The sequence below is a fragment of the Alligator mississippiensis genome, chromosome 1 (genome assembly GCF_030867095.1).
Source record: "Alligator mississippiensis isolate rAllMis1 chromosome 1, rAllMis1, whole genome shotgun sequence".
NCBI classification, from domain to species: domain Eukaryota; kingdom Metazoa; phylum Chordata; order Crocodylia; family Alligatoridae; genus Alligator; species Alligator mississippiensis.
This window is the reverse complement of record NC_081824.1, coordinates 101806830-101951008: the sequence shown is the minus strand read 5'-3', so window position 1 is coordinate 101951008 and position 144179 is coordinate 101806830. Positions and strand designations below refer to the sequence as shown.

The 144179-nt window shown below is 43.6% G+C and overlaps 1 protein-coding gene across 3 annotated transcripts; it reads right to left on the bottom strand.

Annotated features, from left to right (window-relative positions):
• Nucleotides 1-70066: 70066 nt before the first annotated feature.
• On the bottom strand, nt 70067-130412 carry RFX6 (regulatory factor X6). 3 transcript variants are annotated; one of them, XM_019479671.2, is made up of 19 exons: nt 130214-130412; nt 128977-129133; nt 126758-126881; nt 125110-125171; nt 112014-112091; nt 108734-108761; nt 102861-102968; nt 98414-98491; nt 98203-98316; nt 92936-92985; nt 91230-91389; nt 89567-89711; nt 87906-88015; nt 82651-82768; nt 81431-81553; nt 78530-78739; nt 77084-77596; nt 74003-74221; nt 70067-71668 (listed from the first exon to the last, which is right to left on the bottom strand). In XM_019479671.2, exons 1-19 carry the CDS (start codon nt 130323-130325, stop codon nt 71502-71504), a joined length of 2676 nt encoding a protein of 891 aa, XP_019335216.1. In that variant the 5' UTR covers nt 130326-130412; the 3' UTR covers nt 70067-71501. The 3 variants fall into 3 exon arrangements, with proteins under 3 accessions (XP_019335216.1, XP_014452870.1, XP_019335217.1); XM_014597384.3 differs by having other exon boundaries at nt 74003-74224; nt 130214-130411; XM_019479672.2 differs by having other exon boundaries at nt 74003-74224; nt 87906-88000; nt 130214-130411.
• Nucleotides 130413-144179: the final 13767 nt, after the last annotated feature.

The window sequence follows — 144179 nt, the reverse complement described above, 5'->3', positions numbered from 1 at the left end:
CACTGTGGGGGCCTCGATCTGCCCTGCCCCAGCCCCTGCCTCTTTCCCTTTACAGAATCAACTGGTACTTGCATATCATGCTGCTACTGATCCACATGTCAGGTTGTGATCCTGGCTGCATGTGCACCCTTCCCCACCCCTGCTGCAGCTGCCTTGAGCCTGCGGCCGGGCTGCCTTGTGGCTCTAGATGCTGACTACGTTAGGGGGAGGCTGAGCCCCATTAGCCCTGGCTTTCTGCCACCTATGTTGCCTAAGCGCTGTCTTAAGCACCTGCTTTAAGTATCTGCTTAACTACATCAAGGCCTAGGAAAGAGAGAAGCAAAGGGGAAAGACTGTCTGTTAGAGGAAAATTGGTAAGTCTTTTTTTGCTGAAGCGACCTGCTCAATCTGTGGATTACAGTGATTCCAGTGGAATGTAATTTACAGGACTGACATTCCAGATCTTTCAGAGTAAACAGTGTGCAACAACTGATACAATTTAAAACAATATTAGAGGCTCAGGGGCTTGCACAAAAGTCATAGCTCACATTCTAAAGAAAGTCAAGTGTTGAGCTGATGTATACTGGAGGTGTTGATCTCTCTCAGTCTCACTCTCTCCTTTCTTGTCCTCTCCACTCCTGTCTGTTTCTGTGATTTAAGAACTTGAAATAATGACATTTTTAATGCTGCGGTTTAGTCAGTAGTGCGGGGGTTTTCTATTGGGGTCTTTCCTGTCTTATTAACATTGGTCTCTAATCTTTCTGCCCTTTACTGAGCATTGCAAACCCTGCCGCAGCTGTTATGCATAACTTTAATCTATCTAGCTAAATATATGTGTGGATGAGAATCCCCAAATACTTGTGTTCCACTCAGATGTTATCAGAAAGGCATAGCAGCCCTGACCTTTCACATAACTTGGTTGGACATGAATGGTGGCAATCCCCAGTCCCTTCACATAAATTTTATGCCTGTTACATCAGCTGGTCTAGTGTAAAGGAGTATCTTATCTCTTCTGCTTTTGACATCTCCATCTGGTTATAGGGTTTTCATTTTCAGCACTTGACTACTTGCAAATATTAGAGAGCAGAGCGGCGTCTGGATACTTTCACCTGTAGAATATGACCTAATTGTAACTTTTTGTTTCACATATTTAATGAATTGCACCACCAGCATGTAGATTCAGTGTTCTTTATGTTTCTCAATATCATCATTACTGGTGGCAGTCTCTCTATATATCAGTCTTTCAGTAAATAGGGAAGTCATCACAGATGACTGAGGAGGCTGATCCAAGATCCACATGTTCGAATGCAGACATGGCAAATAGTTCTGGGAAGGAGAAATAGTGGGAAGGATCATAGTGATTTCAGGTCACTGCTTTCCCCCTTTGTCTCACTCTATCCACAGTGTGGTGAGTTTGCTCGAAATGATCAGTACTTTGTCATACATTATAGCACCATTGGGGATGATTCAGTGCTTGAATCTCCCACGTATTGATGTTAATATTGCATTTCTTCAGATTGGCCTTCAAAGTGTCCTTGAATCTCCAGTTTGCCCACCTCCAAACCAGTGACCATCAGTTTGATGGGAATGTAGGCCTTTTTTTGGGAGCCTGTTATCAGGCATCCTAAAGATATGTCCTGTCCAAAGGAGCTGGTGCTATATTAACATGACTTTAATGCTGGTGTTGCTTGCTTGAACCAGAACACTGGAATTCATTCTTCTGTTTTTCCAATTGATATGGTGGGTGTACTGAAGACATCACTTATGGTAACCTTTCAAAGCTTTCAGGTAATTCTGGATATGTTGTCCATGTTTGTCCCAATTCTGTCCCAATCAGGATACCCTACTTGTAGTCCAGTATTATCCCCAGCAAGGGAATGTAAGATTCAAAAATAATTTTCAAAGTCCAGGAAAATTCCAGCCCAAGGATTGGCTGGGAGGCTCCCTTAAAGCAAGTGATGAGAGGAGTGAGGTACTGCGCTTCTCTCCATCCATTGGGCATAAGTCAGGGTGACTGGCTATTAGTTGTAAATAATTAGTTAGGGGATTAAAACAATGAGTATTTAATACATACATTAAACTTTGTATTTGTTAATTTGATCATCCCTTAAGTGTAAATAATTATCAACTGTTATCTTTGTATAAACTCATCCTTGTATATCGGAAATAGAGTATTTCCAACTTTTGAATATTATTTAATATTCGTTTGCATATAGCAATTATTTCCTGTATATAATTAAATTCTGTAAATAGTTATTTCTGAGTCTGCAAGGTCTTTCCACTGTAAAAGGGAGCCTTTCCTCTCAGGGAGCCTTTGGACACTCCTAGGTGAGCTGAATAGGGGTAAAGCTACCTGGAACCCCAGCTCCTGAACATCTGGACACGGCTGCAGGTAGCACCACACGCCAAGGGTTACATAATTATTTAAGACACAAATTTGGAGATGTCTATAGGCAGTTTCTCAATGACTGGGAATATGAATGAGTACTTTCCCATGTTTACTTGTAATTGCATTGGATCAGCCAGCCTGTGAGTTTGAGCAATGCCTTTATGCATACATTTCTGAAAGCTGTTTATGCCTTATTTCTTACATTATCCCATTTATTAAAATGAGATGATTATAGCTCATGAGAGAAGTCTTAGTATTTTACTCATCTTTTTCTTGCCTGGAGACCTGGTTTCATTCTGGTCCTATAAAGTGTTGGGTATAAAATCCTAAGGGATGACACAGTTTTGATGAAGGTGTTACCTTCTACTTCTTAATTCCTTGCAATGCAGTGTTATATGTATTAAATGGTTTACATATTAGATGTTAAATAAAGCGGAGGAGGCAGACAGAATCTGTCAGTATCAGAAAGGCTTTGTATTAAAGTTTCTGAACCGGGACAGGTCCATTAGCTTATAGAAAGAAATCATGCAAAATAAAGCTGTGTTATATTAGCAGGCAGTTGGAACGGTAGTTTATTTGCATCTTAGCAAGATGAGTGGTTGCCCGACAATGTGAAAAATAACATGTGAAATTTGAAAAATAACAGCAATTACAATGTGAAAACTAACATGATTTGTCAAGGTGCTTATTTATTAAATTTATTAAAGAATTTATTAAATGCTTTTCATACTAGACATTAAAGATACTATTTGAAAACCAAACTTAAAATTTGGTTTGATTTATTGTTAAATATTTATAATTAAAGAGCTAGCATCGCCCTCAAAATGCATTAAGATTATTATGTAGCAATCAGATAAATATTTCTATATTTATCTATATCTATTTCTATAAGTTTGTGTGTTCATTGCATAAGCAAATGAAACAAATTGGGATGTAGAAAAGGCTATCAAGGCTTATTAAAGATGCATCCTTTGTTAATGTGGAGGGACCAGGAGACGTAAGTCCTGTGTCTATAAAAACAACTTGCACTTGTGCTTAATATTCTTCATATTGCTTAATTTTATCTCTATTCATAAAAGTGTTTAACCACATGCTAAGGTACCATTTAAATCACTGGGCGAGCACACATATATACCAACAGAGAATCTGGTCCGTATTTTGTGGTAAATATGTCATTGACTTCCCTAGTATGGTGAGCTGAAGTGTTTTTTGTTGTTTTGTTTTTTTGCTTTTTCTTTGTTAACACATGTATAGCAAATCTAGTGTTTGATGAAAGCTTTTATCTTGACAGCCTGTAAACTTGAATCTCTTTATCTGAGGAACAGGTGCAGAATGGGCATTAACAATGCAGGCTTTTCCCCTAGGCTGTGCCTGAATTGAACACTGACTAAGGGAATATTTTGGTGGGAGGTAAGAGATAGTCCAATTTTTTAAGAACCGTTCAGCCTTTGGTGCACATGCTGATGTGGTGAACAAAGTTGTTGCTTACTGCCAGTTGCAAGGATACATTCATGTCACAACATATTTGCCCAATAAACATTAGAGTATAAATCAGAAAAGCCACCAAGCAGCCTGCTAAGAAGCCAGTTTGGAAATGGGCTGAGAAAATGTCATTACAATTTCATGAAACATAATTTAATGATAAAGACTAGGAAGAAAACACAGGAAAAGGATAGAAATAATTCACTGAATGACTGTAAATATCATGCTCCTGATTTTTGACTCTTCGATCTTTGTTAATACTCTCCTAGCTGTAGTCCAACTCTCCCATGAGACAAGCTGGAGACTCATTGTCTTTATAGCTTCTCCCTACTCAAAAAAGCTCTGCTGTTATAGAAAGATGAAGTGAATCCATCTGTTGATTTAGAGAATGAAAGGAAAGACTCAGACCAGTCTGTCAAACAGGGGACGTGGCATGTTTGTTTCTTTAGCATTTAAATTGCTGGCTTCCAGCTTTCTTCAGCTTTTCACATTCTTGCAGAACAGCCATTTTCTGAAACTGAAACACCATTATTCAACGGCTCCATGTGAAACGGCGTGTTTGGTAAACAAATGGAAAGAATGGGACAAGCTCTCAGCTTCCTGGGCTCTCTTGAATGCATGACTGGACATCACCTGTCCAAAATAAAAACAGAAGTTAGAAACAACGGCATAGCATCTCACAGCAACTTGGGAACTGACAGATATGTCCTAGTGAATGTGTTTATACTGGGTGAGATAATATCTGGAAAGTAATAGTCTTGTGCCAAGTGGAGATAATTAACTATGAAAACAAAACAAGAAATGATCTTTTACATTTGTATCCTGTCTCATTCTCATACCATTCTGGACTCTTCTCTTAAGTCTTCTCAGCTATTTGAGATGTGTTTGTTATGCTAAATCAAATGGTGAGGTCTTATTCTGCTTCTTTTGGAAACAATTGGGAAACAGGCCTTTTTTTTTTAGTATCTTGCCCATGTTGTCTTTATGTTATTTTCAAGGTCACCTGCTGTTACTGTATTTGATATTGCAGCAGTAAACAGGGGCTCCAACCCACTGTACTGGTTACTCTACAGCCACAGAGGGTAGAGCTGCAGGGACCTACAACCTGTATGTTATGTAGATATAGTTTAGTTACCTTTAAGCTAGCTAGCTCAGGTGCTGCTAAAAGCAGGGGCCTAGGGACCTCACTGAGTGCCCAGAGGGAGAGAACCATTCTGTTTACTCTGCTGACCCCCTGCCTCCCCAAATACACTGTTTAATGTGGCACTGCACTGCCCAGCTCCTGTGGCTGGGCTGAGGCAGTGCAGGACCCCCTGCCCCACCACTGCAAAGGCTCCTGGGGGGGGAGTAGAAAGCGGAACACCATTCCACATACTCTACTCGCCCCCACCTTCTGTACCAGGAAGGGGCAGTGCAGGGCTTCTCCTGCCCTTGCAAAGATTCCCTGCAGGAGGGATCCTGGCACCTCCTCAGAGTAAGCACCCAGGGTGGGTACCCTCCTCACCCCACCCCAGTTACAGGTGGGGTAATGGCAAGGGAAGTGATGGGTCATGTCCATTCTGCTAACTTGCTGCTCTGAAACATGCTACATAGTTCCTTTTTTGCTACCTTCTGAACTGGAAGTAATGCATCTGTGTGGGAGTGGCCCTGTTCCTGGGCTAATTTTTGCTGCCGCTCCATCGCGTTGATTAACCTACCTAGAGCACCATCTGAATGTGCCTAGATTATTTCCAGTTCAGGAAGTTACACAAGTGGTGCAGCTCAGTGTGTTTGTGCATGGCATTACGTGGCACAGTATGTTAGCAGAATAGATATACCAAGAACAGGGAGGGAATGCCCGGGTCATTCAGTCTAACCTTTTGTGTATGGAGGATATAGAAGTCTCACCAGAAACTGGATGGGAAAAAAAAAGTCTAATTTAGTTTAAACACTCAGAGCAATGAGGGGCAACAAGATATGCTGTGTCCAGTTCCCAGTGCTGTTTATTCATTCTGTATTTAAATCACCATTGGATAAAATGGATAATTAGTGTAGGAAATGGGGGTTAAAACCTAGGACTTCTCTCTCCCTTCACCTGGGCTGCAGAGTTACTTGTCCTCTACTTGTTCTCTTTCTAGCCCAAGCAAGGTTTCCTTTCTGGTGCTCCACTGGGCCAACTTCAACAGAAGGAGTAGCAGGTGCCCTTCACTCTGCCTGTTCCATAGCTGGTGGTTAGGGAATTTTCATTGGAAACAAAGTGCATTCAGGGGGATGTGGTCCCATTTCCTAGGCATGTGCTCTAACATCTAGGGTACAGAGCAAAGATGCGTGGGTCCTCTTCCCTATGATGTGACTTCTCTCACTAAGCCTCCAGGGACTTCCAAGGTATTTATGAGCTTTTCCAAATAGAGTTGGGTCACAACTGCAGTGCTGTGGAGCTAGGGGCCTATATGGCGCTTCTCAGTTGTTTCTTAGCATGCCCAAATGTATTTACTTGCCAGCTTTCCAAGGCAAGAGCAGATCCATGAGCAATTTACATGCCTTCATGGAATTATGACAGTTGTAAAAGATGGGATAGGATTGCATTTAGTGAGTTAAACATGTAAAAGCTGCCTAAGTGCCACTTGGATGCTTTAGAGGTGGGATAGGTTCTGGGTCTATGGTTTTAGATCTGTCAATAAACCAGTGTTTAATCCATTTAATATGTGCCGTGTTAATTCCTGGTAATGAAAGCTTTTGAATCAAGGTGTCAGGTGGCAATCCTTAATGTTGTAGAAAAGAAGAAAATGATTGTTTGACAAGGCCTGACTTCATTAAAATGTAGTGACTGGCACTATATTTTAGGTTTTAATTCTTTACAGATAATTGTGAATTAATTTCTTTATTTTGCCTGAATTGATATTGATCTTATTTGTCTGTTGTACTAACTTATCTCATTTACCTTGTTAAATTACACAGATTGTATGAGCAGTCTTTAAGCTGTTTGTAGCTTCCCATGCTTTCAAAGGATTGCCAAAAATTAACATCAGTGGCTCAGAGAGCTCCTCAGAAAGTTCCTTTAAGACTGCTGCATCTAAGTTATCCATGCCTGCTATTCTGAAAGTATTTTAATGTTGCCAGATGCTGCCTCATAGACTGCTTTGCTGCAGATAGTAAATTTGTATCCCATCCACAACAGTATATGGAATAAGCAGTGTGTGCATGTGCGTGTGCGTGTGTGTGTGTGTGCGTGTGTGTATTCTTTACTCTGTCCTTTTCTTCTGCTTTTTCTTACAAGGGCTAGGGACAGAAATTACTGATTACTTAAACCAGCTAAGGGAACAGGAGTGGGTCCTGGACTGCTGGGGCTGGTGTGACCAAAGAAAGCAGAAAATTACATTTACATTATAAAGCAGAATCTGTAAAAGGCATGAGACTGGAATACCTATGCAGAGACAAAGGACACTGAATGCATGAGAGTCCTGCCAAAGTGGGTTTGTACACAACACGGGAGTTTAATTCTCCCTAAATTGAACCGATGGTTTTTTTAAAACAGTGCTTTAATTTAGGGCAAGGTAACTCCCTATGTCATGTATACCTCAGAGCCTGAACCTTACTTGCCTCTCCAGTGGTGGGGAGAGGAATGAGAGATGCTGGTGGGAAGAGCAGTCCCTGAGCTGTGCGGGGGCTGGTGCTTCCTGCTGTGGCAGCAGCAGCACCCCCCAGATGGGACCCACCTGCAGGCACTTGTCTCAGGCAGTCCCGGGGGGGGGCACTGCAGCCATGGAGGGAAGCACCAGGATCCTGTGCAGCTCAGGCAGGCAGAAAGGATCCAGGGGGGAAAAAAAAATCAGGCCCGCTGGGTTTTTTTCCTCTCCCTTCTGTGGAGCCTGCCTTCCCAGGCTGCTGCCAGGCTGTCTGCACAGCCCCTGAGCTGCACGGGGCCTGGTGCTTGCCTCTGCAGCTGTAGGGTTTAGAAACTAAAACTTCTTGGATGTGCTTTACTTTGCAGTGCCCCAAAGTCATTTGCTGTGTCCCAAAGTCATTTTAGACGCATTACGCTGCTGAAAGTGCTACAGCGGCTGGAATTAATGTGCAATATGCTGCCGAATGTGCAAACAGCAATGCCATTAAAGCAGTGCAAAAGGCATTTAACCCACTTTAAACCTTCTTTAAAGTGCTGTCTACAAACAGATGCTAGTGGTGATAAGTGTACTAATGTCAAGGTGCTCAAGTGGGAGGAGAGGGTATAAGTGGTCCTGTAAAAGCCCAAGTAGAGTTGAAGCCTCCACTCCACTCCAACACCTAAGACCACCTGCTGATTCCCCAAGAAGGACTTTCTGAATACCTGGCTGTAAGGAGACACCCTGCCCTCAGTATTACATAAACTTATGCAAGGCTTTTTTTTATCTTCCTGGTTTATTGCATTCCATTTTAAGTTAGACTACGCTGTGTGTGTTCTTACTGTGTTTTACTGGGTTGTATCTTAGCTTAGGAAAAGAGTTTTGCTTGTTCTTTCTTGTGTGCTTGAGGTTGCAAATCATTGTGTTCAATACATGCTCACTTCAGAGAAAGGACTGTTCTTGTTCAAGCTTTTATGAATTCAGTGCCACTAGCTTTTTCCCCACCCACCTCCTCCTTAGCCTGGCAGGGGCTGCCCTCCCCCAGGAGGGAAGAGGAGCAAAAGCCTGACAGACACTGCCCCCCTGCCCAGGCAGACAGGCTGGGGTCCTGTGTAGGCCAGGAAGGGGATTTAAACACCCACCCTCCAGCATGTTAGGTGCTAGCCCCAGCTGTGGCCTCACCATGCCCCCTCTGCTCAAGCAGGGCAGGGTGAAAAGCCTTGAAGCTTCAGTTCCTTCCATTTGGGAGTGGCTGGCAGGCTGGGAGGCATGTTCTAGCGCCCTGGCTTTTGATCTTAGCCACTGAAGGTATGTGGCTGCTTTTCCTGAATCAAAAGCGAACGTCTGTTCACTTGCTACTCAATTTAATCTCTGCAGTTTAGACTAATCTGCAACGACTGAATTGATTCAGCCTCGGGCTTTTTGACTGTCTCTACTTAGCCATGCTATTCTCTTCAGATGTTTTACATGGGGTCTGATAGATTTTTGATACTTTCAGTTGTTCAGATATCCTTTTCCTTCTCTTTGTTTTCATTGTAATAAATTTGCAGTTGCCTTTGCTTCCTTATTTCCTCTTGGCCCTTGGCCCTTTTGCCTCACTCTGTAAGACTCAAAGTGGTACTAACTGGATGCGGATATTGAATGAATTCATAAGGTGACAACTCTTTCAAAGAACCTAAAGCTTCCCTTCCATCAGAAGGTACAAACTTGTGCTTCATATGGACAGTCTTTCCAGGATATAGTATGTCTGATACAGTTCACAATAGCAGATGGTATGTGCTGCTGAAGCAAGACTGCACTTGTAAATTGAAACCTGCCAACTCCCATAGAGACTCCACTGCTGGCCAGACACTGACCAGTAATGTTCTAGTGTATTGTGCCTCTGAAATGGGGTGATAGAAGATCAAAGGGAAAACCATTACTTAGTGAATTAATTGATGTATAAGTTAAATAGTTGGGTAAACAAGGACCTGGGACTCTTTCACTGATTCAGGGGCTTTGGATCTATCCATAAGACTGGTGCCCGATTTGTTACTGAAGATGTTACAGCAGCTAGACAGTTCCCATCATTTGAAATATGTTGTCTTAATTTCTTAACAAGAGTTTCACATCAATTTTCATTTGCTGCACCAACAGCAGATTAGGAAAAAAATGATATTTTAAAATAGATTAGTACATAATGACACATCTTTCTGAGGAATGCTTAAGTATTCACACTTCAAAGAAACTGACCTTTAAGCCACACTTAGTGAAAGTAAGCTAAAATCAGTGCTGCATTCTGGTTACCAAGGACACTTATAATCATCTTTTTAATTGTCCTTGACAATCTTATCATTAAAGATCATGGCATTAATTAACAATGTAATACCCCTTCCTTGATAAAATAAGCCTTGGCTACACAATAGACATTGTATTCTCCAAACATTCTTTAGAGGCACTGTATCTATAGCAAGGGTCATTCATGTTACAAATGTTGCCTGGCTAACACACAAACATTTGGAGCACTCAATTGTCTGAGAATTGAGCTGAATGAAGTCAGTGTTGATGATGTTGTAAAATATGTTCCGAATCAGTGTTTCTTAAGGGAGCTTTTATGCCTAGATTAGTATCAGTGTTTAATTGACAGCCTCTTCACTTAGTTAATTACTTGAGCTATTGTGGCAGAGAGAGATAGAAATGGACAAAGGCATTTGTGGTATGAATCACTACCAATACAGAAACAAATATGTGAGCGATGTCAAGACCAACAGAAAACACTGAGTCTTATTTTAAATCTTTCCTCTGCTGTAGTATGATTTTCTTTTATCGTTCTCTAAGGGAGCCATGAATCACCACAATAACATTGGTAGTTCAAAGGTGGACTAGTTCAATGCTTTTATATTTTTCAGACCACTATTGAAAAAAATTGCAAGTTGAAGGCTGAAAGTTCAATCTACATATATAAAAAATACAAGCCAAGAGAAATTTTGTATAATTGCTTTTGTGTACACGTGTGTGTGCATGTACATCATTTTATATCTAGCTTTTAAAATATAGTCTATACATTTAATCTTATAGCATAAATACAGAACTCTTTGATATTAGAAGGGCATTTCAGAATATATGGTGACAGAACAGTCATGTCAGAGGTTTTAAACATTTTCTGTAAATATTAGTCCACAACCTGATGCAGAACCAAAACTGGATGGATGCTTGAGTTCCTGTGGGAGAGATCTACATTTTCAAATCTGAGTATACATTAAGGTTGAGGCTGCTTTTAAAAATAAAGCCAATAAAGTACCTGGACAAACAAAGCCACTTGGGCTTACCAGCACTCCCCATGCTAATTGAACAGGGTTAATGTCAGGTTCAAAGCAACCTCTTACTTCTTGTATGGCCCTAGCACCGACCAGAAAGTGGCACCGCAAATCTGGTAGGGCTTTGCAGGTTGGAGGCTGGCGAAGTCATTACACAAGGAACTGTGATTCTCTAAGCCACGGAAGAAGCAAACTAGTTTTCTTGTCCTTTTTATCTGCTGGTCTTCATAATCAGTCACCTTGGCAATGTGTCCTGAGAAAGTAGGTAGATGTCAGAGGTTGAAGGGATTGGCAGCAGTTAATCTGAGGACCACATCCTACCCTCGTGGGGGCAGGAATGAAGAACTAGCTAGTTCCCGGGGGGGGTGGGGGCACGAGCTCCCCCTGAGATTGGCCCTTGCTGGCCGGGGAGTGGGGGGGCGATGGCTAGTGCCCACCCTGAGAATGTGGGGGCACCCAGAGAAGCGCCAGTGGCACTTCTGGGTTTGCCACCAGCACTTCTGCCAGTGGCAGTGATCAGCTGCTGCCCACCCCCCCACCCCGGTCGGCGATTGGCCACTGGTGCCCCGCCCCGCCAGGATCAGGAGGCACCAGTCACCATGTCTACATGTATGCTTTACTGTGCAATTGACTAATAAGCTCAGCAGTAAAATATCACAGTCTACACATGCACCAGTATTTGGGCGCAGTAAATTAATTTACTCCACTGTAGGATAGTATAGCCTAGGACAGTACTATCCTACAGCAGAGTAGTTACATGCTCTGTAACGTATGTATAGACTGTGACTGGGGTTGGCTGAGGCATGTGGGTGCTACAGTGTGAGAGCTGCCTGCTGCCTAGCCCTGCACTGTAGCACCTCATACCCCAGCCAGTCCTTCCACCACCCGGCACTGCCACCCAACTGACCCCCTGCCAGCCTGGGGCTGCTCCATCCTGGCCCAAACTGCTGCAATACTGGGCGCATGAGTAAATGCTGTGCCCTGGAAAAGTTTTGTATGGTGCAAACTGCACTCGAGTTTATCACTCCACCTTAATTGCACATGTAGATTTATCTAGTTTCTCTAATTAATCTGTAAAAAAGGATAGTAGAAGTTTGGAATCCAAAGCATCCCTTACCAGCCCTTAGGAGATGGAGTGTGCAACAAGTGCCTGTTTTTTCTGCCAGTAATTCATTTCTCATTTTTACAATTGAATTAATGCTTATGCAATGTTAATTTACCCAATAAGGTAAGCAGATGAAGAGAAATCTTGTAGGAAATCATCTGTTACTTCATAGAATCAGTAAAATTGTTTTGAAAACATACTGCTATGTACATTAAAGACATGTTAAGCATTAGAAAGAAAATGAAAGACATAAAGGGAAGTATAGTAAAAATGAAAGCAGCAGAGAAACTGCATTCATGTTGCCCTCATCATAGATTTCCTCCTGATAACCCACTTTCCCATGGCTGTAGTCTACTGCTTTTCCTTTCTTCCTCTTCTGAAAGCTGCTAGTCCCATCTTGCAATGGTTCTTACTGTGGTGGGCTCGCCACTTTTGCCTGGCACGCCAGGCTGGGAAGAGGGCACTCGTAATTGGTGGAACATTTCCACCAATCAGGCAATGGCTGGGAGGGGTTTGCCCTGCCCCTGCTTAGCGGTGGGGCAGCCAGGAGCCTCGGACCTGATTGAAGACTGCACTTTGGAGGTCCAACAGACTCCAGGGGCAGGGTCTCTGGAGAGAATACAAGGACAGTGTGCTCAGCATGCTGGGCAGACATGTTGAGGGACTCAAGAAGAGCGGGATCCAGAAGAGCTGGGGAGAGCTGCCCAGGGGGGCGATCACCCAGAAGAACCCCTGAAAATGCTGCTCAGGGATTCAAGTGGTGGCAGGCTCCTGTGGTGCACAACCCAGTGCACGGAGCCTTGGCCCTGGGAGTGGTTCGAGACCACTTAGGCCCCACCTTGTGATGCACAGACCAGTACATGGAGCCTTGGCCCTGGGAGTGGTTTGGGATAACTCAGACCACCCTGCAGTGTGCAGACTGGTACATGGAGTCTCAGCCCTGGGAGAGGTTTGAGACTGTTTGGGCCATCTTTTGGTGCATGATCTGGTGCATGGAGCCTCATCCCTGGGGAGACACTTAAGGGGGTTCAGGCCTGTGGAGCTGGCAGTATGGCTCGGCATATCTAAAAGAGCCGTTGGTGCCCAGAGCAGGGCACAGGGCTGCAGGCAGAGGAAAACCCCTGGCATGAGGCTGGATAGCCACTCATATCCAGCTCTCCATTGTGCCTTTGAAAATACCCTTCTAAATAAATATTGGTTTCTGCTACCCATTCTGAGGAGGAAAGTATGTGCCATTAAGTTGGCATTAGTGTTTCTTCTCTCTAGAGCCATAACTGGCATGGCTTTTGCAGAGCTGATTTAAGGAAAAATCCCAGTGGGTGCTGTACACATGCACTTTACTGTGGAGTTGACTAATTAACTTTGCAGTAAAGCATGACAGTCTACATGTGCACCCATATTAGGAACCACATACATCCACATACATCCAAAAAGAATGGAAGTCAAGCACAAACCTTACAGTACAAGACCAAATATTTGTGCATTGTGAAATGCACTGCTTTTCAATTCATTAAAGAATCTAAGACTTCAGCGGCTACCATGTAAAATCTCCTACAAGGACACAAAAACATTTGTTTCAAATCTTATAGCATAGATTGAGGTTGATAGCTAGTATCAACCAGGAGAAAGGTCTCCTCAGAGTCTCTCAAAAGCCAGGCATTTGTGAAAGATAGATATAAGTGGATGTCATCTATATCAAGGCAAGCCAGAAAGTTTGAAAGTGAGCCAAGGAAGAACTAAGCCAAGAGACATGACTTGGCTCTCCCATCCAAAATCTTGAGCTGGGCCAATGGAGCGCAGCCTACACATATGGCAAAGGTTATAAATTAAAAGAGTTTTAATTGCGGCCACTAGGAAGTAATGTCAGCATATTGTCACTTGATTCTGTATTGGCTCTTCTACATGCACAATCTCCAGCAAATGGCAGTCAGCTAGGGTCATATAACTGCTTTGCTCACATCTAATTCTATCCCAATGTACTACAGATCATGATTCAACTACAGCAGGGAGATGGATAGGAGCTGACATTATCAGAAATGCACATTTTTTATTAAAACTCCATTCATTTTGTAAATGAATGAACAGGTTCTGGCAACTGAAAACACATAATTGGTTCCGTCCTGTTTTTCCTTTTTTTTTTAAAAGACCATTTTCCAATGCAGTTCAGTGTACGTGAAGACAGGAAAGGTTAGGTATCAATATTTGCCCTTTGTGAATATCGAGTCATCAACAGCACAGTTTAACAATTCACACTACAAATCTGTTTTAATCACAGAGACAAGCCTAAAGCCCATGGACGATGAGGCATGATCTGTCCTGGATTAGTGAGTGAACTCTGTTAATATATGGACTAGCCCTTGGAATTCAGGGCTTTGGTAATATTTATTTTTAAAAAATCAAAATGGCACAGCTAATTGGAAACTAATAGCAGGGAATGTGCCATGATTTATCTCTAAGTTAGAACTGAACATAATATTTACTGTGCCAAAAATGTAGTGAGATTTCCCAGATATTTACCACCAATGAGAGAAATGCCTGCAATGTCTGTTCCAGTACTCCACACACAGAATTACAGTGACCTGATGCTCATTTCAGGTTAAGAGGCATGCACTTGTAGAATTCTATGCCTCAGTGACAGGCAGTGCCCATAAACTGATGGATGTGCCCCTTCTTCCTGCCAATAAAGTTTAATTGTAGGGCTGATCCCAAACATTTTCCACGTGTGCAATATTTAGGAAGGAAAGAGAAGAGCAATGAGACCAGTGTAACAGTAGGGTCTAGGTACTGGCCTGAAGCACTGGTAATGGTCTCAACAAAATCACCAACCCCTACACCCTCGCCCGTTCCACCAGGTGGTAATTCAGTTGTCTCCACAATCTGCCTTTGAGCAGTAAAAAAAAATGCTCCTTGGGTCTCTAGGTCTGGCCACTCAGTATCCCCGATGGGCCTGGTTGTACCTTGCCTGGCTGTCACCTGGCACAGACCTGCCAGTAATCCTAGACAGTCTTTTTCCTGGCTTATTGTCCTGATAGTTTTAAATGCACTATCCAGGGTGACTTTCCTCTCACCCTAATGAAAAGGAGAACAAAAAACACACTGGCACTTCTTCTGCCCTTATAGTCCCAACTTCGCAGTACCCTTTTTCTTCAGCCCTGCTATTAGGGTCTTTATGGTACCTACTAACTGCCTCAGGCTGGGCATTTCCCTCAGGGTTCTCTCCCCTGGCAGCTCCCTCCACAGAGTTGCTTCCCTTAAGCCGGGTCTCCCTTGCTTCCTCAGCGCCTCTGGCTCTCCCTGCATCTTGCTGCCTGAGTCAGTCTCTTCCGGTTTCCTGTGTCCCTCTTTTGCCTGCCCCATGTCTCCTTTTATCCAGGAGTTCTGGCTGACTCCCCCTCTCCTCCTGAAACACCGGGTGAGGAAGGAGCCCTGCGGAGTTCTTTGCAATACAGGTGGGGCCATTTTACTTCTCTGGGGCTCTTCTCTCTCCTCACAGTGAATAGGGAAGTATTCGATTTGGATTTGGATTTAGCCAATTCGGAGGACAGTGATTTGATTCAGAGATTTGGATCACTGTCCCGAATCAATTCGGCTGAATCAGCTTTGGAAGATTCGGTGCTGATTTAGAGAGATTCAGCGATTCGGATCGGCCGAGGAGAAGCAGGTACGGCCAGCTGGCTGCAGGTCCTCTTGCAGCTCCTCCGGCTGTACCTGCCTCTCCCTGGGTGGGGGGAGCTGCGGGAAAAGCCCCCATGGCTGCCCTGCCCATCCCCCGCCCAGCCCCAGCCTAGTCTCAGCACTGTAAAAAAAAAAAAGGCTCCACCTTCACTGAGTCTGGCAGTGGCGACTGGGGCCTGTGAGGGCTCATGGCAGAGCCCCTGCCCTGCACAGTGCGGGGCAGTGAAGGGCAGTGGGGAATGGCCCCCCCACCCGGCACACACGTGGTAGCTGCCCCATGGCGCAGGTGCAGCGCAGCTTGGCAAGGTGCCACATGCTGCCTGGGAGCTGGGGCAGCTGGGGCTGAGCAGTGCTGGCCTCTGGCTGACACGTGGAGCCACCCCAGCTCCCAGACAGCACACAGCACCCTGCCAAGCCATGCTGCACTTGTGTGAAGGGACATGGTGGGGTTCTGCCACGAGCACCCAGAGGCCCCAATTGCCACTGTTGCAGCCAGTGAGTAGGGCGGGGTGTGTTTTTTTTAAACCCCGTGCTCACTGGCTGCAGCAGCAGCAACTGGGACCTCTGAGTGTTCATGGTAGAGCCCCCTCCATGCAGTGAAGGGCAGTGGCGGGCAGCAGGGAACACTCCCCCCACCACTTGGCACCTGTGCAGCAGCTGTTACATTGTGTGGGTGCTCAGCAGGGCTGCCTGGGAGCTGGGGCTGCCTGGGAGCTGGGGCTGCTGGGACTGAGTGGTGACAGGCTCCAGCTGACAGGTGGAGCCACCTCAGCTCCCAGACAATGTGCAGCACCCTCCAAGGCCTACTGCACCTGCATGGGGCAGCTGTTGTGCAGGTGCCAGGCGGGGTGGGGGCATCCCCACTTCCCCCCACTGCCCTGCACTGTGTGGGGAGCTCTGCCATGAGCCCTCAGATTCCCTGATCACTGCTGCCAGAGCCTGTGAGTGTGGGGCTTTTTTTTTTTTAAAGTGCTGGGAGGCTGGGCCGGGCCAGGGATGGGGCCGGGCAGGGCAGCCATGGGGGCTTCTTCCACTGCTCCTCCAGCTATACCTCCCTCTGCCCCAGCACGGGGGGGGGCACAGGGGCTCTGATGCTTGCCCAGCTGGTGGGGGGGGGCACAATGGAGGCGTGGCTTGCTCCTGGCAGCAGCTGGGCGTAGCCCCTCCTCCCAGAGCTGCTGCACCTGCATCAGCACTGGGAGCAGGGGCTCTGCCCTGCCCCTGCTTGCCAGCCAGCATGGGAGAGGGGGGCCGTGCAGGATGCAGGCACAGCAGCGCTGGGAGCTCGCCCCCTTCTGCCTGGAGCAAACCGTGCTCACATCCCCACACCCCGCTCTGGCTGGGCAAGCAGTAGCAGGACAGAGTCCCCGCTTCCAGCGCTGCCACACCTGCATCCCACACTCCCCTGCCTCCCTCCCTGAGTAACACGTCCTTGCGCCCTGGCTGGGCAGCTTGTCCCAGCCCCAATTCCTCCCTCCTCCATGCCCCCTTCCCTCCCTCCTCCTCCAACCCCAACAGATTTACCAGCTCCAGGCAGCTGTCTGCTGCCTGTTTTAGACTGTGGCCGAATCTCCGAAGTAGCCGAATCTTTTCTGAATCGATTCAGATTCTTTAAATCAATTTGGATCTTTTAATTGGTCTCCTGATTCAATTTGGATTCAGAGATTCAGTCCCTGAATTGGGCTGAATATCCTCTGAATCAAATTGGCTAGTGAAGCTTCATGCATCCCTAATCATTAATAATGATTTATATTACAGAATTTCCTTGAGGGCACAACCATAATTACAGTTTCATTGTGAGAGCACTGTATAGACACCTAATGAAACAGCCTTGTTGCTAAAGCATGGGTAGGCAACCTTTTCTGGCTCTGAACTGGAATAATCTACCTGGGTCAGAGGCAGGTAGGGGGCAAATGCTAGGAGCCATCCATCACTGCCATTTGTCTCCACAGCAGCATGGGAAGAGCATCCATATCTGGCACTTGTCCCCGCAGTGGTAAGGGGGAGTGCCCACAACTGAAGCCACCCTCTGTTGAATGCCACCAAAGTCCCATGTCCACCAGTCATAGGTTGCTGACCTCTGCCTTAAAGCACTAGCAGACTAAAGACACAAGATGGACTAGGAGAAAGGAAGAATTTTTATTTTCTTTCCAAAGTTGGAAAGCTGAGGCACAGAGAGATTAAGCTGCCTTCCCAAATCTCCATAAATAGGGTCAAATTTGAGTTTGGGTTTCAAACCAACCCCTGAATTATTTGGAGATGTTTTGATTCTGGGGCTAAATACTATTTCACCTTTAAGTGCCCAAGTTCCCTGACAATATACAGTGGATACAAAGAGACTACGAAAAACTTTCTACAGCATTCATCCTACATAAAAAGAAGAAATGGAACAAATTACTCCAAGAACAAGCTCCCCAGCCACAAAACAACCATCAGAGGAACAACACCAACACCTTACAACATTCCAACCTCAGACTTGATGAAACTGCAAGCAGCAACCAACCCACAAATATTATCAATCTCTCCACACACGCTTACCAAAACTGAAAAATCTGTCCTTCCTAAAGGCCTAAATTTCTGTCCAGAAAAATACCCTAATAAAATACTTCAATGTGGAGAACTAGAAGAATTCTTCTGATGCCTGCTCCTCAAAGAATATTTCCACGACCAAACTGAACCCACTCCCAACAACAACTCATCCTCTGACAACATTCAGGAAAGGATCAATGCCAAAAAGCCCCAAAAAACATCAGATTGGACACCTCACAGTGGATGAAACTCTAACCTTGACCGCTACATTGACTGCTTCAGGGAAAGAATGAACAATGAAATAATCAGCAACACACGCCACCACAACAACCTCTCTCTACCAGAGAAAAAGGCCATAGAATCTCTAAGATCTAACCACCAAATAGTAATAAAACCAGCAGATAAAGGAGAAGCCATAGTCATCCTAAACCGTGAGGATTACATAAAGGAAGCCAACAGACAGCTCTCTGACACCACCTACTACAAAGAACTACAAGAAGATCCTACTCCCCTTTTCACCAAAAAACTCAACAATACCATCAAATCATTTCCATCAAGACTACAAGAAAAACTACAGACCTTGATCCCCCTGCTACCTAACCCGGGGACTTTTTACATGCTCCCTAAAATCCACAAACAAGGGAACCCTGGCAGACCTATCATATCCAACCATGGGACCCTAACTGAGGAAATATCAGGTTTTGTTGAATCAATCCTAAAACCGCTTGTCACCCACAGAGCAAGTTTTGTACAAGACACTACAGACTTTCTACGGAAACTTAAAAACATAGACCACCTTTCCAGCAACACACTCCTAGCCACCATGGATGTTACCAGCCTATATACCAACATCCCACACCAGGATGGCATCCAAGCCTGCCTTACATATCTACAGGAACAAGATTACAACTCAGAATACAGACCCAAAGATATTACTGACCTTATACACTTCATCCTCACACACAACAATTTCACTTTTAATAATCAACACTTCATCCAGATGATGGGAACAGCTATGGGCACTAAAATGGCCCCACAGTATGCCAACCTTTTTATAAGCCACCTGGAAGAAGACTTCCTCAAGAACTGCACCATCAAACCCTTGCTATACTTAAGATACATCGATGACATCTTCATCATTTGGACTGAGAACCTGCAATCTCTGATTGAGTTCCACCAGAAATTCAACAGTCACCATCCCTCCATCCGACTTTCTTTAGAATACTCCTTTTTAGACACAATGATCAGTATCCAGAAGGGTAAAATACAGACCACAGTATACAAGAAACCCACAGACCAACATACATATCTGCACAGAACCAGCAATCACCCTAAACACACAAAAAAGCTGTGATATACAGCCAAACCCTCAGACACCACCGCATGTGTACTGAAGAGAACACCTGGGATTGCCACCTCACCAATCTTAAAAAGGCTTTCACCCATCAAGGACACTTGTCCAGAGAGGTAGATCGCACGTTTGAAAGAGCCACCTGGATACCACGTGAAGAACTGCTGCAGTACAGAAGAAAGCCCCCACAAATCGCACACCGCTGGTTATGACGTATCACCCATCCCTTGAACCTGTACGGAAAATCCTCAAAAAATTGCAACCCATATTAGAAAGAGACCCTATTCTTAAAAAGATCTTCCCAGAGCCACCCATCCTAGCCTTTAAACAAGCACCGAACCTCGCCAACCTCATCACCAGAAGCAAACTTCCTCAAGCCCAGAACACACCAAAAGGATCCAGACCGTGCCAGGACTAGAAATGCAAAACCTGCCCACACATCTCCACCACTCACACTATTACTACACGCTACAACAGAGCCATCAGCATCCCAGGATCTTACAGCTGCACCTCTAGAAATGTAATATACCTCATCAAATGCCTTGATGGAAAATATGTAGGAGAGACCAAACAACAACTGCGCACCAGAATGAACGCACACCGGAAATCTATCAAAGACAGAAACACTCAATTACTGGTGGGGGCACATTTCTCACAGGAGGGCCACTCTCTCTCCAATCTCTCAGTCCTGATCCTCAAGGGAAACTTACTTCCCAGAGACAAGCCTATGAGCTCCATTTCATCAACCTCCTGGATACTAGAGATCATGGACTAAACATAGACATTGGATTTTTGATACATTATAATCTGCCTGGCAACTGACTCCCCAGCCCAGCCCCTGGCTTCTTTACTTTTCATTCTATCCAGGAAGAGCGCACACCAACTGCTGAAACTTCCTTAGCCTGACAAAGGGTTTTTGAACCCGAAAGCTTGCTTAATAACTATTCTCCAGCTATTTGGGTTAGTCTAATAAAAGATATCAAATTCACCCAAGGAACCTTGTCTGCCAAGTGGTCTTTATGTAGCCATGTTCCTGCAATTCTTGGCACTTACACAGAGACTGGATACTACTTGCACTAATCTAACTACCCTTACTCTGTACTTTCCTTCTGAACATGCTCAGAAGGCTTACTGATACTGTATGGGCCCTAGAGTGGAATAAAATCACCTGGTCATGTATACAATGCTAAGTAAATCCTGAAATGTTGGTTGCAGACAAATCAAAACTAATGTGTAATTGGCATCAGAGGAGGGTGCCACAGTTATCCTCACACCTTTTTTACCCAATTCTCCTAAAGGATACATACCCAGAAAATGGGAGAACCATGGTCACGTAGTACAAAAGCCTTCCTTCTAGGGCAGTGTCTCCCAAACTGAGCCACTCTCCCTCTAGATTAACTATTTCCTCCTGGCCCCATACATCTTCCTCTTCTAGCTGCCTAGGTGACGAGCTTCAGCAAAAGGATTGGAGAGAGCTCTGGGCAACATATCTTGCGGGTCAGAGCACTTTGCTGAAAAATAAGAAATTGAGTCAACTCCCCCACCCCCGAACATGTATAACCTGTTCCCTAGGCAAGTCTCCTAACTACTAAGCAAATAGCTATCTTCTCCCACCTTCTCCTTTTATCAGGTACACGTGTATCTGGGTGATCCTATTCTGCTGGAAGTAAAATACAAAATGCATGTAAGAAGCAAAAATTGCAGTTACGAGGTTACATATGTGCTACTTAAGCATGTGACAGTAAAATAGAATTTAGCCCACAGTGTTTAAGGTCAGGGGACATCATTAGATCAGTTCACTTGACCTCTTTTTCTCTCAGGCTATTACATTTTACACAGTTGCTCCTGAACTGAGATCAATAACAAGCTAGATGGCCCCCAGATCTCTCTCACAGTTTGCAAACCATGTCCCAGAATGGTTAAGGTCTTAGAAGAAAACTTAACCCTTCTTTGTTTTCTACCATTTTGGATATGGAAGCCAGGCTTCCTGCCACTCCTCAGAATTCACAGCACAGTATACAAGGGGTCAAACATTAAGTAATTTAAATGCTAAGGCAAAACATTCTTATGTTTAATTTTCAACTAGGACTAGTTGAAGTGAAGTAGATGTCTTAAAGAGAAAAATAATATATGAGCATGTAATTAAAAGTTGTATCATAAGACAAAGACACAGGGAGTCAGATGGTTTAGGCAATCTTATGGCATAGGCAAAGAGTATGTTTATACTCATGCACTTTGCATTATTTTGGTGTAAAAAAAACCAAAAGCAAAAAAAACAGTGGGCAGACAGTACAAAGCCCTAAACAAGAGTAACTTTACCCAAGCCATTTTAGAATTGTCCCTAAGAATCCAAGGTAAAGCTCTACCAGTGTACGTTACAGTGATTTAGGTGTTATTTGTCTGATCTGTGCTACAGCAGATGCTTTGCACAAAGTCAAGAAGCTGTTTACTGCTCCCACCACCACTGAGTGACAAGTCACAGTAATAGCTACCTACTGCATGCAGCTGTGCCAGGATAGTTGCACACCTGTCTTTTTCTGACTGTGGGGTGACTTAAAAAGGTGTAAAAGAGGGAAATTAAATCAGGTTATTTAAACATCTGTCCATGCCCTTAATTGTTAGTGTTTTACTTTGTAATTATAACATGGGTCCATTGAACTATTTCAAATTTATAATAGAAAAGCCAATGTCATACTTCTGCTAAGTCTTATACTAAATCTTATACTAGAAACTCAAAGCAGATCTGGATCAAAAGTTACATTTTTATAATAATATTGCATATATTATATATTCATAATATATACCATTCATATTTGTGTGTGTATGTGTGCAATTTAATTAACTTAATCTGCTTCTGTGAACCCTCAAATAGCTTGACAAATGTGAAAACACTTAAACTCCAGGGATCGCTCTAGGAGATCAATTCAAAAGTATTGTTTCTTTTCCTTTGAGAACTACTCCACTTACTACTATAATGACTGAATGCTGCTGAGATGTTGAGTTTTTGCTTTCGGTTCCTATAGTCTTCAGCTTTCTGGAACAACTGGAGAACTGGAATCCACCTGTATAAATTCTCACTATAGTGACTCTCCTGGAAGGAAGGCCTGGGTCTTTTAGGTTGAATCACAGTTTTATTTTAGTCTGTCTAATGGATTTATATTGCAATTCACTTTTCAGTAGATATGCTACAAAGCTGAAAGCATTATGTACAGTGTACAGTGTATTTTGTGAAAAGGATTCATGGATAGTAGAGGTTTTTTCTCCTTATGTTGTCATTGCTTTCCTGATAATGAGTTTGTGTGTGTAGTGCAGGGGTTGGGGGGAGGTATGATAAAAGAAACCAAGGGAGGGATTTATTTCAGTTTGGATTCCAAGCTGAGTTAAATTTAGCTGCATTGTTAATTAGAGATATTACTATGCAAAAAAATGTATTGAATTTATTGCCAGAGGCACTAAAAATGTTTCATGCCCTCATGGAACATACATAAGCTATAACCTCAATGTAGAAGGTCTGAAAACTGGTATCTGAATCACTTTAAATTTCTAGCATTATGTGCTATCTCATGTTTCAGGGTGTTTTCTGGAACATCCAGGTTTTTTTTTCTTCTCTGCACATTACCTTCTATAAGGAAACTAGCATTATTACATTAATATATGATTTTTCCTTATCCTTTCATTTGTGAATTTTACTCAATCTATTTTCTTCAAGTCAGAATCAAGAACTATCAAGGTACCATCTATTAGAGATCCTGTTTTAATTGAAATTCTGACCCTTCCTTCCCCTGCCAATAGAGATTTCAGTGAAAATGAATGAGTAATAAAATGTTGTGAAAATGTTCATGAAAGTGTGCCACATATCTTGACCTGTTATTTATTTATTGCCTCCAACTGTACAGTATAGGCACTTCAACCTGCAGCAAGGAGAGAAAAACAAGCATAGATAATGGCTGAGTAAAAAAACTCAGCTTATTGCAGCTGACAATAGGGGTGGCAGTATAGGGGTGGCACTGGGCAATTTTATGGAGCTCTGAATTGAGAGACAAGAGCTACATGAGTTATACAATTTGTAACAATAAGACATACAGTCAGAATACAATTAGAAAGTCTTTCTTAAAGACTTTTCAGGGGCTTCACAAGGAAAAGCATTAGTATGACCTATAGACATATAAAAAGAAAATAAAAATAAAACCCTAATTGCTATTAGGATAAATGGGCATGTTGTCTGCACTTTAGAATAAATGAAAGAGGCATCAAGGTAAGCTTTAGAAATATATTTCTGTATTACATTTAGCCTTGATGTGTTACCAGTCATCATGACCTACAAATGAAAAGGACTGGAAAACTCATTCAAAGGTTTTCAGGTTTGCTTTTTTATTTTTTATTTTTATTTTTACCTCTTTGGTGCATCCCACAATAGTAAATAATGTGTTTCTTCAATTATATCTTTGCCATCAAACAGCTCCTGTGAGATAAAAATATGTCAGTCATTCTGTTAACCCTTGGCCACTACTTTTGTGGTAATTATACCTCAGCAAAAAGAAAAAAAACAACTCAAGGCTGAAATGTCATAAAGAGTGCAGTTATAAAGACCTGCGTTCTCAGAATATAGCAGGCATTCAAACATCTTGTTGGATGCACCTGTGCAAGTGGCTTGGCATTTTGTTCAAGTAATAGTTATCCTTGGTACACTGGTTAATCCCTAATGGTATATGATACACGCAAACAAGTTTCTCCTTGCCCTGTGGAGATGATCTGACCAGTATTATGGAAGGATTATAGCAGAAAGGATGCAGGCCAGATGCAGATGCAGGCATTTTGAGTCCAAATGAGTCCTGATACCCTCCCTGCCTTCCCAGAACCTCAACTCAAAATAGTACTATTGCACTGAGATGGCTCATCCTGCTCTTTGGACTAGGAGCCAATCCTCCAGGAGGAAGCCAGGAGTGGCTTAGAGTATGCATTCAGAGGACTTCTGGAGAAAGCTGGCATGAATCTAGACCAAACCTCAGTGGAGTGGTAGAAGGACAGTGGTGGGGAGGCAGCTTGGAGGTAATCAGTAGAGGTAGGGTTGGGTTATATGATGTTCTGCAGTAGTTGAGCAAGTAATACAAAGTGAAAAATGAGTGGCTTTCTGCTGAGAGAGCTGGAAACAGAAGAGTGACTGAGAGGGTGGTAGGACTTTGAGCAAGGGAAGATAAAAGGAGGAGAAACTGAAAACAAGTATTTACGCCTCCAGATCTCTAAAGGCTAAAGCTGTTAAACTTGGGATCCATGCTACATGCAGGAAATAGCTGAAGCTCCCATTCCATTTTGCAGCCCATATTTAGCTGCACGTTTACCCATATGTTTATTTTTAATTTTACTGTTCATACATGCACCTTCTATCATGGACTAGTCAGGACTTTTTGCTCTGTTGTATTTATGGATTCAAGTTATCATCACTGTTGGTTGTAAAATATAATAATAATAATAAAATCTCTACCTGTTACTGAGGTTTAAAACTGGTTACATGCCTTTTTTCTGTTGCTCACTTTGGTAATGCGAAGGAGAGATGGGGAGAGATGCATCACATTCCTGCTTGATGCAACATTTTATTAATCTGACTAATGCCAAATTTAACCCTGTTTTTCATAAAAACAGCTTTTCACTTTAAACATGATGGAGTTTCACTAAAGACAAAAAAAGTATTTTGTTCTAAGAAGAAAATTTTCAGAGATGACATATACCAGTCCATGTAAAATACCAGTCGTAGCAACAAGGAAAAGCTTTCCCCAATGGTACTGTTTACAAGTCTTTTTTATTCTACAGTATGTGTCTATTGCAAATTCTGAGTTTTATATTACTCTGTTAAAAAACATTGATTTTCTTAAATCTTTATGAAATGCTCTGTGGCAAGGCAAAAATAAAAAGCTGCAACATATTAAGGTTGAGATTTTAAATTTGGAAAAGACAGGACTTTCAGATGTAAGGTTTCTACAGCAGCCTTCTTTTTGCCATTTGCAGATTCCTAAAAACAAATAAAAAGGATGTTTAAAAAACTTACTTTCCTAAGTGCAGTTACCCATTGCAGTTACCCATTGCACCATTCTCAAAACCAAGCACTTACAAGCATTTTAAACCCAGGAATTACATAATTAATAGGTTAGTTCATTTTATGTTGCCAGTACTAAATACCCCAGGACCAACCCTGGTTCTATTAAAATCAAAGCAAAATGCCAATTGACTTCAACAGGGTAAAGATTTAACTTACTCTTATCATTTTTATCATAATACAGCTATTCTAATTCTGATCTATGGTGTATTCATGTCTTTTATGTTTGGCATCCTGATTTTGCTTTATCCAGACAGTGGATTTTTAATAATGTATTTCAAGAGCAGTTTCTTGAGGATAATGATATATATGGCATTTAGTATAAAAAGTTTCTACAATTTTACTGTAATGTCACACCAATATAAGCACATATACCTGCATTTGAAGCTGATCAATATGTGCCATTAATGTACAAACATTATTTTTTGCAAATACATGATTTTTATGGCATTATATAATAAAAATGTATGTATGCCAAGGATTTGGGTCAAATAGTAGGTTATATTATTTACATAAACCTACATGAGTTAACAAACATTTACATAAACCACTGTCTGGTGATACAGGGGCTCCCAGCACCTCTGAAAAATAGAAACATCAATTAATTAATTCTGTATACTCACCCTGTGCTACATCTTCCAAGAGGCACATAATTTTATTCTGTGTTCTTCTCACATCTTCTCATTCTAGATCCATGACAGTTCTACACTGCCACTTCCCATACCCAGCATAACCACCTACCCCTGCAGCTTTGGAAGCGTTTTTATTTTGGTTTCCCTACCTGCAGGCAGAGTGGAGAGCAGGGCACAACTCCAGGAGTTCTTCACATGATCCAGGAAACAAAGACCAGAGAGGTCTGGGATCTGCCAAGCTCTCCAGAACAGCAGGTCCTCATCTGACCTTGCAAACACAGGACTCAGTGCTGCAGTTGCACTCCTATCCCAGGCCAACACGTAAGGGAGGGTGAAGCCTAGTCTAGACATCGAGGGAGTCAGTTGCTTCTCAACAGACACACTGAACAGCCTTTTCTAGGAGATGGATTATTGGGAAGGATAGCCAATCCATAAGAAATTTCCTTTTAGAAGAAAGGGTCTTCAGGGAAAGAATTACCAGTCTACATGGAATTCCTTATGATGGATTTCTTCACAGAACCAAAACCTACCTGCAAACCCACAGTCCAAGGGTGGAAATCCTTTATGCTGCTCTGTCTGACAGTAATATTTATTCCGGTTGAGAGCAAGACCAGCAATATAGACTAGGTCTGTGCGAATAGGAAACAGTTTGATTTGGATTTGGATTTGGCTGATTCAGATGCCAGAGATTTGATTTGGAGATCTGAGTCATTTTTCCGGTTCGATTCGGCTGAATTACTTTACATTTATTTTACGTTCGATTCGGAACTGATTAGGAGCTGATTCAGAGATTCGGCCATGAAGTATAATGGAGGATCAATGAAATATCTATAACTTTGTTATTTTTTGGCTGATTCAGATAAAATTTCCAGGGTGGTAGCCTCTGCTGAGAGCATGAAGCCTGCCAAGGTTCAGGGTGATAGGTGCAGGGGTTTCTGGGAAAATGTACCTCAAGCTACTGACAAGCAAAACTCGTATCATGTGTGTGTGTTAAGCCACAGCAGGGTCAAAACTGCAGGCATGCTAGCCCCTGCTGAAGCCACAAAGCCTGCCAGGTTTCAAGGAGATAGGTGCAGGGGTTTCTGCGAAATTGCACCTTAAACATCTGACAAGCAAAACTCATGACATTGGTGACACTGTGTGTATTAAGATGCAGTGGGGTGAAAACTGCAGGGATGGTAGCCCCTGCTGAAGCCATGAAGCCTGGAAGCTTTCAGGGAGAGAGGTGCCGGGGTTTCTGGGAAACTGCACCTCTGTACTTTTACCTGTGCTGCTACATCCCTCTGTCCCCACCCTACCACCCCACCAACCCCAGGCTGTCCCTCCCCCCGTGACGCCTCCATTTCCATTTTCACTGACTGGTTTTCTTGCCTGCATTGCATGCCAGGCCAGCCTCTGTTTTCTTTACTATTCCTTCCATCCAGGACCAGGAGACACAGCAACTGCATGTACTTCCTCAGCCTGACAAAGGATTTTTCAATCTGAAAGCTTCCTAAGATATATTTTCCTATTTTGTTTAATTTCATAATGAACATATAAACATAAAACACAAGATAAGCCACCACACATCATGAGTAACATGTATCCAACGCAACATCTTTACTTCTTGCTGTCAATTCCTTTACAAAAAGAAAGGCTCTGTGACAGTTCTGTCTGGCTACCTTTGATGCTGCTGGTGCTATTGGTGTTAAGCCAGCTAAGTTACTTTGACCTGCCATCGTTTACAGTGATGGACTGACTGAGGCTGTAGAGGAGGAGGAGGCCTCATGGGGGCGCACTGCCATGTTGTACAGAGGACCCAGCACCAGGAAGGGTACACCTGAACACACACACAGTCCCACAACCACGCATGTCATGAGTTTTGCCTGCCTTTGGCCAGAGGTGCAGGGCCCCAGAACCCAGACTCCCAGTGCACCTATCTCCTAGGCTTCGTGGCTTCAGCAGGGGCTACCATCCCTGCAGTTTTCACCGCACTGCATCTTAACACACACACAGTGTCACCAATGTCATGAGTTTTGCTTGTCAGATGTTTATGGTGCAATTTCGCAGAAACCCTATACCTATCTCCTTGAAACTTGGCAGGCTTTGTGGCTTCAGCAGGGGCTAGCATGCCTGAAGTTTTGACCCCGCTGTGGTGTAACACACACACGTGACACGAGTTTTGCTTGTCAGCAGCTTGAGGTGCAGTTTCCCAGAAACTCCTGTACCTATATCCTTGAAACTGAGCAGGCTTTGTGGCATTAGCAAGAGCTACCATCCCTGCAGTTTTCACCCTGCTGTGGCTTAACACATGCGTGACATGAGTTTTGCTTTCAGGAGTTTGAGGTGCAGTTTCCCAGAAACCCCTGCACCTATCACCTTGAAACTTGATAGGTGTCATGCTCTCAGCTGCGGTTACCACACCTACAGGTTTCATTATAATCAGCCAAAGAACAACAAAGCTATAGATATTTCATTGATTCCCCATTATACTCTATGGCCGAATCTCCTAATTGCTGAATCTTTTCTGAATCTTTTCCAAATCAATTTGGAAGCTCTGAATTGATTCGGAAAGCCTAAAGCTTCTAGCAATTTGATTCAGATTCGTAGATTTGGCCTCCGAATCATCCAAATAATCTCCAAACATGAATCATGATCCAAAGCTTTGCACAACCCTAACATGTATCTTCTAGGCCATTACAGCAGGTGTAGTTATACAAGCGATCATTGCCACTGCCATGGGAGTTTTTCTATTGACTTAAATGGGAGTACTGGTAAGCTCATATCCCTGAGCAGGGAAGGGGGAAGCAGAGGCAAAATGGCTATATAAATTGTGTTTGGAAAGCAAGCAGATTGTTTAAGGGATATTGCAGAAAGCCTTCTCTTGGTAAGTATATATAATTCTTTGGCTAGGATTATTATACTCATGGGCGAATCTAGGATTTTGAAAAGGTGGGTGTACATGGTGAGGTGTATCATCACATATAACACAACATATATTTTTCTTCAGGTAAAAGAAACTAGAAGCAGTATTAATATGCTAGGGACTTAGAGCTGTATTATTCACTTTAGGATTAATGCAAAAACATATATAACTTTATTGGAATGAGTTAAAACCAATCTAAAAGACTATGAAATAGGAACCATGAACAGCTAACAGACAGTAGAATTGTAGAAGAAAGGCTAGCTAGATTAGTGAAATATCAAGACAATTAAAAAATGATAGGGTCATTAACACGTATGGATAGGGACCTACTGAATTCACGGCAGAAATAGAGTGCACGGGGGTTCCTTTAATCTTGCATCTTCCCTGGTGCACACCTTACCCCTTGTCTTTCCCACCCCCTTGTTGCTGATTAGCGGAGGATGTGCTGCTCCTTCCTGATCAACAGAAAAGCTAAAACCACAGTTTTAAACACGGCACTGTTTTTACGCGGTTGTCTGGAGCCCCTCACCCGATCAGTGGTGGGAGCAAAAATGGCACCATATTTAAAACCTCAGTTTTTGTCTCCCTGCTGATCAGGAGCAAGCCGCAAGTGGGGTCCCTCCCCCAATGAGTGGGGGGCGAGGGGGAGTGCAAGATTAAACGAGCCACAGCACACCCCATTTCTTCCATGAATGTGGTAGGTCCCTACTTATGGACTGAAGAGTTGAGAAGGAATCCAGTAGAATTTAATGAACCATGAAATCAGTTGACTCCCTCACTGCTGTTTGAATAGAAGTGCTGCAGTTGGTTTTAAACTTTGGGTGGAGCAGGAATCAAAGGAGGGTGCAACTACACCAGTGCACTGCCCCTGGATCTGCCCTTGATTATACTTCATATGCCACAGAATTTTTAAAGTGTCTTAAATTCCCAGTTTCTAACATGAAGAAAATTATATAATATATAGGTATGGTACTCCCCAGGAACTCTACAGCAAATGGGTGATTTTTTTTTCTTGTGCTCCTACCTCCCCTGACCACTTCTGAAAATCCCATCTGATGCCTATGGTGAACTCTGAAGTACGCTCATCTCTCAAATACGGTTCCTCAAAACTGTGCAGTGTTTATATGAAACTAATAAAGATGATTCCTGTTGGGTTTATTTCATTAGGTGTCTAAATACTTTTAAAATCTGGCAGAGAATGAAAAATGTAGCTTTACTGGCACTGTAACAGTGTTAAAATGTGGATTAGTATTAGCATGTGCTTTGAATTTAGAATAATAGAAATAAAACCAGACGAGTTTTGTTTGGCATCTATTTTATGCCCTAGTGAAGCTGGCATACCACCATTTGATCAGGCACAATGCCATCCTAACAGATGGTCCTGAGTAGAGGAAGCCAAAAGACCATGTATGAACATCAAATGTGTTTGCTAAGGGCAAGATTCCAGGCAGTGAATGTCGAAATTGTTTTCCATTCCAAGCGTCTGTGCCTATGGCTAAGAGGGCTGCACTAGCAACTCCATTTCTGAGAGGTGAGCAGCAAAAATGACAAATTTACTTCCACAGCCAAATAAAGTAAGACTCTGCTTCTGCCTAGTTCAGATTGGTGTCCTAGCGAGGGAATAAGATAAAAGTTATTAAGTCTCCCTGCGCCCAGCTCCCTTTTTGGTTCTTTGGACAAGGCCTATACTGCCTTGGCTTAAAAATTAGCTCAGATGTATGGCTCAGTTTCAGATGAAGAGATCAAAAGAGCAAGGAATCCTGTTTCATGATATTCTCAGGATCTGCATATGTGTCAAGCCAACATAAAATGTTTACAGAATGCATCCATGCCACAGTGGGACATCTCTTTAAGGAGTGGAAATCTTTTACATTCATATGATGGAATATGATCATCTGAGTTTAGTAAAAAAAAAAAATAGTGGGGGGGAAGGGTTGGAATATAACATGTACAACTGTTTTCATCTCAAACCCCTGTAGATTTGCTTTATTTCCAGTTTCTGATTATCATATTAATGGCTGGCTACTGAAGCTGCTTCATTGTCTGTGGTTCATTTTGGAAAGCCATGGATCTTGGCTAAGCTTGCAAAAGCAGGTAGTTTTATCAGTACATGGAAGACTTGGATAAGCATACATGGAGCACATACTGTAGCTTGTATGCATGAGTGAAAGTTACTTGGGCTTGCTTAAAGCCAAAAGCTACTTAGCCTTTCCTATCAGAGTTCCACTTTCCACTCGTGGGGCCACGATCCCATGAGTAGGAACATGTGTGCCCAGGGACAAACAGCAAAGGCACAACATGTGCTACTTGTCCCTGGGGAACCTCTCTGGCACGTGGCACGTTGCCTTGGGTGGAGTAAGGGAGGCTGAGGCCAGCACTGGGCTGGCTTCAAAAGCCTTACCTGGGATTCTGGGGGCCACCCTGGAGTCTCCATACAAAAGTGAGTGTAAACTCCAGTAGCTGTTGGAACATCTGAGTAGCAGTCATCATTTCTCTGCTTCTCCCTTCCCCACTCAAGGATAGAGTGTGCACATGGGATCCCACTGAAAACAGCAGCTTAAATACTCCCTTCTACATCACAGTACAGAGTGGAGTAATAGGTAAACTGCCCTATAACATATGAAACCTAAAAGTGATGCCCACCAAGCATGCTCCTGCCTCGTTCCATAAACTTGCAGCAATAACTATTTGCAAATATAATATGATTTGGATTTCACAGACTTTCAAATGCATAGAAAAGCATGAAGTTGCACAGCCAAACAAGAGCTGCTCTACAGAACTGCTTCCCCTCAATCCCAGTGATTCCTGGGCAAACATTTGTGTAAGAATTACGGTGCTTCCTGCAAACATAACTCTCATGCAGTATAGCATGGCCACATAGGCAGAGATGGGAAAGGGGGCAGAGCTGGCCTTAGGGAAAATGACACCCTGGGTGAACTTGTACTTTGGCGCCCCTCACCTTGGTGCTCCTCTCCCTACTGCTCCTGCCCCAGCACCTCCTCTCCAAGTCAGTGGCACTGCAACAGGCAGAAGCAGGCCGGCAAGGGTGTGGGGTTCAGTCTGGCAGGGAGGAGGAGCAGCATGGTGCGCCAGGCAGGTGGGGCGGGCAGGCACTGTTGCCTCTTATACTTCCTAGGCAGACTCCTCCTGAGCAGTGGTGGGAAGCAGGGGGTGGGTTGGGCTGGACATTGCTTCTCCTGCCTGGGGCATGGATCAGCTAGGGCAGGGCAGGGAGAGAGTGCTGCTGTGGACATGGGCTGCTCACATATGCGTGTGTATTTGTGTGGTACCCCCCTGACCATGGCACCCTGCATGCCCACTCTGCCCGCACCTAAGGCCAGCTCTGAAAGGGGGCCAGAAATTCCTAAGAAAACAGTAGTAATAGTGGGATGGAAAGATTAATGTTAGCATGTGGGATGGAAGTTTTATAGGCTTGGGACTTGATTTTTCAGTGGATCTCAAGAGTTCCCAGCTTGCTATACCTACATCTTCTGGTTGGCTACAGATGCTAATCTCTTAGTACATCTTTGAAAGATCTTGACTGCTGGTTCATCATCCTCAGGTCCTTCTGCCACAGGGGAGCATTTGATCAACAATTTGAAACTGAAAAATGCTTTAAAAGATTATATCAAGGGTCACCCTTTTGCATGTCAACCTATAGTGACCCCTAGAGCCAGTCATGCTAATGAAGCAGTCTACATTTAGACTGCATCTTTCATCAAGGAGGTTCCTAAAGCTTTGCAAGCCCTATGTGCAAGCTTTGCAAGTCTGTAAATGCAGATGTATTCATCTAAGTAATTTTACTCATCACTGAAATGCAGTCACCTCGGCATGAATCATAGCGGTTCTTCAACAATGCAGAGCAACACTATACAACAGTTCAGGGTAGAGTGAAGAATACCACATTTAATTGAAACCTCAGAAGGAATGAGGTAGGCTAAATATAATTATCCCAACCGGAATCATCTCATGAGCAAGTTAAACATTTATAGGTGAGAGAGAGAAACAGTCAATATTTCATGAACAACGGGTTTGTCTGTATTTATGCCACCTGGCGTGCATGAAGTTTTGTAAATTGTTTGCATTTTTACATAAAAGACTTACAAGATCCCATAAAATTATTTTGACAAGTAATAGTTAAGCTATGAATGTGTGAAACCAAAAAGATTTAAAAAAATGTATTGAACTCTGTATATAGTGAATACTTCTCATTTGCATCTGGCCAGAATACTGTGGTAACTCTTCTAATAGCTTCACCACTGGTAAAGGTTTCAGTTTGTGTTCGGTGCAGAAAATACCATTTATATCTATAATGACACAGTGCCTCCAACAACATGCTCTGATAGCTTAGCAGCAAGTACCTACTGGGCACGTCTACATGAGATGATGACTGTGCAGCAGTCAGAAAATACGGTGCAGTAGCATATTGAGCGTGGACAGTGATAATATGCTACCGAGCAGTATTATCAGACTACTGTGCAGTAGCATTGTCTAAAAGATGTTCACCAGCGCTACTGGACAGTAACTCTGGTGACTGCACATTTATCTAGGACAAGTCCTAGATACGTATTAGTACAGGTCCCAAATAAATGCACAGCAATGACTGTGCAGTAGTGTCTTATGGATAAGCGTCCAGTGAACTCTAAATCCCTCTCCTGCGGCACCTGCCTTTACTTTGGAGTTTCTTACTTTAGGCCCGACCAGGTCTGCAGTTTGAGATATGACAAAAGCACACGCCAGGGTGGTATTGTTTAAAAAAAGTGTTTCTCAGCCTCGCTGGACTCAATACACCCCCTGGTTAGACTACGGGAAAATAATAGAGCAATTCTTCTGTTACAATTCCTCTCAGAAAGCCCACAACAGGTCAGAATGTTTTTTTTACACTCTGGATTCCTACTTGGTATCACTGGGTTTATCTTGTAAACCATGTGTGGGTGTTTGCACACCTAACAGTGGTAATATTGTGTAGCACCCCCTAACACTCTTAGAAGGATCTCATGAGACCCCAGGGTACTACAACACCCTTGTTGACAGCTACTCTTGCCCCTACTGAAGTCCCTAATAGTCTACGTAGAACCACATTCAAGTATTTACTGGAGATGTACATGCATTTTCCATCTCAAATTATTTGTCCAGTGGACAGAATACGAGTTCATGTCTCTGAAACTCTCTAAAAAGAAATGATGGAGATTATGCAGCAAATGTTGCTGTGTTCCAAGGGTAGTGCTGCCATCTACTGGCGATATGGTTCCAAGTGCCACATGTATCATCCGAGCCATTAAAAACCAATGATTTGTGTAAAGATCGTAGATGTGAAGCAAATCCTATCCTGTAACAAATGCAAGCATAGCTGCTGATTTGCATGGCCACTCCTAAAGCAGATTTGCAGACAAGTGGTTGACTTTAATACAGGCTAAGGATTATACTATGGAACAATTTATGGCTGTCCTGAACAGAACCAATGTGTACTACAACCTGCTGCCAGCTGTCATTTATTTGACACAGATAACGACATTTGCACTAGCCAACAGAGGAACTAGACACACTTCCCACCCTATTTGGATACAAGGCATGCAAGCAGGCTAGATATTAGCAGCCGCTCTTTGCTAAATGTTGTCTTGAGTGAGTACAATGAAGAGATTCTCTGCATACGCTGGTCAGATCCATTTCACCCCGTACAACACATACACAACCTTGTGGACCAGTGAAGTGTAGAGATGAATCTAGCTCTAAGGCACTGTAAATTGAATTAAGTACTCATTGGGTTAGGATGAAAAACAGCCACCTAGGACAGCATAATCACAACACAGAGCAGTGGCTGGAACTGTGATTGATATTTATTTACCGGCATTCCCTTTTTTATACTTCTAGAAGTATAGCAATGTTAGGGGGTTCTTCCATTATTGACATGTACAACTCTGAAGGAAGAAAAGGCTTGTAAGGAATAAACAGGATTTCATAGTTACTCCTTTCAATGTGCACCTGCTGTTTTGCTTCTCCGTGTTTTCCTTGAGAGTTAGCAGCTGCTTCAGAAACATTTACAACCCAGGCTTATCTCTTCTACAAAGTGCTGCCACTTCAACCCTTTCTACCTAGGCCTTTCTACCTAGTTTCAAAGATTTCATAGATTTCATAGACATTAGGGACTGGAAGGGACCTCGTGAGATCATCAAGTCCAGCCCCCCCCCCCCCCTCCCCCATAGGCAGGAAGTCAGCTGGGATCAAGGGATCAAGAAAAATATCCAGACTTTTTTGAAGGAGTCCAGAGTAGGTGCTTGCACCATCTCTGGGGGGAGCCTGTTTCAGGCCCTGGACACGCACCATAAAGAACTTTTTCCTTATGTCTAGTCTAAATTGGCCTTCCTGCAGTTTGTGGCCATTAGACCTTGGTATCCCTTGGGGAGCTCTGGTGAACAGCTGTTCTCCCAGGTCTTGATGTACCCCTCTTATATAATTGTAAGCTGCTACCAAGTCACCCTGAGCTTTATTTTTTCCAGACTGAAGAGTTCCAAATCCCTCAGCCTCTCCTCATATGGCCTGCCCTCCAGGCACTGAATCATACGAGTGGCCCTCCTCTGGACCCTCTCAAGCTTTTCCACATCTCTCCTGAAGTGCAGGGGCCAAAATTGGACACAATAGTCCAGCTGCGGCCTCACCAAGGCAGAGTAAAGCAGGAGGATGACATCCCTGGTTTGCTTGAGATGTATCGGTAGATGCATACCAGAGTTTGCTTTGCTTTGCCAGCCACAGCATCGCATTGGTGACTCATATTCATCTTGTGGTCAGTCAGGACCCCCAAGTCTCTTTTGGTCATGAAGTTAGTAAATGCAGCACTGCCACACTTGTGTGTTGAAGGTTCTTCCTAATGAGGTGGAGCAACTTACACTTCTCAACATTGAAGGCCACGTGGTTTCGGTCAGCCCGCCTTGAAAGCGTGTCCAAGTCAGCCTGTATCCCCAGCCTGTCCTGCAGTGTGACTGCCCTCCCCCACAATTTGGTGTCATCCATGAACTTTGCCAGTTGCATCTGACTCCTGACTCCAGATCGTGAATGAAGATGTTAAAGAGCACCGGCCCAAGTACTGAGTCCTGAGGTACTCCACTGTTCACCCTACGCCACGTTGATTTGGTCCTGTCAACTAGTACTCTTTGGGTCCAACCTTGTAGCCAGTTACCTAGCCATCGGACCATAAGATGATCAAGACCACAGTTCCCCAGCTTAGCCATGAGGAGATTGTGGGAAACTAGGTCAAAGGATTTCTTGAAATCCAGATATATGACACCCACATCATCTCCTTTGTCCAGGACTCATGTCACCTGGTCATAGAAGGAGATGAGGTTGGTTAGCGAAGACCTGCCAGTCACAAAGCTGTGTTGGCTGGCCTTCAGAAGCTTGCCTTCTGTTAGTCTGGTGTTGATGAATCCCTTGACAATTTTCCCTAGGATTTTTCCAGGGATGGACATCAGACTGATTGGTCTATAATTCCCTGGGTCATCCCTCCTCCCTTTCTTGAAGATAGGGACCATGTTGGCCCTTTTCCAGTTTTTCGGGACCTCACCTGAGCACCACAAATTTTCAAATATCTTTGCCAGTGGGGGGTGCAATGATGTCTGCCAGGTCCTTCAAGACTCTTGGGTGCATTCTATCACGGCCCACGGACTTGTGAATGTCCAGATTCTCAAGGTGTTCCTTCACCTGATCCACATCAATTTTAGGCCCACCACCCACTCCCAGGCTGGTTTGTGTCCTTTCTGACAGTGTAATCTCTTTGGGAGGGTGAAAAACCGGTGTGAAAAAATCATTTAGGAGATTGGCCTTTTCTTGGGTGTCAGATGTCAGCTGCCCCATATGATCCCGCAGGGATTAGTTTGTCTCTTTCACTTGGAGGAAGGAATAGTCCTTCAGCTATTTTGAGGAGCATAGCACTAAGTGAATAATTTTTTATTTCACAGCCAAACTGGGATAAAAATTGGGTAGGCTCAGGGGTAAATCTAGGGGGGTGGACTGGTGCATTTGCACCCTCCTTTGATTCCTGCTGCACCCAAAGTTTCAAACCAACTGGCTAGCAGTGGCAGCAGCATTTCTATTCAAGCAGCAGGAAGGGAGCCTGTTAACAGGATGCCATCCCTGGTGGCATTCTAGTGGCCTGTGTGGGGCATGCTTGAAGTCCTTTAATACTTCACTCCTGTGTTTTGTCCTGTATCCCATCTGTACTCTTCTGCCACGTCTTGATGTAAATATTGCTTAGGTGTTCTTACAAGTGGGAGACTACCCATTGTACACCCTGATGACTAGGGCTGTCCCTGCATGCTCTGACCATCCCTATACATGCCCCATGCCTCACAGATGTTGTTTGTACTTCTATGTTGGGGTTCTCAGCCACCACAGGCTTCTCACCCCCATCTTTCTCTAGCTAGGCCTACCAGCCTAAACCCACCAGGTAGGGTTTGATTCTGAGGCTCTAGCTCCTTAATATTCCTTGGGCCCATGGCCCTCCTTTTGTGCTTACTATGGCACCAGGCCTTCTGGCCCCCCCCCTTCACACTGCACCCATACATACCAAGTTGTTGGGTCTTCTGCCTCCTTAGGCTTCATCCCTTTTTTATAGCTCAGGCTACTAGCCTAGATCTGCCCACTAGGACCTGGCTTCAAAGTCCTATTTTCCCACAGCCAGCTCTGGGCCCCTGGCTCTGTACAGTTGCACCCACTAGTGCACTGGGCCCTTTGGCCTTTTATGATTGTGCTCTAAGGCTAATGAGGATTCCTTCTCCTCTAGAGCCTCAACCACAAACCACTGGAGTGCCAATTAAATGCAAACAGTAAGTCCATGGGCTATAACCAAAATAAAGTTAAGGAAGGCAGTCTGCCAGCTCACATTTTCCATGGCTCTGTGCGTCTACTTCCCACCATCTGCTGTGCTTCTTCTGTGGGGCTGCTGCAGCTTCTCTGGGAGTCATCAGGAGTCCACCCCCTCTGCAGCCAAAACCCCTTCAGACAGCTCAGACCAGGGTTTTCATAGTTCTGGTCTGCCCCCTTCTGGTAACCTGACTAGCCAGCAAGACTCAGCTTTTAACCCCTACCCTGCCAGTTGGCTGTGCCCGAAAAGTTCTGGTCTTAAAGGGGCCGTCCTGCTTTCTGCTAATAGGGCTAGGGTTCTCTGTTACAGAGTCGTTTCACCTCATGGCTCATTATGGTCTACCTGATTCGTTCTAAACTAGGGGTGGGCAAAATATGGCTTGCTGGCTGGATCTGATTGGATACGGCCTGTAGGTCTGCCAGTTGATTAGATCCAGCCCATAGCTACCCCTGCAGTGTTCCACATGGGGATAAGCTCCACCGGGGCAGTCCGTGCTGCGCTCCAGCCTGCACCCACTGACCTACCCCACAGCTTCTGGTGGGGCTGCTCCTGGTGTGACTGCTGCTTGTCACCCCTCAGCTCTCCTTAACTCCAGCGACAATGGAGCTAATGACCGTCCTTCCTTTTTAATGTCCCTCCCTCTTGATGTTCCACCAATCAAGCTATCTTTTCTTCTGCAATTCTGCTTTCTGTTATCTGCATCTTCCTATGCATCTCAAACAAGACCCGGGAAGTCATCCTCCCACTTTACTCAGCCTTGGTGAGACCACAGCTGGAATACTGTGTCCAATTCTGGGCTCCACAATTCAGAAGGGATGTGGAGAAACTTGAGAGAGTCCAGAGGAGAGCCACACAAATGATTAGAGGACAAGAGAGCACCATGTGAGGAGAGGCTGAGAGACATGGGACTCTTCAGCCTGGAAAAGTGTAGGTTCAGGAGTGACTTGGTGGCAGCCTATAAGTATATAAGGGATGTGCACTCAGAACTGGGAGAATAGGGCAGTTCACCAGGGCACCCCATTGGAAGACTAGGTCCAATGGTCACAAACTCATGGAAGACCATTTTAGGCTGGACATACGAAAAAACTTCTTTACTGTCTGAGTCCCCAGGGCCTGGAATAGACTCCCTCCAGAGGTGGTGCAGGCACCTACTCTGGATTCCTTTAAGAAACACTTGAATGCCTATCTTGCTGGGATCATTTGACCCCTGCTGACTGCCTGCCCTTTGGACTGGACCCGATGATTTTCTGAGGTCCATTCCAGCCCTAATGACTATGAATCTATTAAATCTGTTGTTCATCTTTTGCAAGTGAAAATGACCCCATCCAGTGCCCATGGGGTGGGGATGGGGGGCAGGGGGTAGGGAGGGGGGGAGAGAGAAAGGAAGCAGGAAAGAAAAAGCCCCTTGTGCCAGCTGAACTGCTGAAGCAGCCCTAACCAAGAGTTCCCTGTACCCTTGACCCACTGCTGCAATCTGGCAGTGGGGGCTGCTGCCTGGCTATGACCTACTGTGCACCTGCAGCAGCATATGGCCCTACGGCTGCACGCCTGTTGTCCTTTATGCGGCACTACTGCCATGTGTGCTACCGCCCTGCCATCTGGGCAGCTATCACCAAGAAGATGTTCTCAGTGTAATGGCCCGCTTTGGATTGTCAAAGCATGTTTTCCTGGCCCCTAGTGGCAGCCACATCCAGCTGGGTCCCAGGTGCCAGTCCTGAGCAGGCTCCTAAGCTTGGGTCTTGCAACTTGCCTCCCTAGCAGGAATCCTGGTGTTCCCTATTTAAAAACTGCAAAATTTCTGATAAAAAAAATCCCAAATCCACTTTTTAAAATACCACTAAATCCATGTTCTTCCACAATTAAAACAAAAGACCACTATATATAGACAGACAGACAGACAGACAGACAGACAGACAGAGATTAGTTGGGCAATGTTTTATTGATATATTTACAATGGTAAAGCAATTTGGAAGCCTACCAGTGTCTCTATCATCATAACAAAATAAATTCTAAATATCTATATGTTTTGATGTTTGCTTTTGGTCTTCTTATCATAGAAAAGCTAGAGCTCCCCCTGACCCCTTCACTAACAAGGATGTGGGGACAGTTGCCCCTGCAGTCACAGCTCCTGCCAGCAGGTCTCGTTCTGTCCGGCAGCTGGGCACGCAGGGTGTGTGCTGGGGGATGTGAGGTATCAGATTTTGAGCCCATGCTGCAAATATGCAGCATGAGGAAGGTTTTTTTTGTTCCCAGCGTGCTTTTGCCGCATCTCAAACTGCTTTGAGACACAGCAAGAGGCATGTGAGGGTTCGTCTGGACGTGCCCACAGAGGCTGTTCTAGAGCTGTGCTGAAAGCCAATTTGTAACATTCTACTAAAAGACTGGGTTGCCTCTTTGACAAACAAAATATCAGCATGTGTTAACTGAATGGCAAGACCGTGCATTTCTGAGTGGCGCATAAATACTTAAAATGCCACTATGAAGCATCTGGATGATAACCTAAAAGTCTGGGTTATCCACAGTCCTGCATCTTGTGTAGCAATTACACCTGCGGAAAATACATGTTAAAAGCCTGCTGTTCTGCTGGGACAGCAATTCATGCCTTGCACTAGGGTTAATGGCAGTGGAGGGCTGAGGTAAGGACATCTTAACAATTTCCTTGATGCAGTCCAGGAACGGTGTTGTTAAGTTGGGTCTTACATTAGTTATCCAGCAGAGGGAGCACAAATGATTGCTTTGTGGGATCCTTAACAAGTGAGTGCTGTCTCTTTTTGGATGCATAGTGACAGACAGGTGGATTTCTATTCCACGGTGCTGATGGGACAGACAGGCCACAATCAAATTGGCAATTTACTTCCCCACATTAGTTTCCTTTCTCTTACATTCTTTTCCTTCTTTCTTTAATGAGAACTTAACAGGACTTAACTTACTCTTTCTTGTCTAGCAGTAGGCAACGTTTTTGGCCAGAGTGCCGAAAAAACCACAATGTCTACCTTGTAAGGTGCTGGAGTGCCAGCATGCCAGAAAAACAAAACTGGGTCATTGGGTACATTGCAGAATGCACTGCATATTAATGTAATTAATAATCGTACCTGTTGCTTTTTTTGACAGTAAATACCAGGTTTTCTAACAATTCTAAACCTGGTGACAATAAATAAAACTTCATATACGACCTTTGTTGTTGTGTCTGTTGTTGTGGGTTTTTTTTTTTGCTAAGCATGTTGTGATGACAGAGAGAAAAAAAAGAGAAAGAGAGAAAGGAGAGAAAAAGAGGAGAGAGAAAAAAAGGGAAAGAGAAAGAAAAAGAGAGAATAAAGGAGAGGAGAGAGAAAAAAGGAGAGAAGAGAGAGAGCGAGCCAGACACACACACACAAACAGAGAACCAGAAACACACGTATGTGCAAACAGACAGAGAACCAGATGCACATGTACATGCACAGAACCGCATGTGTGCAAACATGGAGAACTAGACACACACATGCAAACACACACATAGAACAGACACGCATGCACACAGACAAACAAATGCACATGCATGCACACACAAGCACAGACACATACACAGATGCACGCAGAATCAAACACACACACACGCACATGCACGCATGCTGCTGGGCCACAAAGACCGACTTGACGACGCCCTGGGCCCATTGCAGCCCCTGTGCTTCCCTGGGGAGCCAGCGTGGCCTGCCAAGGCCCTGACCCAGAGCCTGCCCATCAGCCAGCTGCCTCCTCCCTGTGGGGAGAAACTGTGCTGGGCCAGGCAGGGTCCTGCCCCACAGCTTCTGGCGTGCTGAGGAAAATGTCTCCAGATGTCACTAATTGGCACATGTGCCAGGGGTTACCTATCCCTGTTTTAGTTCAACAATAATGTAATTGAGATTAGAGTTTGTTACTAACCTAAAACCTGGCGGCACCCATCACTACAGGTGTTGTTTTAATTAATTAGGCACTCACTTTCTTACTTGTGCTGCAGTGTGGAGCTCCCACTTTCTCTGGCAAACCTCCTCCCAGCCCAAACAACTTGATGCAATCAGCAGTGGGGATTTACCTTGTGGGTGCCCTGTACAAAGGTTCAGTTCTGAGTCCCTACTCTTTACTAGGAACCATACTAGGACATAACTGTGATGCAACAATGGCTCCTGACTAGATGACAGCCCTATGCTACATACTGTTTGCCCTACTCCAACACTGAGCCTACCTCCAATAATGAGTCTTGGATATCTGGATTTTTCTTTTTTTCTTTTTTTAATTACATCCAGGGATGCATGAGGCCTATGCTAGGTGTATGTCTTATGTATCCTATGACTTGGAATGGAAAAGGACTAATCCCTTCAGAAGACTAAAGGAAAATTATCCTGTTTCTAGAACTGCATTTTTAATCAGCTGTATTTTTCTATATATCAAGTTTTTTTTCATTCATTTCCAAATATGTTATTAAATGGACATCATCACTACATCACTGACCACAAATAGGTTGATTGGCATTTGAAATGCCTGCACAGACAAAGCCATCTTCCTCCTCCTGCTATTCCTACTCCTTACCTATAAATAAGTCACCAGAAGATAGGCTTTCCTTCTTCTATAGTACCAGTCCTGTATTAGTCCCTACCCTACAGAACTGAGACAGATCCAAGGCTTCCTGAGCCACTGGTCCAACTGAAACTATGTTAATGGAAGCAGCTGGATTTACATCAGGGTCTATTTCCCCCATTTTATCTTAGAAAAATCATTGCTTTTATTGATAGCCAAATACTTTCTGATTTAATAATTTACTGTATTTTCTCATATACAACATATCCCTAAATATAATGAACAACTTGTTTTCGAAAAATAGAATGAAGAAAAAAGATTTTTCCAGAGTTGTGGCTGCATATACCAGGGGCAGAGTCTAATCTTCAGCAGGCTCATCCTTCCTTTCCTGGATAACTAAATCTGAATCCCTGGCTGTTGCTGAAAACAGGTCTCCATGAATGAATTTATGTTTTGAAAAGAGCAACAGAGTTTGAGCTACAAAAGCAAACAGGTTACAAAACAGAGAGATCAGGAGCAGCTAACAGATAGCAAATTACCCTAAGAACGATTAGCCTGATTAGTGGAACATCAAGACCACAAAAAAGGAGAGCTGATGGTTAACACCTGCAGAGTGAAGAACAATAAGCCACTAAGTTAATTAACTCAGCTGCCTGAACAGTAATACCACAGCTGCGGCACAGCAGAGTAGGGCTCAAATCAGGCTGCTTCTAACACCAGGCAGAAAATCAGCTTCCCCACTTAATACATGCACCCCAATTTTGGGGCAGGGGCTGATTGGGGTTGGGGGGGAGGAAGATGCAAATTGTATGTGAGAAAATATAGTATTCCTGCGGACAATAATTTGTAAATATGCTTGAAAAATTCCTTGGGAAAACCAGACAAAGTGAATGAGACCCGTTCCTTTGTATGACAGGAATAAAATGATAACTGTCCCAGTGTATATTTGCAATGGTTGGGTCTTCCTCTTAAATATTCAATGCACAATCACTTTAAGAACCAATGGCCAAATCCATAAAGGACTTAGGAGGACTTAAGGCACCTCAGTCCCAGAATGAGATCCAAAATGTCCCCACACTCAACAGCTGATTAACCTTGGGTACCTCCCTGCTTGGCCCGAAAACTCTCTCTTGGGAGCCTCCTGCCTGGCTCCCATCTAAGTTCCAGCGAGGTCCAGAAATCAGGCAGTGACAGCTAAGTCCCCTGAGAGCACTTCTCTGGCAGATGTGCTCAGAGAATGCTTAACAACCCCACCTGTCTCACAAAAGGAAGTAGCAACTACCTTTGGTTCAGAAAAGGGCCACAAAGGAGCTCACCCAATAGTCCACTGATTGGATAGCTTGCTCAGGAATCAGGAGACCAAGATCCAGTGTCCTCCTTCAAGGGGAACTTGAACCCAGAACTTCCAAGAGAATGTCTTAACCATTGAGGGAGAATTCTGTGTTCCCAGTTTTGCCCCTCACCCCTGTTTGTGAGTTTTGTATAACTACCAAGCTATAGACTAGTAGGGATGAAAGGGGCAAGACACCCTCTCTGTTCCTCCTGTTGAAGCTGTTCCATTGTGCAAAAATGAATGCAAGATCCATAGGGAGAGGAAGAGAGAGTGAGTGTCTGACTGTAGCCTTATGGCTATGGCACTTACCTGGGAGGGTGACAACCAATGACTGTCTTATATACAATGCATAAATAGTAATAAGACCAGAGACTGGAATCTGGGACTTTCTCTTCCAGCTAAATACCCTAATAATAAGACTACACCTTCTTGGTCACCTTCTTGGTCACCTTGATCACCTGCTAGCCACATTAATCATAGATTTCTTTCTGCACAGTGGCCCAGCTTCTAAAGGCTAGGGGAGAACATCTCTATATGGAATAACCTTGTTGTGGGAAATGAGATGGAGGTTTGCACCTCTGGCTGATGAAAACATTGGACCTTTATCTCCTGCTTCCTGGGCAAGTGCTCTGACTTCTAGGCTATGATATAAAAGGTGAAAGCTGCCACTCCTATCATCTTCTTTCTGTATTTTAAAAGGAAACCAGTAATCCCTGCTTGGCTGAAGAACAGTAGAAGGTATCTACCCTTACGAGAGGACTCTGAGAGTGTGTCTACACATGCATTTGATCTGAGAGCAGTTTACTTGTGAGTAAACTACTCATGAGTAAATGTTCCCAGGCTGTATGAATAGTGTGTGCCCCGGTGGCTGGTGGGGCACAGCTGCATTGTTGGCGGCAAGAGTGTGGTGGCAGTGGCAGGAGCCCGGCGGCAGTAAATGCGGAGCTCTCGCAGATGCTGCCGGCACTGTCAGCAGCAGGGAGGTGGGGGTGGCAAGCACTGACCAGGGATTGGTGACTAGCTGCAAGCACCGCTGGCAGCAGCAGCCAGGGGAGATTGTGGACTGCCCACAGATGCTGTTGGCGGTGCCAGCAGCAGGATGGCGAGTGGCAACCACCCGCATGTGCTGCTGACAGTGTCAATGGCGCCTTTTTGCAGGGGGTGCACAGCCACATGCAGGAGGTACATGTGCACCTGCATGTACCCCCTATGCGTCACCCCTGCTGGACAGAAGTCTACACATGCAAGGACACTCTGGAGTAGATTTGCTGTTAATGGCAGCAATCTGCTCCCACCCCTGCCAGCCCTGTACCAGCCCTCTGCAGCAGCCAGAGGGTGCTAGGCTGGCAGGGAGCATGGGGCAGGAGACATTGGTCCCTGCCCTGGGGGGGGGGGGGGGAACGGGGGGCAGGGCAGGCTCCACCACCAGAACTCAGGTGGGAACAACGTCTCCCTGCCCCAGGAGCAAGGAGCTCCTGGCCCTGGCTTTCCAAGCGGGGGTAGGAGACTTGGAAAGACGGACAGGTCCCAGCCCCCTGGCCTGATCCACCAGCAGATTAGGGCAAGGGGCTGGGACCTACTCTACCCTTGCAGCTCTTTCCAAACCCTATGCCTCCATCACCTAGTGGAGGCACAGGGCAGGGACCTGCCCCTAACTGAAACAGTTCCCAGCCCCCACTCCATGATCACTGGCTCTGGGAGATAAGGATCTCCCAGTACCGGCCCTGTGACTGCCAAGCTGGCACTGGGGGATAAGGATCTCCCAGCCCCCCCACTCCTAATCGTGATGGTGAAGCAGGGGGCTGGGAGCTCCCTGCTGCCGAGGCAGAGGGACATAGTCCCTGCCCAGGCTCTGGTGGCGGAGTGTGCCCTGGCAGCAGGCAGCTCCCAAGGGCAGGGAGCAATCTCCTACTCCCTGCTGCCTGGCTGACCAGGAGCACATTTGCTCCCAGTCAGGCATATACATGGGCACTACTGTGCAGTAACTAATCACAAGGAAATTTGCTACTTGCATTTGCAAGGTAGCAAATTTACTCATGATTAGAGCAATTTACCATGCAGTAAGTGTGTGCACGTGTAGACACACAGGCTTACTGTGCAGTGAACTGCTGTACTGCACAGTAAGGCATCTTGTGTGGATGTACCCTGAGCTTTGGAACCCAAGTGGATGGAGGCACTTGCCTGAAACCCTGACTCAGGTACCTGAGCTTCAGAAAAGAAGCAGGGCTGCTTTCCACTTACCCTGAATTGCTCTGCAGAGTTGCCTATCTATCCCCATGCACTATATAGGGAATCAGGGCACTTCATTTTGGGATTTGGATTCTGATCCAGGATTTGGATCTACAAATTATGTACTGCAATGGCTAGCATATAGGCGCCAAGTATTTTAATGGGTCTAGTCCTTGACTGACATTTAGTCCTTGGCCACTTTTTTATTTAGGCTTGTTATTTCCCAATAAGCAAGCCATTACTGGAAAATATTTCTAGCAATAAGGCATGAATTTGCCTGTTCATTCTTTCTAATGCAGTAGTAAAGATTTAATGGGCACCTGACACCTCTCCAGCAGTATATTTTCAGGTACTAAAGTAAAGGCAAGTGGAATAAGAGACAGGTGGTAGTATCTACAAGCTGTACTAATGGGCCCATTGACATCTGTTTAATGCATTACAAGCTATATTTCACATCCTACTGTTGCTAGTACATTTCCTCTGGCCCCCCTTCTCAACAAAGAAATTTGGAGAGGAAAGGAAACATTAATAAACTCAAAGTGTTTAATTTAAAAGCAGATATAAATTTTAATACTGCTTGTAAGAAAGCTTATTTGACAAGAAAACAGTTTATTGTAGTCTTCAATAATTTTGTTGCCAACATTAGTGAAAGGCTTCAACAAAGCAAAGGCTTTTTAAATGGAATTATTGCCTTTCTACAACATTTGTTGTTTGTTCTTGTCATGCAACAGCATCACTTTTTAATGGATTACAGAAGGAGACAGGTCATGGGACAATTTTATGTAAATGTTTGTGGGGAAAAAGGTAGTGGTTTTTCCATTGAAATTATCAGCTTTCTTGCATGCGCTCCTCTGGTAAAAAGTTACTTTAAATTTAGAGAGGTACTATGTTCTAATGGACAGGGTTGTGTGCTGTCCTGCCATCAGGAGCCCTGAGTTCATATCCTGAGAATAATAACTGGCTTGGAAGCAGATCAGGCAGATAAAGTAGCCAGCCTACCTGTGGAGTCCAGAACATACCTCTATTTAGAAATACACACTTCAAACCCCAATGACTAAAAATGGCCTGCTTTCTTCCAGCTTGCTGAAGGGATAACACTCTTGCTAGCTGGCAAGCACTCTTCTTCATTCTGGGGCAGGCTGCAGCTGTACTGGATTGCGGATAGACAGGAAGTTAGCTTCTCATTCAGGAGAAATCCTATAAATGACTTCACTGCTTAAATGAGGACTGCCCACATTTAATCCCAAAGTAGTATCATGCTTCCTTAGCATGCAAACTCCATAAATGCCTTACTTTTTTACTTCACCATTCCCTAGGTGCCGGTAGTTGTGTCTTTGTACATGAGAAGCATCACCCTGGGCTTAGTTCTTAACAGCTCAATGACTACAGTACTGTAATATGGGGTGGTCAAGTGGGGCATGGGCCATGGGTGCTGCCTTAGGGGAAGGGGAGCAGAAGGACAAGGAGGGGGCATTTTACTACCCCATCCTTTACTCTGGATCTATACCCCAAAGGTTGGGGCAGACATCTCAGGAAAGGGATACCTGGATTCTGTATTGGATACAATAGTCATTGGATAAAATACAGAAACAGTCCTTAGAACTGGGGTCAGTATTAAGTACTTTCCCCCACACCACTGCAACTACCAACCAGGCTGAAGGATGGTGTTCTCGCTCAGGCTCTCTCTTTGTTTCAATGACTGGTATTTGTTTTGTATTAGATAAAGGGCGGGGGGTGGGAGGCAACACTCCTTCTCTAGCTGCATTGTAAAAGGAAAGAAGCAGCACTGCTTGATTCAGTCAGAGAATAAGTACCAGCTTTCAAGAAAGGGTTCCAGGCTCTCCCAAGTAGGTAAAGATATTTTCTGCAGCCCTCAGCATCCCTGAAATGTTCAGCCTTTCTCACCCTACACAGCAACATGCCCAGCATACCAACTGTTTTGGCTATTAGGTGACATTGTAGGGCACTTCACCCTCTCCATGCAGAGGCAAATCTAGAAAATTTTGGCACTCTGGGCAGTAAAGGGGTCAGTACTGAGGGCATCTATACACGTTTCAGGGCAGAGGGGGTTCAATGTAATTAGAGTGGCTCTGAGAAGGGCTCTAATTAAAGCGCCCACAGCATCACATGTATTCAGCATCCCACACTTCAAAATGGTGGTGGGGGCACTTTAACGAAAACTCATTTGATGGATTTTAGTTAATGTGCCCCCACTGCCATTTTGAAATGTGACGTGGAGGCTGCTGGTGTGTGCTAACTAGCACTGTCCAGCAGACTTGCACCAGACTTGACTAACTGAGTTTGCTCCAACATGTGCTAATTAGCCCACTTCAGAGCAGAGCTCTGTCATGAGTATAGGAGCCGTGAGTGCTCACTTCCTGCGCAGGAGCTGCTGCAGCTGCCAGTGTAGCATGGGCAGTGTCAGCATGGGCTCTCTGGGGCATCATTCTGGCACCTTTTCTAAATTGGGTCTGGGGACTAGCACCTCACTTGTTCATCTCTACTTACGCTACTGTTTCCATGCATTATAGAGGGCCACAGTGCTCTGAATTCTACCCGGAGAACCAGACACATAATAGGTAGACACCTGAGTCCTCAATAACTAAACACAAGGTTAGGGCAGAAAGAAAGTAGGACTGGCAAGAAAAGACCCATCAGACAGGGGGAAACTGGGGCATGCTGTAAAAATCTACTTGGGCTTCAGATTGCAGCAGGGTTTTTGAAAGGGGCAAAGACGATTTTCTATTTGCTAGACTGATGAAGTATATCCTCAGATATTATATTTCCCTATTTAGTTTTTTAAGTGTCAGCTTTTCGTTGTTGAGTCACAAGTAAGTTTTCATATGACAAGAGATGTATATGATTGCTGGACAGGCTGAACAACATCATCTGCTTCTACTAATAAACTAGTGTCAGTCTTACGAATAATCTTGAGTGGGGGCATCTACATGAGACACCATGGAGTTGCCTAATTAGGTTCACAGGAAAGCATCTCCATCTACACATGTGGAGCTATTAGGCTGGAGTAAACTAATTAAGTCAGCTGTATGATAGTACTGCCCAGCCCAAGTACTATCCTACGGTGGAGTTATTTACTCTGATGCAATGCATGTGTAGATGGTGAAGGGGCTGGCTGGGGCATGAATGAGCTATAGTGCAGGGGCTACCTGCCGGCTAGCCCTGTACTGTAGTGCCCTCAGGCCTCAGCCAGTTCCTCTGTAGCACCTTAAGTCAGGGTGGAGCAGCTCCAGTCTGGCAGGTTGACCCCTGGGCCCCTTGCCAGTTGGGGCTGCGCCACCCTGGCTCAACGTGCTGCAGTCCCACCTGAGAGCACCGGGAGCAATAAACGGTGCACCTGGGAGCAATAAACTCTGGTGCAAACTGCACCAGAGTTTATTGTGCTGCGCTAATTTTACATGTGGATGCACCCAGTAAGTAGCAAATGGACTACTTGTTCAAGACCTATTCTAAGCTTGGATTTTTTTTATTAAATGTTAACCAGATTACTTTTATGTTGCCAACACTTTGCCCTTTTCACACTACTGTTCCCAATAGAATACCAGTAGAAACTTGTCTGTGTTAGCACAGCCAATTAGTTATAATTGTGCTTAGTCCAGTAAAGTATTTAGGTGTGTACTTAAACTGGAACTTGAAATCTAACTTACAATCTTGTAAATATGTGAAGTTAAACTTATATACTGTAACAGAGGGCCACAGTACATAACTTAAAGGATAAAGACTTAAGAATTTTCCTACCTTCACCCTAAAGACTATTGAGCATTTTCCCTTGGAGTCATGAAGACAACTACATTGCCAAATGTTTAGCCTGTCAGCATAAAGGAACACTGCTGCTTCTAACGGGTGACATTTATTAAGATCATAAGGGTAATTAACAGATAAACTGTCTAGAAATGTTTATTTTCCTTATTTTCCTTATTTTTGTTCTATCTGCTATTTAACTTAAGCTATGTCTGCTTCTTCCTCAAACCTGAAGGTCACATTGATCCTGTCAAACTTTTCTACCACTTTTAAAGTTAATACTAGAAAAGTTATCACAAAAAAAAGTTCTTGTCCCTCTTAAATTCCTAGAACATTACAGCTACAACTCTCTAACCCCACTTTTTTTCTTTGCAAATAAGTCCTCAGACACCTAAGTCAACTGCACTTGACTGTCTTTTAATCACTGTAAAATTTTAACTGGACAAGGTAAAAGGGAATGACGAGAAGAAAATGCACACATTAGAGAGGCCTGAATCCCTTCTCACCTTCACCAGTATAAAGCAAGAAAAACTCTATCAAAGTCTCTGGTATTATCCTAGTGTAAGCACTGTGTTAGTAAGAATACAGTCAGGGTCACTTTCCCCCCCTCTTATTCTGGGTTTCATTTTTTTCTCTTTCTTACATTGGGTAGCAACTTATTCTATGAGAGGATCTGCTAACAACAATGGTGAGATGCAGTGTCAAAGCTGAGCCCATGGTTGGCAGGGCTCTTCCTGAACCACATGAATCTGACTCCCTTTTTCTTAATCATTATCTATGTTTATCACACCCACACACTATTGATGTGATACTTTACAATGGGGCTGTATGTAAGTATCTCCTATGTGGCCAGTTCAGTTTTTAACATTTTGCTAGTTCAGAAAAAATGCTTCCCATGCCTATTGTGACATCACCTGCAATACATGATATTAATTAGGGGAGAGTTTGCTAACGTGTGCACGTACCGTGTCCTCTACAGTTGTTAGGGAAGATATTTGTGATGTATATTTGATGATACCCCTCCCCAAGACTGAAGTTCTTAGCTGTGTTAAATATATATTGACTAAACTCCTTGAGAATGTGGCATTCACAATCCCTATATGCTGCATTTTCCCAAGTGAATAAAACAACATTCCTATTGTATAAAATGTGAACATTTTCCTCATTCTGTACCTGCTTTGAGGTTTTCAAAGTACCTGCTCATCTTTTTTGTCCTTTTATTAAGTCCCATTTCCATTTGATCTTGATATTTATGTAGATGTCAGGCTGGTCTCAAACCATGTATCCGAAATACTGGACCTCAGTTGGGTTTTTTAAATTACACCTCCCCTTGCCGTATAGTATTGCAGTTTATCTCAGTAGATTTCTTTGTTACTCTTTAGCTGCCATCCATTGATACTAATGCAGAGATGGTTAACAAATATAAAGGGGGAAAATCAGTAGATCTTCAGTTTACTGAACACCCGATGGAGAGCTGTACTGCAGTAGCTAATGCAAAGTTCTGGTTAAATATTGTCCTAACGTTTGCACTATGCCGTCTGTTGTTTTTACACTAAAGGCTCAGCAGAGGTTGGAGGCAGTATTGACTTTGTAATTAAACTATTTTAACTTCAAGATTTTGTAATCACTGCATTTAAACCATCTGGTGTAGTACACAGGTGATTTCCCCCCTCTCCTAAAGGACAAAACTCTGTAATGTTTTTAATTGCAAAGCAGTAGATTTCAGAGCCTGTCTCATCATGGGGTTAGTATATAGCCTTCAAAAGGGAAAATGAGGATAATTTCCTCTCTGAGACCACAAACAAAAGCTCTCAAAGTGTATCATTAGGAGAGCTTTGAGGTGGGTTATGATTAGAATCCTACAGCCCCAGTTCCTGCTACCACCTGGCCCTAGGAGGGAAGTAAATTGTGCCCGCCCTTTTGTTGGCATGGATTATTTCCCCTTGGAGCGGGCTCAGCTGTACTGGCTGGAGCATTGGGGCTAAGGTGGGGGTAGGTGGGAAGAATCCTTGACTCCACCTATTCTTATACTCTCCTAAACTTATGCCTGGCAATATGGGTCATGTACGCAGAGAATAAGGAATCTTACTACTCAGGGGAGTCTTTAATCTCACATCAGGTGGCCAGGCCTTTAGTTCTCTGTGCATTTGTAAAAAGAGATGAACATTTTTCTTTGGTTGCCTCATGTATTTACATTGTAGCACCTGCAAGTCACTGCATCCCATGTACTACAGGCCATACATAGCGCATGCACTGAGATAAAATTATACATTACCTGGGTTTATTATTACCATTTTTTAAATATGCCTGTGGCCAAAAATGGAAAAGTTAGCCATCTGGAGAAAAAATTAAGAGGACACAGCCAGCAATAATACTCTACATCAGCGGCTCCCAAACTCTGATAGATTGCGCACCACCAATTTAAAACAATACAACCTTAAGTACCACCAGCAATTTTTTCAGTTCAACTTTAAGTACCACCAGCAAGTTTTTGTCATATAAAGTAATTATAATAAATCTGTTAATGCGTACCACTGACAAATTGTCTGCGTACCACAGATCTCTCTTTTGCCTGTGTGCCATATATAACACCTTTTCATCAGAGGGTTTCACCCATTTTCCAAACCTGAATACCACAATAATGTCCTGTGTGAATTTGGGCAAGTCATTTAGGGCTTGCCTTGATATAACACTTCTACTTAACCACTATGAGATAAAGTGGCACAACCCTCTTGTGTGGATGTAGTTGTTTGGTGTTCCCATGGAAATTAATTATACCAATGTAAGCACTTTATAGCAGTGTAACTGTGCTCACACTTGGACTTTCCACTGCTGTAACCAGTTCAGTAAATATATATATCAGGGTGATATATATATGTGTATGTATGTGTATACACACACACGTGCGCATATACATATATATATCACCCTCATAACTGAATGAGTTGTCCTGGTAAAGACTCTTAAGGAATCCTAAGTTCCACGTCAGCTGTCCAAACCCTTAGTTCTCTATGAACTTGTAAAAGAGAATTCTTCTTGCTTTGGCTCATCTGTTTACACCATGGCATCTACAGGTCAATGTATCCCACGTACTACAGGTCATACATAACTACTGCATGCCCTGAAATAAAATTATACAGCCCTATCTGTATTCATATGATTTTTAATATTATTTTCCCTATTGTACACATGAATAGGGAATGATAGAAACCCGAAGTCTTAACTCCCAGTCTGATGGTCTGACCATAGATCCCTAGTGAAAAACCATAAATCATATCAAAGTTAAAATTTAAAATATTTGTCTCATTGTGATGCATTTCCTTACATGCTTTATTTTATATAATAACACAACTTTTGGAATCCTCAATCAGAAATTCTTTTCATTCTCCTCTCCATCCCAAGGTCTTGTGCTTTACCAACCATCTTTCACTGCCAGAAAGTTGGAGGGAGCTCCTTCAACTGTTACGTGAGACCATGTATTTATTACATCTTTTTTCAGAACAAAGGTGGGGTTTAAAAATAACCATAAACATGTAAATGGCCTCTGATTATTAAAATGATAAAGTAGCTTTCAGGTTATACTTTAACAGTGTTCAAGTTTTACTATCATTCTACATTGTCCATCCTGTACTGAAGCAGTTGCTATCAGCACAGATAAAAGTGCTGATATCAGATCTGTCAAATAGTGTATGTACCTGAATATCAGGTATCTAATTGTTCTTCCATATGACGTGCTTGTCATGATGCACAAGCCTAAGCTTTGATCTCAGCCCAGGATTGTTTGGCATTTTAGCCTTAGGAGCTCTCCTGGAGGATAGCAGATAAAATGGTGCTTGAGAGAGACAGAACTTTTTACTGTTAAACAATGAAAGCATGTTAGAAATTCTGTGTTTGTATTTGTGCATGTGGAGACACAGAGCTGGCCAACCTCTGCTGTAGCCTAGCTTGTCTGGGCCATAGATTCGCTTCACAAAATCATGTCACTAATAGTAGAATTGCCTCTCATTCCCAGGGATTGATATTAGTTTGACCTTAATGCAAATGTGTGAGCAATTCCATCAAAGTTAATTAATACAAAAATCATTACTAATTCCTCATGAGCCAGTTTTCTTCAGGCTACATTTATCATCATACACATGACTTATTAATGACACGAGGATTAATATAATGATACTGGGCTTTAATAATCCTTACACCACTTTAAATCAATAGCAGTATTTTTGTTGGTTTAATGGAAAGAAGGTTTGAATACAGCATGTCGTTCGGTGATCATTATAGAAGTCAAAGGAAGGCAATGGATGTTGGTGTGTTGGCAAGTGAATGTGCCATGAATGTTATGTGCTGTGCTGTAAATATTGTTGTGGGTGGTGTAACAAATATAGCATTGCAAGAACAAAAGGCAGACATTTAGCAGTACATAACCACACTGAAACCAATGAGACTTCAGCACCAAGAGCAGTTTAGGTGCCTCAGTGACCTCAAGAACAAAGGCCTAGATCTTTGAAACATGTAGTCCCTTAACTCCTATCGATTTCAAAGGGAGTTAGTCCCTTAAGTATTTACAGGCATCTGAGCCTGACACCCCAGGTCACTTTTGAAAAATGGAACTTAAGAGCTTAAACCCTGTTGCCTCTCAGTAAGACATAGCCTCAAGTAAATGTCTATGTAGACATGGCCTATGCTTTATTGAAATTCAATAAGGCACTAGGTTGCGTCCTAAATCTTCTCTGCTACATACATTCTCTGCTAAATTTTCTCTGTTTCAACTGATACTTATTTATACAAAATGAAACAGCTCCAGCATAAAGCCTGGAGAGCTTTTCAACTTTGTTGTATATATTCTTTTTATATTAATAGTTGTTGTTAATAATGATAATTAATGTATGCAGCACCCACCACATAATATACATTTAGAATAAAATTCCCCCTTTGAATTATGAGTCCAGAGGTTATTAAGTAGCTTGGGGGTCTTCGACATAGGAATGAATTTCTTTTTCTTTTCTTTTTTGGACAAACCCCTGTAAAATTATTTAATTTCTTAATTTATTGTGTCACATACTAACAATATGTTGTTTCTGATAATAACTAGAAAGCAAACACATGTGGTCTTCTAAAGGAATTTTAAAACCTTATGACTTAACAGGAGTCTAAATATAAATTAATAAACATCAGGGGTTTAAAAATATATATAGGAAATAGGACTGTTATAGTAATGGCACTCAAAGGAAGACCACATGAGCAGTTTTTCAAGTGCTCAAGATCTAAGCCTGTGATAGCAGCTGTGTTGGTCCTGGTAACTTCTAAAGCTAAAAGCACCAGCAGTCACAGGTGTGGGTGCTGTGGCTGAGGGCTTTCAAGAGCTCACCTTCACTGTGGGTGGGGCACAGAGAGGAATAGGGACCACATGCTAGACAGTGAATTGCATGGCATAAAAGAGAATAGATTCGACATAAAGGTGCTACTACTAAAGCACATCTTGACTAGTGTTAAGAGCTGCTATTCATGTTTTGAAGATGAGGGCAGGTAGAGACCACGCTACAACTACAGATCAAGAGAGAGAACTACAAGAACTGTACTTCTACTAGACTATGTCAACCTCTCTATATTAGTAACAGGTTTTTCATTGTAGTGTAGATTTTATGAAAGATGAACATTTGTACATTGAGTATAATTGTCTTTCTTTGTTTCTTGATAGGACTTGGCTATCTTGTAGATCAAACCTTCTGGATAAAGCTGAATGATACAATGGGAGGAACACCCTATTAATTTACAATTGAAAATGTACAGAACAGGAAAGAAACAAAAAGACAAAATATCAATCTCTTTGTAAATGCAGAATTTCAATGTATGGTTCTCTTTACTGTAGCAACCAGGGACAAGGGCAGAGTGAACATGTGGCCCTTTATTTGATCAAGGATAATAATCAACTAAGCCAAAAGGAAGGGAAGTAGCTTTTCCTATTTCAGCCACTTAGTATAATCTTTTATGCACCTCCAATTGCATATCTGTGTGATCATTGCCAGTGGGAAAAACTTGCAAGTAACAAAGAATCTGAACTTGTAGAGAAAGGGCCAGTTTTAAAACCATTAGGTACTACAAAACACATTTAATAACATTGTTCATTTTACTCCTGGAAATGCACAATATGGACACAACTTGCTTCTTTACCCCCTGAAAAAGGGAGTTGAATTTTACAATGAAAAATAAATGTTCTATGGGAAAATATTCCTTAATTTCTGCCCAGCTCTAGAACACATGCATCTGGATCACTTCAGGCTGCTAATCTTCAGATTGTTTTTCAGTTTTACATTCCAGACATCTCTGTCTGGATAGTTTGGGAGGGTTAGCATCCTCCGCAGATTATCTTGATCATGCCATAGGAGATTATAATCTGGCTTTGTCAGAATTGTTTAGCATAAATCCTAATCAATTTTTCTTTGGAGGTCTAAGATGAATACATGCAACTGTTGTGTCTTGCTGTATGGCCCTGATGGTGCATGATCACAATGCATCTGGTTGGTTCATCCAATTGAAAAGGACCATGCAGCAAGCAATGAGTAGTACATTCCTTAGTGCTTCTGTGGCACTGCTAATGAGTGTGTGGATTATAGGCAAAATCCTGTTTCCCTTTATGCACCTAAATGGCACACATGAAACCATAAAACTGCATTTTTAGCACTTACATACAGTCTGTGATTCAGTTGTGAGATGAGGGTCATTGGAACTCTTGCACCCTCTACCCAGCAGCCCCCATGCCCATGTGAGTGGCATAAAATGTCTCTGTCATGTTTAATAGCTTTATGCCTTTGGAATACAAGATTCTGTCTGGGAAGCTATGCAGAAAAACAGGGCTGCTGATGTACATGCATAAGGCCAAGTAAGTCCTGACATTTCAGCTGCAGAAAATCCATGATTAGCAGGTGTTAGACAGAGAAAGAGGAGGGCCTTCAAAGCTTTAGCTCAGTAGCCTAGTGGTTAGGGCACATGCCCAGGAAGCAGAAGAGCCAGGTTTTAGGCAACTTTTCACCCAGAAGGACTTGAATCAGCTTCCCTCCTACTTCATTTTACTTCTAGTAGGTACCAATGCAGAGCAAATTAGAATGCAAAACTGTGCATAACTGCCAAAAACTACAGTTATGTAGTAGTGTATTTAGCTCATGAGGTGAAATAGAATTTAGCCCATCTTTTTATAAAAATCAAACATTGGATAACATTGCTTTTACATCCCTATGTATTACTTGCATCACGCATATTAAAAGGTGCTTCTTACAATGCTTATACTACTTCAACCAACAAATTGCATAACTAAGAGGTGTCATGGAAAACACACGCAGCAAACTTTTGGGTCAGGTCAGCAGAAGCTTTATTTGGCTAGAGCTACAGCTGTAGGAGGGGCCCCAAAGTGACATGGATTCACCATGCACTTGGAGGGGGCTCCCTCCCTAAACGTTAAAACAAAAGGCTTATATAACTTTTTAACAGCCACCTACAATTCATGTGAACATATAGTGAAATTTTTAGAAACCTAGCTGCAGTAACAGTTACAAAAACATTATTTTCATTTCTTTATTACAAAACACTCTTTTCTTGCTGTCTCAGTAACCGCTGATTACTACAAGGCCAGACATTCTTCCTCTTTTCCTAGCCCACACTTTTACACAACGCCTTTTGTTTTATCTTTACAACCTTTTTTTTTTTGATCAAAGTTTAAGGCCTCTGCTTTTTTTATACCACAGTCCCCCCTTTGAGACTTAACAGTCTCACACTTCTATTTCCATTAACTTTTGTAAAAATTCTTTATCATGGGTTCTGGGGGTGAGTTTACAAATCTAGCAGTCAGAAGCATTTAAGGCTACAGGTACCCTTTGTAGGAAGTGCAAATAAACATTAGAATAAACTGGCAATGGCAAGGCTAATAGTAATATGAACAGTCTTATTATACAAAACATGTTGGCAGGTATTGTTTGGCTTGCTTCTGCGGGCAATTTTTTTAGGTTTTCATTGTCTTTTTGTTCTCCTTGATGTTAACAGCAATGATTCAGTCTCAAAAACAGAAAGGACAAAATATTTTAACAACAAATAATCCTCACACTAGTAGGACAAATCCTACTACTAACCACACCCAAGAGGGCAACCAAAGTTTCTTCTCGTTTTCTGAGCTTAGGTTGCCTAGAGGGCTGATAACTTCAGCTCTGGGTCTGGGTCAAGGTGAGGATCTTTTAAATGGAAATGTTTATGTCTTCCGAGGATGCAGATGATACCTTGATGATACCTACGCAGATGGAGTCAGTTGGATCAGGGTGTTAGGTTCATCAATGAGATCACTATCACTTGCGCCTTGATACTCCTCACTTGCTTGAGTGAGGTCCTGAGGGTCCTTGTCCTTGGCCTCAGGGAAAGGTTTCAACCTTGGTTGGAACTCAGTGGCCTCGAGATCCAATGGTGGTGATACTTTCTTGCAGTGCAAGGCATAAGTCCACGTCTGGTGACCCTGGCAACGAACAGCAGTGTTAGTGGTCAGAAGCACTTGAAAGGGTCCTTTCCATTTGGGTTGAAGTGCGTTTTTCCGTTGATGAACCTTTATGTAGACCCAATCTCCTGGCTCAAGGTTGTGACAAGGAACATCCGGTGATTGAGGTAAAGCTTCTTGGACCTGGGAATGAACTGACTTAGCATACTTCATTAATGCTTTGCAATAATTTAGTACGGTTTTATTAGTTAATTGTAGGTCTGCTTGGTGTGGGGCTACAGGTGGTGTAGTCGGCATTCTCATGGGTTGTGCCATGAGTATTTCATAAGGGGTTAAACCGTGTTTTCTGTTGACAGTGTTTTTAATGTGCATAAGAGCAATGGGCAGTGCATCAGGCCATTTGAGACCTGCTTCAGCACAGATCTTTGAAATGCGCGTTTTTAAATCTGAGTTTTTACGTTCTACAGCACCACTTGACTGTGGATGATAACTGCAGTGTAGGTGTTGCTGTATGTTGAGTGCTAGGCAGATTTTTTTACTATCTGTCCTGTGAAATGGGTGCCTCTGTCACTATTTATTGCAAGTGGCAACCCGAACCTAGGGATGAATTCTTTGAGCATTTTTTTTTTGCTACAGTGATGGAATCAGCATATACGCATGGGTAGGCTTCTACCCATCCAGAGAACATATCAATAATAACAAGAATGTACTCATAAGAACAACACTTAGGTAGCTGCATGAAATCAATTTGCAAGTTCACAAACGGTCCCCGTGGAGGGGGATGGGCTGTGGGTGTTGTTTTTACCTGTTGCCCAATGTTGTGAGCTAAACAGATGGGACAGGAGCTGCAGTACTGTTGTGCCATGGAAGGAAAATTTGGGGCAAACCAATCTTTTTGTACTGCAGCAATTATGCCTCCCTTGCTGCTATGGGCTTTTGAATGAGTCAGACGAGCAAGGTATGGCAAAAGCTCTCTAGGTATTACCAGGCGGCCGTCCAGGGAGCGCCAGAGAGAGTCAGGGTGCAGTAAACACCCTGTACACAGCCAGCCATCTTTTTCCCTTTTTGTGGCCTGATCTTGAAGAAAGGCTAGGTTTGAGAGGCTAGCCAGAGGATACTGGTTTGCTGAAAAACAAACAAAAACAGAGTTAGGAGCCTGCGGGCCAGAAAGGGCCGCATTTCTGGCAGAATGGTCTGCCAGATCATTTTCTTGTGTGGCATTATTAAAGGGTTTTTCATGAGCTTTATATTTAACAATGGCAATAGCAGAGGGCAATTGAACAGCTTTCAAAAGTTTTTCTTTGACATAACAACTATGACTGATTTGGGCTCCTGATGAAGTGAGAAATCCTCTTTGTTTCCAAATTTGTTCAAAATCATGAACAACACTAAAAGCATACTTGGAGTCAGTATAAATGGTTGTGATTTGATTTTTTGCAAGGATGCAGGCATGTGTTAAAGCAATGAGTTTAGCAACTTGAGCAGAGCGAGCTTGAGGTAAGGAATAGGCTTCTAAAACAGCATACTGAGTGCATACTGCATATCTTGCAACTAACTTGCCTGCATCATTTTTAAGGCAGGAACTATCTACAAACAGAACAAGGTCAGAGTTTGGGATAGGAATGTCCTTAAGGTCAGTTCGAGGGGTTAACAATTGAGTTGTGACAGATAGGCAATCATGAGGTTCACCATCCGAGGCAATTGGCAGAAGTGATGCTGGATTCAGAATTGAACAGTGATTTAAGGTTACATTTGCAGCTGACAGTAAAAGTTTCTCATATTTAGTAAGATGGGAATTGGAAATATGCTGAGTCTTGCCCTTCAGAAGAAGAGCCATTATAGCATGGGGAACTGCAACGGTTAAAGAGTGTCCTAGAACTAGAGTATCGGCCTTTTCAACTAATAAAGTGGCAGCGGTCACTGAACGAAGGCAAGGGGGAAATTCTGCAGCCATGGGATCAAGGGCAGAACTATAATACGCAATTGGGCGATGCTTCTCACCATGCAGCTGAGTAAGTACTCCTAAAGCGACTCCTTCCAGTTTACGACAAAACAAAGTAAAAGGTTTCTTGTAATTAGGGAGTCTAAGAGCGGGAGCAACAGTGAGGGCTTGTTTAAGGACCACAAATGCTTGCTCAGCTTTAGGAGTCCAAAGTAGGGGTTTCGGAGTAGTATCACGGGTTAGTGCTTGTAAGGGTTTTGTAAAAGCAGCATTACCCGGGATCCACTATTTACAATAACCTGTTGCACCTAGGAATCCCCTTATTTGTTTTCTAGTTATAGGTTTGGGAGTACCAAGGATAGCTTCAATTCTACCAGAGGAAAGGTGACATTCTCCAGCTGAAATATCATGTCCCAAATAGTGTACCTTAGGCTTACAAACCTGTAGTTTAGATTTTGAGGCCTTGTGGCTCTTCTGAGCTAAGGCTGCAAGGAGTATTAAAGTATCTTGCTTACAGGCTTTCAAAGTGGGTGAGGCTAACAACAGATCATTAACATACTGAACAAGGGTGGACCCCCCTTTGAACGTGATAGAAACTAAATCCTTCTTTAGGATCTGGGAAAACAGAGTGGGAGATTTTGTATATTCATGAGGGAGTCTTGTCCAGGTATATTGGAGTCCTTGATAAGTAAATGCAAACAGATACTGGCTATCCTCATGAACGGGGATAGAGAAAAAAGCAGAACAAAGGTCTACTACTGTAAAATAAGCCGCGTCAGAAGGGATACAGGAAAGAATAGTAGCAGGGTTAGGGACCATGGTGAAAGCGGGTAAAACAGCAGCATTTACAGCTCGGAGGTCTTGTACAAAACAATACGTATCTTTACCAGGTTTCTTAACAGGTAGGATAGGTGTGTTGCAAGGGGAGTGTTTTGGGACAATAATCTTTTGCTTAAGGAGCGAGGAAATAACAGGCTTAATTTCCTCCTCAGCCTCCTTTGAGATAGAGTACTGTGGGACACGAGGAAGTGGCTTGGCAGGGTTTAAAGTAATATGCACTGGTTCAGCACTCAGCATGTGCCCCACTTCATTCACATGGGTGGACCACAGCTGTGGAGGTACCCGTGCCAACAGTTCCTCTTGCAAGAAGGAAGTGTCGGGATCAGAGTACTCCTGAGTTAGCAAAGCCACAAGCTTGGTTTCCCTATGTTTCGGTACTTCAAGGTAAACACCCTCTGGGTTATAATCAATTACGCATCCCAGTTTACATAGCAAATCCTTCCCAAGAAGGTTGACAGGAGCACAGGGACTAAGAAGAAAGGCATGATTCTCAGACAAAGGGCCAATAGAGACAGATACAGGTTCAGAGACGGGATGTGGGATAGGTTGTCCACCTATACCAACTGCATTTATGGTTTCAGGAGAATGAGGTAGAAAAAGAAATTTAGTAGCTTACAAGTATTTATCTTGGTCCAGTTTGCCTTCTTCGGGCAGATTGTAATTGCCTGAACCAAAGCTTTTCTTTTGTTAATAAAGTCCTGACCAGTTCCCAGGTCCTCGTTTGGCCATGAACAAGAAGTATAAAGGCGCATCCTGGTTTCTTTGGGTAATTTAGGTATCAGGGCTTGTAAAAGTTGATTTATGTCAGCCCAAGTGGGGTTATAACAAGTTATTATAGTTTGTAACTCTTCCTGAAACTTTTTCAGGTTTTCCCTTAGTTTAGGAAATTTTTGTTGCAGCTTGGTGTTGAGCTGGCTGTTGTGGTGGGGTTCTCATGAGAGCGGGATTGGAGCAGAAATTAAGAATGTCTTCTGCTGGCTCCAGTGGAGGAGGCGCCCCAGGCAAAGCTGGATACAACGGAGCGGTGGCTGGCATATAATTTGGGGGAGCAGCCAATTTCTCCCTTACAGCCTTTAATTGTTGTTTTAATTTTTTTTGAGAATCTTTCAAACTTTGATTTTGAGATTCAGAGCGTCTTTTAGACATCTCCTCATACCAATTAAAAAAAACCCAACAACATTCCACTGACCTTGTGACGTCTTAGATCCCCGGGACTTTAAAGCTCCCTGTAAGTGTACTACTTTATCTTGATCAAATGTTCCTTCCTGTGGAAATTGCTTCACAGGATCATCCCTAGTATACCGGTTCCACTTATCCAGGTACTTGCAAGTCTCAGGAGAATAGTGTGTGTACATAAAGTACGCCGGAGTCCCCTTAGTGGGGACTGGAACTGGTTTTGACTGACCTGTCCCCATTTTCAGTTACACAAGGAAAACACAGGAAAGGCTTATTTAGGATGTCCGGGCCGCTCAGAGCCTTGCCCCACGGTTTTTTACTGCCCACACAAAAGGCTTCTGACCTAACACTGGCTCATACAATGGAAGCAGGGAGGGAAACACAAGAGAGATCCTTTCACTCCTGCTCTCGGCAAAGGAGACAAGGGGTTTGGAAAAGAGAAAATCACTCAGACACCTTGTCCACTGGGTCACGAGGTTTCAGCTGGGCCCCCTTGCTTTCGACGCTACCTTATCAGGCAGAATTGGGGTGGCTAGACTCAGCCTTAGTCCCAGACCTGGTCAGTGGCTCATTTTTCTAAATACACACACACACACACATTTAGTCAGCCAGACCTCCTCCCCCACACCACCTTAGTTAATTAACTACAAGCCCGATGTGCTGTTGGATGAAGGTGCTTTGAACAGTTTCTCCCCGAATAGAATGTACGTTACCAGACACAAAATTGGATCCTTTACCAGACAGAAAATTCTAGCCGGCACTAAGGTTCTAAACTGACCTGTATTCAATAAGGTTTGGATCCAGTCACCACAGTCAAGTCAGGAGCCTACAGGCAGCCTTCCTTCGAAACCATTAGAGATTTTAAATTAGGTCTCTTACCCCTTAAGTTTGGCGCCACGGGGTTTGGGGGAAGCAGTCTGCGGTCCTCCTTCCTCAATCCGTGTCGTGGATCCAAGTCACGGCACCAGGAATTGTCGTGGAAAACACACACAGCAAACTTTTGGGTCAGGTCAGCAAAAACTTTATTTGGCTAGAGCTACAGCTGTAGGAGGGGCCCCAAAGTGACATGGATTCACCATGCACTTGGAGGGGGCTCCTTCCCTAAACGTTAAAGCAAAAGGCTTATATAACTTTTTAACAGCCACCTACAATTCACGTGAACATATAGTGAAATTTTTAGAAACCTAGCTGCAGTAACAGTTACAAAAACATTATTTTCATTTCTTTATTATAAAACACTCTTTTCTTGCTGTCTCAGTAACTGCTGATTACTACAAGGCCAGACATTCTTCCTCTTTTCCTAGCCCACACTTTTACACAACGCCTTTTGTTTTATCTTTACAACCTTTTTTTTTAATCATAGTTTAAGGCCTTTGTTTTTTTTATACCACAGAGGGGAGAGAGGTGACTGGGGACCAACCCTGAGCACTGACTTAGGGGAAGAAAAGGAGCAAAAATAGCAGCTCCTGATTTCACCTGCTGCTGGCTTCACCTGCTGCCCTGTGCACCCAGGGTGCAGAACAACCCAGATAATGCCTCTTGAACACATTTAAAATTCCTGTCAATGTTTTCAAGCAGTAAATTCATTAATTCTCTTTATTCCACTACTTTATTAGTGCTACAATGCCAAAAGAAAGTTTTCCAGTAAGGTAGTTTAAAAATCTCTGATTAATCTGATTTAGCACAAGCAAAATTGAATTAGACCTTGGAAGGAAATGCACATTAAATAGTGTAAGATTAAATATATTGGCAAAATTTAATTTTTATTTTTTATCATTTTGATGGATATCAATGTCTATTTTTAAGCATTTATTTCAATTTTTATCAATTTAAAATTTCAGGATTGCATGAAATAAGAAGTGTGTATGTGTGGGGAGGGCGGGGGGAGCAGACAATTTATTAATGACAAATGTAACTACTGTAGGACTGCCACAAGCTGAGCAGCAGAACTACCATCAGTCCTGGCTCCACTTGCCCATAGCTCCCTTATTCACTTTGTCTTTTTTAGTAGCCAACCCCCTGGGACCATCATTTTTCATATGCCCCCTTTCTATAAATTTTGATTATTAATGATGGTAATATTTTTGGTTGGTTTATGAGTGTGGGGTGAAATCAACGTTTATCAACATTTTCCAATAAAAACTGAATCCTGTCAAGCTTAAATATATTGCACATGTTTGCTTATGTGGACATAAAGGCATCAATTTATCATTTTGAATGCAAAGATTTTTAAGTTTTCCCCTTGCTTTTAATTAAATAATTCTAAAGATTCTAACTACGTAAGGATTTTCTTGATTAGCTGAGTAATTTAGATGATTAGAATCTTTATTTTTACCTCTCCTTGGCTGTTGGTAATGAGTTATAATTTACAATAGTTTAATATTTTATCTGGCCTACATCTGGCCTATCCATCATTATCACAATCTGCTCATTTGGTGATGGGTGTTGGAATATTGGGTCTTGTCTGAGCCAAGATGAATAGCTTAGATGAAACACATTGCATCAAAAATGTAACTGTATGAGAGTTATGCATGTAAACCACAACGCTTTCAGATAAGATGCTTGACATACCACTGCCTAAATAATACCAGTCACTTGCTGCCATCACCGCCATAGATCATACAGTCTATGTAGGCCTTGGTAGCTAGGAGCTGACCCATCAAAAAGAAATCTTGCTTTTTCAGGATGGGATGACCCAAGGTGAGCTGTCATAGCATATGGTAAGACATTGTTTACTGCTCCTCTAACATGTACTATTTAATCTTTGCTAGCTGGTGCACCAGTCAGCTGCTGATAGCAACACATTTGCTAATTAGATTGTAGGCTGGCTAACTGTACTCTTTTCCTGGCTGACCTTTTGGTCTTTGTTTAAATCTTGTCTCAGGTGCAAGAGATAGGTAGAGCCAATCTCACTTTTGGGTGCTATGGCATTAACATACTTGCTAACGTCCACTGCACTGCAGTTTAATGAGCCTTTTATCTTCATTGCACCATGTATTCAGGCCTAAATCTGTATTTAAACACTTCATCTTAATTACTCTGCACTTCTTGTATAAGACAAAGAAACAATAATATACGATACCAGTTGATTAACTTACTCTGAACTATTATTATAAGTCTGCACTTGAGAGGAAGGAAAAGAGGAAACATTTTGAGAAGGGAACAGTAACTCCCTTATGGTAAGACCTGCATGATAGAAACTAAAGAGCACAGTGCCTTCTATGCCTGGAAGTTCCAAGTCCAGGAAGATAAAGATTCTGAGCAAGTGGTTCTGTTGGCCAGGGAGCAGGCCGCTTTGAAGAAGAAATGAGACTTCCAAGAGGATCACATTGCAAAGCCAATGAATGCCTTATTAGAAGGACAAACCCCCAAGAAAGGAAAGGGTAAAAAAAAGAAGTTATCACTGATATCTGGATAGTGGAGTGCCAACACATTTTTGATAGGTTTTTTCTGAAAGAAACGTTAATTTCTGTCCCTCTACTTACATTTGCTGATTGAAAGCTGCCAAACATCTTACATACAGATGCAAGCATTCAGGAGTTGGGTGCCTCAATCTACCAAGTGCAAGATGGCAAATTTTGAGTTTTGGTTTATTGCAAGTCATGGGCTGAGAGTGAGAGAAACTGTCCTGGTCACGAACTTGAATTTTAGCTCTGAAATGGGCAATATGTGAAAAGGTTCATGATTATTTATATGGAACACAATTTGAAGAAATGCCAATGGAGCAGTTCAGAGACCAGTGTTACAGAACTTGCGGTGGGAGAAGCTACAAATGGAAATGTCCATTTAGATCAGGGATGGGCATAATATGGCCAGATCCAACTCACCAGGTGATTTCATCCAGCCTATGGGTGCCCACCAATTCATTGTACCCTGTCCAGCCTGCATGCTTCACTCCCATCCTCATGTGTAGGAGGGCCCCAGCCCCAGCCCCAGGCAGCATGCACAGCTTCTGGGTGGGCTACTGCTGCCACTGCTGCAGCTGCTGGGGGGCCTGCTCAGTTTCTCTGGCCTCCAGTGGCTCCTCCTTGTGTCCCTGCTGCAGTGCTCACTCCAGGCAGCAGGTAGGGAAGCAGCAGTGGGTGGCGGAAGCTGCAATTGGGCAGGAACATGGAGAGTGGGGCTAGAGCCGGTGGAAGCTTGGAGCCTGGGGCCCGTAGCCAGCAGGATGGCGGGAGCGCAGAGCCTGCGTTGGCCTGGTTCCATCACGTGGGGCTCGCTGCAGCTCACATGCAGCTCCCAGGACTCATGTGGTAGTGGGGGGAAGCCCCATGCAATGGACCTGGCTGCCTTCCCTCCTGCCATATGCAGCTCCCTGCTGGCAGTGATGGGGAGCCCCAATCCCTGCTTCCTGGTGGAGTCCCAGGAGCTGCATGTGGTGGTGGGGAGTGGAGCCAGGCCACTGGCTCCATTGTGCAGAGCTTCCCCCCAGTGGTGCGTGAGTCCCAAGATCTGCACATGGCCACGGGGAGCCCTGCACGGTAGAGGCAGGCTGTCCTGGCTCCACTCCTTGCCTTCACATGCAGCTCCTCCAGCTGGCTGGAGCCGCATGCTCCTGGGAGGCTATGCCTGCATAGGCCATGAGCACCCTGAGAGCCTGCCACCTGCTGCTGCTGCTAGTGGTGGGGGCTGTGTGCCATGGGGAAGGCATGTAGGGGGGTCCCCACACCCCCCCCACCCTCTCCCACACCCCACAAACCTCACACAGCCACATCCACACCCTGACCACACACCTGCCCATAACCTGCCCACACCTACACCCTCCTACCCCCAACATACCTTGCACCCTCCCACACACAGCCACACCCACACACACCCACACACACCCACCAACCCAACATACACACACCCACCCACCAACCACACCCCACACATTCCTCCACCCCCCCCACAATATGTAAGAGTAAGACTTTATTTTTGAGCTATAATGCAATCACTTCTATATACACTATGCAAACACACATAAATCAGGACAAAATATATTTTAAAATAAAATTTAAATATGCTATAGTAGACGTTTGACTTTTAATATATGATTTTTTCTCTGGTTCCAAGAGGGCAACTCCTCGCCCCCAAGGAGCACTTCTGGGGACAAGAGGAGGGACTTCGGGTGGCAAAGTTCAGGTGTTAGGGGCAGCACTTCTGGTCCCAAGATGGCAACTAGGGAGTGGGGCACCTGTCCAAAGGGTGGGGCTACCCTTGCAGCCCTCAACAGCTCACCAAAAGTCATTAAGCGGTCCTCCAGCTGAAGTAATTGCCCATCCCTGATTTAGATGGAGCAGGAATGATTTTTTGCCTAGATACTGGATCCCAAATAAACTGCATGTCTGAAAAGTTTTCATAAACAGAATTTTTCTCAGAGGGAGATGCAACTTTTGCAAGGTATATTGGAAGTTACAAAGCTGGAAGCCAGAGTATTCATGCAGACAGGTTGTCAAGGATTCCATATAACATTATTGATGACTATGACTCAAGGAAATTGGAGGAGAGTGGAGTGGGTGTGTCTGCACATGCAATTAATGTGCCAGAATTTTCTGCAAAGAAAATTCAAACTCATTAAAGAGCTCCTGGGTGCATATTTACATGGGTGCCCCTGTTGGGAGCAGTTCAGTCCAGGCCTGCTTCTTTCTCTCTGCACTGCTCTGCCCTGCTGCAGTAGCTGGGGGAGCTCCAGGGGACGCTTGCCTGGTTGCCAGCCTTGGGCTGGCAGGAGTACCAGGGTCAGGCCAGAGCTCTGCAGGGCAGGGGGGAGCTGTCCAGGAACAGGAGACAGCTCCCAGCCCTGTGAAGCTCGGGATCACAGCTCAGTTTGGTGGCACTGGCTTGGGGCGATGCCCCATGGCCAAGCAGAAGGGAAAGCACCATTGGGACTGGAGAGGAGATGTGAGGCGGAAGCAGCACCAAGGACCCCTCACATCTTACCCCTAGCCCCAGCGCTGCTTCCCTCTCGCATCTCCCCCCCCCCCCAGTCCCGGTGCTACTTTCCCTGCCATGTGTCCCCCCACCCATCCCCCTCCCCCCTGTTCTGGCACTGCTTAGCTGCCAAATCCTCCAGACATGGGCATGGAGCAGGAGCCATCTGGGGTGTGCGCTCCATGGGCAGCAGCAGGGCTGAGGGGACAGGGGAGCTCTCTGTCCCCTCTGTCCTGCCGCTGCCCACACAGCACACACCCCAGTTGGCTCCTGCTCCCTGCCCATGTCTGGGGGAAGCCAGGACCTGAGCAGCACCAGGACCAGGAACACAGGAACAGAGAGCTCCCCTGTCCCTAGGGGGAGCCAGGACAGGAGCTGAGCAGCACTGGAGCCTTGGACAACTCCCACATCCTGCTGCCTATGGGTCCCTGCTGCCTATGGTGACCAGAAGCAAATTGCTCCTAGTCAGCATCTACATGTGCACTACTATACAGTGGCTAATGTACCATTGATCTAGTACCTGTATTTGTTGGTACTAGCAAAGGGCTCATTAGCCTAATTTACTGTGCAGTAAGTTCTGCACACGTGGAGACACTGATGCTTTACTACGCATTCGAATTCTGTGAAGAGGGGCAGGGTCTGGCTGACTGAAAAAGACTATCCTTTTAAAAAGAAAGAATAAAACCCCACTGACTGATCAGAGCTGAGTGAGCTCTGGCTCCTGCTGGCTGAGGGGTAACAATGCTGTCCAGTTTCCCAGGAACTGCAAGAGGTTGAGGGAAATGTTAATAACTTTTCTCTCAACTAGAGAAGCATGTGTCCTGCTCTGATCATGTGCTGGGAAAAAGAAATGTAACACAAGGGTGTTGGATCCATCCAGGGGTGCCAGAGGAGGTGGATTAAATCTGCACTAATTGGGAGGAGCTCTCAGAAATTTGATTTATCCCACTAAGAGGATGATATCCTGCATAAGCCAGTTTCAGGCATGTATTTCAAGAAATGAATACTGAGATCTGAAACAGAGTGGAGCTATTCAGGAGCAGCTATTCTCTTTCTTTTTTTTTCATTTTGTGCTTTTTATGGACTCAGAATGCAAAGATTTCTCAGGGGTGGGGAAGATGGTTTGCAGCTTATTCACCCCTGAGGAGCAATGCAATGTGCATATGTATATGTATATATATATTGTGATTTTAAAAATTTTTTATTTGTTAGATGTTCATATATTGTTTATTATCCATTCGCTGTTATAGTAAAAAGATATTTTTGGACATTTTTTATTCATTATTGGTCACTGAGGCAAATTGAATGCCAAGTTCTTTACATTAGGTGCTGCTGGTTTATTTATATATTAGTGAACCCAGAAGGGTTGTGCACTTTGTACTGCAGGAACTTTACAATGGTCAGTGAATGATACACAAGGGAAACCAATCCTGCTTTCTTTCTCACATTTTACAGCCAGAAGAGGATGTTTTGATCATCTGTTCCATTGCTGCTTAGTTTCTGCCCACAGGCTGCGTCTGACCTGTGGGGCTCTGCACAGATCCAGAACTTTGGTGGCAGGGTAGTGGTGGCAGCATGAATTGCTGCAGCTTAGATGGATGTGGTATGTGGAGCTGGGCCAGTGTGTAAGGTCACCCTGTGTCCAGAAATGGCACACAAGAGTGGGTCAATGTGCAGGATCATGTCATAGGCAGATGCCAGGCCACACCCAGACCTAGTGGATGGGGCCAGGCCAGCATGCAGGGCTGCAACAGGTACTGACCCCATGCATCTAGCTTACACTGCATCTGGCCCACAGACTGACCTCACCCACAGTCCCATACCACATATCCAGCCTTCAGAGCCAGAAGGTTGAGTGCAAAAGATATCGTCTGACCTCCAATATGACACAGAATTTCACCCATCATTTATACATCAAGTCCATAACTTCTGGTTGAACTGAGGGATATCTTTTAGAAAGTTCTTCAGTCTTGATTTAAAGTAGTTTGGTATAGCATGAAATCATTTCAATTCTCTTTATTTTATAACAGCTATCCAAAAAGACTAGCATCACTAACATTATGCATGACTAGAAAAAACACTTCTATCACAATATTTGTCTTATTTACTCTGTTTCAGTCAGTGCACCTACAATCCTGCTATCTTGACTTGATTAGAGCAGTAGCCATTACTGAGTTGCATTATAGCTTATCCCAGAAATTTACATTTAATTTATTTCTTCATTGTAGTTTTTAACTATTGTCAGATAGTTCAGAAAATTGTATGGGATGTAGAAAAGCCATGCTCAAGTCCCTGTTGTACTTGACTCAGAGCAGAGACTTGAACCTAGTATGTCCTAGCTATTCTAATTCCAAATAGTGTACAAGGGGCTTAACAGGTGAACGCTAAAACCAAACATCCCCCTAAATTTGGGAACTTTGGATTTAAACTCTCAATTTCATGGTATCATTACAATAACATCTCCTCTATCATTTATATGTGACGAGGTTAGTTATAGGTTTATATCTCTCTGCTTCTTTTATATAGATTTGTGAACACTCACTTCCTGTACCTTAGATACACATACACACATAGAATTGTATCTTTTTAAAAAGAGGTTTTATTAAAGCATAGCTGATTTTGAGGTGTGCAGTATGTTTTGATCATGTCCATTTCATTTATGTTCGATACACAGAGCTCTATCTAAAGCCTACTGAAATCAGTGAGTCTTCCACTTACTTCACTTAGTACTAGACTGGGACCATACCACAAGTGTTTTTGAAATTCTATGAGATTTTGTGGCACATCTTCCATTTACTTTCAGTTATCTGACTATAGAGAAGGTAACTGTTTGCAGTTTCTAAAGGGGGGAATTAAGTAGGAAAGGTGGACAGATTCTTTTTTTTTATTTTAAATTAATATTTTAATGCACAATAGGAGAAACCTTAGGATTTGGTCTATATTGATTTGAAGCAGTAAAAATTGACCTTGTAAACATTTCTTTAGGAGGTAGAATGCATATATTTGACAATCTGTCAAACAGGAGAAAGTAAACAGTGACTCTGTAATCCTAATAAATAAGGAGCATCACAGATTTTAAATAAACAATTTTTTATACAAAAAGGTTTATGTGAAAGACTAAAACAGTGTTTTAATAAGTTAGAAACAGGTATCATCATTTCTTTACAACCAAGGCATGTTTGCAAGAATCACTGGTTTTTCCTTCTGTCCCTGAAGTTTTGACTTGAAAAGTGTTTTGCTGATGCATTCGTTTCTGAGTCATTACAGCTAGTTTTTTCTCTTTGGATGTTAATGTCTTCAAGATGGCTCCTGTAAAACCAATCTGTAATACTTTTTAATCCCAGTCATTGAAAGGGCTTGTCTGCAAAACAAACCTTAGAAACTTGAACTGGAAAAATAAGTTCTTAAAATTAAAAAAAAATCTTTTTTCTAATTCAGGTGCCTCCCGCAGCGGCTCCCATGAAGACAGTGTTGATTGGTGGTAAAGATGATGCCATCTCTCTAGTAGGTTGTCCATGAGACTCCAGTGTTTCATGAGAAGGATACTGATTAGATGTTCCATACATGCACTGGGAAGAGGATGCAGATTGCATATTCGAAGCTATGGAGAAAAAGGTAAATGTCACTGCAGGTTTTCTGTTTATTTTTCTCTCAAAAGTACAGCCTGCCTGAAATAGATATAGACTTACATATCAGACACAGTGGGCACATCTACAGGTGCCCCTGACTGTCCACTTGGTACCGTGCAGTCTTTTAGTACTTGCTTCAGCAAGTATTAAATGACTGTGCAGTACCCACTGGTACTATGCAGTCCTGGTGGTGCATGGGTCATTTTCAACCCTACTGCGGAGTAGCAACAAAGTACTGTGCAGTAGCACTGGCATCACAGTTAGTGCCCATTGATGCCACACCACCATAGTGATGAGCTACAGCAACATAGCTGGTCGCTATGGCGAAGTAGCGTCTCATGCAGATGCACCCACTTTCTCCCTAAGTACAAAGAGCAAGGGCCTGATATCAGAACCCTGTCTGGATTCAGATACAAATTTCCCATTTCTTTACAGCAGGATATTCTGAAACCCCAGGTCTGACTGAATGTTGTTAGAAATCCAGCTGTGGGTCTGAAATACAGCAGGAGCACAACCCCACATCTAAAAGAAGGTGTGCAGAACCAAGTATGTTTGCTATTCCTCCTCTTCCCCCATCTTGCATCATTCATTTGAGTATTGACTCTCAGACTGCACCACTGCTTCTGTGCATAAGTAATCAAATCTACCATCTGGCAACTATCAACACAGAACACAAAAGGCACTTGATGAAGACAATCCCTGAAGTGGAGTTTTTTTCTGTTTGTTTGGGTTCCCCGCCATGGCCTCCCCCTGCTGTAGCTTCATTTAAAGGAGCAAGCTGGAAATGGTTACTTGGAGGTCTTCAACCTGCAAGTAGATCAAATTTGGTGTTTGTTTCCAACTGGCAGAATGATGACTGATGACAAAGCAGATGTGTCACAAGACAGATAGGTAGCTGCTCATTCCTAAGTTTGGATGAACATCTCTAAATTTTTACATGTGCTCTTTTCCATAACCGCTGACACAATCAGGTGACAGACGACATGTGCCAGAAGCAAATAAGGTGTTTCTTTGAGATCTGCAGCAACCTGGTTGGCATATGCAATGATAGCCATTATGCATAATACCATTCATATATTTGAATGTATAAATGAACCTCTACTTCTCAAAATTATGGGTCAAAACTAGTTAAATTAAAGGTAGGTTTCTTCGAGGCAAAGGGACAAAACAGCCATATACATACTGTGTTTACTAGTTTCCTGTCAGATGGAACTAATCCATCACTTACATATTTATTAAATATACAAGCCACTGGGCCTGCGATTTTGACACCAATGCTTCCATAATTTGGGTACAGACAGAAATGACAATTTATACCTAATCTGGCCACAGAAAACAGTTCATAGCTATGGCCAAACACAGGTGCATGACTGCAAACAGCTTAAAAATGGCCAATTGGGTGCAAACCTGACCCCTTGTTGGACAAGGTATGAGATAAAGAAGTTTCAAATGTAGCGTCTTTTGTAACTTGTGTCTGCAGAGCTGCCAGCCTGTTACTGTTTTCAGAATGGGAGGGGGGAAAGGGAGTGGAGGGAGTTCAGTTTGGAGGGTTTTCTGCTCCCCCTGGAGGGTGGGGAGGGTGTATTGGAGCCTCCCTGAGATGGGGGAGAGGGGACTCCAATTCACCCACCCTGCCCTTCAGCACCAGCTGGGTGGCCCCAAGAACAAGCTCCCTCTGTTGCCTTTTCCCTGTCCCATTCTGAAAACAGTGAGCACTAGCAGAGAGCTCTGGCCTTTGCTGTGGGAACCTGACTGCAGGCTCCCAGTCCACAGCCAAATTCCCCTCTTCCCTGGAACCAGCAGTGAACTTCTGTTTGGTTTGGGGCAACACTGCAACTCAGAACACTTTGCAAAAATCATTCTGAGTTACAGCTGGAAGCTGTACTTCTGCCTGAACCCAAAAGAGTTTCTTTTTTCCTTCCTCCAGCAATCTGCTTGAAAGAATTGAGCTCTGAGGCTTGTTAAGATGTCTATTATCATTTTCCCCATCAGATCTCCCTTTTCTAGACTAACAAAACCAAAACTCTTCAAGCCTTCCTTAAGAGGCCATGTTTTCAATGGTTTTTAAAATATTTTTGCTGCTTCCCTGTTAGCCTTCCCCCAGCTTATCCACATCTTAAAGTGTGGTATCTAAAACTCATCCCTGTATTCCAGGTGGGACCTCCCTAATCCTGACTACAGCAGAATGATTACCTCCCATGTTTTATACTGATGTGAGGACAGCAGGACTTAGCCAAGGCATTTAGAACTATTGTAGCAAGGTGTTACAAGCTTTATAGTGCTGCTTGGTCACCAGATATACTTACCAACAGGGGTTCGACAGAGAAGTGACGGTGAGGAATCTGCATAGTATGAGCCTGCCTGCTTCCTTCCATTATCATCTAAGATATTCAGTGGGTCATGGATATCATTGTATGATGGCAGTGATCTAATGCTGCTTACACTACTGATTACAGAAACATGCTGATCCACCATGGATCCAAGCCTGTGAGATTCTGGGTAGTTTATGTTGTTTCCATAGTATCCTACTGAGAGGGAATAAATAAGATAAAATAAACTTCACAAAAAAGGAAGGATGGTCTAAGGGTTAAAGTGCATATCTCAGAGAGAGAATATCTGTGTTCTATTGCTATTTCTGTTGGTGAACATGGAACCAAATGGAACCTCTTTGAATCTAAAGGGACCTTGGATTAAAATCTCTGAGCATCTATACACGTGCTCTGGGGTAGGGGTGTGCATTTTAATGAGAGTAGCTTTTGGGAGCCACTCTAATTAAAATGCCTGTAGCATCTTATGTATGCTGTATCCTGCACCATTTTGGCTGAGGGAGCATTCTAATTAGAACGCTCCAGCAGACTCAATCCAATGCCTTCTAATTAGAAGGCATCGAAGCAGATGTCCCACATGAGTATGGGCACCCTCTAGGTTTAAAGTCATTTTTTCAGGTCAGATCCAAAATCAAGAGGTAAATGTTATGATTCCAGGGAGGATGTAGAGAAAAAAATCTAATTAGAACAGACACTCTTACATTGATTTGGTGCCTCAGAATATGAACCTGAGAACTAGTTTTTATATGATCTTAAATTCAAACTTCAAATTGTAATACTGAGTCTAGCTCTGAACACATCTCTTTCATTATACTGTTTTTGTTCAAAACGTAAAAATGAAGGATTGTTTATGAAACTTCTAAGGGTGTTTATACACATGCTCTGGGAGGCAAGGGGGGTGGTGCTTTAATTAGAGCTGCTCCAAGAGCCGCCATAATTAAAGTGCCCAGAGTGTCATGTGTATCAGAGTCCTTGTGATGAAAAATGGTAGCGGGGGTACTTTAACTAAAGCTTGTCAAATGAACTTTAGTTACAGTGCCCCCACCACCATTTTTCAGTTCAGGACACTGCATACACAAGATGCTACACATATTTTAATTAGAGCAGCTTCTGAGAGTGCCCAGATTCTAATCCCAGTTAGTTAAAGCACCCCCACCACCATTTTTCAGCACAGGGAGGCTGATACACGTGACACTGGAGTCTGCTGGAGCATGGTAATTACACTGCTCTAGCAGACTTGATTAATTGAGTCTGCTCCAACGTGCTATAATTACAGCACATCAGAGAAGCCTCGATACATGAATATTGGTGCTGTAAGTTATCAGTGGGTGTGTCCACATATGTAATTAGTGCAGATGAATAAACTCTGGAGTTTATTGCACTGGAATTTTTTGGTCTTAGGCGCACCATTTGAACATATACCCAGGAGCAATTAACTCCTGAGCAATCAGGTTCGGAGTTTATTCACATGCAGCACATGGAGCTCGGTTGGAGCAGTCCTGGCTGGCAGGGCTCCCCAGGGGTCAGCCTACCAGCCTGGGGCTGCTCTGACCAGGCTCATGTTCTGCGGAAGGGCTGGCTGGGGCACAAGGTTCTTTCTGTGTGAGGCTAGCCAGCAGGCAGCCTCCATACTAACTCATCCACACCGAGGTCAGTGTCTATACATGCGCTGCTGTGCCCAAAAAAACTGCAGCAGGAAGTTTATTAGTTTCAGCGCCCTAATAATGATGCACATGTAGATGCTTACTGCAAAGCTACTTAGTCAGTTTTGCAGTAAATGTCTCATGTAGACATGACCAGTGAGTGACATGCTTTAGTCCAGGGGTGGGCAAAATACGACCCGGGGGCTGTATGCAGCCTGCCAGGCCATTCAATCCAGCCTGTGTGGCCCCTAAAAAATGTAGACAATTAATATTTATCTGCCCTGGGCTGCCTGTCATGCAGCCCTTGATGGCTTGCCAAAACTCAGTAAGCGGTCTCTACCCAAAATAATTGCCCACCCCTGCTTTAGTCAGTATGTTTCAGTTAATTGTTTACATAAATTTGGAATTTGTCCTAGCCAGTTACTGTGTGTAGTATTACTGTGTAAGTTCCTTTAGAACAAGTACCATTATGTATACATATAACCTGTTAAACATTAAGGAATAGGCATTAAGGAACTATGTCCGTGCAATGAGGAGAGTAGAAACCCTAACATTTGCTCCTGGTTTTAGCACAGAATGAAATTTTCATTTTAAAGTTCCAAATTAAACTGTGACACCTACAAGCAGAACATAGAGGAGCAGTTGCTCAAAATTGATTCCATAATTCCATTCTGCCCTTTTTATAATGTGGCCCAAAATAATGAATAGCTGAATGGATGATTTAGGTAGAAAAGTAAGAAAATCAACATGATAACAGTATCTGGCACCTTTTTCTGGCATCTTTTATCTTGAAGGATCCCAAACCACTTTATACACTAATCTAGAGACTACAGTTTCTATAGGAATCATTTCACTCACACTGTCTCTGGGATGGAACATGACAGCTGTGTTACAGGTCACAGAAATATATGCTACATCCAAAATCCTAAATAGCAGCCAAGCCAAGTGCTTTTAGCATCTTTTATTTTTTCATTTTAACTTTGGGAGCTAGTGGCCACTGCAGTGGCTCCTGATGTAAGACAGAGTAATGAGAGGGCTACTTTACCCCCAGCTGCCTAAGAAGCTTTTTGAGCCACGGTAAGTATAGGGACACATTGGCTCTTTGACTGCTTTATCTGAACTGTGCCAGATGGAGGTTGGCATAGGAGATTCGTAGCCACAATGCTAGCTGAGTATGCCCCTGGTTGCCCCCAAAGCCCCAGGCAGAAATCAGTCCTCAGGTAGCTGGTTGGGATGGCATTACAGCTGCTCTGTGTCACCAGAGTAGCAGACTGCCAGACGCATAGGAAGACAAAAGATGTGAACAGAAACTGAAGAATGCCTTATGTACTGATAAAGCAGACAGAGCAAAAATTTTGCTTCTAGATATGAAGGGACAGTCAGAGAGAAAAAAAAGGAGACTTTTAAGGGTTAATACCATTGGAAGCATTAGACGGATATGTTGCTCCTGGACAGGCAGCAGCCACTGAATTGCTCAGAAAATTGAAACTCCCAGTATTCAGAAACTGCATATTATGTGCATCCTGTGAAGCTGAGGAGGGCCCATAACTAGAGGGAGACCTGGCATTGTATGGAGACACAGCACAGCTGCTACTGAAGTAGTCCCTGGAGAACTGCTGCTCACTCAAGGCTGTAAATCGACCATGCTCTGCTCTGTGCTGATAAGATCCCGAAGTTGGATGAACCTGGGTCCTGAACATGGTCTGGTAATTGGAGTTGGGGCCATAGTAGCTCTGATTAGTTTGTGAGAGAGTCTGGTAGAGAGGCTCTGAATAGGAAGAGCAGTGTGAATGTGTAGATAACACAGGGCCTACACTCGGAGGTCTCCCAGTCATTGGCCCCTGATTGATAACACTTCCTCGACTGACCATGGCTGGAGAAATGGGTGGAGTCATCAGAGGGCCAGTGCTTTGCGAGAGCTCCATCTGCCCTGAAAGAAACAAATATTGGCATTATTTAGTATCATGCTGTCTCATTTTCAGAGACTGACTTGAGAGGGTTTCTTTAAAGTTTAAAGTATAGCTATCTGATGACTTGGTGAACACAAGTTATGGTTCTAAGTTGCTACAGAGGATAAGCTTTGTTAGAGTCTACAACTTGCACAGACTTCACCCTTTATGTTAAACTGGAGCAACTCACACAATTCTCTTTGGAGGTACCCTGTTCCATCCTCCGCATGCTGATCAACCTTGAGGCTACCAAGTTAAGTAGTAGTTAAAGCAGCTGTCAACCAGATTGCCATGGCACCTCGGGGTGTCATGAGATCCTCTTAAGGGTGTAGCAGAGTATTGTGCAACCTTAGCACTGTTAGGTGTGCAAATTCTTACACATGATTCACAAAATAAGTCCAGAGATTTCAAATAGGAAATCACAGTGTCAAAAACATTCCAACCTGCTGTGGCCTTTCTGAATTCTTTACAACAGAAGAATTGCTCTATTATTTTTCCGCAGTCAAGAGACATGTGAAATTAGTTTTTAAAATGGGGTTTTGCCAAATTCAGAAAAGTTATGGAGTGGTGCCTTGAGGTTAAAAAGGCTGAGGACCACTGGGCTAGAGGCAATAACACAATGAGTTGTTACCCATCATGTCAGTTCATGGGCTCAGGCTGATGATGTTCATACCCTCTGCACAAAGGTAAACCATTCTGAGCAAAAGAGGTCCACAGTAATTTAAATCAAAGTGAGTGGCGGTGGTAGCTGAAGGCTTTATAAGCTTGAATCATCTGTGTAACAGTATAGAGGGGGACTCAGTCACCAGTGGGTTAAATAAACTTTACACAGTATTCTTTTTTTATAACTCTGCATGACTCTACTAAAAGAGCAATGATACCAGCAAAAGATAAGAGGAGAGACTGATGCCTACCTGTTAGCTGTAGAGTCTCATTGTCCCCTGGGGAGAAAGGATTCAAACCAGAGGGCAAGTTGTTGTGCTGGTTAGCTGACAGTGAAATGTAGGCTTGCTCCACAAGGCACTCATTTTTCACTGATGTGTCGCTAGCCAGGGTAGCAGCTTTGTTACGATTTGCCAGGAAGCAAGAGCTTGGTGATGCAGTGAAGGTGGCTTTACTTGCATCTGGAAAAAGTTAGTGAAAATACCTGGTAGCTCGTGCACATATACATAGTGTGGAAAGTCATGTCGGCATGTAAACAATATGTGAAGTGACTTATGATAATGGTTAAATAGTAGATCAATTTGGTAACTTATTTTAAAATTCAAAATCTTATAAAGATCCCAAACATTGCATGTAGTCAACATATGCATCTTTTAAAGTGTTGCCGTGGTCTTCCCTTTCAAGTCTCTTCTATTGTGTTCTATACCCACCAATCTATGCTATAGATACCAGCAGAAGAATTGCTCCAAATTGAAGCAGTAACAGTAAATACATGGATCAGATTCATCCCTCTTGTAATTTTACTGAAGTAAATTAAGTCAGTTGAGTCACACGAGGGATGAATTAGGTTCATGTTTTATCCTTAATTGCATGAAGGAGAAAAGCAGGGAGATTTAAAGTCCCTATCCTAGTTGAGACCTGTACTTTTCTGTACGTCAAGCTTTCAGTACCCCTGATCGCAATGAAGTCAGTAAGAGTTCTGCTGTTCTTCAAGTGGGACCAAGATTTTACCCTGCATCCTCACCATAGTCCCCAAACTGAATTTAAATGCTGAACAGAAGACTCTTCTGTAGAGTTGAATTTAATAATAACAACAATAGCCAATTTCCATTATAAGATAAAAATCAGTGGGATTTACTGACCTGAATGCGTGCAATTAGGTGATGAAGAAACAGCTAAAAATGAGTTTAATCTAGATCAGTGTACATCAAATGTAAGTCTGCTGAACCAAATGCAGTTATCCTGGATTTATATGGAATAATAGAGACCTACATTTGGTCCGGATGCAGTTTCCTAAGCTTCGTTTAGTCCAGAAGACTGGACTAGATGAGCTCATATGGTCCCTTCCAGCCCTCCTTTCCTGTGATCCTATAATCATGGTGGGCATTTATACACATACTTCAGGAGTGTGTGTGGGGGGGAGGGGTGCTTTAATTAGAGTGGCTCCAAGGGCCGCTCTAATTAAAGCACCCAGAGTGTCATGTGTACCAGCCTCCCCGTGTTGAAAAATGGTGGGGGGGCGCTTTACCTAAACCTTATCAAATAAGCTTTAGCTAAAGTGCCCCCACCACCATTTTTCAGCACCGGGAGGCTGGTACATAAGGCACTGGAGTCTGCTGGAGCTCCAACAGACTCAATGAAATCTGCTCTGATGCATTGTAATTACAGCACGTTGGAGCAGCCTCTTTGCATGTGTATGGGCACCTGGTGAGACTAAACAATTCCCATGGGTTGGTCACAGCATAAACATAAATTTTGTAAATAGTTCCTGGATGTGTTCACTGGCCCCACCCCTCAACACTGATTGGCAGAAAGGCCTGAGAGGAGGGACAAGGGGGTGGCCACCATTCTGTCTGCTGGCTGCCTTTCATGAGGCCCAGCCCATTGGTACTGATTGGTGGAGAGGCCCCAGTGGGGGGATTAGCGGCCACCATCTTGTTTGCTGCCCTTCATGTGGCCCCACCAGCTGGTGCCTTCTCCCCCTCCCCCCGGCAAGCTGTGAAACTGGGCCATGGCAGCATTTTATTTTTACAAATTACGTGAAGGAAAAAAGCAGGGAGATTTCATCCCAGATTTCATGGTTTCCACAAAATCACAAACTGAGTAGACTCCTTACCTATAATCCTACATTAAAGTGCCTGGAACATGATATAAATGTCACCATTCAAGCAGTATAATAGCTGGGAGTGTTTTAAAATGCTCTTTAAAGATTAATTCTATTCTTTACTTCATGCTAATACTTAATACTTTTTCATATACTTAAAGCACACAAGTAGTTCAGCTGAAGTTAACCAGACTGATCTTGTGTTTTAAGGGAGAAGGCAGGGCAGTCTAGCATCTTTAAGATTAACTCCTGCAGAAAGACATAAACTTTTGTGGGTGACTGCCTACTTCATCAGAGAGCATCCAATGAAAGATTATGCCTTTCTGAATGAATTAGTCTAAGGGTGTCTAATTCATCCAGTCCTGGAGCCTGGATGAGCATACCTGAGCTTGTCTGCAGGCTGGACCAGGATCAATTCCCTGCAGAGTGTTTGTGGTGCTGAGCCCTGCCCATGTACCATGAGTGCTGGCCCTCAGGGATGGCATGGGGAGCGCAGACAGGACCTGGTGCCATGGGCAGCACAGGATGCCACATGCAGCCTGCATTCCAGACCACTGTGCCATGTGCAGCACCAGGTCCAGCTTACAGGCAGCTGAAAGCACATGTCCCAAGCTGGCCACAGATACTGGCACATGCATAGCAATCTCCAGGGCTGGTCAGTCCAGCACATGACGCATAGCCTTGTGCAGTGCATGAGGCACAGGGGGCTGGCACATGGCACACACACCTCATGTTGGTTCCCTGTTCTGTATGCAGCGCATTCCAGCTCTGGGCTCACTGTGCATATGGCCCATGAGGCCAGCATGGGGTGTGTACCATCTGTGATGCCCAGGCTGGATCCAGTGCTTCACATGGCACAAGCTGCGTGGAGCACCCCAAGCCACCCCCATGCCATCTGCAGCATGCATAGCACCAGGTCCAGCCTGACTTCAGACAACCGTGGCTAATTACCTCTCTTGTATTTTAAGTTACACAGGTAGATAGGTCTTGCAGGGCCAGGGCATATATAAATAAAAGCAAAAAGAACCAAACTTTACAATCCAGTTACCCAAGTTCTTCATATACTTGTCCAGTAGATTCTGGAGTTCCTGTTCTTTGTCATTGTTGAACTGGGTCTCCATTGCTAGCAGAATGTACTCATCTAGCAGCATACGAATCAAATGAAAAGAACCTTTAAATTGAGAAAGAGAGAGAATGAGAAAGAGTAGCTGAGTTATCTTTGTGACCATCTCCCAACACTTTACAAGAAGTGAGTGAAACAAACAAATAATTGTTGGACTTTAAATGACCTGCTAAGACCAACAAGGAATAGTGCGGACTTCTAGCTCTAATCTCTCTTTGCACAGGCCCACCTAGTTCAATTGTTTACTGTCCTGTAGGCTATTTGGCCACTAATTACATCAAAGAAAAATACTGATGAAAGTGAGACATGCTTTATACTTGAAGAGGGCACACACTAGAGTTAGATAAGGCTGAGCTTGACTCGAATGTGCCTGACTCTGCTTTATTTATGTTTGCCTTGTAAGCAGTCAAAGGTTGACAAAGTATTGGAGCTTATTTCAAGGAAATATCACATTAAAACAGATATCGCCCTGTAGGCTTTCCAAATGCTCTTTCAGTTTAAGATAAAAGTTAATTTGCAGCTACAGGAAGAAATTAGGAAATGATGTGCTAATGTGAAGTGATTTTCATTTAGTCCAGAAGCATTTTCTAATTTTGAAATACCCAATTTGAAGTACATTAAAATGTTAAAAAAATAATACTTTAGGATATGCTATTTGTATTAAAATCCTAAAAAAACCCATAAATATAACATTGCAGTTTCATGTCTAGGAATCCTAGAGCTCAACCTAGAGATATTTAGCTACATTTCTTGTAAAATGGCCTCACTGAAAAAACAGTCACTATTTTACTAAATGGATTCATACACAATAATAATTTAAATTGCTTTTCTCAGATCTTGGGAAATTTGATTGTGGCTCTGTTGCTCAATCAAATTATACCTATTAGTTGTAGCTCCTAAATGACAAACTAATTTGAAAAAAAAATAACTTTAAAAACTTAATAATCAACCCCAGCATCCAATGAATTACTGCTAGGATTATTTTTTTTTAAGAGGGAGGAGGCAATGCACATTATACAGTGTTTTGGAATCCGGTCAGAGAAATATCAGGACAATCTCATGTGTTTTGCAGGTGGTGTGCAGGTTAAACAGAGTGCTCAGCATGTGGGCAGGAAATAGATGGGGTTTTATGAAGCCCAGAGTACCAAAACTTGATGCGTTGTTTAAGGTGAGATTATGCATCACTCGGGCACCAAAAAAGCTCCATTTGAGAAGGAAATCTTGGGCTCTCTTCTTTAATGACCTTCCATTTTGTTTGCTTGCCTAAAAGAGAGATGAAGAAAGAAAAATCAATAAGTAAACTAAGTTTACTTCTCCAGACAGGGAAGTCCACCCCTTTCATGAAGTCAGAAACACAGCAAGGCAGGGAGGAGAGTGAATTGTTCTTAACAGTTCATAGGGTTCCTAGGCCACTTGGCTGAACAGAAGAGCTCAGGTTGGCTGGAATGTAGAATACTTCAGTGGTATGTCTCAAAGGAGCAGCATGCACCCCTAAATGACCAACCCCATCCTTGGAGAAGCCCGTTAATTGACAGACTGCCCTGTCCCCTGCCTGGGAAGGGTGCTGGCTGTCAAGTGGCATTTGACAGGTGCTGAAAAGTAGCAGCTACCACAGACAGCTGGGGAGGGTTCCTGCCCTGAAAGAATGCCCCTTCCTATCCCATGAATCAGCTGATTGGCAGGAGGGGGGCATTTTCCCATAGTGGGAACCCACCTGGTTCTTTCTGCAGAATAGCCCCACTTTTTTAACTCCCCTGGGCTAACCTGGAGGAGTGCAGGGAAAGGAAGCTGCTGTGGCAAGGCTCTGCATGGTCCATGCTTCCTACTGGTCTGGGCTGACCCAAAGCAGTGCAGAGCTTTTTGCTGTCATGGCAAAGCTCCAAGGCCTTGCCACCATGGATGGCAAAGCAGCCTAACTCCCTCTGCACTGCTCCAGGTCAGCTGGGCAGTTCAGGCAGCAAAGGAAAGTCAGAGGGGCTGGGAGCTGGGCCAGGGAAAGTTTCTGCATGTACAGCTCTCAGCCCCTGTGGTTTTCCCTATCATTCAGCTGAGCAATGGGCTAACAATTTCAAATCTGGGAGGGCTGAGAGCTGGGCATGTGGAGGCTTTATCAAGCCTGGCTCCTCCTTGCTGTTTTGCTGCCCAGCTGATCAGAGAAGAAACTATCCTGGGAGTGATTTAGCCTGAGTTGTTGTCAGGTTATTTTTCTCCTGGAAGCCATTTATGCTTTGGGAGAAAATAACTGAATATCTGCACATTTTTGGTTTCTACCAGGAGAATTTTGATTCTTCAGGTAGAAACTGAGTATCTGTATCTGGCCTCTATTTACTCTTGGCTGTCACTTCACCAGGAGGGCTTTGCTCTATGTGGTAACATTGGAAGCTGTCATTTTCTCAAATGGCAAACAGAAAGAAGCAGGTTTATGAGTCTCACAATAACTGCATTTTAACATGAACAGAAGGTGGAGGGCAATGGAAGGATTACGTTTCGCAAATCATTACCTAAACTGGACTCGTCTAGTGGGCTCTTGTGATTCTCATTTTTTTTAGATGATTACAGATACACATGCCATTCTGTATCTATTATGTGATACTGTATTAAACAAACAGATGTGTCTTCCAGGGTTGTTTCCCCATGATGAGTTGGGGAACAAAATATAACATTTTAGATAGTAAATATAAAATTCTGTCTTTATATATTCAAGGGTTCAAATGGCATTTACAATTGATGGGAGTTAGGCATCTGTGTGGCTCTCTTCCTCTGAATTTTGGCCTTGATTCAGCAAAGTGCTTAGCAACAATACCAGAAATACACAGAAGTGAAAGTGTCCAAGGTCACTTAGCAAGTTGGCGGTAGAGCCAGGACTAGAAATCATTCCTCTGTTTATTAGAACATGCTACCTTCCCATTTATATTACAGTGCTTAGTAAGTTGTGAGGAGCAGATTTCAGTATTACAAAGCACCAGGGACCCAGGTTTTCTGATTTTCCCTTTTCCCAGAGAAAAACGTAGTTTTCATTTTAACAGTGAAACATGCAAATTTTGCTCTTTTGCAGAGCGTTCTCTGCAGGCTGGCCTGCAAGGGGCTGGGGGGAGCGGGAGGAGGGACCTGGAGAGCAGCTCCCACAGGTAAGTCTGGTGTGGGGGAGGAATTGAGGCCCCCATAGGGAGGGAGAAAGGGGACTGAGCAGGGTAGGGCTGGGGGTAGGGCTGCTACTGGGCCATGCATGGGGCTTGGGGATCAGGGCTGCAATGCACAGCCACAGGGCCCCAGTGGGAAGCAGCATGGGGCCATAGGCAGCCTGTTCGGATGGGGCCAGCTCCCTGCCTCTGTGCATGTTCCTGGGAGGGCAGGGGGACACGTGCCCCCAGATCTGTGTGTGGGGTGGGGGCGGGTGGGGGCAGGTGTGGGCTGCCTGCTGTGGGCTTGAGCTCCCCACCCTGCTGCCCTCCCCCTGAGGCCTCCACAGCCCAGTGGGTGGGACCCAGCACAGCAGGGCAGAGCAGGACCAGGCGGGGAAGCTTGATGCCGCCGCTGTGAGCCCCATGCTGCCCTAGCAATGTGCCCCCTGTCTGCCCTGGAGCAGCGAAGGGCACAACCCCATGCTGCCACCCCCACTGCTCTGAGGCAGGCAGGAGGCACACTGCCCTCATTATGGCTCAACGAGCTTTCCCGCCTGGCTCCGCTCTGTGTTGCTGTGCCTGCCGGGCTGCAGAGGTGGGAAGGCAGCAGGAAAGGGAGCCTGATCCTGCAGCAGGCAGCCTACCCCCACCCTGAGCACCAATCTGGAGGACACATGCCCCCCACTACTGTCCCCAGGAGTGCACGCGGAAGAGAGCCAGCCTCACCCCTCCACCCATGCCTGCAGTGAGCAGCCTGCACTAACCCCCCCCCACCATTAGTTCCATTCTAGCTGTGCTGCCTGTGACGGAGGGGGAGTCAAGCTCCATGCTTGGGCTGCAGTAGTCACCGCCTCCCGCAGGCAACAACTGGGGCTCGGGTGTTGCTGTGGGGGTAGGGGGCTGCAGACCCAGGTCCCTGGCCCTGTAGCCCTGGCAGCTGGGGAGGGCAGGGAGCTGAGGGTGAGGGGCAAGTGTCACCAGCAGAGCTGGGAGGGAAGCGGGGGGTTGGGGCTGTGGTGGGAGAGTGAGGCTCAGCTGGCTATGGTTGTGGAGTGAGGGGAACCAGCAGGACTGGGGGGGCTGTGGGGCAGAGTGAAGGGCACTAGCAGGGCCCAGGGGGCTGTGGGTTATGAGTGAGGGGCCTGGACCTGCATCCTGGTGAGTGAAGGGGGCAGAGGGAGCTGATTTTTCCATGATAAAAAACCCAAAATCAAATACCAAAATTTATAGGTACTTAGAATTTATTTTACTATAGTGACTGATGCACTGGTAGGCTTCCAAATTGCTTTAAAATTGTAAATATATCAATAAAACAGTGTGTTCACTCGATACCTATATATATAGTTGTGTTTCATTTTAATCATGGATTTTGGAGTTTTTATCAGAGAATTTGCAATTTTTTATCAGGAAAAACTAGGATCCCTGCAAATCACTACATTTTCAAAAAAAATTAAAGAAATGTTCCTTTCATAGGCGCCAACTTTGGGTTTTGCCAGTGGGTGCTTGCAAACATAAAAAAACAGAACAAAACAAAACGGTGCTTTACTTTAAACTAGACACATTCCTGTGCCGAGCCCTGTGCATGCTTAGAAGAGGCAGCACGTTACTTTAACCCAGCTCGCCCAACGTCTATAAAGACCAGATACTTCAGTGGGGCTTTTTTGGCACTTTTATCTAATAGCTGATTGAACCAGTTTTAGCTAAAAGTGACAAAAAGCCCTACTGACGTTCCTAATCTTTACAGATCCTGTAGAGCCAGGTTGAAATAAAGTGTTCCTTCTTTTAGTAAAGCATTTTTGGGGTTTTTGTTTTTAACATTTGCAAGTAGCCATGGAGATCTAATGCGTAAAACCAAAATGGCCATAGCTCGTGGGTGTTAAGCATCCACTAATACTTTTCATGGATGCCTGAGTCCCGGAGAACCCACGGAGTCAGCGCCTATGGCTTCTTCTGCACTGTAAAGGCCTGATTCAGAGTCAGGCATTTGCCTTACAATCATTAATCTTACTATTTCCTGAAGCTCAGGATTTCCCTAATGACTCTGGTGTTTTAGATGCTTTAAGTCTCACATAGGGTTGCTATTTGCTATTCCAGTTGCAACCCAGAATGAAATGCAGGTCTTGACAGGTGAGCAGGAACCAGTTTGAGTTACTGTTCTCAAATACACAAGTATTTTGGTTGTAGAAATCAAAATATAATAGTAATAATAATAATGATAATTTAACTGTACACAAACCTATATGCTGGCGATATTAAACAATTTAATATGGGTAGAGCAAAAATATTTTACTTCTCCATAAGAAGTCATTCCCAAAAGATTTTAAGTAATAATAGTTTGCTCAGATTAAAACTACAATGGGGCACTTCATGATGTTATTCGTTATTCATATAAGTGATCTATTGTGGATATTAATTCTATACAATTTCCTCCATTGCATTAAATAGAAGCATATGTAATGCTACACACATAATATAAAAAATACTAAAGAGCTGCATCTCTAGGGAACAACTCCAGCTCACCTTATTCATCTGAGCAATCCCAGGGAAGTCAAAAAAGTTATGGAGTATACTTCTTTTATATGCATTCTTTGGAGTACTGATTCTGAGGCCAGAACTGAGAGGTCGCTGAGTTTTTTTATTTAGAGGTCACTGAATGAGTTGGGATTTTCAAAAACATTCAGGATTGGTTCTAACTCTTAAGTTATTAGAATAGATTCTCAGTGGGAGCATCTACATATGCAATTAATAAGAGTGAATATACTCTGGCCCAATTTGAGCTGGAGCAAACTAATTCTAACATCACCATCTACACGTGCATTTAAGTGCAGTAATTTACTGTGCTACTGGATACCACCTGTATCTGACAAGACTATCCGGCCGCACAGTAAATTAGTCTACCGTGCCCTAACTTTTGCACAAGTGTAGACCGTAATGCTTTACTACACAGCAAATTAGTCTACTGCACAGCAAACTGTCTTGTGTAGACACACCAGCTAGAGCTAATGGAGCTATAACAATTTAAGCCACCTGAGAAGTTGCCCATTGACTGAAGTCATGGATTTCAGTGGGCACATTTACACAAGATGCTTTACTGCACAGAAGACTAATTTGCTGCACAATAAAGCATCAATGTCTATACATGCCCAGTGAGAAGAGAATAAAGCCAGTACTGATTGCTTTTGAAATATCCATCTTGTAGCTAATGGGACAGCTTACATGAGTAAGGTGAGTAGGTTTTGGTCCTGAATCAGACAGAACATTTGATAAACATTTGATACCTTGATAACCCTTTGCTCAACCACAGTATCCAACCACTCAATAAATGATTCCACAGTGGCATTCTTCTTTAGCAGGTCCTTCAGTTCTTGAAACACTGTAATAGAGTCATCTACCATGTAAAAAGGAAAAAATATCGTTGCACACTACTCTGAAGAGGAGAGAAAACCACTCACCAGTCATTTGACAATTTTGTAGCATGGAAAAGAAAGGCAAGGCAAGAATTAGAGCAGTGAAAGAATAAGAAATTCACCAATGAAGCAACCATTCAGGTGTTAAAAGTTCTTCAACACTGCAAATTAAGGGAGACTACGACAATAGATGTTTTCTATGAAAATAACAGTAAACAAGAGAATACTGACTTTTCCATTTGTTTAAGGATTTACTTTTGGAACTATGTCTAGCTCCAAGTTTAAAAGGGCACAGAACACAGAATTACCATCTGATAACGTGTGTGTTTGGTAGTGGATAACAGCTTATTGTGTTTAGCTTCTCCAATGCCAATGGATTCTCATTAGGAATAGCACAGTCAAACAGCAAAAACTTCCAAGATTCCCTCCTTTATAAAGCCTTTGATATGCTTACCCAATTGATTTATGGCTAATATCTTATTTTTGCACTTAAGATAGCAAGAGCAAAACATAAAACAGTAAAAGATGGGAAAATGAGAGTAAAAGGGCAACTAAAATGGAACTGGTTGTGATCCATTACTTAACTGAAGATAGAACAAAATATAATTCCTTCAGACTTTCATGTTAATAGAAGAAGCTTTTGCTGTCAGTTCTGTCAGTTTCTGACCAATATGTCTCCAAAGTGATAAGTAGCAGTAATAATATATTTAGGTCCTGAAGAGAAGAAGGTTGTATCCTTTTGCCTCAAAAAAGCACCTTTTCTCCTTTTATAGTTCCAGACTGATATAGGAATAAGTTTTAAAAAGTAGAAAATGATTTTGAAGAGAAATGAGTTTTAGAAAATTTTACAGAAAATAGAGAATGGAAAAATAGATATTTAATTTTACCAAGAACTTTAATTTCGTATAAAGATTAGTTTTCTCCGAAGTATCCTCTTATGCACAAAAAAGTCAATCAGCTCTAGAACCTAGTAAGTGAAGCTAGAAAATAAAGGTGATTTTAGCAGTTTTTCTTTAGTAGCCCTAGTACCCTGTCTTTACTATTAAGCAAGTTGTTAAGAAACATTTTCAGGAACTGATCACTTTTGCTGGCCTACATGAAAAAAGTTATAATTTATATCTAGATTCTAGAAGATGATGTAGAGAGTATTTTCTAAACCTGCTCCCTGTTGATCTCCCATTCTACTTTCTGCCCTATCTGCTGCTGTGTTGTCCCCTCCCTGATCTGTCATATGCCACACACAGAGGCTACGTCTAGCACTTATGCTTCAGGTTGTCCAGTCCTGCTCTAAATGACCACCATTTCAAAAAAATGTCCAGCTGGGAAGACAAAATCAGGTGCAACTTTGTTAAAGCTCCATTACCAAGACTGATTCTAGCATGTAGTATTTGGTCTTAAGTTTCTCTTGTTAGATGCAATGGTCCAACTGAAAGGCTTTCTTTGATTTTTTTAGGTGAACCCTAACCTATCATAGGCAATTCAGAGTTGGATGCACAAAGTTTACTTGACAAAATACCTTACCACAAACTTACATTCAGTGTAGACCTCCCCATCAGAGTCTGGGCTGCTAGAGACCGTGAGCAGAGCTTGAGAGCCAATGCTATTCAAATCAACTTTTTCAATATCAGATACCATAGAGTTCACCACAAGCTGATCAAACAGGGCTGGTCGGGCAATCTGTAAGAGATGTCAGGGTAAAATGCTAAGGCTTACACCAGCATAAAGGACACAGTGGGTGCAGATACATGTGCGCTTTACTGTGGAGCTGACTAATTAGCTCCACAGTAAAGTGTCACTGTCTACATGTGTATTAAAGTGCAGTAAACTCTGCTGTAGGATACTACTGTCCAGGACAAGTACTATCCTATGAAAGAGTCATTTAGTGCACCAAGATGCATGTGTAGATGGTGGCCTGGGCTGGTTGGGGCACAGCAATGCTATAGTGCAGGACTGTCAGCTGGCTAGCCGCTCCCTATAGCTCTCTTGTGCCCCGGCCAGCCCCCTCTACCACCCAGAGCCCTACTGCCACCCAGAGCCCTAGGTTGAACCCCCAGGTCCTCTGCCAGTCTGGGGCTGCCCTGCCCCAGTTCAAATTGCTGCAATCCTGGGTACATGTGTAAATGCTGTGCCCAAGAGCAGCTGACTGGAATGAACTGCACCTGGAGTTCAGTCAGGGTAACTGGACATGTAGATGCACCCGGTAACTCCTAGAAGAAAAAGCATCTTCGGTTGGCTCATGGAGTTTTTTTTCTAGGCTGATGAATGAGCAGATTTTTTCACAGCCCAGCTATCAAACTTCCCCACCACTAGAAGACAAATATGTCAACAATTATCATAAAGAGCTGTCACGACCAAGGGAGACCTGATTCAAGCTTCATGCTAGCTACCTCTTGGTTTGTTCAAAATTAATATTTTAGTAAAGTGCTTTCCACTGGAGCACTTGCAGAATGTCACTATCATTTTTTAGTTTTCTTAATTTATAAATAGGAGAAGTGAAGGCATTTATATAATATTTCCAAAGTTACAAAGGAGATCTATAGCAGACATTGACTATCAGATCTGTGTACTACCCACAGGACAACGTAGTATTGTGCTGTTTCATAATTGTGAATAACTGGATATTGTCAGTGGAGAGCTAGCATCATCAGACCTATGTCACTTACATAGAGAGATACCAGTTTAATCTAAAACAGAGAAACTCACTAAGCACCACACTGAAAGTCATGGAGAGGAAAATTCTTCTCTGTTAGGCCAGATGAATCGTTTGATATTTTCTACTTTGGGAAAAAAACCCTAATGAACACTTATCCCACATTGTAATTTGATTGCCAAAGCAAGAAGTGTTTGCAGAGAAACATACTGAAGGGGATTATAATAGTGTCACCTGAAATGCAGATTTGCCCCTGACTAGTACTAGTTTAAAAACGGGAAAACTTGTTTCATGAACCTTTTATCATAAAACACATTCTATTTTATTCAATGGAAAATTTCAAAATGCTTTGACCAGTTCTACCCATGGCATTCTTTTGTTTGTTTTGTGACACTCAGTCTTGAATCCACAGGGAGGGAGGTTTTTTTGGCAGCAGCTGGACTTTTAACAATATCATGCTGTATCCACTGCTCTGTGAGGCTTATTACATGTAATGTATAATGTCCTGTAGGATGCAAATTCCCGTTCTTATCTCTCAGGCTTACCTGAGCTAGGTGCAAGAACGATGTCTGTCGTTTCAGAGAAGAAACAAATCTTCGTGCAATAGGAAGTTTCTTTTCCATCAGGGCTTCTGGTAGGTTTTCCAAAGAAGAAACTACCCACTGTTCCCAGTTTTTAGCAAAAGTTCTTATATCTGCTAGTAAACTACAGTAAAAATAATTTACTAAAGAAAGACCAACATTGATTTGCATCTTTTTTAAGGGGTATCTTCTAAAAAGCCAAGGGGCCTCCCGCAGAAATATCAGCAACATAATAACGCAGACAGACAAAATCTCAAGGAGGAAGGAATAGGAGGATTCACACATGACAGATACCAGTCCCATTCATAATGAATTGCTGGAAAGGTGCTTTGATATTATAGCCATGATTTTGATACAGAAATCTCACTAGGGAAAAATCAGTCTCTCTCCAAATAAAAGAACACTTTCAGTCTCCTTTATCCACAAAGATCTGTTCTGTAACCTACTTACTTTTATACCTACTCCCTTCATTCTCTTCCTTTCATGTCCAAGTTCACTCAATACTCCTGTCTGGAGGGTTTCTCTTAAAGGAATGGATTTTCTTCCTAAACTGGCTACATTAGCTATTCAGCTAATGTAGGGGTATTCAAGCTTTTTTAGTCTAAGTAACCCCGGTGGGTGGACACCGAGCATGGAGGGTGAGGGGGTGGTGTGTGGCCGGACACTGAGCGGGGAGGCGGGGACAGTGTGCGGGTGGGCGGGCGGGGATGGAGCATTGCCGCCTCCCAGGAGCAGGGCCAGGGCAGGGCGGGGAACCTCACTGGGCTGGGGTGAGGGCAGCGGTGTCCCTCTGCAGGGTAGGGAAGCTCACCGGGCTGGTGTGCGGCAGCAGTCACCACCACATGCGAGCTTCCCTGCCCCACAGAGGGATGCCACTGCCCTCACCTCACCTTGGCCCTGCTCTTGCGAAGCAGTGGCACTCCATCCCTGCACACTCATGCGTACCCCCTAGGATCAGTCCAAGTACCCGTAAGGTAACATGTACCCCTAGTAGACAACCCCTGGGTTAATGGGAAAAAAGCTACAGCTGCTATATGAGAACTCCCCTTTCAGCCAGATGCCATAGGTAACTCCTGGGACAGGGGTATCTTGAGTAAATGAGAACAGATTCTCAGCTGCTGTAATTTAAATTGGCAAAGATGCTGCTAGAAATGGTCACATTGAATACAGGTTGTAAGAGCTCTCCCCCTCATTACTCCCTAAGATCTATTCTAAGGTGTTAATAGCAACCACAGGCCTTATCCCGCAATCTTTATCCATGTAATTAGTTTTCAGTCAGGAGAAGAGTGCCACTGAATTCAGAAAGCTAGAATTTGATCAGCTGGGCCCCAAAAATGGAAATAATAAAAAAGATTATACTCATTGTCTCATTTAATTACAAATGTAATGTGAATATCAAGTCATAGGAGGAGAGGGCAACTACCCAGTACATCCAGAATTTAAAATATTTTGGAAAAACTTTCCACATAGGTCTATTTCAGTTTTACAGACTCCATCAGTTCAGACTACTTGCATGCATGGTTCCATTTTAGAAATGTATAGACAATTAATGAGGTGAGTGTAAAAAAGTATATACTATCAACTCATCATCTGCTGCCTCCAAAGCTTTTTTGGAACATTTTACCTCCTAGTAATTAATATAGCATTAGTATAAACTTCCAAGTACTTACCTTTCTGGCATTTCTTGCATTGTTGCAGGAATAAGTACATCTGTAAGGACCTTGAACAAGATAATATAATACATTTTATTACACTTCCCTTTTCAACATATTGAGAAAGGAATTTAAGTCCTGGGAAATTTCACTTCCATTCTAAAGTCCTAAAAATCTTTCCCATTTACATCCCTTTGAAGTTTTCCCCATGCTTCTTGAGAAAAGAAAAACCTAGATAAAGAAGAAAAGAAACAGACATAAATAGCAGTGTCTTTTCACATTCTTCATTGTTAGGGATATGTTAATTCAGTAAAATTTCTTATATTCCGCTTGTTGTCTGAATAGGAAAAACACTATTTGATAGAGGTCTATCTCAAAACTTCTCCAAAATCCTTTCACTTTGTATTTTGTGAAACAAGAACTTATCATAATGGAATGAGTTGTGACTGTTAAACAGAGCCAGCCCAATAATTCTGTGACAACTGGACAAAAAAGTTGATAGTACAAGGTTGAATGGATTATCATAGAATTATAGAAAATTAGGGTTGGAACGGACCTCAGGAGGTCATTTAGTCCCCCCCCACCCCCTCCACAAAGCAGGACCATCTCCAACTAGATCATTCCAGCCAGGGCTTTATCAAGCCAAGCCTTAAAAACTTCCAAGGATGGAAATTCCACCACCTCTCTAGGTGACTTGTTCCCGTGCTTCACCATCCTCCTAGTAAGAACGTTTTTCCTAATATCCAGCCTAAACCTCCCTTGCTGCAACTTGAGACCATTGCTCCTCGTTCTATCATCTGCCACCACTGAGATCAGTCTAGCTCCATCCTCTTTGAAGCCATCCTTCAGGTAGTTAAAGGCTGCAATCAAATCCCCCCTCAGTCTTCTCTTCTCTAAACTAAATAAACCCAGTTCCCTCAGTCTCTCCTCACAAGCCATGTGCCCCAGCCCACTAAACATTTTCATTGCTCTCCCCTGGACTTTCTCCAACTTATCCACATCCTTTCTATATGCGGCCCCCAAAACTGGACACAATATTTCAGATATGGCCTCACCAGTGCTGAATAATTCCCCTCCACCAGAGGGGAATAATTACTTCTCTCAGTCTGCTGACAAAACTCCTACTAATGCAGCCCAGTATATTGTTAGCCTTCTTGGCAACAAGGGCACACTGCTGACTTATATTCAGCTTATTGCTCACTGTAACCCCCAGGTCCTTTTCTGCAGAGCCGCTGCTGAGCCAGTCAGTCCCCAGGCTGTAGCGGTGCATGGAGTTCTTCCATCTTAAGTGCAGGACTTTGCAGTTGTTCTTGCTGAACCTCATGAGGTTTTTTTTGGCCCAATCCTCCAATTTGTTTAGGTCACTCTGAATCCTAGTCCTACCCTCCAGCATATCTACTACACCTCCCAGCTTTGTGTGATCCGCAAACTTGCTGAGTGTGCAATCCATCCCATCGTTCAGATTGTTAATGAAGATATTGAACAAAACCAGCTCCAGGACCGAAGCTGGGACACTCCACTTGATACCAACTGCCAGCTAGACATCGAGTCATTGATTACTACTCCTTGAGCCTGACAATTCAGCCAGCTTTCTATCCACCTGACAGTCCATTCATCCAACCCAGACTTTTCCTTAGCTTGCTTACAAGAATGTTGTAGGAAATGCCTTGTTTAAGTCAAGCTATATTATGTCCACTCCTTTCCCTGCATCCATAGAGCCAGTCATACATAGAAGACAATCAGGTTGGTCAGGCATGACTTGCCCCTAGTAAATCCATGCTGACTGTTCCTAATCACCTTCTTCTCCTCCAAGTGCTTAGAAATGGATTCTTTGAGGACCTGCTCCATGATTTCTCCTGGGACTGAGCTGAGGCTGACTGGTCTGGAGTGCTGGATTGAATTTCTGAATATATCAGAAACTTTTGATGTGACCTTAAGCCAGCTGCTGTGCCTTGCTATAATAGAGATACTTATCTTTCTCCAAGTCATTGTCTTCTTGGTCTATTTAGACAGTAAACTTTTGGGGGCAAAAGTTTCCCTCACAGCACAAAACCGTGACTCTCCCTTCTAAATATTTTAGGTCCCCAATATCAGGGTATTGGAGCATTTCATTCTCTTCAATGTGTTTGTCTTCGCAGCACCCTGTCAGGTATGGACCCTGCTTGAGAGATGTGGAAATCAGTGGAAGTTAGGTGCATAAATACAGTATGATCTGAGCTGAGGGGCATGAGCACATGAACAAGCTACTGGCAGGTAAAAGGAGATTTACCACAGGTCAGCTGCTTCATGGTAACTGCCTGTGTATGTGGTGACCCCTGCCTCCAATTATCCTCCCCCACACTCTCCCCAGCCCCAAGCAGCTCCTTGCAGGCTGCCAGTCTGCAAGAGAAAACCCATGGTTTCCTGCAGTTTTCTCATTTAAAGGGGGAAATCCGCATTTTTCTCCTTTAAAGGAGAAAAGCTGCATTTTTATATGCTTTTTCACAGAGAACAGGAAACCCAGATGTCTGTTGATTAGTATCCTCAGCAATCGAGCCACCTCTTCTTCTCCTGCCCATATATCCTGGAGAGTTTTCAGCATTTGGTGCAGGTCCTGTAACTCATTCACAGAGATGTGAAAAAACTCTTGAGAGATTCCACTGGATTCCAACCCCTTCAATTGTCTTTTTGGCAAAAAGGAAAGTCTATGTCAAGACCAACATTCTTATACAGTTCATATAATATAAATACGTTTGTTCTGACTATTGTGATCATTATTATTGGTAACCCACTAAAATGCCCAATTTTTTGATAAATATGTCAAGAATGTTTTGAATTTTTAGAAACAAGACCTAAAGGAAAGTGACACAGAAGAAATACTGAATTCTTTAATTTGATTAAGTTGTGGGCAATTTTATTATTTCAGGGTTCTAATTCTGTACTTTGTGGCATTTTACCCCTTTGACATAGATATTATCTTTATTCATAACAAGTGTGTATGTAGATTTTGTACCGTACATTTGTAATATGAAAACCCAGTATAAATCCCAGGCACATAAGGAGATAAGGCAGTGGAAATAGTCAAAGAGGAGTAATTCATATCTTTATACTATTTTCGTACTACATATTGAATCTAATAATATCTACTCTCTTTACTGCTTGTAATGCCTTTGTGAAATACATTTTCCTTTGGTGGATATTTTTCTTGATTTCAGTAAAGAAATACAAATAGTTCCAGAAAAATATGTAGTGTTAAGTAACGCCCCCCACCTCTGTTCACACATCAGTTTGGTTTTCTGACTTGCCAGTTGCTCTTTCATGTAATCTATGTGGATCTGTGAAACTTATCAGGAAGATTGCAATAATCCTTTCATATTTGTATGGTGTCTCCTGTGGAACTCCAAGTCCTTCAAAGACTTTCATTACTTACGGATCAGATTTTTCTAAGGAATCCAACACACCCACCTGAACGTGGCATCCCCTGATTGCTCCTATTTCTTTTTCATGAATGGTAAAGTTAAACAGAGAGAGATTAGATGCCAAAGTCTAAGATCCCTACTGTAGCCTGGTTTACACAGTTTTTACAGTGATTCAGTTTTTCAGTTAGAAAGGGAACTCTTTTACCAAAATAGATGCATCAGTATAGCCACGAGGGTGGAAACACCACTCCATACTATGCAGTAGTGAGAGTTCCTTAGCATACTACTGTGCCTATATCTATAGTAAGGGTGCACTGATAGAGATTTATGGGGGTGATACTGATAGCCAATTTTTAAGGGGGCATATTGGCCAATACTGATCTGATTTCCAATGGGCAGCCTGGCAGCTTGAAGAGCAGCGTCCGGCTGGTAAGTCTGTCGTGGTAGAAGGGGAGGGCATACGCATGGGGAGGGCAGATCAAGACTCCTGTGGTGAGGGAGTGGGGCTGGGGCAGGGGCAGGGGCATGCACTTCCCAGCCAGGGCAGAGCATGGGATGGAGCCACGGCTCGTTGCAGAGCATGGGGAGGGAGGGTGGCTACTGTTGCTGCACATACCCCAGAAGGGCATAGGGGGCATGTGACCTCGGATCTGTGTGCAGGGTGGGGCGGGCTGCTTCTGTGGGCTGGGGCTGGGGCTGTGCTCCAGCCCATAGCAGCAGCCCGCCCTGCTTTGTGCACAGATCTAGAGGCACATGCCCCCTCCATGCCTTCCCAGGGTGTGCATAGCAGCAGGAGCTGCCCCCTCTCCCTGTGACCCCCGGATGAACCGTGACTCCATCCCGCACCCCATCCCACCCCCACTGGACAGCACCTGCCACTGCTCCAGCCCCATTCCCTCTCTCATCACGGGGTCCTCTATTTGCCCCTTATCCCCTTCTCCTCCCTCCTCCCCTTCCACCACAACAGACTTACCAGATGGACACAGCTATCCAAGCTGCCGGGCTGTGTTCCTTACTGCCTATGTGCTGTACTGTGGCTGCACAAAAGCATCTATCAGCCACATCAGGCAAAAAAAGCCAATTTCCGATGCCGGCAATTTTCTTTATATGGGTGCCGATCTGATATCAGACCAATGTATTGGTGCACTTCCACTCTACCTCTACAGGTACCCCTACTTTCACAAGAGAAGAGTCAGACCAGGCCTGTGCCACAAGGTTTGCCACAATTAGGCTGGTTGACCTTCCAATCAGAATAGCACCAGAAAAAAAAATGTAGCTGGTGCAGGTGGATCAATTTATTAAGGAGATTATACAGCATAGAGCTTGTGACAGCAGGCAACTGGACTCACTCTCCCAGAGGGTCCCTTAGAGTCGTGTGTTGCCATGGTTATTATATCAGAAAAAAGCCCCTGATAGAAAGCCAGGTGATGCTGGCAAAAGAGGTTTTTTACCATTCTAGTTAAGAATCTTGAACAACATCTTGTAGAACAACATAAGCTGTACTGGGAAAAGGGCTTTTGATATTGGTATTAGTTGTAACTATTTTGTGCATAGGCAAGACCTCATCTTTATCCAGGCCTAATCTTCATTGTGGGTGTTGGATCCATAAGGGGAATTTTCTTCAGTAAAACATGAGTGAGAAGCTCAGGATTTGACCTTGTGTGTGACAAAAATTGTGGCTGATTAGGGAACAGAAATTCTGTTGATTAGGGAATTCTGTTTTCACTTACACTGGTTTTATGCAAATAACATTTATAGCATCAATGCTGTGTGGAGAAGACAGTCAAGTCCCAGGACTTCTCTTGTTCTAACTTCTGTATTACATTTTACCTGGATACAAGCAGTGAGATGGCAGAGGTTATCCATATAACTGAATGCCTAGCTCACCTTGTAGAGTATTGAGTCACAGACACAGAAGATGTCAATGATGATAGGATTTTCAAGCAGAGGCAGAAGGTGGTCTGGCATTCCTTGCCAAAAATGTAACAAAAAATGCTGAATCTATGGAAAGGAAACCAAAACATTGGTTGTGCATAAGCAGTGCCTTTTCTGCTACCTATTCATATATAACCAAGAATGTGTGTGTAAACAGACTTACCTCTTCAAAGTTCCCATTAATTGCATTGTCAAGGACACACTGACAGTGTGTTTTATACATCATGATAAGGGTATCTACCTGTTTTGGAAGGAAGAAAGATTAAACAGAATCTGTCCCTCTTCCCCTTTAGTATTATAACAAAACAGATTTCTGCTTTCTTTTGCTAGTGCTTAAGTACAGAACACAACATTTGTAGTATAAAAGAAATGAAAATGTATGACACAAATATACATATTGTGGCCATAGCTCTTAGGAAATAACAATACATTGAACATTCATATCTAATACTTTATCAACATTTCCAGGGCCCCTTCCTATTATCAGAAGTGCAGGTGCATCACTGAGTATATTTTGAAAATGCATACAGAGCTATTGCATGGACAGAAAGATGTTACTTCTACCAAGTCAGTTGGTGAAGTACATGGACATTTTTAAAGATAGGATTAATCACTAAGGGCAGTGCAGGTTAATCATTAGGCTGCTATAGGCGTCTATGAGTGTTTTGAAACATCATCTGGTTGGACAAATGAGAAAAAAAGCTGTCAGTCATTTGGTCAAAGTTTAATCATCACCTTACAAGAGCAAAGCTTTAAACCAGAAATTTTCTTTCATCTCAATAAACTGATTCATCTCAAGTGTAATGCTTTTTTATATTAATGGGACTGCAGAGAAATAATTGACAATAGAAATTGTCTACATGTCTAGAAAAATGAGATCACATGTCAGTAAAGTTGTTCATCTGCAAAACATTTTCAAAAAGAAAAAAACTTAGACACTGGGCAAAATTTGGTTGATGGTCCAGGCTCCTAGAAAGCTTGCTAAGGTTAGCAAATGTTTCCAGTGAACCACAGCCCACTTTTGTATGAAACAGGTTATACTTTAGACTGTCAGAAAATGTATAATGAGTTCTAATACATAGTTCCTTGTGTGAAACACTATTGACTTTGAAAGTGTTGCACAATAACATGTTAATGAATTCAACATGTTAATTAATTATTTGTAGACCTTTTGAAAACTATTAAGTAAATAAAAAATCAATTTTCAGAAAAAATATCATCCTTTTTTAATTGTAACTCCCACAGTTGACATTTGCTTTTCCAGGTCCTCCACTCAAATTTCTTCATCCTCATTAGAAATCATTTGAGCTACATTCTGGATATTTTCACAGTTCTGCAGCTGAATGAAATATTTCTTTCCAAGAATTATACTGTGGTACATCAATGAAACTATATCTGTACAGCAGTGGCCATGTGGAGCAGCAGCTGGGCAGCACAGATGCGGTGGTGAGCATGAGTGACTGGTGCCTCCAGAATCTGGGGGGGCACCTGCAGAAGCTGCAGATGGCAGCGGCCCTCTCAGGGGGGGCACCAACCCTACCAACAGCATCAGTGTCGGCCATTGGGGGGCACTGCCCCCTTCAGGGGGGAACATACACCCCCTACCAGTTGCCTGTGGTGGTGAAGCAGCCGCACTGCAGCCTAGCGCGGCGCAAGCTCTGGGCGGGCAGCAGCAGAAAACACTGCCTTACGGTGGCAAGCAGGAGGGCTGCTTTCCTTTGCATTGAGCAGTTCATGCCCTGCTGCTGCTGCCACACCTCAGCCCTGACGGGTGACTCAGAGCTGGCGCGAGGCCCAGGCTAGCAGCAGCAGCGGGGAATGAACTGGTGCTCAACGTGGGGGAAAAGCGGCTGCTCCCCCTCCCACTGCCGGTGCCCTGTGCTGAAGCCACTCAGAGCTCATGCAGGGCTGCCTGTGCCTGCTCTCTGTTGCCACCGCTGCCCCACAGGGTGATGGTGACACAGAGGAGAGGCAGGACAGCCCTGCATGGGCATTGTCTGGCAATGGGGGGAGTGCGCTTTTCCCCTGTGCTAAGCACTATCCTCGCCGCTACTGCTCAGTCCAGATGGAAAAGCATGGGGTGCATGGGGTTGGGGCTGTGTGCTTGTCCCCACCTGTACCACAGGGCTGGGACAGGGGCACTGGGAGTGAGTGGGTGCACAGGAGCCAGCAGCAGCCAGGTGGGAGCACAGGGCTCATACTGGTGTCCCGGGGCCAGCGCTGGCAGGGCCCAGAGCAGGGCAGCAGGAGTGCAGGGTCCTAGCTGGCAGAGGCTCTATGGAGCGGGTCAGTTCCCTCCTCTCCCTGCTGGTGCAGCCCAGCCCAGCTCTACAGACCCCTGCCAGCCCACACCCCATGCTCCTACCGCCCCACTCTGGGCTGTACTAGTGCTGGCCCCAGGACACTGGTGCAGGCCCTGCGCTCCCACTTGCTACCACTTCCCCCCCGCTGCTTTCCTCACTTTCCTGCCCACCCACCCACTGGCCACTCTGCACTACATGGCTCCCATACCCACACACACACACATCCACACATCCCTACAACCCCCATATGCAATCACTTCTGTATATATAGCACAAGCACACACAAATCAGGACAAAATATATTTTTGAATTAAATTAAAATATATTATTATGGGTGTTTGATTTTTAGTATGTAATTTGTTTTTTATTCCCCTAAAATGGCAAACCCTCTTCCCCAAAGGAGTACTTCCAGGGGCAAGGGGAGGGACTTCCAGTGGCAAAGGTCAGAGGTTAGGGGCAGGACTTCTGGTCCCAAGGTGGCAACCAGTGGGCGGGACACCTGTCAAAGGGTGGGGCTACCCATGCGACCCTCGACAGCTTGCCAAAATTCAGTAAGGGGCCCTCTGCCCAAAATAATTGCCCACCCCTGATCTACAGTGTCTCAACCATGCTGTACTCAATCTTTTTTCAACCACAACAGAGATTATCTACATAAGAAAGTTCTGCTTTAACTTAAACTAAGCTATGTTCCCACTATCATTTCTAAAATGCAGAATATACTTTTGTTTATCCAAAAAGAGCCTGTTTTTTGGAACCATGAGAATTATCTAAGACAGCAACTGCAGACAGGAGGACAAGGCCAGTAGACTTGTTTTGCCAGATACCTCCAGCTGCCCTCAGACATTTATGTTACAGGAGTACCCTGTAACAAATGAGAGATGTAAGAAAGTCATATATAGTTAGTGGATAATGTTTCTGTAACTGGTACCTATCATTGGATGCATCTACATGAGATGCTACTGTACAGTGGTTATTTTGCATTTATTTAGCGCTTGTATAACAAGTACTAAATAAAAATACAGTAAACAGAGATACTGCACAGTAGCACCAGCATACATCTTTTAAGTGATGCTACTGAGCAGTAACCTAATAATACTGTGCAGTAGCATATTAGCACTGTCTGTGCTGTGGCATGCTACTATGCAGTATTATTAGGCTACTGCACAGTCAGAGTCTCATGTAGATGCACCCACTATGTAGCATAATTTGTAGGTTTTGTTCAGAACCAATATCACTGTTGTTGTGCACTATCTAGAGCTTCTTGTTGATAGCTATTCATAACACAAGGTTTTCCATAGTCTGTACTCTTTTTACACCTCCTGAAGAAGTAGACATAAGCCCAGTAGCTATAACTTCTGAGAAGATGAATAAGGTAATAGGTACTGGAAGAGCAGGTCAGTAGCTTTCAGTTACCCCTTGCCCCAATATCACAATGGTAGCTACCATTTTGGCTACCTCAGGGGATTTAACTGTCAATTTCCAGATTTTACAACTGGATCTAGGGAGTTAACCTCTGAAGTTTGGAGTTGTAAAAGATGCATATCTCCTGTGGAACACGTAAAACTTACACGTACATATGATGATGACTAGTGGTTTACATCAGCAAAACTGCTAATTGAACAGTTCACAGAGCAAATGTGGATCAGAGTAACACAGTACTGACTGGTAAAATACATAATTTACCATTTCTTTTGTGCTAGTCAGTTACATAAGTTCTAAGGCATTGTTCTTGTTTCCTACTAGGATGACATATAGAACTGAACAAATTGTCCATACTACAATTGTACATAAAATTAAAACAGTGAAATACAAATAGAATCCTGGCTAAGAAGTATTTGATAAGGAAATTAGTGAATAACTTCAAGTAATCCATATGCTCAAAATTTTGTGATCTGTTCATAGACCATTGATGAAGATGGGAGGAGGGAAGAAAAGATAAAATTCACCCAATTATTTCTTGCTCCAATCTAATCAGTAGAAAATTTACTTTAAAATACAAAGGCATTTGGAATGAATACAGCTCTTAACTATTTGTTTGTTTTGCCCTCCCCTTCCTACATACCATCAGTTTGTAAAATACTAGATGAGTTAATAGGTAAATAATTCAACCACCTTTCCACTGGAGAGCCAGTTAATCGGCATTAGTAAAGGTTTGCCCCTTCTATAAATCAGTCACCTATGTTTGATTATGGACATTTGTGACTCTTTCATGTCAATACTATGATGTCTCAAAGGCTGAGATATGGAAGGAAAGTTCGCTGACAAGTTTTGGTTTGTAAGTCAAGAAAGAGGCATCTCACATTTTACCTTGTCTTTAGAAATGCACCCTTGAAGCACAAAGTGTTGAGCACTGGGGAATTCTGGAAGGAGAGTTCCCGTTTTGGAACTAAGAGAATACTTTCGAGTGAAGCCACCCTAGAGTATAAAAAAAATACAAGGAAAAAAATTAGATATGTGCCCCACTACTAAAACAATTATTAATACTAAACTGATGTTTTACCTAGCAAGACTCAAAAATTCCAAAATATTTAAGTTTGAAAGTAATCCATTCATAATATTGATTCTTATTGAACCTTGGTCCTAGAATAGTAAGGACTTAAACACGTGTTCATCTTTAGTTCCCCAAATTCTGTTTACAAAATGGTACAAACCTGGACTTAACTCCACTGACTTCATGAACTTCTGCTGGCTTCAAAGAACTGACTCAAGATTTACAGGCACAGAACTCTGTAAGAGCAGGCAATGATATTGGGCCAAATTTATCCTAAATACAAACTCTGCTGACTTTTCACAGTGCTGTTTTAGACCCATGGTTTCTAGAAGAGACTTTTTAGAAACTTTTAATACAATAACACATTCACTGCAGTAAGTGTCCAGATACACCAAAGAGGCTTATGATGGAAATAGGTTCCCATGTATTTATAAAGGTCCCCAGAATAGTCTGACTTGTACACAGGTGATTCCCATTCATTTCCTTCCATAAAGCAAATTAGCTCGGAGAGCTCTGCTACTTTCATATAGCAGACAGAGTTCTAGATTAGTCCAAAAAAAACAGTTTATTGGTTTGATCCCTGCTGAAGATTGAGTTATCCAGGCGGAGTTAGCCACAGATTATTACTGGTCTGCAGCAATACTATGAAATAACTCCTAAGCTTAGAACTGAAGCTCCTAGACAATAGGAGCTCTGCCTAAGTAAAGCCTCCAGGACTGAACCTTGGAGCAAGAGGTGAAAAATAATTTGTTCAACTAAAATACCAAGGCAATATAGGTAGGCAAATTATCATTAGCCAAGCTGGAATTTGGTTAGAACACTATGGTCATTCCCCTCTTCCAAACAGAGCTAGGTGCCTACAGGTAACCCATAAGGATGGTATTCTTAGGAATACTTCAGTGCCTCAAAGTAAGCTGGTTGTGGCACTACTTAGTACTGACTAGGCATGTCTATACATGCAATTAATGAAGACCAAAAAATTTTGGAGCTTATTCCTCCAGAGTATTTTGCTCTCAGACACACCATTTGAATGTGCACCCGGGAGCACAAAACTGTGGAGCAAATTGCTCCAGAGTTTATTTGTGTGCATCACATGAAGCCCGGTTGGAACAGTCCAGGCTGGCAGGTGACCCAGGGGGTCAGCCCGCCAGCCGAGGGCTGCTCTGACCAGGCTCCATGTGCTGTAGGGAGGGACGGGGTGTTGGGTGGAACACAGGGAGCCTCAATGCAGGGCTAGCTGGAAGGCAGCCCCCACACTGAGGCACACTACACCTCAGCCAGCTGTGGAGTGGCAAATGGAGATGGGAAAGCAGCCAGCCCAGGCTAACTACTCCACCATCTCCACATGCTGTGGAACAGCTGCCTGGGGTGAGGCCCCACGGGTTAGTCCTGAGCTGAGGCACCCTGTGCCTCAGCCAGCCAGGGCAGCATCTACACATGTACTGCTGTGCATGAAAAAACACTGCAGCAGGGTAGGACTTGTATTTACAAGTCCTATCCTGCTGCAGAGTTTATTATTTTCATGTGCCCTAATAGGGAGGTACATGTAGATGCTGACATGTTTACTGTGCAGTTAATTGGTCAACTGTGCAGTAAACATCTTACGTAGATGCACCCAATCAGAGAAAAAATGCTCCCTTCACCAGCTTTTTCCCCATTGTTTTCCACTTAAGTAGTAGCCTACCTTTAAGCCTGCTGAATTTGTGAGGACTAAAAAGCTCAGCACAAGTGCAGGCTATATATAGAGAGAAAAGTTTATTAAAATTGTAACCCTGAACTTTCATATTAGCCATTCTAGTGTGAAGAGACAGTAGGTGCATATCAAGAAACAATAACAGCCCTACTTTACTGAGTGTACAATAGGACATGACAAATCCACACTTCTTTAGGTTGCTCATTTTATAATTCTCATGCGATTCTGGCTGCATCAGCTTACTTCCAGCAAAATTTGAACAGTAGCACCATGTATAACATTTCTAAGGCTTTCTTACTTTTACTATTTACACTGCATTAAACTTAGTAATGCAGTATGAACAACTACAATTAAGATGAAACTACAACTGTCAAAATAAATTAACATAATACATGTCATCCTTCCTTGATGAATCATGTTGGCTCCCATATATCACCTCTGGGCAGACTGGCCGAGGCTCAGCATTCCATTTCAATCTCACCTAATCCTCTTAGACAGGCATAGCAGCGCACACAGCCTTGTACAGACCTTTTGAACTGAGAAGACTTTCACCCTAAGAAGCCTACTAATTCTGGATGAGGCAGGATTTATTTGCCCCCTCTGAATTGGTGCTTGGGGATGCTGCTTTATTTGCTCACTCCTAGTTATACTACTGTCCACTAGGAAAGTACATTTACATTTTAGTTTGAGAGCTTAAGTGGTAGCTGGCCTTGTTCTAGCCCTCTGTGGGCACGTCTACCCGTGCATGAATGCGCTTTTCTTAATGTGCATTAAATGTAGTACCTCCAATGATAGGTACTAAATGAATGTACATTAGGCTGCCCTAATGTGCAGTAGTGCAAGCACACATTTTTTAGGTGATGCTTAATGCACAGTAGCCTATTTTATTGAGCATAAGTGTAACAGCACTTTTTTTACGCTACACTTTAATGCATAGTAAAATAGGTTACTGTGCATTAAAGCGCATGTGTAGATGAACACTGTGTAGGGTGAATCTCACCTTAGTATATTAGCAAGTTGAGCTGGTGTGGTAAAAGGAATTAAGAAAAAGAGGTTTTGTTGTGTCCGCTGATAAGATCTCACCAGTTGGAGGTCAGTTTTAAATTAAGTAGTTTCAAATGCTGAGTTTAGAAAACAGGAACTGCAGCTGATCATTGTTTATCATTCATGTTCCCCTTTAAAAAATTGAAATGTTAAACCTGATATTGCTGATCCATTTTTGAGGCTGTGTATGTGAGCTATCTCATAATCAGATTTTAATGAACAGTTCACTGCCATTTGAAAACAAACCAAAATAGAGAGCTAGGAATGAAAAATGTATGTTACTTAAACAGCACCTTGCCTGCATCAATGTATTCAACCACAGGTAAAGAGAGAAATGAAAGAAATGATAGAAATGTAAATACCGTATTGACCTAAACATTAGATGGTTAAATACAGGTTTGAGTCAGTATTTCTGCAGATCTACAATTGCCTTTCAGCATCAGGAGGTTTTTTTATTGATAACAGAAGCAATCTATATGACTTCATTATGCAATTGTCCATTAAATGTATTAAAAGCTTTTATTAAAAGAAATTAGTTCATTTAAAAGGCTTTCTTTTAAAGAGTAGAATATTTGCAACATTTTACTCTGCTAATGGGCTTATATGACTGTGGCTCAGTGCTAGGTTTGATATCTTAACCCACTGCCACCTGCCCTTTCATTTTAATACCATCTGTTTCTAATGGCTATTTAACATTAAGATAATTACAGCAATATTACCTGCCTAATTAACCATGCAGTCTCTAATGTCACATTAACTGATTTAGATAAAATAATTTGCTAATATCTTCACATACAGAAAAATACTAGAAATGTGATAAAACATACCAGCAATAAATATTCACTAAAATTTCATTGACAAATTCTTTAAAATCTGTTGATGTTTGAGTTGCTAATGGGAGTTCCTCCTCAAGAAATCAAGATAAATCATTTCTGGAATAACTACTTGAACATATTTTCAGGGTAGTGAACAGGAATTCAAGCATATTATCCATTTACTTTAATGGAAAGAATGTTGCCTATTTTTCACTTACACCAATTGGATAAGACCCTGCTTAATTCTTGCTTCTAAACCAGCCTGCACAGTCCCACACAACAGAGAGTCAGACTACACCACTCTTATGTTGAAAAGTCTCTTCTTGCCAGTACTGGGCATACTTCATTGGGTTTAGCTGTCAATCAAGCCAAAGATGCTGTACTGGCAAAGGTAGGATGTCTAATAGGAATGAGGACCTGTGGAAATTACTGTGTCCAAGGTGGAAAAAAATTTCAAAAAGCTTAATGTATTCAGGTCAGGGTGACCCAATAATCCCCCTCCCAGAATTCTGAAAGAATTGGCACACGATATTGCAAGTCTAAAAGCTAGAATTTTTAGTAAAACTATTAAGCTGGGTATTGCAAGGTGTAACTGGAAAATAGTAGCTGTACTACCTGTAAAATATACCTATATTACATTTAAGAAAAGGGAAAAGAGATGAGCTGAGTAACTACAGGCTCATTAGTCTGCCTTCAACTGTATGCAATTAAAGCAAGGGCTTTAGAACAAATTTTGAAGGAAAGAATAAAGACATGGAGGTAAAGGGCAAATGGGCTAAAATGCAACATGCATTTATCAAGGACTGACCACTCTAATATCTTTCTTCAATAAGATAAATGATTACTAGACAAAGAAAAGGCAGTAGACCTCATTTATGTGGACTTTAGTAAAGATATGGTATCATAGAGAAAGTATTAGTTAAATTGGAGAAGATGGGGATTAGTGCAAGAATTATTAGGTAGGTAAGAAGAGATGACAGTGGGCTGTAATGAAAGGGAAACTGATGAGCTAAAGGCTGTTTACTGCTAATAAAGAGTCTCAAGAATCAGGCTTTGGACAAATATTAATTTATACTTTTATTAATAACTGTGGCTCAAGAAGCAGGAGCCTGCTAATGAAAGTTGTTGGTGACACAAAGGTGAGAGGCAACACTTGTATGGTGGTAGAGTGGAATATCATTCAAGAAGAACCGAGTGACCTTTAAAAATTGACCAAAAGAAATGGGTTTAAATTTAACAATACAAAATTCAAGGTCAGGCATGTAGTGACTAATAACAAGAATTTCTGCTATAGTCTGGGAACTCATCAGCTGGATAAGGCAGAAGAAGATGACCTGGTACCTGTCAATCAAAATATAACTATGAGATGTCAGAGTTACAGAAAAACGCAAATATGATCTTAGAATGTCTCAGACCAAGTATTTCCAGAAGCAGAGGGAAAAAATAAAGCCATTGAACAAGCACTGGTAAACTCTCATCTGGAATACTAAGTACAGTTCTAATAATCTCATTCATTCACGAATGACGTATCCAAAATGGAATAGGTGCAGCGAAGGGCTACAAGGGTGATTAGGGAAATGGAAAGCCTATCTTATGAGAATACTATAAAAAACTGTCTTGTTCAACCTTAAAAGACAAAGATGGAGAGGGGATATAACTGGTCTCTATAAATATAGCAGAGAGGTAAACACAACAGAGGGATAGAGCTATTTAATCTATCAGACAATTCAAACCTAAGAACAAGTGAGATAAACTGTCCATGTATACACTTATGCTGGAAATTAGAAGAAGAAGAAGGTTTCTAAAAAGTTAGTGACATGCTGAAGTAGCTTTCCAATAGTAGGTTTTTGTAGCCATTATTGCAAATTTTTAAGATGGAATAGCCTTATGAAGGGGATTATATGATGTGGGTGCCTACAGTAACAGAAAACTAGACTCGATGACCTAGGAGTTCCCTTCCACTTCTATATATCCTCTATTCCTGTAATAATGTAATATGCACTTAGCCTCAGTAAAAGTAGTAGATAATATAGGGCTGTTACAATTTTCAAAGAAACTGGTATTGAAAAACTCTACCCAATAGCATTACTGTGAATAAACAGTTTCGAGGTGAAAGGAATCAGGGCACAGTGCTTACCTCATTTTTCAATTTGCTTCCAGAAAACCTTTGGAAATAAATGAATGTTATTGCTTCATTAAAAAAGAACATAACAGTTATTTCAAAAAATGTAATGCATCATCTAGAACAATAACAATCAGGAGCCTCCAAAATAAATATGTCTAAAGAATTAGGTTTTTAAAAAATGTTATTACTTCTGTAAGTTCCCAAAAACATGCAAATAACACTAAAGCCAGGGTAGACATTTTTTAGAAGTGAAGGATTTAGGACAGTGAATAAGCATGAATGTACAAGGTCAAGATTCTGTCTCATTTGTAAACCTGGGTAACCTCACAGAATCAAATAGGCAGCACAGAAGCAAGTTAATGATATATTTAGCTGGAATCTAGAATATTTTATAATGGTTGAAGTAGATTTAGACTGGGGGGGAGGGGGAGGGAGAGGGGGAGGAAGCTAGGGAAAGGGGAAGGAGTATTCAATATTTCCCTTTTGAGGTGAATGAAAAAACCCCCATAGATTAATGATTGCCAGAAATGGCCTGCTTTCTGTACATGCAGAACAGTTTCATTGTGTTTAGGATGTACTTCTGATGGAGGCATTTCATTAATAACTACAAGGAATACTTAATAGTTCAGTTATTATTGTATTATACTAATGACCATATCCAATGCCCATAAAAGTCAATGAAAAGACTCCCATTGACCTTACTGGTTTTTGAAGCCAGCCATAGGTGCAGTAAATACAAAACATAACATTTTAATTAGAAATGATAACCTAAGGAATCCCTGGTTTTATAAGGATCAATTCAACGATGAAAACAATGTTGTTATGACTTGTTTAATTATTGGCATTTCTCCCTTATTTTAGCTGCCAAGTGATAAGATTACGCTGGCAATATGAACCCTTAAAATTGTTACGGACAATATTGTGGTTTCATGTTTCTGATTTGTGCCCTATTAACAAGGAGTAGAGCTTTAACAGCACAGCAGAGGTGGCCAAAGGCATTCTGCCCACACAGGTCAGACCCAGGAGAAAAGAATGGCTCAGAGGCATAATTAGAAGGTGTTGACTCCTGACATTCAAGCACCAAGAATAAAGGGAGGGTACAAACAGACTCACTGACTACAAGGTATGTATTTTGGATAGAGCAGCATGGGGACAGCCTGATTCCAGACAAGCCAGGCAGCCTTTGCTGATAGAGCTCCTCTAGAGCCCCATTCAAAAGCTCTTCCCATACTGCTGCCTGTGTAATTAGTAGGAACGGGCTACACTTTCTTCTCTGAAGGATGGGAGGCTTATTATTAAAGGCCTAAGGGATAAATTTACAAAGGAACTTTTGACGTTTAAGTTGGCAGCTAGGCATCTCTGGCTACATACTGACATGCCCTCAAGCATGCTGTGCTGCTATAGTTAGACATCCTCCAAAAGCAGAACTATTCTGCAACAAGTGCCATTCTTTCTGGTTTAGGAAGCAGCCTACCCAGAACTGTGTAGCTTGCTTGAGGGTGCCACTGCCAGGTATGGTCAGGGTACTAAATAGCGTGGCTTAAGTCCAATGGAGATCTTTAGAGCTTCTGCTCAGCTGCTGCCTATTGCTACTGGTAGTTAACGTTCTGAGACCGAAGTCTCCAAGGTGACTTAAGTTTCTTCTGGGGCCGAGAGGGACAGAGGCACACATCCAACTACCCTCGTCCTACTGCCACCCAGCTGCTTAGACCACTTTTCCTTGGTTGTGGAAAACTAGCATTTGAGTTTCTTCTCCAGATCAGGAACAGTAGGGATTTGAAAACAGGTTTCTCCTTCCCTCCCCCCAAACACTCCCCAGGAGATGGTTGACAGCTGAGAATACCAAATAGAAACTTAGCCTCCACCCTTTTTCTCAGCTTTTTCTACTGGCTAACTTAGGTAGTCACCAACAAAGCCTGCTGGCTTCTGTGCATCCTAACTCTCCCAACATGTTGTTTGGGTAAGCTGTGTGCCTACCGTGTAACTGTAATTGTAATTTACACTGGATTGCAAGACGTACAGAAGTTAGGTGCCACCGTGCCCTTTGTCGTGTAAGCTGTCGGTGCCTATAGATGCAAGCAGGAATTCTTTGAAGTGTGTAGTAGCCCAATTCTTATTGAAATTGGTGGTATCCAGGAGCCTAGTAAGTGGCAATAAATGTCAATCTGCATCTTTATGTATTTAAGTTCCTTTAAAAATCTGACCCTGGATACTTTTGTATTAATTCCACTTAACCTCATAGAAGTTGGCCAGGACACTGACCTGAACCAAATGGTATGTGGTACTGACTGAGATAGAACCACTAGTGAGATGCCTCCCTTTGTTAAGCTCCTTGTCTTTCAGTCAGTTAAATAAGTGATTTGTTTGCAATAGTTCTGTATTGTAAAAGAAGCTCATTGACCTGTGTGCCACCAACACATCCATAGCCTTTGATAAATGCTGGATAATGAAATGGCAGATTCAGATTTTTATATACAGAGTATTGCCAACAGCAAGCTCTCTTTTCTCAATACAATGACCACATTAACCTCAACTTTTTTTGCTTGCCCTGTTTCTTGGTCATAACTAAAAGCTGCCCTGTTGCCGAATTTTCTATATATAAACTCACTTATTCTTTTCCTTTCTCAGAATCCCAAACCTGTCTGTATACTGTCATTGACAATGAAAGTCATCATTCAAGCCATATGTGAACAAAGACATTTGTTTTATGAACTATTAATCTTTGGTAAACCAACATGCAGCTATCGTAATGTATTGATCTTGCTAGCTGTCCCTTAAATAAATATAATTAGAGCTTCCTGGTTTAGGTTTAAACTGGTATTTTCCGGTAAAAGAACCAGTAAATATTAATCTACAGTGAGCCCTCCCTCCTGCCCACAGGTGCCAGCTTCACACCATTCCCCCGGCACTTCACAATGTTCATCTGTACTGGGTGAGGAAATGAGAAGACGCACTTTCTAATATGCTTGTTTTATTGAAGTTTGCTGCTTTAAGATTAAAGGGCCAGATTGCCAGTTAGTGTAAAGCCACTCTGATTTAAATGGAGCCACACTGACCAGCTGGGGACTGCTCATTGCATCAAAAAAATTAATCCTGGAATTTGGAGAGTAAAATATTTTCTGAAGTCAGGAGTACTAAATCCAACAGTATACAGAACTACTGGTGTCTAGACAAAACAGTGATAGGTGCTCTGTGAATGTAGATGGATAAAGGAGATGATGCTTAGATAAACACTAAACACATTCCAGAATACAATGACAGAGACTTTATCTCAAAAGTTATGTTACTGTACCTTGTCAAGCCTTTTCCAGAATACACAGAGTGGTAATAGGCACTGCTTTCCTTAATGCCAATTCCATAATAATGATACCTGCAAAAAATAAAAGGACTACTTATGCTTTTGGGGGACACCCATAAAAGTCTAAAAGGAAATAAATTGATGCCAAAATTGAGCGTGCTTTCATTTGGCCACAATAAGATTTGTGACTTGTTGAGAACGGAGACAAAGTATTGGGGAACTCAGCAAATAAAACTATCAAATGATGCCTGAAATATATAGGCAAATAGACAAATAGGAGAAATCTTTCTTTACACTGCCTTTTAATTAAAGTTGGCCTTTTTGTTCTTGTCTTACAGCCAAATGCTGCTTCATTGACAGCAGGAAGGATTTTGCTATTATGTTGAATATGGCCAATACTTGGCTCAAACACCAAGGCTAAATACAGACAGTCAAAAAGCCAGAGGCTAAATCAATTCAATCTTCGCAGGTTAGTCTATGCTGTGTAGATTACACTAATAGGCAAGTGGACAGACATTCACTTTTGATTCTGGAAGCGCAGCCACATGCCTTCAGTGGCCCAGGCCAGAAGCCAGGGGGCAGTAGAGCACACTTCCCTACTGGGCAGGAACAGACAGCTTGCACCAAGTCTAGTCCCTCCAGGAGGTGGGATTGTGGGGCAAGTGCAAAGCATCTGGGATGCTGGGGGACTCTAAGGTAAATTGAAGTTCAATAAAATGATTTAACCTAAATCAGTTGACACTGTATCCGCCCAAGTCTGACACTGTATCCATCCAGGTTTATCTTAAACTTGTTTCAGCCATTTTGAAAGCAGTTTATGTGCACTGAACTTCTGTTGTGCTACATAATTGAACTAATTTCTGATCACTTGTACCAGTTTATGTAAAATTTCTATCCCTAGAGCAAAGCTGCAGACTTTCTTGACTCTAAACTACTTTTTTTCTTTTACAAGGACATAGTTGAAAACTTCTCTTTCTAGGAACTTATTTCACTGCTGCTCCATAGCTTTCACAGGCTTTCAGTTTGCTTCCAGGCGATGGTTAAGGTGTTGGGTTGATCCATCTTTAGGCCTTTATATCATGCTCATCACAGTCCTATCTGAATTCCTACAAAGTCCTAAGTAGTTTATGATCATTTTATCTTGGAGACAATCTTGAAACAACTATGGTGCTTGCACCCCTCACCTCCCCCACATCCCTACCACCACTCCCAACCCAGCCCTGGCTAACCTTCTCTCCCATATGTAGCAGTGCTATCTCTGAATTGCCACAGTGGCTGGGTTCTCCTTTAATGCTTTGTCTAGACTTTGTGCCCTGACCTAACTATATGTGCTCAGAAACTCTTTTCAGTAAATCACTACTTGTTTTATATTGGTGTACAGGTCCCAAAAAACACAACATTGCACTGATTAAACTGCTTTGAGTTAAAATTGCCTCTTTATTTAAACTGGCACAACTTTGTGTATAGAGAATGCCTAAATTATATCAGTATGACTCCTTTGAACTCAATGGAGTTACTTTAGCTTAAATAAGTAAATTTGCTCTGAAATTGCTACTTGTAAATTTCAGGTATAAACAATAAAAGTAGTAATGGATTTCAAAATGACCCATTAGTGTCACTTACATCAACATCATTTCCTCATCTATAAAGGATAATACCTTACATTTATACAGCATCTTTCCTCCAGAAGTTACCATTTGGTTTACAACCTTTCTCTATTAAACCCTTCATCACTGAATTTTTAAAATGCCCAATAGGGAAGGAACTACCTAGAGGAAAGGGAAATGGGGTGGGAGAAAAGCCTAAGGGGTATTGTTGCATGGTCAGTTGCAAGATCCCTGAAGGGCAGAAAAGATGGTGTAAGGAAGGAATAAATCTAAGTATGGTTAGTCCAATCATTTAGCACATTTAAAATCTGAGTGGCTGAAATACTTGCAAATAATCATACACTGGCAGGAAGGCTGGTATAACACATCTCTTGATTAAATGGCCTTGATTCTGGATGAGCGTGAAAAGTAGATACTATGCCTCACATTCATAGATCAGGTAGAAATAACTCAACTGCTTCTCTCTCATTCACTAGTATCACTGATCCTGATACAGTCTGGAGTCTCACTAAAATAGGCCTGGAGTCCATACTCCATAAATCCATATATCTTATATTGCCTGTCCTCTTGTATCTTACAGAGGTCTAAATCAATCTTAAGCTTATGGAAACATCTCCTTCACATGCACTCATATGATTGATTACTATCATACCAATATTATGGAATTTTATTTACTCAGATACCCCCAGCTTAGTGACAAGATACCTTTAAGTTTTCATAGTAAGTCGCTTCTGAAGTATGAAATAAAAAGTAACATGAAGCATAATACTGAGGAAGAAGAGAGGCATGGTATTGATCCAGCATCTCATTATTACAGATCCTAATGTTATAGCATCATAGGGTTTTTTAAACAGAATCCTTCCAAGAAAAGAAGTGACCTTTCAAGTCAGTGTATTAGACTCCAGCTATCATTTCTTCATGCAACAAAAGGACTGGACACAAGAAATACTATTGTAAAACTCTCTATTGAACCTGATGCCACCAATTCAAGCACGAAAGCATTGAAACAGACAAAGTTACATGTGAAAGTCTTGCTCCCTAAGGTGCTACAGAAACTCCTAACATGCAAAAGGACAGCATGCCTATACCAAACTTTCATGTTCTACAAGATAATTTAGGTTCTAACCCAGTACAGCACGTGTTTCTTTGCCATGTATATGCTAGCTTGATGAATGGTGATATGACATGATTATGATAAGACCGCATATGATGAAGTGAGCTTGGGAGTCCAAAAGTTTATGCTATACATCACTGAGTTAATTGATAAGGTGCAAATCTACCCTGCTTTCTGCCTGATGTGACATAAGCCATTTTTAAAGATGTATTAACATAGCCTACAAGTATGGCTACCTGTTTGGATCAGTCTTTCATTTTTTTGCTCTATAAGATAGAGCTAAAAAGTAAAATAACAGCAAGGCCTTTGGGTTTAGGATCCAAAAGGACCTATCATGAAATGCCATGTGGTTTTCTGTAGCATATGATCTCTCTCATGGAAAGAAGTGACATTTTTTTCTCTTACTGTGTTCCACATACGCAGTATTAAAGACCTGGGTCTGGATCAAATCACTAAATCTGAACACAGTTTATATTTTTCAAAATTCATATGGATTTTTTTCAGTCTGAGCCACAGACATTTCTCTTTCATCAAACTGGAACTGTTTCAGATGAGATATGAGTTACAAGTGACTGAAATATGTGAGAATAAGTTCTGAAAAATATTAATTGATAAACTTTAAAAGTCAACAGTTGTACACTGAAATAAAATCCATAGACAACTATTATTACCATTTAAAAATATTACATACGTTATAATATATCCACCTGTGACCTGTTCATTTGCATTGTGATATCACTAAATCAATTGCCCAGGTCTTAGTTTAACCTGCCATATCTCTCAGCAATTTCAAACTCTTACCAGAACTTTAAACTCTCCTATAAACATGTACCTTCTGCTCCCACAAAGGTGAAATTCCCACTCCTCAAAATTATCCTGGCCAGTGGCCCAAAAAAGGCACTCCTCAGTGACAGATTTGAGATCTAATATCTTGTGACCTCTTAAGGCCTGAAATAGCAGCTGTATATCACTGGAAAGAGGAGATTCCCAGGTATCCAAAGGGAGGCACAGTACCTGCCCCTAATCCAGGAAGGTCACAAGATATCAGACTTTATGCAGTGACATTTTTATTAGCTAGAGAAGATCTATTTTAAGTAAATGTTAGATTTGTTCCAAAGGAATAAGTTCTCTATTTAATCTCCTTCTCCAGGATAAGCTTTATAGCGGTAAGGAATCATCCCAACTTTACACACGAGATACAAAATTACTGTCAGCAATTTTTTAAACTCAGAAGACTTTTTACATTATATGTAGCATATATTATATAAAAGACAGGGCAAAGCTATAGTTATCTGCCTAGATGCCTAACAGATTCACTACTACATGCTGTCATTGACACCACACCTTTATTACAGCCTTCATCCCATTACATAGAATTGTACAAGTTTATAGTATGTATTATTATAAATAAAAAACAGTCTGAAATGGTGAAGAGCTTAATCTCAGTTTTCTCAACAGAACCTTTGAAAAGAAACTACTAAGCTGCTCTCCATTTTTAATTTCATAGGTGTGCTGTAACATATGTTTCTCTGCAAGTAGTAGCCCTGATTTTAGCATACACTGACACAAATGATGGCTGATAAGGAAATGATAGGATTAAGCTGTTCAGGGACTTGCAATAACTTGTTATCATGAGGCCAGCTGCCATATCAGTTTTATTAACCCACTAAATCACTCCTAATAAATAAGATAATAGCTTTCAGACATGATGGATAAAAGCTAAGATTTAACATTGATCAAAGTCTACAAAGAAATTAAAATGTAACTTGAGCTCAAACACAATCACTTGTGTATATACTCTACACAGTATGTACATTTTCCTGAATAGCTGCTACACGTGATTCACAGACCATGATTATTCGATATTATTTGAATTATGGTAACAGGTACAATATGCTCAGAATTGCCCACACATACAGGGTAATGCAGTCCCCGCCCCAAAGAATTTACAGCCTACTAAATCCTAATCAGAAACTGTGGTCTGAAGCCTTTTCTGTACTGGACCCATTCTCATCTTGCTGGGATCTAGCTAGGGACTCTCCCCATTGAGCAACATGGAAAAATCAGGGTGGCCAAAACAGAAAAATAGTAGAACATTTTCAACTGAATGAAATTTCAGCCAAAAAGGCAATCTATCCTCAGCCAAAATATATTGCAAAAACATCTTGGTTTTGGTGAAGACTTGAGACACAATTTAAAGACATTTCGTAAATGCTTATACCGCAGCACTACAGCACCACTGTACTAGGCTCCTCACTCAGAAAGATGTTTCAGTGTGATCGGGTTAAGCACCTATGGTCTTTGTACATTCAACAGAGAGATGTCAGTGGCAGCTGATTCAGGTTGAGGTGAGCAGGTGGTCTACACAGAGAAAGTGTTGAAGCGTATGTAGATCTAGGACTTTTGACAAGTGGGGTATGATATACGGGGCCAGCACTACAGGGGTGGCTGTATCCCCCTGTAATCCCCTGACTGCATCTCTGCCCCCCTCTCTACCCCAGCTCTCAGCCCCTACCACCTTGATCCACACCACACCACTACTGCCTTCAAGTTGAGCTGCTTCATTAGGTACATGGTGCTTAGGCTTGACTTGGAAGACATGCCAGCAGACTGCACTACAACCAGGGATGCCTGAGAGTCTGGACAGCAGGAACTGAGCTCAGACCATAGAGAAGCAGGGGAGTGAGGTACAGCTGGGGCACCCAGGCTGGCAAAGCAACAGCTGGGAGGAAACAGACAGGGAGCCAGTGCAGGAAGGGGGACCTTGTCTGCCACTGTTGCCATCCCTAGGTGACCTGGGGACTGCAGGAGCCTCACAGCTGCTCCTGGCTCACTCTAGCAGCCTTTGGGCTGCCCTAGGGTAATTCCTGCCCTGCTCCAGCAAGGAGCTGAGGGGAGTAGCTGCATGGAGTGCTGGACTTGGTTTGGGACAGCAGCAGGAATGGTTGGTTCCCCCTTCTTGCCCCTGCTCCTGGGCTGATAGGGGACACCTGATGGGGGAGGAGCGGGGCTGCACAGGGATCAGGCACAGAAAGGGGGAGCAGCCCACTGCCACCACTGCCCCCAGCCAAGCCTGGATCTTAAGCAACTGGAGTGGCCCTGGGGCATCCCCTGCCCCCAGATCAGCCAGAAACAGCAGTAGCCACTGTGTGCAGGTGACATCTTCCTGAGCCTGCTTCTTATCCAGCCCTCTGAATGTCCTCAAGTGGCCGAGGAGCTCTCACTCCCATCATCTACCATGGTCTGAGCTATCCAGAGCCATGGGGAAGAGGAACCACCAGCACATTTTCCATATAGTTCACTGTGCTACACTGTGGAATGGGAATAGGGGTGCAACTGCACCCCTGCATTCCCACCCCCCATGCCCATGCTGACTGGACCCACTCCTGAAGTCAGGGTACTAGAAAGCCAAGCATGCAAGAGTCATAGTACCAGAAAGTGAACAAGCATGCCATCGTAGCCTAGGGGCTAAGCCACTGCTTTGGAAGAGGGGTGTCCTGCATTCCAGTCTCTGTCAGGCTTATTTCTGTTTTGTTAACCAATAAACATCTAAAATAAAATGTACAAGTGTAACTGAAAGCAAGCAAGAGGGAGCCTTGTAGCCTCTGTAGTTACTACACTCCCCTGGAGGGGCGGAGCCCTGGTTTCTGCTCTCTGCCTATAGGAACCTTTATGTTTATGGTACATGACTACTGCTGTCATAACTATCCATGCCTAACTTCAACAGATGAAAATGCCTATGCTATAGTCTGCTGATTAGGACATGCTCCTGGGAAGCTGAGTTAGTCTAAAACAGGTGGAAGGTAGGAAAGTGGCACCTTAGAGACAAACTGGGTATGTCTACATATGCATTTAGACCAGCTTAATTTTACTGCATGGTAAGTTGTTGAGCAGTTTTTTTGCCACGTGGGCCAGCGGCATATTGGTGGGGGGGGACACCAAGCCATGGCACAGAAATATAGGAGTGGACATGGGGCTTTTGGCCCGCCCCCAGGCCCACCCACAAATTGTGCCCCCCCAGACTCAGGAGGCACCAGTCACCCCTGTCTGCCATTATAGTAGCAGGGCAGCAATGATGCCTTTGTCTTCCCTGCTTTTCACTTGTGACCCCTATCGGGTATTTTGGTTTTGTTTTCATATGGTGGTTTGTGGTTGTGCTGTCTGTGAGGGGCTAAAGTGAAAAATTTCTAGGGCTCTTTGGACAAAAGTTTGCCCAAGACACACTGAACTAGTTTTGATGGCTCAAGTAGGCCCTCCGATCCTGTCACTGTTAATCCTATATATTAGAAAATATTTCCATCTTGTGAAATACTATTAAAAGAGTTTGACTGCTAGCAAGTGACTGTTCCCAGTCATAACAACTCAGCTAAGTCCTGCACAGAAATATCTATATTACAACATGGGATACCAATAGTCCCTGAAGTCACTCAGAGCCAAATGATGATGCATTCATCTTCGTTGTTAAACAGTTAGTTATTCACATGAGTGTTCCCAATGACTTTACTAGAACCACTCATGGGTATAAGTGTTCTCCAGCAGGTGTAATTAGGGTTCAGGAAGGCTGGTCATCAATGGGTGTGTCTACACATGCAGTTAATGAGACTGAATATACTCTGACTAAATTAGAGCTGGAGTAAACTAATCCTGACATCAATGTCTACACATGCATTTAAGCACAATTATTTACTGCATTACTGGATGCCACTTTTTATTTGACAGGACTATCTGAAGGCACAGTAAATTAATCTACTGTGCCCTAATTGCTGCATGTGTGTAGACAAGTGATGCTTTACTGAACAGGAAATAAGTCTGCTGCACAGTAAAGTGTCTTGTGTACACGCGCCCAATGAAACTACTATTCTGAAATTAATACATTTTGCAGAATTATCTGAGGACTGATTGCCATTTACACTGAGACTTCCTCAGGATCACCTGGCCCTGTAAAGAATGAGATTGATGTGGATTTATACTTATATTGACCCCTTTAAACTGCCATAAAACTGTAAAAGCACCTTAGTGTAAATGAAAATCTAGATGCATCTTTGAAGAAAAGCCAGCTGAAAAAAGAAAAAACAAAAAACAAATGCCAACTGTTCAAGTAAAGCCAGCTGATGCTTTTTCTTATAAAGAAACTGTTCAAGGACAGCTAATCCATATGAAAATATAACTCACTAATATCTTCAAAATCAGAGAGGCTAGAGGATCTGCTAAGTAAATGCTGGAGATGCTGTATTTTTTGTGCTAATATTGTCAAGTGTGTTAGACAACAGAAGAGTGCATTGACAGTAGCCCATACATAGTTAATATTGGAGAAAGGTTTCCATCTAGAGACCCAAATTTTAAACTTATCCTGTCAGATTCATAGAAATCAAACCACCTAAAATGTCATACATGTGTGACCTTTATTTATAACACATTTGGGTCATAATCTGGTAATCTATTTACTGGAATTTTAAAATATTATCAGAACTTTGGGAAGTATTTTTCCTTAGCATTTTATGATTTATTATAATTTGGAGACAGCTAGACATAGACTCAGTATCTGTTGGGTTATGTGGGTCTTCATGAGAAATTGCTTAATCTTGAAGTTTGGAAGCCATTTTTTTTTTTGTTAATTATTTTGTATGTACTGTGAACCTGAGTGTTGGCGTTCATACGGAATACATTTCAAATCTAAAGAGATGCATAACAGAAAAGGTCTCAGGCAATATATCTGGACACATTTGCATTAGGATCCTTGTAGGCATAGTTGAACAAGAGATTTCAACAATGCACAATCTCCTTTTTTTTTCCACCCATGGAGGATATTTAACCTATATAAACTTTCCAAGAACAATTTTGCTCATAAGCTTCCTTTTGCCATCTGAAGTTGGCTTGCATAAGAAAAAATGAATTTATATCCAATTTTTTTCTTTTCTGTTATATGTAAATAAAACCTGAAAGGTGGTTGAGCTTTTCAGTTCCTGTTTGGGTTAGAAATTTAAGTCCTGTCCACCCTCTTTTTTTAGAAGGCTGGGTGAAAGCCAACAGGATGAAGTCCAATGCTGACAAATGCAAGGTGCTACAACTAAGGAAGAATAATCATAGTTTCATAGTTTCATAGTAGCTAGGGTCAGGAGGGACCTGAACAGATCATCTAGCCTGACCCCCTGCCACAGGCAGGAATGAATGCTGGGTTCACAAGACCCCAGACAGGTGATCATCCAACCTCCTCTTGAATTTGCCCAAGGTAGGGGTGAGGACCACTTCCCTGGAAAGTTGGTTCCAGATTTTGGCCACCCTAACTGTAAAATATTGCTTTCTGATCTCTAACCTAAACCTATTCTCCATCAGCTTATTACCATTATTCCTCGTCACCCCAGGTGGTGCTGGGGAGAAAAGGTCTCTACCTATTTGCTGTTGATCTCCCCTGATGAGTTTGTAGGCAGCCACCAGGTCCCCCTTCAGCCTCCTCTTGCTGCAGCTGAACAGGTTCAGGTCCTTCAGTCTCTCCTCATAGGGCCTGTCCTGCTGCCCTCTCACCAAGCGGGTGGCTCTCCTCTGAACCCTCTCCAGGCTGGCCACATCTCTTTTTCAAGTGCGACGCCCAGTACTGGATTCAGTACTCCAACTGTGGCCTGACCAAAGTCGCACAGAGGAGGAGTATCACCTCTCTGGACCGGCTTGAGATGCACCTTTGAATGCATCTCAAGATTTTTTGATTTTGATGCTTTTTGCATCAAAAACAAAAATGCAAAATGAGTGAAAAGCTTGATGGTGGCACCAATGAAGAATCTATGTATCTTGGTGGATCACAGGCTCAGATGAGTCTGCAGTGTCTTGCAGTTGAACAAAAGCAAATGTAATGTTGGGCTGCATCAATAGGAGCATTAGGTGCAAGATGCAGGAAGCGATAGTGCCTCTTTGCTTGGCACTGGCTAGGCTTCATCTAGAGTAGGGGTTGTCAACCGGAGGTACATGTACCCCCAGCGGGTACTTTCAAAGGTACCAAGTGGTACGTGGAGGCAGGCAGGGATGAAGCAGCACCACCCCATGCCACTGTCTCATAAGAGCAGGGCCAGGGAGGGGTGAGAGCAGGGCCACACAGATGCCATGCTGCCACCTCTTGCCACCTGCCTGCCACCCACCCACTCTGCATCCAGCTGCTTGTCCCCTTGCTCAGCATTCGGCCATTACTGACCCCCCCGCCCCCCGGCATCCGGCCGCTCCCCCTGCAGGGGTACACTTATTAAAAAGGGGGCCGCCGGGGATACACTTATTAAAAAAGTTTGAAAACCCCTGATCTAGAGCACTGTGTGCAGGCAACAAAAAGCACTTGGAAGCAAGCCATTGAAAGAAATAGGTGTGTTCAGCCTAAGGAAAACTTGATTAAGAGGGGACACGATAGCAGTTTTCAAATATCGAAAGGGCTGCCAAAGAGAAGGGCTGCCATAAAGTTCCTGTGACTGCAGAGAGCAGGACATGGACCAATGGATTGAAGTTGCAGCAACCTAGGTTTAGGTTGGATATTAGGAAAAATGTACTCATTGTTAGAACACTGAGGCAGGGGAACAGACTACCTAGGGAAGTTGTGAAATCTCCATAATAGGAGGTGTTCAAGAAGGAAGTTGGATAACCATTAGTCAGGGGTGATCTATGTTTGGACTACTCTGTAAAGACCAACAATTGTAAGCCTAGGAGCCTTTCTTCTCCACCTCTAGATTGCTGGGAGATAAGAAGAGCTCTGCAGCCTAAAGCAGGTGAATACTGGAAAGGATGATGCTCAGAAGCATGAGAATAAAACAGTGCTCCATACCATCTTAGTCATGAAAGAAAATTAAAGCAGTTGGGATAAGGTTTTATGGAGAGGCTACAGAAAGAGGAGTTCAGGCTGTCCACTTGGAGGGTGTGATGTATAGGATGATGTTTGCTGTGCCAGTGTTGCATAGCAGAATGGAGGGTGTTTGATTTTTTTGTCCTCCAAGGCTTCTGTGCTTTGCTGGTTGCCACATGGGCCCAGGAAAGAAACTTTTTCCCCTCCTGATGCTACACGTGACAAGGTTTTGTTTTTTTTTCCTTTTGCTTTTCTCAGAAGCATTGGGTGTTGGCTGCAGCCAAGGCTGAGAATTTTAACAGGGGCATGTCAATGCTCCTGCTGGAACTAAAACCTGAAGGTTCCTTATTAGAAGGTCTTGCCCTTCTACTCAGGGTCACGTTTGGGATCAGGAAGAAATTTTACCTCATTGTCAAAGTAGTATGGACTGTGGGGAGGTTCTGCCTCCCTCTGTAGTTGGGGGCATGGCCTTCCTCCTTGGATCTCTCAAGTGCATTGTAACAAACCTTGCAGTGGCAAAATACTAATTACCTCATTTCCCTGCTTTATCTATGGCAAGTTAGGGTGGTTTTGGTGTCTTTGGGCCATGTGCCTTGCAGCTGTGAGGCATGGTCAATTGTAGTTTTAGGAATTGGTTAGGAATAGGTTGTGTAGGTTTAGGAATAGCTTGTCTGGGATGGTTTGAATAGGGGTGATCCTGCCTTGAGAAGGGGTTGGACTACATAAATTCTAGAGGTCTCTTCCAGCCCTATGTGGCATCTCTGATGACTTCTTCAGCAATTCATTGGAAGACATGACTTTCTTACTATGAGAGTCATCTTCAGTTCCTAGGTTTTTTACAGATGTTTTAAATGGGAAGATAGGTAAAAACATTGCAAGTGGAAAATACTTAAGTAAACAAACTTTAGGTTTTTCTTATTACTATTATTATGATTATTTTCCATCTTCATACATTATTTTCACCTCACTGCTTTTCAGCTTTTCCTTAGTAAACCACAAATCCATTGCTCTCTCATCTTTCGTCATGTCTATTTCCATAGGTCCTGATTCAGAAAGATACTTAAACAGATGCATAACTTGAATTGTGTCTATATCTTAGAACTAATCACATACCAGTATTTAAAATTACATAATCTTGAATTAGGGCCTTAATAGAAAATGTACATCTAGATAAATGCACAAAGACTTGGACCATTTTAGTCCCATAATGGTCCTCCTGGCAACACTGGCATCCTTCTGGAAAGTAATAAAACACTATTCTGAAACCAACAGAAATTCACAAATAAAAACTTTGAGTATCCTGGACTTAAAGTTGAAAAGCTACTACTCTTTTTGAAAGCTCCCTGTAAAGAACAATAACATGTAAACAAACCCTCTTCTATCTAAGAAGAAGTGCTCCTCCAACTTTGACAACTGTGAAAATTCAAACTTACGTTTAAACATAAAAAACTCCATGACTCTTGGTAGGTATGGAGATGACCTTTTAAGATCATCATAACAAGCTCTGCTCTTGCAGCACGTCCACAGAAAACTCATAACAGTCTTAGCTCCAAACCATTTCCACGGTCTTCCAAGTTGGGAAGGCAGCTTACTTAAATGCCTGATTCTTATTTATACTCTGATTATATACATCACTACATTATAGACAATAGTAAATCTGTCTCGATATACCTGTATCACATTGCTTCTTACTTAAGAATACACACAATCCATGAAAAAAAGCACACTTTACATGTTCTCAAACCAAAAATCAAAAACTCCTTAGAGACAATGGATCAGCACTTCTTCAAAGCTCTTGGAGACTCCAAGGAAATGTGCTGTCCTCCTGGCAGATCCACCATAATACAACACCATTTGGGGTGTAGGGCCGGAACTAAAACTGGTATAACTCACATGCTAGACATCATACTCTTAACATAGATACTTATGTGGAAAACCAATATCTTGTGCTTTCAAAATCTCAACCTCTACAGTTCAACTATAAAACAGATTGATTATATATCAGATATATGCTGCTGCAAATTATGAACTCCTCAAAGGCCTTATGAATCTATCAAAAGCATCCTTATATTTTCTTCTAGTTTACGGCTTAAACCCAGCTTCAGAAAGCTAACTCTTATTTAGGCACCTAATTTACTATTGAGGAATGATAAATGTCTTTCTCTAATAGTTTCAGATAAAGCTTTAGTGTCACATAGAAAACAAAATGAAAAGCTGTCAGATTTGCACAAAGGTAGAATATCAAGATGCAATTTTCCAGCAGAAATGAGTAATTATAATAAATACTTGGCAAAAGATTTTAATGTTACAAAATGTGCATGACTTTGTTTCCAAGAATTTCATTATCTTTATAATCTCTGGAATTTTAGAACTCATACATGGATTTTTGTTTTAAATTCAGACTGTGCTTTTTAGGTTTACTACACACACAAAAGATGCCATAGGTAGCTCCAAATATTTGTATACAGGTTATAGTGAAGCAAATTATAGACACAGAAATATGTGCATTTCCTGCAGCCTAGTACATAAGTGGATTTATAGACAATTGCTTCTTACTTGGAATGGCCTCTTGTCCCAAGCCGGCGTGTGGTAAGGAGGGGAAATTTCTGCCGAATGGTCTAAAGAGAAAGGCAGACTTATTAGTATCTAGCAAAGGCATATTTCCTTAGCTAAAAAAGCAGGTGTTGGACAGTAGCTAGATTTATGTTCCGGAGGAAATTAAATATTAGATAATAGATAAATGGTACAAAAGAAAAACAGTGAAGAGAGATAATTTACATTTGTTCTTCACAAAGAAGAAGCATTATGCCACCAGAATCCTCAGACAGACAGAAAGCTGTTTATGCTTTCTAATGGTGCTTTATATCTGAGCTTATCTCACTTTAACTGCAGGAACACCTGCCCCTCAATTGCCTTCCAACTCTCACTCTTACTCATATGCCACAAAAAACTAGCTGTCTTCAAAAGGAATCTGTGCTTTCAGGTTTACACAAACAGCTCTGGTTGCCCCAAGCGCCTAAGAAAGTTTGAGGCAGCATCTGTTTTGTCCACTCTGGAGGGATTTGGTTTTCTAACGGGCTTTAAAAATGTCTAAGTGTAATTCAGAGGTTAATACAAACAACACTGTCCTTCTTAGATCCTTAAATGGTCCCCATTACTGTAGTATCTAAGCCCCTTACCATCTTTATTGTATTTATTAATTTTTTTCTCTGGATTCCCCCTCTGCAATAAGGAAGTACCATTTTCCCCATTTTACAGATTGGGGAACTGAGGCTATCTGACGAATCCAAGGTCAGTCAAAAGGCCCATGACACAGCAAAGACTCTGGCCTCTCAGTTTCTAAGCTACTACCTTTATGAACAGACCATACTTCCTCACAAATAACCTGAGGCACTAGATGTACCAAATGAAAAAGTTACTTGATGCGAAACACCGGAAACAGAAGTCACAACAATAATATTGTTTAGGTGGAAAGTTATCGTATTTCTCACTAGTACTGACATCAGTTAATCTAAGTGCATTGTGAATTGCCCCAATATATCCTATGCAGAAAGAAAAACATGGCAAGCAAACATTTCATGAATTGGATTTTATTTCCATTACCATTATTTCATTAAACTAATGCATTTCAGTTCCCTAAGCAAATTGAGCAGATCAGTAGTGTTTTAAAAAAGATGATCTGTAAAGAATTTTTGGTTTCCTGTTTCATTAACTACACTAGATTTAATTTAAAGACTTTGCATCTTACTCTGATTAAATGATTTTGGGATTAATTGTGGGGGAGGAACAACAGCTTTTTATTTAGAAGCTCTTTCTGTTATTATTTCTCCTTCTTTTTCTAGTAAAAGTCATCAAAGTACTTCTGTGGCTTTAGATGGCTTGAATATAATTAAAGCTATGCTTTCCATACCAGATCACTCAATCTGAACTTTTTTTGCAATGGCACCCCAATGCCATTATAAACCAAAGAGAATTTTAGTTTAACTCCTCTGAAGTTGTAGAATTAGTTTCACAATTTAGATGAAATAACCTAGGTTTAGCTGGACCCAATTTAACACAAGGACACAGATGTCATAAAAAGCACAATGAATTGTGCATTTCTGAGAGTCATGATGACATGACAACATTAAGAGTTCTAACCAGTGTGATTTTTTTGACAAATGTGTCTAATAAACTATGAATAAATCATGTATTTGCTCTTTACCTTTCCAAATGTTGCAGCACAGGCAGGTTCTAGCTTCTCTTTTCGACAAAAGTCTAAATAATGTGCATAAAGGATGCACCTGGGCAAACAAACTCCTTCACACACTATGTAGTTTTCTTCAAGCCTGTAGAGTATATAAGCAATAACAAGAATAAAACAAATACCTGCTGAGTTTCTCCATTCTATTTTCCCTCCATTATTCCATACTGCCCTTTTTACTGAGTGTTCCTGCTACAGCCCACTAAGCAGTAACTAACTGCATGGTACCTAGAACAAGAGCCTGAGAGAGACCAGCTCCATAGACAATGCATTCAAAGTGCACTGGTTATTCACTCCCTAGAGAATAGAAAACCCAGGCTCAAGTTCCTGAATCAGGCTTGCACAGTCTCTTGTGTTGTAGCTATTCCACTTTATATAAATAATTTAATATTCATTGGAATTCATTGTGTGCTCACCTGAAATGTGGGAGACGTAGGTGTAAGTCCCTTGAATTTGAATATTCTACTTAACAATATCCCTAACTTAATCACAGGACTATTGCCTATCCTGTGCTTGCTCTCTCTCCAAGTAGAAATTCAATTCCAGACCCAAGAAATCTTTATGACAGACACTTGAAAACCGATGATTTGGCATGTTCCAAGAAGAAAACATTTTGGTGAAAAATTGCTAACCAGTGCTAATTCGGATTGTCTATTGATGGATATCAAAGAGAATTCCATAGACTGAAACCACACCTGGTGGCTATTCCTAGATCTTTTCACATTGTAGCTGTGTACCGCTAAGCACCTGGTCCAGTAGGGTATTTCAGCCCTAGCTCATTTCTATTCTTCAGCATTATATTCTTCATGGTCATCAGTAAGGCTTGTACATTACAAACACAACAAAAAATAAAACCCCTCATTCTTTCAAATGGCATAAACACGTGAAAGGAAATGCTGTAGAAGACACAGGATATGGCATGGGATCATATCCCACTTTTTAGGGTAAAATAAATAAAAATCTCAGCACTAACAAATACAACCCTGCATTTGCTCTTATGATTTTCACAGTTAAGGGGGATAATCTAGGTCTACCTCTGTAGTGTATAATACAGTTCCCAATAGTCCAAGGGCACTCTTTACTGAGCAAGAAAGGCAGAGTTAGAGAACTATTTGGAAAAATCATGCCAAAATAAAATGCAGTAAAATTAGCTTTCTCATTAACAGTGGGATACACTGACCAAATGTATGACAGTTCAGTGAAACTATCATAGACATAGCATTAGTGGGTAACTAAGCACATCCTTTCACAAGTTTATGCCTTAATCATTCACCTCTCCATTTCTTTCTAACACTGTTAATGGGCTTAGGTGTTATTGTAGGTGTGATCATTCAGAAAAAATGCAAAAAGCAAGGTTTTCTTTCCAATATTGTCACTTACTTGTTTTTAAGAGAGAGAGACAAATCATGCTTCATGGAAATAAATTGATACTCTGACAATATGCATCATATACTGATTAGTATTTTATGATTTGGTAAACAGAAAGGAATATTTCAATTACAATCTATCCTTTTACTTGATTTCCATTTCAGATGCCTGAATTTACATTCAGCTCTGATAAATCCGTACACAGTGACTTTATTCTTCAATAAGTTTGCCGTTTCATAGAGAGCACATGTAGTGAATCTCATGAAATTATTCTAGTGGATATATTAAAAACAGATAAAGTTCAGCAATATAATCTTTAAGAATTTTACGACAAAAAATTTGTGCGCTACATTTTGAAATAACGATTTTCAAAATAATACCAGAATACATCTGAATCAAATAACAAAACTGAAAAAGTGGTTATGTAATGTAACATGACTTACTGCATCAACCAATATGCACATTCACTTTGACACAAAATCCTGTGTTATCTAGTTTTACTTATGTGACACTAAAAGGCAAGTATCAATATTTTCTTCAAATAGTAGAGTAATTTTCTTTGGGAAAGCTTTCATTTTGAGATTTTCCAACCCAAATATACTCAGACTCTGTAAATAATGAGCATCTTTCTCTCCTCAAAAAAAAAAAAAAAATTAGCAAAAAAACTGTGAAGTAAAACAGGTATGCTCTGTATCTGAACTAGAGGAAGGCAGGGTAGATTTGTATCTTATACATGAACCAAAGTAGATATATGTATCTACTTATATATATATATATGTGTGAATATATCTATAGATGAATAAAAGCCTTACCACTGTAGTGTGAGTTGGGTCTGTTTCTTTTTATCCTTCATGATCTGTGTGATTGTTTTCTTTGGAGACATGGGTTTGTCCAGGGATTTTATTTTATTGCCATGAATATCTGCATCCTCCTCTTCTGAGGAAAGGGTTTCACTGTTAAAATGTATTTCTAGCAGGAAAGGGGGAGGGGGAGAAAAGAACATAAATCCAAGTGTCTCACTGTATTTGTTTATCACAGTTTCTTGTCCTGATATATTTGCCACAGCGCTGATTTATTCTTGTGTTCATTTCCTGTGATTTTACCTACAGTATTTGTGTTTGCAGCTGGTAATATGGTGTGTATAACTATGGACAGTGAGGTGCCTTGGTTCAGTGGTTCTCAACCTTTTTGGCAGAAGGCACCCCTCTTTCAGCTCAAGGCACACTATGGAAAATGCTAGCTCTTGCTTTTCACTCATTTTTGACTACAGAAAAATAATAGAGCAATTCTTCCATTGCAAAGACCTCAGAAAGACCACAATAAGTCAGAATGTTTTTTTAACACTATGGGTTCCTATATGAAATCTCTGGGTTTATCTTGCAAATCATGTTCATGCGCTTAACACTGTGTGGCATCCCACGGCACCTTTGAAAAGCTGTTGAGGTGCCCTGGTTGAGAATTGCTGCCTCTGGCTGAAGTAAATAGCTCTACCTATCTAGGTCAGCTAATGTAGCTGTATGAAACAAAGTAAAAACTTGCAGCATGACAAAATACAAACTATATTGATGTAGCAGTCCTGGCTTGCTCTCTCTCCCTCCCTCTCTGCATCCTGTATCGCTACAGTCCAGATTTGTGGCTAGATGATCTCAGACCGAGGACTCTCTCTTTCTATGTATGTGTGTTATATATGTAGATAGATAGATAGATAGATATATCGTAGATACAGCAGTGCTAGGAATAGATACATGCATACATACATACATAGATGGATAAGTATATTGGTAGACATAGGAGTGCTAGGGCTAGATAGATACATACATACATACATAGAAGGATAAGTATATCGATAGATGCAGCAGTGGACAGGAAGAGAGACAGATACATAGACAGATGGGTAAGTAGATCGGGAGACACAGCAGTGCTGGGGCCACATCCACCCCCATGTCTCGGTGGCCGGGGGCAATGCCGCTGTCCCACCCCGTCCCCGTCTCCTCTGGTCCCCGAGCCTCCAGCCCCGGCCCCGCAGGGCGGCCCCCGCCGCGCTCTCACCTGCCTTGACGCCCGGGGCCAGGCGGGGCTCGGGGCAGAGCCCGTCCGCGGGCAGCGCCAGCAGGTCCTGCGGGGGCGGCGCGGCCCGGCTCGGCGCTGCCTTGAGCGGCATCGCTGGGCAGCGGCTGTCCGAGGCTCCCCGACGGCTGCCGCGGGGCTAAGGCCAGCGCCCGGGCGGCTGCATCGCTCCCGGCCGCCAGGCTGCCCGGCCGGCTGCGGGCTCCTCCCCGCCGCCCCCCGCCTGCCTTTATGCCAGCCCCGGCGCGGCTCCGGCCCGCGCTCCGCGCCCCGCGCCCTGCCCCAGCCCGCCCCCCACAGGCGGGGGAGCCCCCGCCGCGCCCATGGCTCGACTCAGCCCGGCCCGGCGCGGGGCCAGCCCTGCAGCCGCGTTAATGAGTAACCCCTGGAGCTGGGCTGTGTGGCGGGGCTGCCCCCGGGCACCGCTCCCCCCTCACAGCGCGGGCAAGGGGCGGCCTCGGCGCGGCTCCTGCCCCTGCCCGAGCACAGAGCCGCGCCCCGGGCTGAGGCATGGCCGGGGCTCAGCCTGGCCGCGGGCAGCCCCTGCTCGGCGTGGCGGCGCTTCTTCAACCCGCTCCAGTTGGCTGCGAGTTGGGCAGGAGGAGCCTCTTCCCCTTTGGGACATCCTGGGTACGGCTACACATGCTGCGTCTACATGGGCATGCTCGTGCTGCGCAGTAAATGTGGCGCCTTATGCCGAATTCGATACCTGTGTGGTGCGGGTGTTAACTTTGCCTAGGGTTAGTGTGTGTGTGTGTGTGTGTGTGTGTGTGTGTTGATTTGGGACTAACTTTAGCTGTTCGTTTGTAGGGATGCATTTTCATGAAGAGAAGGCTGTGGTGTCAAAGTAAAATGTCAACATGGGAACAAGATGTGTTGATCTTATTCTAATAAAATGCTTTCATCTGATCAGAACGAACATTATGGAGAATGCTGTTACAGTTTAGATTCTGTTTTTATTTCATTGTAGAATGTTAGGAAAGAAGGAAGGAAAATGTGGAAAAGCCAAGGAAGGAAAGAAGGAAATGGAAAACCTAGTTCCTGCCAAGCTCTACAGAGCAGGTCTCTTACCAGGTTGGAAATTCAACCTGATAAAAACATGAGATTCTGTCTTGTGCTGATTTGCATCTTGTACCTGCCCAAGGCAACAATCTTGGTCATTTTGCTTCTACTGTGGCACGGCCAGCGTACTCTAGCACTGACAGTCAGGGCCATCCCTGGGGGGGCGGGGGGTGAATCGAGGCAACTGCCCCAGGCCCCACACTTTGGGAAACCTCACAGAGCCAGGCCAGCTTCGCATCCAGCCGCTCACCACCCTCCCACTCCCACCCTCCGCTGCCGCCAAATCTGGGCCCCACACAGGCTGATTTGCCTCGACCCTGCACCCTGGTCTTCTCTGCTGACAGTCATCATAGAAGTCATATGTTAAGGGTTAATACCCCCTCTAACATCCACCACTCTGACCTGCCACTAGAGGCCTGGCAAGCAGGGGCTTGTTTAGGAGCTGCTAGTCTACTCTGTGCCTGCTCTACTTGCTGACTCTCCAGCAGCAGTATAGGCCAGGGGAGAGGTAGGGGAAGGATGAAGGATGGAGGGTATCAGGGGTCCCCCACTGCTTCCCCACACCACTCAGGTCACTCTCCCACTGCCCAGATTGGCCTATGCCATCCCACTCAGTTGCCCCCCACTGCCCCCACTGTCCTCCTGCTGTCCTGCACTGCTCAAATTGCCCTTCCCACCCCCCCATGCAGCTCTGCCCACATACCCCACAGGACTCTTCTCTGGCTCCCTGCTCCCCACTCCCCTGTAACTGCTGGTGCCATCCTTGGGGTGAGGAAAACTCCTCTTCTCCAGGGGCTGAGCAGCTGTGGCAGAAGAGGAGGAGTACTCTATGGGCACATCTATATATGTGCAGTTAAGGCACATTAGACTGATTTAAGGTACATCATGGGCTCACATCTACATGTGAGCACCTTTAATGCACCTTAAAAATGTCAAATTTAGGCTAATCATGCCTAAATTTGATACCTGCAAAAGCAGGTATCAAATTTAGGTGTGATTAATTAAAGTGCACTAATGCATGTGTAGACGCGTTGAAGTGCATTATTAGGGTGACTTTAGTCCTGGGTCTGCCCAGCCACTAGGGCGTCAGCCAGAGCCCAGCCCCATGGCTCCTGGTAGGCTGCCTCTCCTGCCCCAGGGCTGGGCTGCTCTCTGGCAGCCCCTAGCTGCCAGCTATAAAAGCAACCCAGGCAATCTCTGCCTGTCCTAGCTTGAGCTGCTCCTTGGCCACAGGTGAGTAATGAAAAGGACTGCAGCCTGCTACATTCATTGCCCAGCCCTGAGATTCCCCCCAGGGCTGCTGGCTCTGATATCTATGGCAGCAGGGTGGCCAGCACTTGCCCCTGCTGCTCCTCACCCCCAGCTCTATTTCTTTGCAGGAAGTGTAATGAAGCTCCTCTGCTGCATGGCTCACAGTCTTTGGCTGTGCCCCTGTCCAGGGTGCTGCTGGCAGCCATCCAGGGACAGCATTGCAGGGACAGCCACAGGGGGCCCAGAGAGCTGGTAACCTCATAGCACTCTGAGGCAGGACTGATGTCCAGAGATGGTTCACACGAGGTGGGAGCTTGGACACCCACATTTATAAGACCAAACCAGGTGGGATGCATGTGTGAGGCCACTTTCAGTCATCTTAGCAGTGTCGCATGAAAGTCAAGGTCTTGAAAGCACAGTGGGTGGCTGTGACCACATTTATTTGTCAGTCTGGTCATGCCCAGAAGACCATGCCCTTCATGCGGGAGGTAACTTGCATTTTGGCTCCCTGGGAGACAGACTGTACCCCTGAGAGTGCCACCAGCAAGGGTGGCCTAATCTTGCCTGCTCCCCACCCTGACACCTTCTGTCATATGTCCCCGAGGAGGGGACCTCAGCCCTTCAGTGCCCTGCCCCACCCACCTTCCTGCCTGCTGCATCCACTGGCATTGGAGAGCCCTGCCCAGCAGCTGCTTCACCCTCTGCCCAGCCCCACACCCTGCCATGAAGAACAGCCAGCCTGTCACTGCCAGCTGCCAACTTTTCCCTGGGGGGGGGAGGGGGAAGGGGCACCTGGCCAGGCTCTGCCTGCTGCACAATACAGGCCATGGATACTGGGTGTAGCCAGACACCATCACTGACAGGGAGCCCTATGCTGAGCTATCCCTGGACACATGGTAAATCGTGCCACTGGAGAGGGCCATCCCAGTCACTGCCCCTACCCCTGCCCCTGGCCCCTGCCCATACTCCCCTTGGCCCCAGAGTCCCCCCCATACCATGCAGAGAGGTGGGACACAGTTCAAAACTTTATTGAGCAACCTGTGTCCCCACAGCTGGGTGGGCACAGGCCTCTCACACACCGAGGAAGGCATCAATCCCAGAGGCAATGTCTTCCTTGGCAGCAAGGTTGTGTAGCACTGCAACAGGTGGCCGTGGAGGTTGTGGGCAGCCCAGGTTTGCCACCCACAATGTCATACCTCAGGGTCCCAAACCAGGAGGGCAGGTGTGCCTGGGGTACCAGGAGGATCAGCAACAGCAGGGCATAGTGACTTGGCTACCCCCCACCTGCACAAATAGCTCACTGCACACCACCTGAGGTACATGCAGCAAGGGCATACTCAGGGAACAGCAGTGGCATGGGGGGTGGCAGCCTCATGGCACCACCCTGGAGAGGCCTCCTGTGGAGAAGGCAGGGGTACAGCCAGCCCCTCACCCTAGTTGTCCAGGAGTCCTGTGTGCCCCAAGCCTGGGTGCCATGGACTAGGCAGCAGTACAGCAGAGCAGCTGGCTTGTAGGGAGAGGGGGGGAGTGGGGCCTAGAGCTGTGGCAGCAGGTGCTGTGAGAAGCCTGGCCTGACCCACCCTGGGAAGGGGGCAGAGGAGGCAGATGCCTGCAGCCAGCACCCAGAGGCCCGCCAGCCCCAGGGGAGCAAGCAAGGCTGGGAGGCTTGGCTGGCAGCCACCTGAGCACAGCTCTGCCTGGACAGCTTTCCATGGTCCCTGGGAACCCACGCATGGCCGACCCCTGATCTGAGGCCAGGCAGCACACAGACTCTGGTGCAGAGCATCTTATCTCTGAAATGTTGCAAACTCACATAAAAGGCTTCTGTCTCTTGCCTCTGCAGGACCAACATCTGGACATGGGGGAGAGGCCACAAGGCCCTGTGGGAATGCTGCCTCAGGGTTGCTGCCACCCACTGCTGGAGCCGCTTAGACATGCTGACTGTCAGCAGTGCACAAGGGACTGGACTTCCCTGCTCCAGTGGCTGGTGGTGGTGATGGAGAACTGGGCAGCATAGAAGCAGGCATGAGAGGCATGGGAGCTGGCCTGGCAGCAGAAAGCTATCACCTGCAAGACCACCCAGGAGGAGGCACAGGGCCAGATGCATCAGGAGCACTGGGCCCAGCTGGAAGCCCTGAAGCAGTGCTGCATTGAGCTGCTTCAGCAGCAACTGGTCAGCCAGGGCCACCCAGTGGAGACCATGTCCATGCCTTCCCACTCCTGGCCCCTGGCCCCGGCCCTGCAGGGTCCCTGGGTCCCTCCTGCTGGCCCACAGCAGGCCCTCACCTGGCCCTTGGAGGAGGGCCTCCACCACTTCTCACTCACAGGATCCTCTGGCATTCACCATGGCCCCTGGACCCATAGTGGAACTGTCTATAGCCAGGGTCCAGAGACTACATAGTTTTCAGTTTGGGAAGAGGGTTTTTTATTGTTGGTGGGTGGAGGGTGGTGGTGGAGGGGGCTCTGTGTGTTGGGGAGGAAGGGGAGCTCTGTTGCTTGTGGGGGGAGGTAGGGGGGTGGGGGAAATAAATGTGAGGGATGTGAGGGAAATACAAATTTTCATTTCAAATGTGTCCGTGTCCTGGAGTGGTGCTGGGGGATGGCCAGTGGGGCAGGCAGGTGTCAGCAAAGATGTTTGGGCACATCTCCATGTCCTGGTGCTTCAAGTGGGACTGGAGCTGGCAAATCAGGTCTTCAAAGGTGGCCCAGGTCATCCAGGCCACTGGTTAACATCCCATTCATGCAGCACAATATGCTGCAACCAGTCCTGGCTGGCACAGTGGGCTCAGAGGTGGTGGGGCTGGTGGGATAGGAGTGTGATGGCCGTCTTGGCAGTGGTGTTCTGGAACCCAGGGTTACCATGGCTGGTGGCAGCAGCGACACAGTGGCAGGGTCCCAGAAGGCCATGTACCAGTCATCTAGCAGGTGGCCAGAGCAGATTGGGGAGTCAGGTGGCCCAAGGTGGCCAAGTGACAGGCATTCAGAAATGGCAGTATGTGTAGGGTTACCATACATCTGGGGGTTCCCAGACACATACTCTTTTTTGGCCCCCTGTCCTCATGTCCGGGTGAGTTTTTAAAATACGATCAAATGGCCAGGTTTTTGCTCTTTCCTGCTTTCCTGGGCTGCTTGCTTGGGGCTGGGAGCAACAGGCAAGGTGTTTGGCTGTCAGGGGTCACATGGTCCCCACTGAGGCCCCAGTCAAGTAAAGAGACACTCTGTGTGTGTGTGTGTGTGTGTGTGTGTGTGTGTGTGTGTGTGTGGGTATGCGCATGCAAATGCAATGTGGGAGCTGCTTGGGAAGCAGGGCTGGGGAAGCAGGGTGCTGTGGGTTAGGAGTGAGGGGCACTGGCAGGGCTGGGGGGCAGGGGTCTGTGGGTTGGGAGTGAGGGGCACCAGCAGCACTGGAGAACAGGGGGCTGTGGGGCAGGGGGCTGTGGGAGTGAGGTGGGGCTGGCAGGCTGGGGGTCAGGGGCTTAGGAGTGAGGGGCAGAGGCAGGGCACAGGCATATCACTGTCACTCCCCCACAATCATATGCCCCTTCCTCTCTACCCGCCCCCCCACATTTGTCCTCTTTTTTGATATTGGAATAGGGTAACCCTAAGCATGTGAGCAGGACAGCTGCAGCAGCCCTGAGAAGCGGGGTACCCTGTCCCTGGGCACCAGGGCCAGGAGCTGGCGCAGCCAGGGCTGGGAAGCACAGCTGTGGCAGGAGCAGGGTTGGCATGTGCTGCCCGTTTCTCTGCCGCACTGCTCCAGGAAACATCTGCCCAGAGGTCACAGTGCAGAGGGTGTGCTTTTAAGATGCCTGCCAAGTGCTAGCAGCTGGCTCTGGCTTCAGCATGGTTGTCAAGTACTGGCAGCCATGTAGCCAGAGGTTGGAACTTCCCACAGTAGCCACACGGGCACACAGCAGGCCTAGAGTGACTTGGGACTAAAGTTAGTCCCAAGTCCCACCACGCGTAGACTCCTGCCAGAAAATGCTTAATGCATATTAGCTTAATGTGCATTCAATTCAAGCACATTTAAATTCACTTAGAGATGTGCCCTGTATCTTTTAGCCCAGATTGGGGTCCAGGTGCCCCCATTCCTTTTTGTGTGGCCTAATAGGACTCTGCCACACCTGCCCTGGGTGCTGGATCAGGACCACTGGATGGATCCTGCCCATGGATGGATGGGGCCTTGCCCATCCAGTCTGCTGGGCAAAAAGGTTGAGTACCACTGCCCTACTGCATAACAACAGTCATGCTGTATTAATGTTTACTTTTTCTAGAAATTGTATGATATGAGCCTCTCTAAGTAGAGAGAGGTAGTTAGCTATGTTAGTTTGAAGTCAGGCAGAAGACAGGGAGATTTACACTTTATGGACTAACTAAATCAGAGATGCATAAGGTTTCTCAATCAGCAGCAGTGTAGTGGCTGAATTACCCTCAGATGTTATTATTTGCTACAAATGCCATACATGCCATCATCTGCTTATAGTGCCCCTCTGCTGTCAACTTTGGACAAACAGTGTGATTCCTACATGAAAGAATGAATGAACACTGATTTGACATCAATTCCAGAATTATACCTGAGTCTACAGCAGAACATTTCACTTCCCTGGACATTCCATTGCTGACCTAAGAGTAGCTGTTCTCAGGCAATGAAATTTTAAAAACCAACTTGAACAGAAAATGGTGGAACAACAAACCATGCACAAACTTAATTGTGGGAAGTGCAGTCTATAAACTGAGATTGCAGATTCTCAGTACCATAGCAAGTTCATGCCAGTGTTGCACCAGCACTGAGTGCCCTTGCATGGGGGTGCCAGATCAAATGGATGGTGGTAGGATCCCCTGCAGCAGCAGGCTGAGGAAGGCAGGTGCTGCTGCTTTAAGAGCAGTGGATGCACACAGAGCTTGGATCCACTTCTCCCTGTGCAGCCCTGACTCCATTTCCATGCCTGCTTTCTCTGCTTTAATGGCTTAGCCAGTAAAAAGGGTAAAAGGCTTCTTCCTGTATGGCAGGATGGATAGCTCCCAGCCCCCATTAGCACTGCTGCCCAGCTTGCCCTGCTGCGGTGACTCACATGAGGATGGACTGAATGCCCATCCTAGCCCCACACTGAGGTGAGCCCAGCCTCAGCTCAGTCCAGGTCACAGGCAGCAGTCATGCTTGTCTTGCCCAACCCTGGAAGGAGCTGCCCACATGAGGAAGCAGGGAGTAGGCAGCACCTGCCCCTGCCCTTGGTGCTGCTGATCTACCTACTGCATGGGCATTCAAGTTGTCCCCCTAGCTCATCTGGGCTCCAGGACTCTGTGCCTGCTTTGCTATTGCCATTGCAATCACTTCTAGCCCCTTGTCCCAGCTGGGATCCACCTGCAGCAATGGAAGAAGAGGGCAGAGCAGGGAAAGGGCAGGAGGGAGGAAACTTGTTTATTGCATTTTTTACAACAAGTTCTCACCCCTTGTCCCTTCTGATGTGTGGTGCTGGACATCCTGCAGCTGTGTGGGGACATTTTGCTTTTGTTTTGTTTTACACACATATTTATATATACTGAAAGTATTCTGATATCATACAATTTCCAAAAAAAGTAAACATTAATACAGAATGACTGTTATTATGAAGTAGGGCAGTGGTACTCAACCTTTTTGCCCAGCAGACTGGATGGGCAAGGCCCCATCCATCCATGGGCAGGATCCATCCAGTGGTCCTGATCCAGCACCCAGGGCAGGTGTGGCAGAGTCCTATTAGGCCACACAAAAAGAAATGGGGGCACCTGGACCCCAATCCGGTCATATGAGGGAAAGGGGCTTGGTCTGGTATGACCCAGCTCTTATCCAGCCATGTGGAGAGAAGGGGGCATAGCCCAGACCCAATCTAGCTGTGCAGAGGGACAAGAGCATGGCCCAGCTCCAATCTTGGTCATGTGGGGAGAGGGGATATGGCCAGGCTCTGACCCACTGCACAGAGCTTTGGAATTTGGCAGGGGGGTTGGGTAGTGGTATTAATTGCCATTGCACCTCTGCCACCAAATTTCCCAGCACATGGGCTGGATGCCATTGATCCATGGGCTGGATTTGAGCTGCTGGCTGGAGGTTCAGCACCCCTGCAGTAGTGCATAGAATGGTCCTCTGCTCATGATCTGCACTAGATGCCAAAATGTCTGGCTACCACTCCAAGGATTCTTATCCCATTACTGAGATTATCTTTTAGAATCCTTATGTCCCTCAGTGGGTTAACTGCTTTCTCTCTCTTACGTACCTTGTCTTTCCCAGAAGCGCCCCTCTCTTTTTCCTCTCCCTTCCCTACCCCTTGTATTCTAATCACTGCTTTCTGTCTAAAAGCTGTGCTTCCTGCAGTCCCTTCACAGCATCTGAAGAAGTAAGCTACTGCTTATGATAGTTTATGTGTCTCTGATTTAGTTAGTCTAGAAGAGTAGTGCTCAACCCCCAGCCCACAGGCCAGGTTCAGCCTGTGAGGCCATGTCATCCAGACCATGAGTCTCCCTGTTGGTCTGGAAATTTTGGGGCAGGAGAAGTGGTGGCAGTATTAATAACCTCTTCCTAATACCAGATTTCCAGATCTATAGGGAGTCCCAGGGGCTGAATGACCTGCTAGATCACGCTGACTTGCAGGGTCACTTCATGGCCAGATCTCTCACATGGGGTTGGGTAGGCACACAGCTAGGTTACATCTGAGGACTGACTCTGCACACTGACCCCATGCTGGGTCCAGCCCACAGACTGACCCTGTACACAGGATCTGCCCATGGACCAACCTGACACCACTCACCCAGCAGATGGGGCCAGAAGGTTGAGCACCAAGGTCTATAAGTTGCCAATCTACCCTGCTACTCTACTACTCTAAGTGCAATAGTTTCCATCCACATGGTTCCAGGCTGAAGTTAGTGATCTGTCCCTCCTCAGACTGACAGCACGAGCCTTGCAAAAGCCTGCATGATAGATTAAATGTTATAACTTCTGTTATACAGAAGTATAGCAACCCGTATGACAGATGCAAGCTGTAATATGAATATGAGAAATATAATTGAGCAATGAAAAAGACTTCAAATGTCTTTTCTTCCCAGCTATTCTTCTGCAGGATAAGATTGTTTCCATTAATACACTTCTTAGTGATTTGTCCACTCTAGTTTTACATATCCTGAGTGACAGTGTTTTCACCATTTCCCCTTGGAGATTATTCCAGAGTTTAAAGAATTTGATTCTTAGGAAGTGATATTTAGCTTAAACTTTCTCTTATTTAATTTCATCCTGTTGTTTTTATTTATAGATGTATTATTCTAGCATGTGTCTTCTCCCTCCTACAGGACAAACACTTTTATCTGATTATCACCTCCCCTACCCTTCCACTGTGAGCCATCATTTCACTAACCTGTACACACAGGACCAAATCCTTATGCAGTTTATACTTCGGTTGCTACTCAGTCCAGACACTGGGTCAAATTCAGATCACAGTTCTCACTTGGTGCAACTTCAATATTCTGGTGTACTGAGAATTTAATTTACACTTTGACTTCATTTAGAGTTGGACTGATCAAATACTTCAGGATTAGGCCCACAGCAGTTAACTCTTTCAATATATTTCCTCTAAGGTAAACTGCTCTCAGCCCTTATCTATTTATTTATTTCAGTCTTTTATGAGAACAGTACATGAAGATCCATACATTGGTACCAAGGTGCGCAGAACTGAGCGCAATAGGTCCGGTGTAGGTTTTCTCTGTGTTACTCCAGAGCAACTCCACTAAAATCAGCAGGATAACAGCAATGTGAAATTAGCTTGATGCAGCAGTGCATCTGGTCCAGAGACCAGCTGGCTCCCTCCCCTGGTGCAGCCAACCAATTATGGCTACCTCCTGCATGGTGCCCTCTTCTTTTATCACACCTGCTCAGGGTCAGCTATAATTTGGCTCATTGAGAGAGAAAATGCTGAAAGGAGCCACTACTTTAATTAGCTTTACCTAAAATCTGTGATGACTTTTAAGAGCCATTTAAGCAAATCTAAATGCTCAATGGATTTAGTAACCTTTGTATAGCTCATATAAACACCCATCTACTTGTCTTTTAAAAGCCAGTAAAAGATTGTCCTGAGGTGTGGCCATTTTAATATAAAACTAAGCATATGTCTGCAATTATAAGAGAAAAAAATTGTAGGCTTGTGTGCCTAAGCAAATACGCACTGCTTTAAGAGTACATGAGAACTGGTATCTCATCCTGTACCACAATATGTGAGCAAACATGTCTATTCCATAATTAATAGAAATAAAATACATGAGAGAGTCTATAAATACATAGTAAATTATTCTTTTGATGCTGGGTGCACTGTAATAAGCCTAAAGTATTTTCCAAAGTGCTGTATTTGAAAACTATGCTGTGAATAGCAAAAAACAATTTATACAGAAAGAAAAAATATCTTTGGAGGAGAATTATGATGAGTAGAAACTACTTGGTCAGAAGCAGAACACCCCCCAACAAAAAAGAGGGAAAAATGGGAATTGTCATTCATGTAGCAGTTTAATAAATGCAACCCTTCTGGTTATGGTGAAAAATGATCTATTCTTCTGAACACTAACATCTACACCTTCTATGCTTTTTTTCACACAAGTCTATGGCAGAACACTTTAACCTCCATTGCTTCAGAGTAGCTGTTCTAAGACAACAAAACTTTAAAAATTAACTTGAACAGAACATTGTGGAACAAGAAATCATCCACAGGCTAGATTGCATTAAGTGTGGTCTAAACAGGAACTATGGATGCTTATCCCATGGATAAGATTTTGTGACCCTTTTGCCTCTCCGGGCTTATTACTTGTTTGCCTCTCCCAGCTCTGCTCCCCCTCCTGTCTCCTACTCTTCCTTCCTCCCTTCCCTGTTTTTTTAATTCAAATCACCCTCTCCATTTGATACACATCTCTATGCATGTCCTTTCACAACATCTGATGAAGTGAGCTAGGCTCACAAAAGCTTATGCTATACATCTCTGATTTAGTTAGTCTATAACAGAGGTCAGCTCCTGGACTCCATTTCCCAGGGGTCCCTGCCTGCATCACTGTGGCCAGTTTCCATGGAGACCTCAGGAGCAATGGGGTGGTGACAGTGCAGAGCCAGAGTTTCCATGGAGACCAGCCCAAGTATCACTGCTCCGGGCATGTAGGCAGCAGGTCACAGTTCTGCCCCAGTTTTGGCACATGCTGTCACTGCTGCAAGATCCCGGCCCCAGTCCTGCAGCACCTCCCTGCCCAGCTGTGCACCCTGCCAGTGCTGCTTGGGCCAGTCTCCATGGGAACCCTGGCTTTGCACTGTTATGGCCCTGCTGCTCCTAGGGTCATGAAAACTAGCTGCAGCAACATGGGCAGGGGCTGTTGGGAAATGGAGTCTGCCATGGGACTGATCCAGTCTGTGGGCTGGACTGTGCTCACCCTGGTCTATACAATACGAGTCTACACCCACTTTCTTCACCTTAATCGGGTACCGCATTCTTCCTGGTTTTTCTTACTCTTCACTTGCCCTCATTCTTTCACTTCTGTAAGCTTTATCTTATTTTCCTCAATAGGATCTTTTTTGTGTGAATAAAACAAAAACAATAAGACTCACTTGACCACAAACACCTCTTCCCTTCCCCAGAATTCCAGATCCTGCCTTACTTCTGCCCCACAAAAGTCATCTGGAAGTGTTATTATCTCGTCCTCCTTACTTTTCCTTGAGGAAATGGGCACTGTCTGGGGTTTTCTGGTTGGTGTCCTCCCTTGGTGCACTCATTTTAAAATGTTACCCTCTCCTGTCCTTGTTTTCTTCTTTAGTTGTCTCCCATAATCACTTGATTGTGCATTTGGTGTCTCCACAGATAAAGGGGGGCTTTTAGCTGTAATTGATGGGCAATGGCCCATGCTCCTAATGCACATCAAGTAGGCCTTGCTCTTCCCTGGATCTCATTCAGTTCAGATTCTGAACTTTTCACTCCACAATACCTGCAGTTAATAAGGTTATAAGATAGCTTTCTCCTGGCCAATTCTTAGGGTGCTTTCTCATCCTTCTTGACCTCTCTACTGCTTCTTGACAGCTGATTACAGTCTTTCCAGGAGTCTTTTGTGGTTGTGCTCCTTTGCCTGTCTTTCTACTGCAATTTCAGTGTCCTGAAGTTTCTCTCCTTTCATTTACCTTGCTGGTTTCCAGTAGCATAACTAAGGAGGGGTGACCAAGGCAGCAGCCCCAGGTACCACCTTTGTCGGTAGGTGCACTGAGAAGGCAGTGGGCCGTACCACCTCAGTTGGCATAGCAGTAGCCAGCATTGCCCCAGGCTGGTCTCCTTCAAGGTTCTGCATGTGCCTGGTCTTGTAATAACAGGGTTCAATAAACCTAGGCATACAGTGCATGAGAAGAACTAAACAAGTTTTATTGTGGAACAGTACATAACCTCTACAAAACCTTTGTCTTCTCTGACTTAGGCTAAATACCGACATTTGGGAAGGTTAGGGGGGTTAGAACAAGTAAAAAATAACCACCCAATCTAAGGTAACTCAGGATGAGGAGGCTAGTAGAGAGGAGCTGGGGGGATTGAGGGTGAAATCAGGCTCTAGGGGGAGTTGAGGGGCCCACCAGAGGACTGGAAGGATCTGGGGGGGCAAGTGGGATCTGTGGGAGGAATTGGAGGGATCCACAGGCAGACGGCAGCCACAGCGGGGATCATGGGGCAAGCAGGACCTGCAGGGGAGATGGGGGGCAGATGAAGTATACACAGGGGGCATCAAAGGGGCAATCAGCATCTGCAGGAGGGATTGTGGGGAATAGGAAGGGCAGGTGGAGTCTGCAAGGAGGATCAGGGGGGTAACAGAATCCATGGAAGGATCAAGGGACGAGCAAGATCTGAGGAAGGGATCGGGGCAGGCAGGGTCTGCAGGGGAGTTGGTTGGGTCTGGGAGGGTTTGGTGGGATCAGAAGGGTTCACAAGGTCTTTGGGGGGAGGGGCATTGGAGGATGGGGGGGTTCTCTCCCCACTGCCCAAGACCAGGGCCTATTTTTAGACCCTTGACCCCCTGAACCAACCCCCTCATTAACTTATCCCCCATACCTCCTGCCCCTCTTCCCACTGGGACTTACTTCTTCATCTAGCATTAGCAAATGCTGAAAAAACTGGCAGTGGGAGTAGCTTGTGGGATGGGGATTTTGGTGGGCTGGGAGGCAGCAGGGTAAACTGGCTGGTCCATGGTTGTATTGTCCATCTGGAGGTGGGGCGGGGGGGAATTGGTCCCATGCCAGGAAGAGGGTAAGAAAAGCATAGTCCTGGGGCTCGGGCTGGGGCCAGTGGCTAGGCTTTCCCAGCCCCGAAGCTGTGCTGGGAACTGTACAGAAGTTCAGGAAAGTAATATCAGTCTAAAAATAGCCAAACTGATCAAAGTTATAGATTACCTCAGAAATAGGGTTAACTTAGGTCACGTCTGTCAGTTTTAGACCAATTTAACCATCCTAGGACTTCTATACAGTTCGCACTTAGATTGACCTAACTAGGGATTTATCTTTTTAAAGTTCATATCTGGGTGAGCTAAGTTAGATTGGGTGGCCATTTTTAAAGTCTCCTAACCTCTCCAACTGTCTGTATGTAACTGCAGCTTAACTGAAGGGTCATCCCCCAAT

What these genes read in the sequence shown, in the direction of transcription:
- RFX6 (XM_014597384.3), bottom strand. Translation starts at nt 130,325, where the DNA reads ATGCCGCTCAAGGCAGCGCCGAGCCGGGCCGCGCCGCCCCCGCAGGAC. An exon ending in GGCCCCGGGCGTCAAGGCAG is followed by an intron (nt 129,134 to 130,213) that starts GTGAGAGCGCGG and finishes CTTTCCTGCTAG; the next exon opens with AAATACATTTTAACAGTGAA. An exon ending in GGTGCATTTCTAAAGACAAG is followed by an intron (nt 98,492 to 102,860) that starts GTAAAATGTGAG and finishes CTTCCAAAACAG; the next exon opens with GTAGATACCCTTATCATGAT.